Here is a 119,012-nt window from a genome sequence, read left to right on the forward strand (position 1 = left end):
TAAAGGTGCCATTGGCCTCTAGCAAGTCCCATTTTCTTGTGCTTGACCCTAAGGTGGGCAACTACAGTCACTTCCCCCTTAGCACCACGCTGGGCACACAATAGAAGCCCAATTCTGGCCTCAGGTAGGAGCCTACTTCTGACATCCTGTCGACTCTCGGCCACTCTGAGCCACGCTCAATGACTCGCCCATTTACAGTTCCAGTGATAGTGACCATCCTCATGAGCACACTCTCACTTGTTCACCAACATTGCAGCCCTCCCATCACTAGCCAGAGCAACAGAAATCTTCTGGTATCATCCCAGCCTCTCGGTTGAGGATCTTCGGAGAATCCTGAAGCTTCTGGAGCCACATGTAGCGCAGGTAACACACAGCCGTAGAAGTCTCCAAGACTTTTTGTCAGCGTCTTGGAACCGGGCCAGAGCTGAGGCGTGGGCTTCCCTGCTCAGCCCTACTTTTGTGGGGGATGGTCACGGTTCTGGGGTGTTGGAAGCCACGGGTCCAGGAGTCCCCGGGGCAACCTCAGAAGAAAGGTCTGCAGGGAGCCGGGCCGTGGAAAGCCGGCCTGCTCCCGGAGCAGTCGCCAGGTGCCCCCCCTCGATGGCATAGAGCAGCGTGAAACATGCGGTTGTCGGTGTAGGACCGTGTCGCCTCGCAACCACGGCGGTGAAGAGCGCGCCCTTGCCTGTTGACGAACTGGCCGGGCAGCGCGGTCCACTGGCCCGTGGCCAGGTTCAGGCAGTCGATGGCGCAGTGCAAGAAGTCGTCCGAAGGCCCGTTTGCGCACCACGTAGAGGCTGTCCGGTGCGCACCATGCGAGTGGCCATAGCTCTGCGGCCTCCGAAGCTCGGCCACGGGCAGCCAGGCGTCGGGGGCTCCGGCCAGGGTACTCCACCACGGCCGTGGTGTCGGCGGGCCGCCAGAGACAGAACGAAGAGTCGGCCGAGGGCCTGGGCGCAGGCCGCACCGGCCGCCGGCTGCGGCAGGTCGGCCCACGAAGCTCCAGAGGCCCGCGGCGGGGTCGTAGCGCTCCACGGAGCTCTGGGCGTGCGCTGGAACTCGCCGCCGAGGGCGTAGAGGTGCCCGTCGAAGCCGGCCAGCGCGAGGTGTCGTAGGCGGGGGGCTGGTGCGGGCCGGCGAAGCGGCGCCAGGTGCCGCCGTCGGGGTCGTAGCAGAAGCCGGTGGTCACCACCTCCTTGCTGGCGCCGCGGCACGCCGCCCACGATGTAGAGGCTTGTTGCCCAGCGTGGCCACGCCGGCCAGCAGCGTGCTGGCCTCCAGGGGCAGCGCGGCCAGCGTGCGCCACGCGTCGCCCTCCTCGTCCAGGTAGCACAGGGTGCGCGACGCGTCCTCCAGGAAGCCGGGCGCGGGCGTGTGCGTGCTGACCGCCACGTAGCTGCTGGGCCGCTGCGCGTGGACATAGGCGCGGGCCTCGGGCAAGGCCAGCCCGGCCGCCAGCTCGCCCGCGCCGTCTTGGATGAAGAGCGCGGCGCGGTGCAGCAAGCCGGGCAGCCCGAAGGCCGCGGCCAGGTCGCACAGCAGCGCGCAGTTGTCGGCGGTGAGGCTGTGCTCCAAGAAGCGCGCCAGGGCGGGCGCCTGCAAGAAGGCGGCGCACTCCACGGCCTGCAGCAGCTCGTCGGCGGCCGCCAGCGCCGGCCGCTCGCCCCGCAGCACCCGCAGCGCCGTGCCGAAGCCCGCCGCGCTCAGCGCGCCCAGGCGCACCTCGGCGGCGCGCGCCTCCCGCATGCCCGAGCGGAACAGGCCTCGGAAGAAGCCGCAGTGCTCTTCCAGCCAGGCGCGCTCGGCCTGGAACAGCTGCCCGTCCACCCACACCTGCACCGGCACCTGCATCTGCATCTGCGCCTCTGCGCCGCCGTCGCCCGAGCCCCGAGCGCCGGCCCAGGCCCACGCCGGAGCAGGACGAGCTCCCCCCGGGAGATATAAATAATCGTCCGGCTAAAGATAGTTAGTTAGCATCATGTGATGTGCAGCCAAGGGCTCCCGGGGACCTGCCGGGTCATTGCTCTCCTCCCGAGAACCGGGAGGTCGCTGCGATCCTCTCCTGGGGGGCCCCCATCGCAGGCCAGGCATGAGGAGGTGACCTAGAACCCAGCCCTGTCCATCTACACCAGGTCGATGGAAGGCCCTGGCTCAGAACCTAGTGGCTTCGAAAGCACCCATTTTTCACCAGGGTGGCCCTTCTTTTTGGAGGGTGTTTGGAATGAGAGTCAGAATCTAGCTCCATGGTTTTGGAAGGTTCCCTCACCCGGAGCAGGAAGGGATTTAGGGCTTTCTGAGTTAGTGCTGGTTCACCAAGTGATGTCAGGTACAGTTGCATTCCTACAGACCTGAGACCATCCTGTGATAAATGTTTAATTTTGAGAGGCATCACGAGCCCATTATTTCTATTTATCTAGTGTTCCTTTTGCTTTTGGTTCGCACCCAGTGGTGCTCAGAGGTCACTCCTGATCTCCTTGCACTCGGGAATTACTTCTGGCAAGTAATTCCTCAGGAATTCCTCAGGGGGCCATATAGGATATTATGGATTGAACAGGGCATTTATTTATCCAGCCTCTCTACTTATTGTTGGTTCTGGGGTCTCACCAGAGGTGCTCAGGGATCACCCCTGGTGGGACTCAGGGTATCCTGTTTGGTGCCTGGAACAAATTTGGGTTAGCCTTGTGCCAGGTAAACACAATCCCCACAGTAAGATCTCCACCCTGTTTCTGCTCATTTAGTAAGTAATACTCATGTATGGTTAAAACAGCATTTTAATATATTATTATTTATTTTGTTATAATATATTTATATTATATAAATATAGTGTATTTATATAATATTGAATTAATACCATTATGTTGTCATAACATTATTATAATATTATTGGCCCATTTCACAAATCAAGAGACCGAGCACAAGGAGATTTTTTTTGGGGGTGGCCACACCCAGTGACGCTCAGGGGTTACTCCTGGCTATGAGTTCCGAAATCGCTTCTGGCTTGGGGGACCATATGGGACGCCCGAGAATGGAACCTCGATCTGTCCTAGGTCAGCTGCATGCAGGCAAATGCCCTATCGCTGCGCCACCACTCCGGCTTCAAGAGATTTTTTTTTTAGTGGAGTAACTAAAGGTCACAGACAGAGAAGTAATGTGCAGCCACTGTGTTTCTAGAACTTATGCCCCTGACCACTGTCCTCTGTTTCTCTCAGCTACAGGTTCTAGGAAAAAAGTTTATAGCTGGAAGAGCAGTTTGTGTGGTTCTACCACTTCCTTTGTATCAGAGGATGGAAAAGGAAATGTCTAGGATTTGTCGAGGCCTTCGTGAAACACAAGCCCACCCTGAGCCTCTTTCTCACTGCTTACAATTTTACTTTGCAGCCTGTACGTTATAGAGCTCTACTTCGAAGCCCTTGATCAGACATGCCAGTGCATAAGAGCTTAGTGGTAATCTTCTACCACTCATTCAATTGCAGTCTCAGGCCTAGCTATGTGATGTGGCACCTGACTGTCAGGGGCTGTGCACCCCAACAGGAGAGTAGAGGGCCCCCAGTTTCAGAGTGGAGAAACTCCTCTACTCAATGAGGTCAGCTGCATACAAGGCAAATGCCGTACTGCTGCACCACTGCTCCGGCTTCAAGAGATTTTTTTTTTTAGTGGAATAACTAAAGGTCACAGACAGAGACATTGCACAGTGCACATATGAGCGTGCAGGCTCGTGACACCAGTGGCCTCCCCCACAGGGAGCTCACTCAGCTCTCACCATCTGAGCTGCAGGGTGAGGGGCCATTGATGAGAGCCTGGGAAGGCAGGAGGAGGAGACTGGAAACTTCCTGGAGGCTCTGCCCCAGGGACCAGACAGGAAGGGGAGGAGATGGAGCGGCTGGGCACACTGTCCCAAGAGGTCTTCTCAGGCCCTCTGCCAGCTGCCTTCTGAGGCCAGGGATTAGGGCAGGGCCAGGACAGTCCAGGCAGCAGAAGATGGTGTTTTGCAGTGCCCACAGGAGATCGGTCCTTGCTATGCACTTGGTGATAAGGGGAGGGTGGCAGGAGTCCAAGAGATGGGCTGCGAGTTCCTTGATTATAGACGATATGGAACTGGATAGTGAAGTCTGAGAACTTTTCCCAGACCAGTGCTGCGGTTGTGAGGGTCGGGAGGAAGGGATACACATCCAAAATGGTCTGTGCCAGATTCCTGGCTACTGCTGGACTTTGTCATGGCATAGCCGTTGCAGGGGGTTGAGGCAGAGAGAAGCCTTCATGGCTGAGCTGCTCCTGATGTTTGTGTCTGGGACACAGTGCCCCTATCTTTCTCCATTCTTAGCTGCCAAGGAGTGGGGAAGGTGATAGGTCAAGATGCTGAGACTACTCCTCACCCCAACCATCTGGGCCCGCCCCAATGCCCTAGTGGTATTTCCTCCTCCCCACAGTCCTTGTCCCTCTGGGACCTGGAGACCACAAGGAAGTGTCCAGGCTCCAGCAGCCTACAGGGTTCCCAGGCCCTGGCTGACCTTAAGCCCACCTCCCTCTCCACTCAGCACCCCATCAGCCATATGTGAGGGTAGGATGAGGCTTCAAAGAGGGGCTTAGAGGTTAGCTCTGCGTGCGTTCCCAGGATCTCTATTCACAGAGACGGGTACACAGTGAGAGGCCGAGTAAGGGGACCCCAGGGTCCACACCTGAATGATGACCACCAGTCTGATGGAGGGGGCTCAGCCACTGTTCTGGCATAGCCTCCTTATCAGAAAGAGAAGCTTGCCCATGTAGACACCCACCCCAGACCTGGTGGTGATCATTGACTTTGTCTCTCATGTTTGTTTGTTTCCCTCCTATGGAAGTATTTTGGGCCATAATCAGCTGTGCTCAGGAATTACTCCTAGTGGGACTCAGTTTGCTGGTGATTGAATCCAGATCAGCCATAAGCAAGGCAAACACCCTGCCTATTATACTATCTCTATGGCCCTCTGTGGTGCTTCTGCATTTGGAACTTGCCAGGACCTGAGGAAGAAGGAACACTGGACCAGATGATCATATTTCTGCTGGACTCTGACATGGTCTGACCTTCAACTTGCAAAGTCTGTCCAACATCTAGGCTTATTTGTATGTTTTTTAGGTGAAAGCCCATACCTGGTGGTGCTCAGGATTGACTCCAGGCTCTGTGATCCAGGATCAATGGTGGCAGTGTTCAAGGAGACCCTGTGGTGCTGGGGATTGAATCTGGATTGGTCACATATGAGACCAACAATGAACTCGCTTTACTATCTCATTCATCCCCACCAAACCTCTTGCATTCTCAGTTCTTGGGTGGTGTAGGGATCTTATATCTAGGATTCTGCTTAGTTTTGACATCTAAATATATATCATGGAATACCACAGAAGAGGGTGTCAATTTTACCTACAGAGAATTTAGTGATATCATTAAAAGATCACCAAAGCTAAATATTTGTTGCCCTTGTAAATGGTCATCTCTAGGCTATTGGAGCTTGAGGCCCACCAGGCCTATACTTGACAGTGTTTGAGGCCATGTAATGCTAGGGATAGAACATGCTCACCATGGGCTCGACCGTATGGAAAGTTTGCCCAAAGTTCTATTTATATAGAATTGCACCCGGGGAGGGCATGGCAAGGGAAGGGTGAGACAGCCTTTAGACCTTCCCTTCTGGGTCTCATACTCCCAAATTATGCATCCTGGAGCCTTCTATTAAGTATTTGCTGCACACTCAGGCTCCTTGCTGAGCTAAGGGCATTAATCTATGCATTTGGAGTACTGGAGAGCCATCTGTAAAAGCCCTAGTGGGTTCTGAGGGATGGTCAGGGGGGGTTAGGGAACTTTTAGTGAAACAGTCTCTCTAGACCTAAAGTATCTAAAATCTGACCACTAAACAGTTGCACTATTTGTTGTCTTTGCCTCAGAGGAGGGGAATATTTTGGATACTGGCAGACTTTGGACACAGGGAAGGCCTGAGTCCTAAGCTAGAGAAGATTAGGTGCAAATGAGCTCCAGCTTCCCAGTCACAAAGGAGTCTCTGACCACCTCTTTTGATGTGGTCATCCTTGGGGTAGCCGTCAATCTTGAGGCAGGAGTCACCCTTTTTGACTGTGGGCAGTTCAGACAACACTTTGTGGAATTGAGCTCCCACTGGCTGATTGGTCCCAGTTTTACTGACCTATAACAACTCCCTAGCCATGCCCGGCAGGAGTGCAGTAGAGACTAGTCTTACACTGTAGAGGTCTACTTCTGGTAGTCCTGAGTATGATGGGTTCTTCAGCCCCAAAAGTCCCACCCAGGGGACCAGAGTGATAGCACAGCGGTAAGGCATTGCCTTGCACATGGCCAACACAGGATGGACTTCGGTTCAAATCCCGGCATCCCATATGGTCCCCGAGCTTGCCAGGAGTGACTTCTGAGTGCAGAACAAGGAGTAAACCCTGAATGCCACAGAGTGTGACAACCCCCCCCCACAAAAAAAGCCCCACCCAGAATCAGTTTACGCCGAGGACCATGGCCAGAGCTGGACTATGGCTGGAATTTGGCTCCATGATCTCCAACTCAAAGGAAAAATGTTGGCCATGAGCTCTGTGAGCAATTCTGGCCTGAGGGTGCAATTCAGATAAATTTCTCTTGGCACCTTTGAGCCTTCATAACTACAGCTAGTGTACCTGCATGATCACCCAGAAAAAGATGAGTAAAAAAATCAGAGCTTGAGAATGCCCAGAGCTTGAGAATCACTTTCCTTGGAGAGGTCTTACCATGAGGTTCTGAGACCTCCCATCTGCTGGAGGTTCCTGGGTTTCTCTTTGTGGGGAAATAGATTGGGATGGCTGAGGAAGGTTAAGAAAGGAACTGCAGGGGCCCGGAGAGATAGCACAGCGGCTAGGAGCTATTTCTGAGCACAGCCAGGAGTAACCCCTGAGTACCGCCGGGTGTGACCCAAAAACGAAAGAAAGAAAGAAAGAAAGAAAGAAAGAAAGAAAGAAAGAAAGAAAGAAAGAAAGAAGGAAGGAAGGAAGGAAGGAAGGAAGGAAGGAAGGAAGGAAGGAAGGAAGGAAGGAAGGAAGGAAGGAAGGAAGGAAGGAGAAAGAAAGAAGAAAGAGAGAGAAAGAAAGAAAGAAAGAAAGAAAGAAAGAAAGAAAGAAAGAAAGAAAGAAAGAAAGAAAGAAAGAAAGAAAGAAAGAAAGAAAGAAAGAAGGAAGGAAGGAAGGAAGGAAGGAAGGAAGGAAGGAAGGAAGAAAGAAAGAAAGAAGAAAGAAAGAAAGAAAGAAAGAAAGAAAGAAAGAAAGAAAGAAAAGAAAGAAAGAAGAAAGAAAGAAAGAAAGAAAGAAAGAAAGAAAGAAAGAAAGAAAGAAAGAAAGAAAGAAAGAAAGAAAGAAAGAAAGAAAGGAACTGCAGTAGTCTCAGAGGACTCACATCCTCCCCACTTCACTGAAAAGAATATTCCAAGGGAGAGAGCTCTGGGGTTCGCGAAAACTCCCAGACTGGAGTCCAAGTTAAATCTGTCACTCCCTATTAGGTTTAAGCCACATCATGGAATTCTGAACTTATTTGTTCCCTTCCTCTAGTGTTCTGATTTTTTGGTTTTCGTTTTCAGGTCACATTCGACTGTGCTTAGGGATTAGTCCTGGCACTATGCTCAAGGATCATTCCTGGTGGCCCTCAGGGGACTATATGTGGTGCCAGAAATCAAACTGGGGTCAGTGGATTGCAAGGCAAGTGTCTTCCTGGGGACATGAATGTCGAAGGAAGTGAGGTGACTTGCCCAAAGATAGCTGTGGAGGAGCTGGCATTAATTCATAAGTGTCCTGTTAGGACCAAAAAAACCCTCAGGATCCTTTGTCAGTCTCTGGCACAGTCACATTCCCCACTGGGACTTAAAGGGAGTGATACATGATTTTCCTAGCCTTTCCCATCCTCCCAAAACTGTTCTAAATACAAGAGGGAACCGTCCTATCAATACAAGGGGCCACGAACATGTAACTAGGCTGTCTTCTTCAGGGATTAAAAAAAAAAAAAAAAAAAAAAAAAAAAAGGTGATACAGATGGCTAGAAATAGCTCCTGGCAGGCTTGGGGGACCATATGGGATGCCAGGAATCGAACCAGGGTCCATCCTGTGGGTCCCTGTCTTGAAATGCTGCCTTCCCAGGGAGCCTGAACTCTGCCATGATGCCCTAAAGCTCCAGGGCAAGTTGGCAGGTAGTCTAACGAGGTTTGGGAAGGTTTGGGAAGGTCGAATCCCACTGGCATCCATCCGATGGGGAGGAGGAAGCGGCGGGCCGGCTGGGGGAACAAAAGGCGTGGGGTGGTGGGTCGGACAGGACGGAGGCGATGCGCACACTGGGCCGGGAGCATCTTCTGAGACGGGTCCTCGGGGCTCCAGTCTGGGTCCTGCCAGCAGCGTTTCGCAGGGGTCCAGGGCCCCTGACAGGAGGCGGGGCGTTATGAAACCACGCCCACCATGGGAGAGGCCCCGCCCACCAGGCTCCGCCCAGGGCTCCAGTCTGGGTCCTGCCAGCAGCGTTGCGCAGGGGTCCAGGGCCTCTAACAGGGGCGGGCCGTTCTGAGGCTCCGCCCACCATGGAAGAGGCCCCGCCCAAGGCTCCAGTCTGGGTCCTGCCAGCGTGCTAGGGGCGGAGCGTCAGGCGACCACGCCCATCGAGCCTAGGCCCCGCCCACAACAGCGAGGCCCCGCCCCGTCTTTCTGCTGCGGGACCGTGCACGATCGAACCACCGGCCGCCCGCGGGTGCCGGGAGTGTTGCCTCGCGGCCGGGCCTTCTCCACTCCGGGCCCGCTTGCACTCGCCATGTCCTCGGTGTTCGGGAAGCCCCGCGCGATCAGCGGGCCGCACAGCGCGCCCCTCGACGTCCACTTGGCCGTCCTGGGGCGCCGCGGGGCGGGCAAGTCCGGTGAGTGGGGCTGGGCTGGGCTGCAGGGTCGGGGCGCCGGCCCGGGGGACTGGCAGGTGGGGTGCGGCGCGGGGCTGCGGACGGGCTCTCTGCCTCGGCTGCTCCGTGGCCCTGATCCCGTCTGACCGCTCCCGTGCTGCTGCTGTGAGCCGGCAGCTCCCGCTCGGGTGGTCTGTGCCTCCCTGCGCCTCTCCGGGGCGACGTCAGCAGAGACCCCAGGACACCCCAGCCCCGGGGGGCCGGCCCCATCGCAAGTGTGCCCGCAGATTCTGCAACAAGTGTGTGTGCGTTCTTGCAACAAGTGTGCAACGGACACAATTTGTTGCAATTCAGCTCTCTCTTTTCCTTCCTTCCTTTTCCTTCCTTCCTCCCTCCCTCCCTCTCTCCCTCCTTCCCTCCCTCCTTTCCTTCCTTCTTTCCTTCCTTCCTTCTTCCTTCTCCCTCCTTCTTTCCTTTTCTTTCCTTCCTCCCTCCCTCCCTTCCTTCCTTCCTTCTTTCCTTCCTTCCTTCCTTCCTTCTTCCTTCCTTTCTTCTTCCTTCTCCCTCCTTCTTTCCTTTTGTTCCTTCCTCCCTCCCTCCCTCCCTTCCTTCTTTCCTTCCTTCCTTTCTTCCTTCCTTCTCCTTCCTTCTTTCTTTCTTTCCTCCCTCCCTCCCTTTCTTCCTTCCCTCCTTCTTCCTTCTCCCTCCTCCTTTCCTTTTCTTTCCTTCCTTCCTCCCTCCCTTCCTTCCTTCTTTCCTTCCTTCCTTTCTTCCTTCCTTCTCCTTCCTTCTTTCCTTCTTTCCTCCCTCCCTCCCTCCCTCCCTTCCTTCCTTCTTTCCTTCTTTCCTTCCTCCCTCCCTTTCTCCCTCCCTCCCTCCCTCCCTCCCTCCCTTCCTTCCTTTCTTTCTTCCTTCCTTCTCCTTCCTTCTTTCCTTCTTTTCTTCCTCCCTCCATCCCTCCCTTCCTTCCTTCCTTCTTACCTCCCTCCCTCCCTCCCTTTCTTCCTTCCTTCCTTCTTTCGTTCCTCCCTCCCTCCCTCCCTCCCTCCCTCCCTTCCTTCTCCACTCATCGATGTACACAAGAGGCTGCTTTACTGACTCGATGGCCCCCGCCTGACTTTTGAAGGGTCCTAGCTACCAGCCGACCAGCACCTAGGCTTTTGGTGATCAAGTTCTGAGCAGAAATGGGGTGACACCCCGTTTGGGGACACTCTTTTAGAGTCTTCTGTTCTGAGATGTAAGGAGGGGCACTCAGCCCAGTGTTTTCCTCAGAGTGGATGAAACCCCTCTAGAACTCTAGAACCTGGTAGGTGAAGGCATGGGGGAGCACTTTCCGTTTATTCATTTAAAGAAGTTAGATTTGAGGACGTGGCACTGAGTGATTTGTTTTTCTGTAAAGGGGGCAGGAGGCCAAAACTTGTTGCGACCTTCCGAGCTGTTCCCAGCAGAGGACAGGGGGCTCCAGTAGGCCTGATCCTCCCTGGAGTGTGAGAACGACAGGGTTATTGAGACCACTCTCAGGGGTCACCCATGACTGCCTCTGCTGAACAGCCCAAACTGGAACAAATGGCCATGTTTCAGGACCTTTGTAACAGCAGGGATGCAGTGGGGTCCCCTCCCTTCTGTGGGGACCTCCCAGATTGGCACAGGGGTCACTGGATGAGTCTGATTCCCAAGTTGGTGTCTTGGCAAGCTGCCCCTTGAGACTTATGCCTCTCATTGTTTTTCTTCCTGTGAAAAAGCTAGTTACCGGTGACACACTGATCAGAAGGACAGAACGTGGTGGCCTTTGTTCTGGCCTCTGCTGAGCCTCTCAAACCAACTCCTTAGCCCCCCACCGTCTTCCAGGGGGCATCCTAGAAGGAGTAGAAAGGGGAGGCATCACTTCAAGGAAACTGAGCTGGCTTCTCTGTCTCTTGCAGCTCTCACTGTGAAGTTCCTGACCAGGAGATTTATCAGTGAATATGACCCCAACTTGGGTAAGACACACCCTGCTTCCCCTCCTCACTTCTCACCTAAAGGGTCCAACTTGACCCTGTATGCCTGTTCCTGTGGGAATAGAGGAAGGGACCCCCAGGATGGGTCACTCAGGGAGTACAATATAAGTGCTCCTCAGATCCTATCTTGGCAACTAAGGTGTTGACACTGATTGGAGAGTGGAGTGTTGATTTGCTAAAATTTGAGGTATGATGAAACTTAAAACAGATTTGAGGAGCCGAGAAAGAATACAGGGGTTAAGGCACATTCCTTCATGAGGCTGACCCTAGTTGGATCCCAGGCAATACCTGGTCCCCAAAGTATTACAGGGTACTATCCTGGACACCCTCCACCACAGCACCTCTACCTTAGCCTGGAGTAATACTTAGTACCACAGGATTCATGGCCAAGAATTGCCAGGAGGGACCTGAGACCCTAAATGCTGTGTGGGAGACACAACCTCCACACCCCCATAAAATCCAAAGATTAAAAAACAATTTAGAGGCCTAGATGGTAACTCAAATGATTGAACACATGCCAAGCATCTGTGAAATCCTGTGTTTTATCCTCAGTACTGAATACCCTCACCTACGCCCCACTGCTAAGTCTAGCCCCTAGAAAAAGATTAAACATAGGCCCAGGAGATAGTATAGTGGGAAGGACACTTGCCTTGCAGATTTTAATTCCTGATACCCCATATGATCACCTGAGCCCTCCCAGGAATGACCCCTGAGTACAGAGTCAGGAGTAAGCCCTGGTCATAGTCAGGTATAGCCCAGAAATCAAAGAAGTAAATAAATAAGACACATGGAACATCCATACCCATGGGCCCGGAGAGATAGCAGAGTGGCGTTTGCCTTGCAAGCAGCCGATCCAGGACCAAAGGTGGTTGGTTCGAATCCCGGTGTCCCATATGGTCCCTCGTGTCTGCTGAGCAGACAGCCAGGAGTAACCCCTGAGCAATGCCGGGTGTGGCCCAAAAACCAAAAAACAAAACAAAACAAAAAAAAAACAGCAACAACAACAAAAAAAAAAACAACATCCATACCCATTAAGTGTTTTTCTTAAAGATGGTCTCAATGTGCTTTTTCAGAAAAAACTGGGCATTTGAGAAATGTTCTAGCAATGTGGCTTCTAAGCCTGATCTTGGTGTCCCACACAAAACTAGTCTTGTTTTCATAGCATAGTCGGAAGAGTGATGCTCTAGGGTCAGATCTGAGTTGGAATTCTGACTCTGTCACATACTGGCTGTGCAACCTTGGAGCTGCTGGAGAATATCTCTGAATTTGCCTGTGAAATGAACATAAAGATACTCTGGGTTCGATCTCTGGCATCCCATATGGTATGAGGCCTATGCAATGTGATCTCAGAGTACAAAGCAAAGAGCACCACTGAGTGGGGCCTAAAACCAAAAACAACAACAAAAAGAGGGACAGGAGCCGGAGTGATAGCACAACGGTAAGGCATTTGCCTTGCACTGGGTCGACCAGGGATGGACCTGGTTTGATTCCCAGTATCCCGTATGGTCCCCTGAGCCTGCCAGGAATGACTTCTGACCAGAGCCAGGAGAAGCCCCTGAGTGTCGCCGGGTGTGGCTCCAAAACCCAGCTGGTATCAAACCAAACCAAACCAAATAAACAAAGGAGACTTATCTTTGGGAAAATCTGTGAGGACTAAAAAAGTCACATCATAAGGCTAGAGCAGTAGCACAGCGGGTGCATGTTAGGAGTGATTTCTGAGTGCAGAGCCAGGAGTGACCCCTGAGAACTACTGGGTGTGGCCCCATAACAAAAACAAACAAACAAGTCACATCAACAGACCAGTCTTAGACTTTTTCTTCTGCTACAAACGGCTTCCTTTCCATGGGGCTGGGAATCCCTCTGATCTGAGCAGGGTTTCTGAAACTTTCTTTTATCAACAAAACTTTTTTCTCAAACCCACTCTTTACAGAACCCCAGTCTGTAACACAAGCAGAATTTTATGAGTATTGCTGTCATAGGAGTCTGAAAGTGCACATTTACAGTTGTGTGTTTTGAGAAAAATGGGGATAATTGTAACCTTTAGCAAATGGGAGCTGTTGCTTTGGATGGCTTTTCCTTTTTATTGAGCTAGAACCAGGCTTTGGTGGGGAGAGGAAGGCTCCCTCGAATGTCTGAGGCCTTGACTTCAACTCTGGATGCTCTCTTAGGCTGCTGGACTCTTAATGACAGAGGGTTCCATAGAGCAGGCAGCATGGCCCTCAAGCAGTATGGCTTGGTGCAGCCTCTGTTGCGTACCCCCAACTCTGGGAATATGGGGTTCCCAGTGCTACATGTTGAAGCCTGGGAGGGGGTTGGCTTTGGCTGTTCATTTTTCAGTATTTTTCCAAATGTAGCAGAATTGTCCCAAGATCTTCACCAGAACCCCAGAGGACTGCCTGGTTAAGTTAGAGGTACAGGAGAGGCGACTTGCTGGCAACCCCTAGCAGGGGTCCTCAAACTTTTTAAACAGGGGGCCAGTTCACTATTCCTCAGACCATTGGAGGGTCTGACTATAGTAAAAACAAAACTTGTGAACGAATTCTTATGCACACTGCGTATATCTTATTTTGCAATGAAGAAACAAAACAGATACAAATACAATATGTGGCCCGTGGGCCATAGTTTGAGAACCACTGTCTGTTCCCAACTTGATTCCTTCACTGTGCACTGACCAGCACCCCGATGCTGAGGAAAATCCTTGTCTTACAGGGGGAGTGGGACACAGGTTTTGGGTTCTGGCTAGGGTACGAAGGTTGGGGGGAGTAGAACATGAATTATAATGAGTGGAGGTCTGGAGAGGTTGAGACAGCACAAACAGGGTTATCTGGGAAGTGGAAACAGACTTCCACAAATGCTGTCTCAAAAGCAGACGTAGTCCTCAAAAACACTCATTGCACCAAAGGATATGTTTATGCTGAAGTGTATTTGCTACTTATCTGGAATTTAAATGTAACTATGCCTCCCGGGTTGTATCTGGCATTGCTTCTCCAGGCTCTCTCCTTCCCTGCTCCCCTCTCCAGACCCTTTAGTGCCCCCCAGGAGCTTCTTAGCATGGGGATTTCCACTTCTTATCCTATCTTGGCCATGGCTCTCAGAACTGACTGGCAGTGGTCAGTCACTGTGGCCTCTGGGCTTGCCCTCTATCTTATTTTAGTATATATGCTGCCAAAGCATGCACTTGCTCTCTATCTACCCCAGGAATGTAGAATGTGGAGATGTGGCCAGATTCTCTCCCCAAAAGCAAAACAGTGTGAGTTTGGCCTTGGAGCCTGCCCTCCCTCTGTGGAGGTTCAGTCTCCTTCTCCATCTTTATTCCATCTCCTCCTGTTTGTTTGTTTGTTTTGTTTTGTTTTGTTTTTGGCTTTTGGGTTGCACCTGGCATCATTCAGGGGTTACTCCTGGCTCTACACTCAGAAATCGCTCCCGGCAGGCTCGGGGGACCACATGGGATGCTGGGATTCGAACCACCGTCTTTCTGCGTGTAAGGCCAACACCCTACCGCTGCACTATCTCTCTGGCCCCTTTAAAAAAAATTTTTTTTTTCATTTCCTCTTGTTTTTATGGCCAAACCTGGCAGAGCTCAAGGGTTGCTCCTAGTTCTGTACATATACTGAGGAATCACTCGTGGCTGCACTGGGAGACCATATGTGGTGTTGGGGACCAAATTCTGGTCAATAGCATGCAAGGAAAGTTTACTATCTCTCTGGCCTAGCTCTTCAGAGATGTACAATAACTCTTCCCCTCCCTCCTCTCAAAGTTCTTCCAAGAGCTTGAATTCCAAGAGAGCCTCTTGAGGATGGAGACCTGGGTTATTGCCATTTACAGCCTGAGCCCAGAATTATTTAGATGCTCTGAAACAGGCAGTTGGAGCTGGGCTTGAGAAGAGCTTCTATTATTTCCCCGTTTTGTAGTTAGAGAAACTGAAGTAGAAAGGGCTTAATGATTTGCCCAAGTTATAGAGAATCTCAGGTCCAAAGGAAGATGAAATCATTCCCATCACTGCCTACAGTTTTGTGCTGGGCAGTGTAGCTCTGAGGACTTTGTAGCCCTGGGTTCTCCTTGTGTTGACTTTCCCCTTTGGAAGATGAGACAAATAGACTGTTATTATATCTTCCTCTCCTCTCTCTCTCCCCTTCCTCTTTCTCCTTCTCCTTTTCACTCCTTAATCCCCTCTCTACCTTTTAGTGAGGTGTGTCAAGGACTAAACCAGGACCTCCATATACAAAACAAGTATTGTATAGCCATGTTTGTGTTCCCTCTGAGAGCTGAGCCTTGTTTCAGGTTGTGAATGAGGGACCAGTGTCTGTGGAAGGGCCCTGCCTGAGTCCTGAGTATGTGTGTGTATGCTCCAGGAGTACCCCAGAACCCCTTCTCTCACAGGGGAGGGGTACTTTCTGGATTCTGAAGCATCGTTAGGCTCACAGCCTCCTGTCAGATCTCCTTTAGTTCTTGTATTGCTTTGTAGAATGCTATGGGAGGGGAATGTTTTCTACCCTAACTTACACAGATTGTAGTAGGTAAAGTCGACATTTTATAGCAACACTAGTGTGGCTAATGGGAAGGATTTGGTGATGGCAAAAGAGGACCCTAATGCTACTTGGAAAGGACCTTTCCTCACCCTTTGTAAACCAGGGTAAACCAGAGGAAGAGGGGCTGGATCTAATCATCTCTAGGGCATCTCTGCTTACTCATCCCCCCACTCCACAAACCCCCACCACATCATTAGTTGCAGTGAACTTCTTGCTCTCCCAGGAGGCTCTGCAGAAATAGTGAAGCCTTGAGTTCAAATTCCTGGGATGCATATGGCGAGATGAGCTTCCTTTTCTTCTGGGCCTCACCTTTGGCCTCTGAAGGGCCACTAACAGCACTTCCCAAAGGCTTTATGACCACAAGAGACCATGTGGGGCTCTTGCTTTTCTTGGCTGGTGCCTTTTGGGTACTGGGTCTTTGGGGCACTAAAGTGGGTGTATCAGACAGCATGAGCAGGAAAACAAAAGCAAGCTGCACAAAGGAGCCTCTGGGACTGCGTTTCTTGGACCAAATATAGTTAAATATTTGGGACATATTTTCCATTTGATTTTTTGAGGGGGTCTATGAATAAGAGCAGCTATTTAGCCAAGTCCCCAGAGCAGGCTGGGGACAGGAGCTGTGATTCCTGCTGGTGGCTGGCATGTGTCCAGGCCTGGTCTGGCAGCCAGCAGCCTTCAGAGAGGCAGTGGACTCAAATTTAGCCACAACCAGGGTGATTTGCTCATAGGGGCTGCTGCCAGAAAGACAGAGAGGACCCCAGTTCTGTCTAGGTATGAGGTAGTCAAGGAGGGGTTTGCCAGTATGTCTGTAAGGCACTTCCACATGCCTGGGTACTCCTTGACCCCACAGGGCAGGGGTCATGAGAACCGAGGAGGAAGAAGTCATGAGATCCAAATAAAGGGGGACACTGACTCCCTTGACAGGCACCAATGTTGAGATTCTTCATCGCCTTGGGTGGTGGCGGGGGTTCACACGGGAAGAGGAAGAGCATACAAGAACTTGTACTATTTTGTACCTTCTTTATGAGTCCAAAATGGTTTTAAAAATCAGTATAAAAGATCCCCCAGAAATGTGACCTGTCTATAAACACTGGAGTTCCAAGGTCCCTGTGCTCCTTCACAGCCAGTGTCCAAGTTTCATAAAAGGGCATTTATCATTTTCTTGGGGGCAGTGCCAGAGGCAGTTCTGAGCTCCAGGGTCACTCCTGGCTCTGTTCTGGGAACCTACTATAGGCAAAAATGTGTGTCCCAGACCACTGAGCTCTCTGGCTAGAGTATTCACTAGGCTTGTCTTGGGCCATATATTGGTGGTTTTAAGGGATTAAACCCTCTAGGGAGAGTTTGGGAGACCTCACTCCTGGTGAATTTAGGGGACCATATTAGGTGCCAGGGATCAAACTTGGGTCAGCCTCAGGTAAGGCAAGTATCTATTGTACTATGATTATGATCCCAGAACTGACTTTTTGTTTTTGTTTTTTGGGTCACACCTGGCAGCGCTCAAGGGTTACTCCTGGATCTGTGCTCTGTGTTACTTTTGGCAGATTCGGGGGACCATATGGGATCCTGGAAATTGAACCCCAGTTGGCTATATGCAAGGCAAACTCCTGCCCCCCTGTACTATCACTCTGGCTCCCTTGTACTCACTTTTTATAAAATGAAAGTTTGACAGTGTTCAGCTGAATTATTTGTGAAAAATGATATTCAAATAATTAACAGTGAATCTGAGGGAAATTTTGAGAAAAAATATTCAGAGATCTAAAGTGTCTTAGTGGAGCAATAGTGCTAGATGCACAGCTGTGGAGCCTGAGTCCACATCGCCAATCTGGCACTCTCAGCCTTACCAAGTAGCTTCCAGGAAGAACCTTCTTTGGACATGCCTTCCCTGCCATTGTGTGCGCTTCTCTTGCTGTCTCTTCTCCTGGGGAAGGATTGTCAGAATTGTGGATAGAGGGGAAGAGGATTGGGGACACACTGGTGCTTTGGGAGGGAGAGGTGGGCAGAACTCCTGAGGCTTCTGTTAACAGACTCATCCTGTGGTGTGGTAGGAGGCCTTGGAACATGGTTCTGTTCCCAGAGGCATGTTCTCTGAGTGGTCCATGATATGCCTCAATGGAATGGTTCTGCTCACGTTGTCCATGTACATGAGGGTCAAAGCCTGTCCAGTGGCTCCTGCTCAGCCAGACCATCCATAGAGAGGAGTCCAGACCCTATCCATAGAGCACCCTGCCTCGCCCTGCCCTACCCTCACCTGGCTGAATTTCTGTATTGCAGAGGACACCTACAGTTCCGAAGAGATAGTGGATCACCAACCTGTCCATCTGAGAGTTATGGACACTGCAGACCCGGTAATCCCACCCCTACCACCGCCTCCTGAGACTGCCTAGAGACAGTGCTGGTTCTGGCACTCTCCATCCTCTGAAAGCCCACTTTGTCTCTGACCCCCTCCCCATGAGGTTCTGACCACTTTGGACCCAGGGCTGGGTGCTCATGGGCATCTGTCCAAATTCTGTGCTCCTATGGCAGGGTACTTGGGTACACACAGGCAGATGACATGGGTTTATAGAGGTACCCTCCCTTCCACCCATGTGGCCCAGGGCATACAGTTCCCTGGGTCTTCTCAGCAGCCTTGACCAAGCCAGAAACCAAAGGGACTCCATGAGGGAGCCCAACCCCAAACTAGAGATGCCTGGGGCCAGCCCAGTCTGGGTCGAGGCCATGCCAGACTCAGCTCTGAGCACCAAAGGCCAAGGTCTCGGGCTGGATGGTGGGAGAAAGCCTAAGAGACAATGCCTCTTTTCACTCGCAGCCAAGTGCCACTCAAGTGCCCCTTTGAAATGGGTTCTTCTGGGGAACAATATACAAAGAAGGGGGCACAGGCGGGGGGCACTCAGGTGAAGGCTTTCACCCTCCCCTCACTCACCCCAGGACATCCCCCGGAACTGTGAGCGCTATCTGAACTGGGCACACGCCTTCCTAGTCGTGTACAGCATGGACAGCCGCCAGAGTTTCGAGGGCAGCAGCCGCTACTTGGAGCTGTTGGCTCTGCATGCCAGGGACACGCAGCACGGCTACCCAATCCTGCTCCTGGGCAACAAGCTGGACATGGCCCAGTACAGGTGAGCGTGACTTCTCTGGGCTTCACTCACCCCATTGTTTTGCTGCTCTGGTTCCAGAAAATAACTCGTAGTCTCCACTGTGAGTTATTTTCTGGGACCAGAGCAGCAAAACAACAGCGCCCCCACCCCACGCCCACTCCCAGTTTAGGCAGAAATGGAAGTATTGGGGACAGGCGGGCGTGGGTTTCCAGGCAGCCTAGGGAAAGGCATAAGGACCACACAGGATCGGACCTCACAAGTCAAGAGAGGAGGGGAAAGCCACGCCTTGCATCCTCAGGAGGCACATGGTCTCCAGCCTCGCCCTTTCTTGCCTAACTGTTTGACCTTCAGTTCCCACTCCTGCCCAAGCTTGCCATCCGGTGATAGGGCCTACTCCTGGTGTAGCGACTCTGATTGGTTGTTCATGTCGGGTGACCACTCTAGGCCAATCAGTTCTTTCTCCAGCCTAATGAGGCCTAGACTCACTCCTGCTGGTGGTGGCTGGTAGTTGGTAGCAAAGGGTTGTGTTTGGTTCAAAGGTCACAGACAGGGTCAGTGAGCCCATAACCACAGAAAGTGGCAGCCTTGTTTTGCTTGGCTGGCAGAGTATTTGAAAAGACCTGAAATTGGAATGTTTAGAGGCACGGTGTGCCCTCTTCAGTGAACCTCAGGCTTCTGATCGGAGGCCATGACATTTCTACTTGATGAGTAATCCCACTGGCCTTCTCTTAACATTGACACATGTCGAGTTACCAGACACTTTCCACTAGCCTTCCACTCACCTCTACTGCTCAGACCAGACAATCCTCAAAGATTTGTTCACTGGGGTCAGTCATCAGAGAGAGATGAAAAGCTCAGGTGAACCATGAGAAGATGAGAGGTGCATTCCTGAAATGAGGGTCTGGCTAGTCAAACCATAGAACCAAAGTTCATCCCAGTTGATGTGAGAAGTTATGTGATCAAAAAGTGTTCTTGGGACCAGAGAGATAGTACAGTGGGCAGGGCACTTGCCTTGTACATAGCCAACCAAGGTTTAATTTCTTGTACCCTATTATGGTACCCTGACCAGGAGTGATTGATCCCAGAGTGTTGAGCAAGGAGTAAGCCCTGAGCACTGCCAGGTGTGGCCCCAAAACAAAACCAAAAGTAGTGTTTGAGGATCACAGGCCCAGTCAGTAGTCAATGAAGATCACTGAGAGATACCAGAAGATCCAATTGGTGGATTTTTTTTTTGGGGGGGGGGAGGTCACACCCTGCAGCACTCAGGGGCTACTCCTGGCTCTACATTCATAAATTGGCCCCCAGCAGGCTCGGAGGACCATATGGGATGCTGGGATTTAAACCACTGACCTACTGCATGCAAGGCAAACCGCTGTGCTATCTCTCCAGCCTCAGAAGATCCAATTGTTTTTGGTTTTTTTTTTTGTTTTTTTTTTTGGTTTTTGGGCCACACCCTGTGACGCTCAGGGGTTACTCCTGGCTATGCGCTCAGAAGTTGCTCCTGGCTTCTTGGGGGACCATATGGGACACCGGGGGATCGAACCTCGGTCCGTCCTAGGCTAGCGCAGGCAAGGCAGGCACCTTACCTCCAGCGCCACCGCCTGGCCCTGAGAAGATCCAATTGTTAATAAATTGGTTTTTAATATGAGGGAAAACCAAACTGGATCACTGTTTTGGTTCTGCTCTATTTCCAAATGTATTGTCAAAAAAAAAAAAAAAAAAAGAGGCTAGGAAGCAAATAGTAAAGAATACTCAAATGAAGTAGTATGAGCTTCTAAGAACAAGTCATTACAATTAATTTATCCTCATTTCCACGTCTGATCATATGTTAAATTTGTAAGTGAAAATTTGATGGGGTCAGTGATGCTAACTAGTGTTGAGAATTACTCAGGGTTTTTCATGACTGTCTTGTAGCTAAAGGTAAAATATGTGTTATAGAGAGGGCTAGTTCCCAAACTACCAATATACTTTTACTAGACTGCAGCAAAGTGAAAAGCAGGATAAGTTGCATGCCTTGGTTACATGCTCACACAGTACCCTTATTTCTGAAAGGGTTCTTCAAGTCTCTCAACTATAGATTCAGATTCATCAAAACTGTCAATATCAAATAAATGGTTTTCTTAAGAGCTGCTGAGTTGAGCCAGAACACCACCGTGGCTGAGGAGTGGATTATTAGATGTTCTGCCCCTATTTTTTTTTTATTTTTGTTGCTATTGATGTTTATTTGTTTTGCTTTGGGCAAGGAGCACTCAGAGGCTCTTCCTGGCTCTAAGACCAGCAATGATCTCTGCAAGTGCTCAGGGAACCAATATAGTGCCAGGATTTGGAACCAGGGAAGGTTGGGGAGATGCAAAGCAAACCTTAATCCCTGTGCTGTCTCGAAGCTGCCCTGAATCTTTTGCTTCTGTCGTCTGACGGTCCTTTTCAGCTATCTGTTCCTAAGCCATTTCCCATAGTAGCCATTCTTGTCTCTCTTCTCATCTCATAGAATGTCCTTGAGAATGAGGCAGTAATGAGGAGAGGCAACTTAGATGGGAGGTGGGATTCAGTCATTGCAAGTCTCCAGGGACCCACCCCTCTCCCAGAATCTTATCTACCTCTTCCTCCTTTCAATTCCTCTGGTTTTTGGGCTAGAAGCTTACAGAACCTTTCCAGTTTATAAATACCTGCTTCCACCAGAACTGATATCAGACCAGGCTGGAAATAGAGAAGCTACTCTTTCTTTCCTTCTTCTTGCTTCTCCCCTGAAATATGGTCCCCACCTGCCTGTTTTCTTCTACCCTGTCTGCCAAGTACAGGCTGGGAGAGTTCTGCCAAGTACAGGCTGGCCTGAGACACTGAGGCATTCTTGCCTCAGTTGTCAGTGCAAACCACAGCCTTTCCTTCAGCTGATCCTCCAAGCTAGGTTGCCTTGTTTCCGGCTGGAACAGGAGAGGACCACCTTCCTCCAGCCTCAGGCCATGTCTGGCATGGAGATCATCAAAGGCAGCTTCTCCCTGACCTAGCTTCCTCCTCATGAGTACTGTTTAGTGGGGAGGTTTGTCTTGCTATACCAACATCTCTCAACCTTCAGAAGCCACTCAAGATCTTATTTTCCTGATGAGAAAACTGATTTCCAAAGGGATATGGGGGAGAGAGTGTAGTATAGGTCTACCTGATCCAATCTTGCCTACTTCCTTCCCAGGCAGGTCACAGAGACAGAGGGTGCCGCCTTGGCCAGCAGATTCGGGTGCCTATTCTTCGAGGTGTCTGCCTGCCTGGACTTTGAGCATGTGCAGCATGTCTTCCACGAGGCAGTGCGGGAGGCCAGGCGGGAACTGGAGAAGATCCCCCGGCCCCGGCCCCTCTTTATCTCCGAGGAGAGGGTCCCACCACACCAGGCCCCACTGGCTGCCCGCCATGGCCTGGCTAGCTGCACCTTCAACACGCTTTCCACTGTGAGCCTGAAGGAGATGCCGGCCGTGGCCCAGGCCAAACTGGTCACTGTAAAGTCTTCCCGGGCCCAGAGCAAGCGCAAGGCACCCACGCTAACCCTACTGAAAGGCTTCAAGATCTTCTGAGGGCCCCTCCTTGGACCCCCACTGCGAACTTGGAAGTGCTGAGGGACAGCTCTGGCCTGCACCTTTGTATCTGTTGCAGCACTAGCCCATGTCTCTTCTCTAGCATCATGGACAGTCCCTTGACCGTATCCCTGATCCCAGGCTGAGTGGGACTTGTTTCCATGGTAACCAGAATATTGCAGTCCTCCCTGCTAAGCCTCAAGCTGGAGGCAGTGACAGTGTCTGTCCAGGTGCCATCATGCCTTCCTGCCACACTGGAGCAGATGTGGGCCCTTGTGGACTCGAGTGGACAGCTGAATCCCACTGCAGTGGACTGAGAACAGTGGCAGAGGAAGTTCATTATGAAAGCCTAATGCCACCTCATGTACAGGTGCTTCCCTAAGGACCCCACAGTTGATCCCAGTTAAATCTAAAGAAGGGAGTTCAGGGAGTAGGGAGACCTACAGAGCATGTGTGTTTCAGCCCTGAGTTCATCCTGGCACTACATGATTCCCTGAGCATGGCCCGAGGAGGGTCTTGTGAGTCTTCCACTGCATTTTCAGGCCCTGATAAAAAAGATGTTGGGGGGCTGGAGAGATAGCATGGAGGTAAGGTGTTTGCCTTCCATGCAGAAGGTCAGTGGTTTGAATCCTGACATCTTATATGGTCCCCTGAGCCTGCCAGGAGCAATTTCTGAGCATAGAGCCAGGAGTATCCCCTGAGCGCTGTTGGGTGTGAACAACAACAAAAAAAAAGATGTTGGGATTGAAGTGGTGGCACAGACCCGCTGCCTTGTGCGCAATAGCCTAGGACGGACCATGGTTCTATCCCCCAACATCCCATATGGTTCCCCAAGCCAGGAGTGATTTCTGAGCACATAGCCAGGAGTAACCCCTGAGCATCACAGGGTGTGGCCGAAAACAAAAACAAAAATGATGTTTAAATAACTCTATGGGACAGAAGCAAAGATCCAGAAAGGGATAGATCCTAGTTCATCTCTTCAGGAAGCTTCCTAGGTTTTTTACAAGGAGACAGTTGTCATCTTCCCACTTGTGCTTTGGCCATCGAGTATTGGAACCAGCCTCCTCGGGTTTCATAATCAATGCTATAAAGCTGGACTGAAGAGATAGAACAGTGGTAGGGCGTTTGCCTTGCAAGCAGCCAAACCAGGACCAGCGGTGGTTTGAATCCTGGCATCATATGGTCCCCGAAGCCTGCCAGGAGCGAGTTCTGAACAGAGAGCCAGGAGTAACCCCTGAGTGCTACCGGGTGTGGCCCAAAAACAAAAACAAAAACAAACAAAAAAAGACTGTAAAGCCAGGTCAGGTATAGTACAGCAGGTAGGGCATTTGCCTTGGACCAGCCAACCTGGGTTCAATCCTTGGCACCCATGTGTTCCCCTGAGTCATTCAGGAGCAATCCCTGAGTGAATGCAGAGGCAGAAGTAAGCCGTGAGCACTGCTGGTTGTGGCCTACAAACAAACAAACAAACAAAAACTGTAGAGCCACATTGTTCTCTTCAGTGTTGCTTGTCCTGGGCTTCCAGATAGGCAGTAGGACACACTGCCCCAGCTCCCAGGTACAAACAGTAACATATACCAGTTTGAAGCATACACCAATATATAGTTTGTAGTCTGTCAATGAGTCTGCAAGTTTAAACTTCACTTTTGTAAACTATAACCTAAAGTATTTATAGTTCAACAAGCACATTTCTGCATAATTTATTTGATGTTGTATCACAGCTTCTCCCAATACTTTGTGACTCAGATCTGGACCCAGGATGAGCTGGAAAAGGATCTCAAAGGCATTGTTTTCTCCACCATGGGGTCTAGTTCAAAGTAGTAGTTCCTGATCCCTCAGCAGATAGGAAGAAAAGTGAAGAAAGGAAGCTTGGGGCCAGGGTAATTATACAGTGAGCAAGCTGATTGTGACACTCATGGTCCTCCAAGCCCTGCCAGAAGTTATCCTTGAGCACAGAGTCAGGACTAAGCCCTGAGCACAGCTAGGTATGATCCTTCTTAAAAAAGGAAGCCTCAAGGACCAAATGAAGTGAAACAAAAAAAAGAGAACAGCTCTAAGCCATCCTTGGCCCTATTCTATGCATGGAAACACTGAGGTCAGAGAGAGCCTTCAGACTTCAAGTCACTTGTGTGTAGACCACTGCCATGGGAACAAACCATACCATTCCAGCCACTCACTTTCAGAAGTGTTTTAATAAAAAAAAATGATGGCCCTTTGTTTCATAACAGAATTATGATTTGATTGTTATTCAGTCATGGAGATTAGTCTAATTTCTTAGCTTCTAATTTCTTAGCTCTCAGATTCTTGTGGATCTTGAAGGAAAACTTCAGGTACAACTGTCCCTTTGAATTCAGTTTCTTCCTGAGTCAAACTGGGTTTTTCTGAAAGCAGAGTCTCTGTAACAGCACTCAAACAGTTGTCATCTTTGGTTATGGCTTCAGTCACATGTTGAACTTCTTCATCTTGTTTTGATATTTTTGGTGGCTGCATCTTTTGTTTTCTGGGAGCAAAAGAATTTTGGTGAGAAGAGTTCCCTTAGCTGGGGAACTTAGGGATTGGGATAGGATCTGGCTTCCCAAATGTGTTAGTGCATTTGAGGAACCATTATAAGAGAAAGCCAAGAAGGTTTGATGTTTCTTTTACTAGAGAAATAGTTTCCATCCATTGTGGGTCATCTCACCAAACCCTCATGTCCCTGTGAGCACAAATACTGCTCTTACAGGTAAAAACAAGGCTGGAGTGAAAGGAGTGGGAAGGGCCCTTGAGGTACATGTAACCGACCAAGGTCTGATTCTTGGCACCCTACAGGTTCCCCTGAGCACAGAGCCACGCCTTCGAGGTCCCCAGCATCCACAGTATTTTTCTTTGGATGATTTTGTGGTACCTCCAGGGTTAAGTGGTGACTGTTGTTATAAAGATGCTAAAAATTATCCAGGAGCCTCAGCTGCTGGTGTTTCTCTGTGCCCTGGCATTGGGCCTTTGAGTAGAGCAAGGCTTTCCTCCCCTAATAGGTTCCCTTACTGCAGAGCGACCATGGTCACTCCCCAGAACTAGGAGGATGGAGCCTATGCTGTTTCCATTTATGGAAGAAATACTGGATTTGCACCAGATAGTGTCTTGCTCTGCTAGTGAGTAGCAATACAGGGGTTTGACCTCAGGCCTGTGCTGTCTTCTCTGAGACTACAGTTGGCTCTACAGGGCCCAAGGTGATCACAGACAACTGTTCAGTTTTCAAGGCCTTTTGATTCTCTAAGGACTCTGAAAACTTCACCTTGCAGCTTCAAAGGGTGAACATCCAAGGCTCATCTAGGACCACATTCTAGATTTTCCTGGAGGAATGAAGTCCCCCACATTCCAGAGATCCCCAGAGCTAGTTCCTTACCTGCGTGCCTGGATGTTCCGCCTCAGGAGGAAAGCACTCAACAAGACCACCACTCCAACCAGGGCAAACATGGAATAATTCCAAGGTGATGCTAAGGAAGGACATGAAACACTTTGAGGAGAGGCCCCAGATTTCTTCATATCAGAACCATCCCATATCACTGCTTGTCTCCTGCTGTCATTCATACAGAAAGATTCTCACCAGACCCAGATAAGCCTGGCCCTGTGAGGAACTTGACAAGGAGGCAGCTCTGTTCTGGAGAAGCCCTAATCTAGAGGGGGTCAGCACTGCCACTAGTGCTATGGGCAAAGGGGAGCAGGTCAGGTTGGTTTCACAGTCCCAAGGGCTTTACTAGGGGTTGGCCCTTGCAGTGAGTGCCAGGAAAGGAAGAATGTCGTGTATGTGTGTGGGTGGGGGTGGGGGGATCACCCAGTTAAACTGGATCCAACAACTACTCAGATAACACACAAAGTGATTCATCTGAATTTGATCATTGAGATAGATCACACTGGACCAAGAGGTCAGATACAGCCTCAGATCCTATGCTTTGGAATTCCCTCAACCTGGAACTTTGGAATGTTTCCCCTCCCAAATATTTATTCAAATGTCTCATTGGTGGGCCTCCATTGATCACGTTGCCTACTTTTCTATTCCCTTTCTGCTTGTTGGTTCTCCTGATTACTTCTCAGAACACACTATGCGTTTTCGTGTGTGTGTGTGTGTGTGTGTGTGTGTGTGTGTGTGTGTGTGTGTGTGTGTATGTGTTCTTTGTCTCATGTGTTGGAGTTTTATTTACTGCTGTAATACTCTAGTACTGAGAACAATGCTGGTCACAGGAGAAGCGAGTTACATTAGCCAACAAGTGGATGAATGAGCGGATGAACAGTCATCTCTGAGAAAGGGCAGGTATGGTTCTACTAGGTAGACATGAAACCCTCTCTTTCAACCAAAGGTCTGGGAGGAAATGTGCACCCAAGGTGGAGAAGGGAGCTTTGTCAACAAAGATTCTTCTTTTTCTTTTGACTGCATGCACTTATGAATAAATACACGTGTACAAGCAAATACATGCATTACACAAATACACACACACTCCCCTTCCACTTACCATCTTCAACCCGAAAACGCCAAAGCATTTCTTCCAGCAACTCCTGAGACTTCTCAGTGTCAGCCAGTGCTCCTGTGAGCCCCTCACCTTGATCCATTACCCTGCTTGTAGGTGAGGTACTTTTCTGACAAAGTACTTAAATCTTTTAGCCCACAGCTGCCCTTCAGACCTCCTCAGCTCCAGTCCCTGAGCCGAGACCTGGAAACAAAGTAGAGTGTTGTTGGGTCAGCCAATTCCAGTATGACCCCCACTTATGGCCCAAACCTGGTTCCCATCAGATCCACATTGCAGGACTTAAACTGCTGGAGCTCAGAACAGAAAAGGCTGGCAAAGGCAGAGCACGTAGTAGTGGTTGGGCTCAAGTCTTCACTAAAAATTATCACTTGGGGCAGGTGCGTTGGCCAAGTGGTGAGGAGGACCAGCTTCTGCAGAGGGCAGTTACTTTCTTTGGCCTGTTTCTGGAAGTTCTTTTCCTGAAATATCCCATAATATGTCTTGTGGCTCAAACTACAGTCAATCATGTGACAAAGGTCAGTCCTAGCACTGTAGCACCCCTGGAGATCAGCATGCCCAGGATGTGTGCTAAGAATCGAGGAAAGCCTGATTGTGGCGGTGGTGGATGTGTGCTGCTTTGTTCGGGGAACCCCTTCACGACCCTCCTTTGGCTTTGGTCCTGATGGGTCCCCTGCTGTCCTTAGTTCAGAACCCACTTGATAGAACTCTAAACCATGCTCTTGAAATAAATCCCTTCCTTAATTTGAGTGTTTCTTTCTCTATGAAATTAAGTAGATAATGCAATTAGTGTTTACTAAATTTCACTCAGTTACAAACTGGCATATTCTTGTACTATTACTACTTAATGGGAAAGATCTAATTCTAGCACCAGTTTTATGTATGTATTTACTGGTTTGGGGCCCCACCCAAAGGTGTTCTGGAGCTCTTTGGGGATTCATTGCTGGGGCTTTGGTTGCTCTTGGAGGTGTTGGGAGTTTGGGGCCATGCAGGATTAGGATCAGGATCTAACTCCTGCATGCAAGGAAGGCCTCCCAACCCTGTACCAACTATTTTTCTGGGTGGGGGGGCACATTCAGAGACATTCAGGGCTTTCTCCTGGTCTCTGCTCCACCGGCCTTAATAAAATAAAAGATAAAATTGGACTGCAGGGATAGTATAGCAGGTAGGTCATTTGCCTTGCTTACACCCAACCCAGATTCAATCTCGGGTACTCCATGCAGTCTCCCAAGTCCTGCTAGGAGTGATTCTATAGAGAAGGGCCAGAAGAAAGTCCTGAGCACTACCAGCTGTGGTCCCCAAACAAACAAACAAACAAACTAGAAACCAGGTGAAATAAATTTTGACAACACCTTGTGTTTAATTCAGTATATTCAAGATGTCTCAGTGGTAGGAATCATACTTGTGTGAGGCCCTGGGATCAAATTCAAACACTGAAAAAAGAAGCGAACTGCTTAATTTATTTTCTCCTGTTAATCTTTCTTTTGTAAATTCTATTATTACAATAATCAAAGAAACTAAAAGCAAGAAAGAGAAATCTAGTTTTAAAGTCCAGCATCAGTTAGACATAAAAGGGGTCTGCCCCTTTAAATAAGACCACCCCAATAAATAAGACCCTAATTGTGATTGACTGCTGAGTCTATAAAACCCTCTCCAGGGGTGGCAGTTGGAAGAGCAGGAGACAGGGAGGAGCAGGGAGAGAATCCTTGGCAATTAGAAAAGAGAGTTGGGGGGCTGGAGAGATAGCATGGAGGTAAGGCATTTTGCCTTTCATGCAGGAGGTCATCGGTTCAAATCCCAGCGTCCCATATGGTCCCCCGTGCCTGCCAGGAGCAATTTCTGAGCCTGGAGCCAGGAATAACCCCTAAGCACTGCCGGGTGTGACCCAAAAACCAAAAAAAAAAAAAAAAAAAGAAAAGAGAGTTGGGTGTGTAAGAGGAGAAGCTGTTGGCAGTTGGAAGAGAGAGTTGGATAGTCCCAAACCCAGCTTTCTCTCCCTCTTTATCTCTCTCCTGGCCTAGGGGTTTGTCATAGGCTCCTGGGCCTCTCTAATAAATAAGACTGATATTTGTCAGAGTCTTGCCTGCAGGGCCCTGTGGACTCCAGCAGTGTGGGCCCATCTCCGGCAGTTCGGATCTGACAGAGAAAAGTTTTTCCTTCTAGATTGCGTACATTACTCATATGTATATACATACCATAAAAATATGTTTTGATTTGATTTGAGAGCATACTTGGCAGTGCCTTGGGACTATCTTGATGGTATCAGAGGACCATGTAGTGCCAGAGATTGAACCAGTCTCCTGCATGCACGAGGGCCAAAGGGAGAGCTCAGCCTGGCTATCCCAGATAATGAACACAGTATTGGAGAAGAACAAAACTGAGGGGAAGTCATTATTATATGTTAAGGCTTACTGTATGTGGGTCAGAGAGATAGTACACGGATTAAGGCACTTGCCTTGCACATGGTTCAATCCCCAGAACCAGAGAGGTTCCCCTGAGTAATCCCTGAGAACAGAATCAGGAATAAGCCCTGAGCACTACTAGGTACCAACACTAAAACTATAAAACCACAGGAATCAAGATAGTGTGTAATCAGAACGAATCAAATAGGCTGAGACTTGTATATAGACTGATGTTCATAATGAAACATACGTTTTGGGGCTGGCGAGGTGGCGCTAGAGGTAAGGTGTCTGCCTTGCAAGCGCTAGCCAAGGAAGGACCGCAGTTCGATCCTCCGGCGTCCCATATGGTCCCCCCAAGCCAGGGGCAATTTCTGAACGCTTAGCCAGGAGTAACCCCTGAGCATCAAACAGTGTTCCCCGCCCCCCAAAAAAGAGACATATATTTTATACACAATTTGTTCAAATAAACAGATACCAACAGGAAACAAGATGCCATCCAGAACTAAGTCACCTTCCTAAGTTAGATATCACAGAGAAAAAGCACGACATCGCCTCAGATCTCTTACCCAGTTTGCTCTGCAACTGGACATTCAGGCTGTCTGCTATTGTTGCTGCTTCTTAACTAAGGTGTGTGTGGGGGGGCACACCTGACTCAGAGGTTACTACTGAAATCACTCATGGTAGGCTGGGGGGGTGAACCATTTGGGATGACAGGGATCAAACCTGTGTTCTTCCTTCCTTCCTTCCTTCCTTCCTTCCTCCCTCCCTCCCTCCTTCCTTCTTTCCTTCCTTCTTTCCTTCCTTCCTTCCTTCCTTCTTTCCTTCCTTCCTTCCTTCCTTCTTTCCTTCCTTCCTTCCTTCCTTCCTTCCTTCCTTCCTTCCTTCCTTCCTTCCTTCCTTCCTTCCTTCCTTCCTTCCTTTCTTTCTTTCTTTATTTCTTCTTTCTTTGTTTTTGGGTCACATCTAGTGATGCTCAGGGGTTACTCCTGGCTATGTGTTCAGAAATCGCCCCTGGCTTGGAGGACCATATGGGGTTCGATGAACCGTGGTCCGTCCTAGGTTAGCATGTGCAAGGCCACCACTCCAGCCCCTATTTCTTTCCTTTTTATCTTTGTATTGTGCTAGGAGTGGGGTTCAGAATCTCATGCATTTTACCCTCTCTTCCCATGAGCCCATAAATATCTGCTTTCTATTCCAGGATCCCACCTAGGAGATACCGCTGAGTGGCATCTCCCTTGGTATGCCTTGAAAGCTCTGCATGTAAACTAGAATTTAACCATTTGCTACAGGATATGATTCCTTCCCAAAACCCCAACCCCATGGTAAACTGAAGGTGCTCACTCACCTGGAATCTGGATCTTGGAGCTGCCGTGATTTTCTTGGAAAAGCAGCACTGAGTTCTGTTTCTTTCTCTTCGTCAGAGAAGAACTAGATGACCTTTGTACCTCACCTCTTCATACTACTGTCTCCCATGGGTGAGTGCCTGGAACAGCCCATCTAGAAGCCTACTCTGAGCCCACGCCCAGGCATGAAGTCTTCTCTGTCACTCTGGGGTGATTGACCCTTGAGAGTGGCCTCAGATGACAAATAGCCTCACCTGACTTTCACAATCCCAAAGAACCAGCTGCCCAGTGCTTCCTGTCTTCTTTGATGGCCTTCAATAGTACAGAGGAAATATGACCCTCTTGCTAACTCAAGCACTGAGGAAGAAGCCTCCATCTGGGAGAGGGAGGGGTCCTGTCATTTTAGGCTATGTGGTATGCCCTCTCCATGCTTCTTCTTCCTGGTGTCATCAATATTTAACCATGGAGCAGGTCGTTTACAGCCCAAGTTTTCTCAGAGGAAAGGTCATGGCCCATGTGAATTCTTCTGAGAAGTTATCAATTAAGACCTTTGGCAGACTAAGAAGGCAGGGAAGCCAGTGAGGCTGTGTGAGTGACAAGGTGACAGCAGACCTGACTCAACAGCCTCCAGAGGGAAGGGTGTGGTGGGAAGCCAGAGCCAAATACTCCCCTCAGAGGTCAAATCCAGTCAACTCTAATAACTCTAGGCCTAGCTATATGAACTCAAACCTTGGCACGGGCTCAGCAAGAAGTGAGGTTCCCATTTCACAAGTGAGGAAGCAGGTGGAAGTGAGGTGAAGGGCTGAGACAAGGTCCTCTATGAGTTAAGCTCCAGTCAATAAGTCTGGACGACCTAGAACAGAGGAAAGGTTACCCAGCAGAGAAGCCAAGTGTATGCCCCTAGATATAGGGGGATTCTCATCTTTCACAACTTGTACTTTCATTTATTCAATGCACCTACCTACTGTGTGGAAATATGATAAATAAGACAGACAAGAACATTAGTTTTTTTTTTTTGTTTTGCTTATGGGCCACACATGGTGACACTCAGGTCTTATTCTTGACTCTTTACCAGGAATCACTCCTGACATATGCTCTAGGGACTATATGTGGTACTAGGGATCAAACCTGGGTCAGTCACTTGGAAGGTAAGCACCTTGCCTACTGGCCTCAAGGACCTTGCTTTCTTGAAACTCACCTCTTAGAGGGCAGCGGGTAAACAGCCACAAAAAATAAATAAACACAAAATCATTTCAGCTAGGGATAACTTCTGTGAATAATTTAAACTACAAGATAATATAAAAAGAGATGAATTGGATAACTTAGATTAGTTGAGGACTACACTGGAGAAAAGAATGATGAGGAGTTAATGCAAAGACCATTGACAGCAGGTATAGAGACACTAAAGAAATAATGGGCCCTGACCAGAAGGATGGTGCATGGGTTAAGACACTTGCCTTGTACAAGACTGACTCAGGGTAGATCCTTGGAGTCCCATATAGTTCCTTAAGCACCACCAAGAGTGAGCTGAGCACCACCAGATATGGCCCCAACTCTTCCCATTTCTCAAAATAATGAGTTTAATGAGTATGCACTTGAGACTCAAAAAGGGAAAAGTAGCCAAAGAGCAGTGAAGGGTATGGGATAGAGCTGGAGGGGTGATACAGTTGGTGCAGAGCCTGTAAACAGGATAAGGAGTTTCTTTGTTTTTGCTCCTTGGAATCAGGGCTCAGAGTAGGATTTCATACTGAATAAGAGTGTGGAAGGGACATGATCTTGCTTGATATTCATTCACGATCCCTTGACCTGCCAAGTGGAGAGTGGATTTTTTATATCAACTCTTTATTTAAGCACCATGGTTACAAATATGATTGTAGTTGGGTTTTAGTCATAAACAGAACACCCCCCCTTCACCAGTCCAACATTCCCACCACCAATGACCCCCCCTCCTTCCCATTCCCTGCCTGTATTTGAGACAGGCATTTTATACAGTTACTTTTTTTTAAATTTAGTAAGCTCTTCTTCTTCTTCTTCTTTTTTTTTTTTTTGTAAGCGCTTCTTTTTTTTTTTTTAAGGGTAAGAGTTAAAAAAAATACAGTAATAATAGTGTGAGAGTGGCAATTGTTGTTTGCATAGGCCCAGCAAAATATGGGGAAAATGGGGGGGAAAGCCTTGGCCTAAATACAAGGAGACCTTACCTTTGAAGTTTTCTGGCATAAGACCAACTCTGGGCTCCACGCATACTAGGTTGTTCTACCCGAGTCATTCTTTGTGGTCCCAGTGAATTTTTTTTTCGCACATTAGCTGTTGTTGGTGTCCGGTTCCTGTAATTAAAGATTCTGGTTTCTGTTCATTTCCTTCATCGAAGTTAGGATGATGTGGAGCATCCTCTAGTTTCAGCTCACCATTAGATGCGGAAAGCCCTGCCCTGCAAATAGGTTGTTGCTGTTGCTAAGTCGTCTGTTCCAAAGAACACTCTTTGGAATAAGTCAATGCCAGAGCAGCAGTAGGGTCTTCCCTCATAGAGGTGCATCTGGTGGTTGAGGGAATAAGTCCAACAATCCCTTAACATGAACTCTAAACAGAGAGACTCTTCTACCAGAATTCCTTATTGAACAGATCACAAAGAAAAAAAAGTGTGCAAAATCGTCACCATATAAGAGGACATTCAAAAAGAGTTATTGCTGTTAAGGGAATACATCTAAGATATACAAAGGAGATATACATGTACCTTTTAAGTCTTTAGAAATAGTTGGAGGGAGGGTGTTGAATCTGGGACACCACTTTGGTCTGTGATTTGGCTTTCTAGAGTCTGCAAAACGACTCCCAGCAGTCCCATATCAGAAAATGTCTTTGAGTGGGGACTTCTCAAAAAACAAGAATAGCGGGCCCGGAGAGATAGCACAGTGGCGTTTGCCTGGCAAGCAGCCAATCCAGGACCAAAGGTGGTTGGTTCGAATCCCGGTGTCCCATATGGTCCCCCGTGTCTGTCAGGAGCTATTTCTGAGCAGACAGCCAGGAGTAACCCCTGAGCACCGCCGGGTGTGACCCAAAAACAAAACAAAACAAAACAAAACAAAAAAAAAACAAGAATAGCAAGCACAGGTACATAGTGAAGGTGGTGGATAGGAGGCCGCTGAGAGTAGATAAACAGGAACAGAGTATTGGTTTCTTCTCAGACTGAGAGCCTATTTTTTCACTTTGAGAGTTTGTTGGCAGCTGGCTTGAATGGGAATAATGATCTCCTTCATGAGGAGCCAAGAACTGAGAATAAAAAGGGTTAAATGTGGGGTAATAGGCAGTGGGGGTGAGGGAGTAAAGGACTAGGAATGAGCCTGTAAGGTGGTGAGTCAAAGGGGGGGGGAGAAAGTATACAACATAGACATTCTGTATATTGTAAACAGATTAAAACTTATGATATCCTATTAAACTAACTATACTTGATGCACAGGGTGCACTAGCCCCCCAAGAAGTTTGAGAATAGACACTGGTGGGAAGGAAAGTGTCCAGCAACTTCACCAAGCCAGCCTCTCTTGTGCAGGGTGAGGGTTGGGGAAAGCCAAGGGTCCCCTTTAAACTTTTCCCCAGAACCCACCTCGATGGCCTCCTGGACAGGAGCCCAGGGATAGCCCCAAATCCTGGAGGAAGGAGAGTGGATTTTAAGGGGACTAACCAACCATGAAAACATTATTTTATTCATTCAGGATGAATGAATTTAGGAGAGGTAGTTGGGGTTTTGAGCAGCAGTAGAGATGCTGGTAAGATTATGGGGGCATTTTGGGGAGAAAGTAAATGATTGTTTTAAAAAACAAGAGACTCAACACTGGCTCTCTTGAGCAAAAACGGTATTTGTTGGCTTCTATAGTGAAGTGGCTCTCACCTTCTGGCCAGCAGGCTACCAGGAGCCTAGAGAGCCTTGGCTCTTCACAGGAATCTAGGCTCAGCACCAGTCTGGTAATTCTGATAAAAGGGTTCACCAGTCCTGAAGAGAACCTCTGGTTCAAAGCAGTTAAAAAATCCAGAACAGGGCCCGGAGAGATAGCACAGCGGATTTTGCCTTGCAAGCAGCCGATCCAGGACCAAAGGTGGTTGGTTTGAGTCCCGGTGTCCCATATGGTCCCCCGTGCCTGCCAGGAGCTGTTTCTGAGCAGACAGCCAGGAGTAACCCCTGAGCACTGCCCGGTGTGACCCAAAAACCAAAAAAAAAAAAAAATCCAGAACAAATTTTATGCCAATTGATTGGTCATTATTGCACACTGCTACTCCAATAGAAATCCCTGCTGTATCCCCATGGCTGCGATCCACTTAATCTGCCTTGGGAGAGTCCTGAGCTCTTCAAGGGGAGGGTTAATGTCCCCTTTAAAAGGAGCCTAATATAAATGAGTCAGAGGGAAAGGAATAGACATAGAATAATTACACTTATTTATAGGATATAAAAAACAACAACAACAACAACAAGATAGTATGGTAATAGTATCCAGAGACAAGGGCCAGGAGGACCGTTCATGGTAGAAAGCATTCCACAAATAGCACAGAAGTGCAGGTAGGGCAGAGAAGGGACTGTATATCAATGATATTTGGAAATAGTCACTCTGAACAAGAACTGGATGCTAAAAGGAGATATGCATGGTACAATATTGCAAAAGGAGGAAAAAGGAAAAGAGAGAGAAGATGAAACAAAGACAAGCATGGTGGGAGGGTAGAAGGGAAACTGGGAGGGGGCCGGAGAGATAGCATGGACGCAGGGTGTTTGCCTTGCATGCAGAAGGACAGTGGTTCGAATCCCGGCATCCCATTTGATCCCCCAGCCTTGCCAGGAGCGATTTCTGAGCATAGAGCCAGGAGTAACCCCTGAGCACTGCTGGGTGTGACCCAAAAGCCAAAATAAATAAATAAATAAATAAAAATAAAAATAAAAGAAGGGAAACTGGGGGCATTGGTGGCAGGAAATGTGCACTGGTGAAAGTTGTTGGACATTGTATGACTGAAACTCTTTCATGAACAATTTTGCAACTGTGGAAAAACTAACAACTGTATTATGAACAGACTTGTAACCACAGTTTTTAAACAAAGAAATTAATTATTTTTTAAAAAACAAAGAAGCCTAAACTGGGTTGGAGTGATAGTACAGAGGGTAAGAAACTTGCCTTGCAAGTGCCAACCAAGTTTTATCACTGGTATCCCATATGGTCCTTCGAGCCTAGAAGGTGTGATTCCTAAGTGCAGAACCAGGATTAATTTCTGAGCACCACCAGCTATAGCAAAAAGAAAATCGCACTTGACTCTGGGAACAAAGACCCAATTTCAATATTTTAAACACAAGGGTTGCAGGCTGGACCATTTATATAATGAGTAGGGTGCTTGTCTTGAATATGGCCAATATAGGCTCTCTTCCCAGTATTCCATATGGTTGTCCAAGTCCCACCATGAGTAATTATTTTAGCACAGAGCCAGGAGTAACCCTGAACACTTTTAGGTGTGGCCCCAAATAAAATAATAAATAAAATAAAATCAGTACAAGAGTTGAGGCCAGAGAGCTAGTACAGGAAGTAAGGTACTTGCCTTGTACCTTGTACTCCTGCCCAAATCCCTAGCACCACATAAGGTTTCTCAAATATTGCCAGGAGTCACTCTTAAGCACAGAGCCAGGACTAGCCCCTGAGCACTGTGAGGTGTGCCCCTCCCAAAAAATAACCAAGGAAATAAATTTAGAGGTTGGAAGTGGGGAATTTAGTTCAATAGTAAAAGCATGTATCTTGCATATTTTGATTCTGGGTTTGATCCCTGGCTCCCTGGAGTAAGTTACTCAGAAATCACTCCTGGCAGGCTCGGGGGACCATATGGGATGTCGGGATTTGAACCACCATCCTTCTGCATGCAAGGCAAACGTCCTATCTCCATACTATCTCTCCGGCCCCTGGTTTTGCTATTTTTATATTTTCTACACACCGTTGGGTGTAGCCCCAAAACCCATAAGTATATATATGTATACATACACACATATATAATATGTATTTAATATATATAAAAGCAGTGACATAAGGAAATGAAATCACAATGCAGAACTGTTTGGCCAAGGGTGTTCAGTGTAACTTTGTTGGCTGTAAAAGAATCTAAATATGAAGAAATAAGGAGGGGTTCTATTATTTTACCAAGGGAACTGTATATGTTTCCCCAGGATCAACTTTATCATAAATTCAGGGGGAGAAATACATAAAGAATGAATGAGGGAAGTTTTAGAAGAGAGAGATCAACTTAGTCCCAAAAGAAGTGGTATTTCAAAACTGACTGATGATTCATCTGTGACCTCACAGATGCTTTTCAGCACACACAGTTTTGCTGGAAACACTTCGTTATATTTGCAAAGTATAGAAGTCTGGGTAGAAATGAGTGTGCGTGAAGTAAGTGAGCACTTCCTTACAGGAAGTTAGTTCATTCTTTGTCCCTTTCATCTTATCTGTTCCATTTGAGACTCATGCCATTGACTTTTATTTAGAGTCTTTAATTATTTCTATGTCTTTGACCCTTTGCTCTGGTTACAGTATAACCAAATACCTCCTTCAGTCCTGGAATAGATCAAAGTCCACGTAAAAAATAAAATCAAAGTCTTTCAATGGAATCTTGGGGTCAGAGCAATAGTACAGCCGGTAGGGCATTTGCTTTGACAGTGGCTGACCCGGGTTCGATCCTCAGCATCCCTGAGCCTGCCAGGAATGATTTCTGAGTGCCCATGTGCAGCCCCAAAACAAAACAAAACAAAATATTTCAATAGAATCAGATGAGGTATTTGAAGTTTAATTAGTTCCATGACCTGCAGTTTTTTAATAACTTCATCTTTACTGGGGAGGTCTTGGTAGTGAGTGACAAAATGATAAGTAAGCAATGATGTATTTATTTGTCTGAATTCTGTTGGTCTCCCTACTCCCAAGGAAGTAAGCATTCTTTACCAGAGGTGGGCCCTGGTATGAGAAACGCAGACGGTTCAACTAGTCAGTTTTATTATTATCTTCCAGTAAAAAAAAAAAATGAGAGAGAGAGAGAGACGACTAGTAGTTCCAGTTTAGAAGTTCATTTTTTGAGGGGAGGGATAGGTTGGGTCACATCTGGTGATGCTCAGGGTTTACTCCTGGCTTTGCACTCATGGATCACTCCTGGAGGTGCTCTGGGGACCATATGGTATGCCAAGGGATTGAACCTGGGTTGGCCATGTACAAAGTAAGCACCTTACCCACTATACTAAAGCTCTGGCCCCACATGATTCTTAATCCTATGAAAGTTTACACAAAAGCTTTTCTTTTATTTTTATTTGGGAGGTGGGTCACACATAGTGGTGCTCAGGGCTTACTTTAGACTCTGTGCTCAGGGCTAACTCCTAGCAAGGCTGAGGGGACCATATGGGATCATATTGAACCCAGGTAAGCACAAGTTCTACCTGCTGCACTATCTCCCCAGTCCTATCCCAAAGGTTTAAAAACATTTTTAATAGGAGTCATTGTTTTTTCCCCAAAAAGAAGTTATGAATTAAGTCATTCAAAGAAAAGTTTAATCCTGGATCAGTTTTCAGACTTTTTTAAAACCCCTTCTTTGGTTTTTATAATGTTTAGAGACCTTGGTTAAAAAAAAAAATATATATATATATATATATATAAAGAGAGAACTATATCTTTATGCTGATTCCATTTTGTGTGTTTGTTTGATTGATTTTCAGCCACCATCATTGGTGATATGTGACACTGGGTAAGCCACAGCACTTACCACCATATTATCTCTTCTTAGTTAAAATTCTTGCCTATTTAATAATATTTTTGGTAAAGATGAAAGCAAAAGCACACAACATACACAATCAACTCTTCCACAGTATTTGTTTCTACCTCAACACTTTCAATCATTTTCCTATATTTGGAAGGAATTTCCATATATATAATGAATGGTGAGTTAGTCTACTGGCAACTCTTTCCTTTCTTCCATCCTTCCTTTTTTCCTCCCTTCCTCTCTTTCTTCTTTCCTTCCTTCATTCTTTCTTTCATTTCTTTTCTCTTTTTTATTTGTTTTTTTTGTTTGTTTGTTTGTTTTTGGTAAGGGTCACACCCGGCAGTGCTCAGGGGTTACTCCTGGCTCTATTCTCAGAAATCACTCCAGGCAGCCTTGGGGGACCATATGGGATGCCAGGATTCGAACCAATAACCTTCTGCATGAAAGACAAATGCCTTACTTCCATGCTATCTCTCCGGCCCCTCTTTCATTTCTTTTCTATCTTGCTTTCTTCTTTCCTTCCCTCCCTCTCTTCCTTCTTTCCTTTCTTTCTTCTTTCTCCACATCTGGCAGTACTCAGGGACTATTCTGGCTCTGTGCTCAGGAGTGACCCTTAATAGTGTTTGAAAGACAATACAAGGCCTTCTAGGATCAAACCAGGGTGGCCATATGCAAGGGAAGTGCCTTTACCCTTTGGACTCTCTTTCTGATTCCTAGTGGTAACTATGTCATGTCTTTTATGTGTCTGCATTTTTGGGGGGGGCACACCCATTTGATGCTCAGGGGTTACTCCTGGCTAAGCGCTCAGAAATCGCCCCTGGCTTGGGGGGACCATAGGGGACGCCAGGGGATCGAACCATGGTCCTTCCTTGGCTAGCGCTTGCAAGGCAGACACCTTACCTCTAGCGCCACCTCACCAGCCCCATGTGTCTGCATTTTAATGTAGTTTATGTGTCTGCTATGTTATTTTGTTATATTTTGATTGAAAGGCACACAAAAGTTATCTCCAATGCATAAAAGCTATAAAGGCTATGTGGTGAATAAAATAAGATTAGAGGCAGAAAATTAACGTTTGCCTGAGCAGCATAAAGTCTGGGGCTGAGTTGCCATTTTCCATACTACCAACAAGGTTGTTATGACCCAAAAAATGTTTGCTCAGGTTCGAGCAATAGCACAGTGGGTGGCACTTGCCTTGCACAGCGACAAACATGAGTTTGATCCTCAGCATCTCATATGGTTCCTCAAGCATCTCCAGAAGAAATTCCTGGGTACAGAATCAGGAGTAACCCCTGAGCATTATCAAATGTGTTTACTCCACAGGTCAGGGATCAAGCAACATCTCAATCGCCTCATGAGGTTTGCTTACCCATTTCCAATTCTCTCTTCTAACTCCATAAAGTTTGTCCCTGTTTTCTGGCCTGCCTGAAGAGACTTTTGTTTTGTTGATCAAATGCTGACATTTCCTGGGAGGATGACCAGCATCCTTTGCACAGATGAAATACATTCCTGTTCCTTCTTCACAGTGCATCTAAAGACGTTCATCTCTGGATTTGACCCTCCTGCCTGTCTTGTTCATGCATTCAGTTTTCCCCCCATCATTCCTTGATAAGGAGAACCATTTCTTGGTGCATTTATGCAAATCATCTCCCCAAAGAGGTGCTGGCTAGAGAAGGTTACAGGAAGTGCCTGAGCACTGCTGGTTGAGGCCCCAAAACAAAACAAAAGAATTTAAAGGAGCAAGAGAGATAGCCCAATGGGCTGGAGTACATGCTTTGTGTGCACCTCTGTACCTCCCCATAACACCTCTGAGAATAGACCCCGAGTACTGCCAGGTGTGGTTCAATCTGCTCTCCACAAAATATTTGCATTTCTGGGAGACATAATCCTGAAATTCATCTGAGTTCATTGGGATTCAATTTTCTGTTTAAAATTTTCTATGAGAGTCAGAGCATAGCACAAGTAGGGCATTTGCCTTACCCACACAGCCTACCCAGGTTCAGTCCCCAGCATACCATATGGTCTCCCAAACATTGTCTGGAGTGATTCCCAAGTGCAGAATCAGGAGTAAGCTCTGAGAATCACTGGATGTGGCCCAAAAACAGAAGCAAAAACAAAAACTCAAGATTTGCTATGAGGTCTTGTTCTTTTGGACAGGACACATATAAACTGGATTCTAATGGTGTGTGATATAGAAGAAGGTATTTCCTACTTATGAGCAGTAGGTGATCCACAGACCATCCTGTTATTTTATTTAGGAACTTTAAAATAAAAATAATAAAGTAAAATAAAGGGGGCCGGGCGGTGGCGCTGGAGGTAAGGTGCCTGCCTTGCCTGCGCTAGCCTAGGACGGACCGCGGTTCGATCCCCCGGCGTCCCATATGGTCCCCCAAGCCAGGAGTGACTTCTGAGCGCATAGCCAGGAGTAACCCCTGAGCGTCATCGGGTGTGGCCCAAAAACCAAAATAAATAAATAAATAAATAAATAAATAAATAAATAAATAAATAAAGTAAAATAAATAAATGAAATAGCACTAAGGGAAACCATTCCCAAAGCTAGGAACTGGGGAAAATTCAGGGTAGAAATTTCTTTAACTATGTGTAACTATGTATATTGAGAGAGAGAGAGAGAGAGAGAGTTCCTTTTACTTTAAAACCTGTAATTGAGAGATAAAGATGGACAAAGAGCCTTTTTACAAATGTCTCATAGAATACAGAACATTACAAAGATAGCAATGATATCCTAAGATTTACAGAATTATACACTCCTAAATAAAGAAATTCTGGAAATGCTGAGCTGTACATTGTCTGGGGCTTAGTTACTCTGAGAGAGAGAGAGAGAATAATCCGTAACTCAGGGGTTATTCCTTTGCAGGATCAATAATTTGATTTGCTATCTGGCACAGCATCATACAGCACTAAGGAAACTCTCAAACGTTGTGATCATTTTGGAAATTCTCTCAATAATAAATAAATAAATAAATAAATAAATAAATAAATAAATAAATAAAATTCTAGGGGCCAAAGCTATAAGGCACGCAGCCAACGCAGGACGGACCCCGGTTGAAATCCCGGCATACCATATGGTCCCCTGAGCCTACCAGGAGTGACTTCTGAGCAGAGAGCCAGAAGTAACTCCTGAGCTCCACCAGGTGTGACCCAAATCCCCCCCACAATATTTTTTTTCCTAAAAGTTAAACCTAGAGTTACCCTGGATCTAAATAACTGCGCATGCAAAAGAACTGAAACTATCACCACACCACTGGTTTCTGTGTTAATGCACAGAGCAGCATTACTCATAAAAGCCAGCAAGGTGGAACTTAGGAACTTTAAAACTGAATAATATTTAGCCATAGAAGAAAAGTTTGGTTTGTTTCCCTTCTGAAAAGGCCTCTGATCTCTCTTGAATATGCATTTCTTTCATTTTCTCTCCCCTCTCATTTCTCTTATCAGATTTCTTTAACACTACTTTACTTCATTAAAAATACAAAATATTGATTAGGTACTAATATTGAGATAGATGTATAGGTATTAACCTTTATTTATTTTGTTAGATTAATTTTGGAGTATTTTTATAGTATATATTAAGGATTCAAATTGAGATGTGTGTGTGGGAGGTGATGCAAGGTAATTCAAATGATATCTTGTCTGATATCTCTTCCCTGATACTTTTGAAATTATTTTTGTATTTTTATATTTATTTATATTATACTTTTGAAATACCTTTGATTTTTAATTTTGTTTGCTTGTTTTTTAGTTTTTGGGGCCATACCTGGCAGCACTCAGGGGCAACTCCTGTCTCTGAGCTCAGAAATTACTCCTGGAATTCTTGGGAGATCATGTGGGTCCGCTGCATGCAAGGCAAATGCACTACCCACAGTGCTATCACTCTGGCTCAACCTTTAAAAGTATTACATAGGTGATAGAGTAAGGCATTTTTCCATACAAGCACCCCATCCAGATTTGATCCCCAGCACCCCATATGGTCCTCTGAGCCTCTCCAGGAGTGATTCCAGTGTACAGTTAGGAATAAACCCTGAGTCCTGACAGGTGTAGACCAAAAGCCAAAATAAAATAAATAAAATTATTACAGAAAGGAAATAAGCCACTGAGTGGTACATGAATCCACTTATATGAAATAAGCAAATCCAAAGACATGGGAAGTGGATTAGCTGAGGAGAAATAAAAAGTTGAGTGGAAGAAGGGAAATTACTTGGGGACTAATGAAAATGTTGATAAAATTTGACTGGTTATTGGGCTGACTTTGTGAAGATATTAAAAGCCAATGCTGTTGCACTTCATATGAATGAATTATGTGGCATGTGAGTTATATCTCAATATAATGGTTTTAAAATAATAATGGTCCCCAGAACAGTCCCTACTGCCACGGTCTCAGATTCTCCTTAACTTTGCTCCTAGAAACCATGATCTCTGACTTGTAATGCTTACCAGTCTACTTGTTGGTATTAAGGCAGATAGGTGCTCTGGTGTTGATTAGAGTCCTGTTATCAGAGTGCATGGGACAGGAATCCGCAAACAAACAGGATCTGAGCAGTAGGGTCTTTGCACAACTACTATATAAATGATCAGGAAAGGTATAACAAATCTTCAGTGTATTCCACTCTACCACACTTACCTCTAATTGGCAACTTCAATTGGCAACTTCAATTCTAGACACAATCTTCTAATTGGCCAACTTCTAATTGGCAACTTCAATTCTAGACACAATCTTCTGAGGAATAAATTTATTTGCCTCTTACACATGAACAGAATGATAGAACACGCTCACAGTGGTACTTTACCTGTAAGAACTAAAAGGACAGCTTGCATTGAGATTTTCTTTCTTTCTTTTTTTAATTTAAATTAAAAATAATTTTAGGGGGGCCCGGAGAGATAGCACAGTGGTGTTTGCCTTGCAAGCAGCCGATCCAGGACCAAAGGTGGTTGGTTCGAATCCCGGTGTCCCATATGGTCCCCTGTGCCTGCCAGGAACTATTTCTGAGCAGACAGCCAGGAGTAACCCCTGAGCACTGCCAGGTGTGGCCCAAAAACACACACACACAAAAAATAATGATTTTAGGCCACATATAACAGGACAATGGTTCTATGCTCAGGGATCACTTCTGAACATCTTGAGGGACAATTTGGGGTACCAGGGATCAAACCCTCGGTCAGAAATTGTTCCAGGTAAGTGTCCTTACCTGTTTTGAGATTTTGATTTAGCAGCTTTCTCTATACTCTGAATCTGAGAAACTCACTATTTTTTTTTTTTTTTGTGCTCTGATAAATCATCTCACAACAGTGAGGACGGCATACATCAAAAAGGCAATACAGGGGCCAGAGCAGTGATGCAAGTGGTAGGGTGTTTGCCTTACGCATGCTAACCTAGGACAGACTGCTGTCCCATATGGTCCCCCAAGCCAGGAGCAATTTCTGAGCACATAGTCAGGAGTAGCCCCTGAGCATCACTGGGTGTGCCCCCAAAAGGCAATACAGTGTGGGTGCATGTGGTAAAAAAAGAAACCTTATTTTCTGTTGGTGGGAATGTCATCCAGATAAGGCTCTATGGAAAACTGTATGGAATTTTACACACCAAAAAAAGAAGAACAAAAACCCCATAATAGTAATTTCACTTCTTGGCTTCTATCCCCAAGCACAAAAACATTAATCATGCTCATTGCTGAATTTTTACAATATGTAGAATATAGAAATAACCCAAATGTCCACTGACAGATGAGTGAGCAAAAAAGTGGGGATATACATATATAAATATATATATAGATATGTCTCTATAGATATAGATATGTCTATATAGATATAGATATGTCTCCACTTCTTTGTCCACTCATCTGTCACTGGACATTTGGGTTATTTCCATACATATATATAGTGTAATAATATGCAGATGTATGAAAGATAAAATCCTGCAATTCACAGCAACATGGATAAAATTGGAGTGGATCATATGACATGAAATAAGCCAAAGAGAAAACAAGCACATGATGACCTCACTCATGTGTAACAGAGACAAAGAAAGGGGAAAGACAGAATTGAATAATGACAAACCCTTGATTCTGGATTACAACACAAACACTGGAGGAAGGGGACAGATGGGGACAGAGGTGAGGTGACGTAAGGACAACGGTGAAGAGTTACTGTGCTTTGCTGGTGGTAGTGGTGTGCAGTAACTTTGTACATTAATATAATATACTTTAACACTGTTGTAAATATATTACCTAAAATATAATAGAAAATAAAATAAAATAGGTGTGGGACTACGCCCCTAGCACTGAGGCCTCAGGACAATGCTGGGGAAGAGTTGACATGCAGTGTCAGGAATTAGCAAAGTGGGGTGAAGAGTGTCCCCTGGCGGACCTTTGGTGCAACCACAGGCAGATGTCGTTATATGGATCCTGCCACTAGAGGGCTATTAATACAAAAAAGACTTGGCTGGACAGCTCTCAACTCAGTCCTGGGCACTGCAGCCATGCCTCATCACATATGGCAGTCCCTCCCAATCACACGCAGGAGTTCTTGTAGGTTTGAGCAGTGTTCATCTTACCAACCAGAGCTTAGACCATTTTCCTCTATATTTCCCAGGGCTCTGGACTCTCTCCTTTTTGAGACTCAACCCAAAAAGCTGACCATGATTCACCTCCTCTTACCATTTGAATCTGTAGGAAGTCTCCCAATTCCTCCACAAGGAGAATGCACTTACAAAATAGACTCTGCTTGTAAAGGTCCTTAGCCGTCTTTTTGGGACAACTGCCTCTGTCGACTTCCCTAAGAATTCTATGAGGGACAAAACCAATAGGGTAGGGGGATGTGAGACTGATTCATCAGGGTAACAACCATGATCAGGTAACAACCTCTGTTTTTCATAGCTGTGTCTGGGGACATCAACTAGCCTAGGACTGTTGTGAAAGCCAAAAGGGAGACTCATAGACAATGTCCTTAGCTTCAGTAAAACTTGGATTCTGGTTTTTCATAAAATCAAAATATCTATCACAATATGAGCAATAATATGACCGACAAGATGCTTGACCGAGATAGTGCCCATCACTCAGCATAAAAAAATATAGCAAAGCATGACCTATAGTAAATAAACATTTAGTCAATATTCATTGCTACAATGGCTATTAATTTAAAAAAAACGAATGACAGAAATAAGGGAGATTTCACGGCCTTGAAAACACAGGTGATTTGTTCACGAAGTTCTTTTGTGAGGTAGGCCAACCCTAGGAAGGCAACACAAATGACCAGGACTCTATACAGCTGGTCAATTTCCACCTCCGCACACTCAGACGGCCCCGCCCAAAGCAGGATAGGCCACGCCCCTACATAGACCCCGCCCTTGTATGGCCACGCCCCTTGCATGATAGGTCAACCCTAGGAAGGCAACCCAAATGACCCCGGACTCTGCAACTGGTCAATTTCCTTCTCCGCAACCGCAAGACGGCCCCGCCTCCAACTGGACAGGCCCCGCCCACATAGACATGCCCTTACGGTCCCGTCCTATCATCGATAGGCCACGCCCACCCACTCCCCTTCAAGCCCCACCCCTCGGCCAAGCACGCCCGACGTGCCCCGGATGCGCATGCGCAGTGGGCGCCCCGGGAGGCGATGAGGGTCCTGGTGCGGTGCTGCTGGGGCCGCGGGGCGGCGGCGGGTGGCGCGTGCGGAGGATCCAGCCCCATCCCCGCCTCCCCGTGGCGGGCGCTGTCCGGGGCCGGCGGGGAGGACGGCCGGGCCCCCCGAGTTCGCGAGAAGCCGCCCTGGCGAGTGCTCTTCTTCGGCACCGACCATTTTGCCCGCGAGACGCTGCGGGCGCTGCACGCCGCCAGGTACCGGGGCCCGGGCGCTGGGATTCCGGCTGGCTTCCGGGGCGCAGCGCGGAGGTCCGCTCGGCGGCAGGCCTGGGGGATCGGGGGAAGAAAGCAGCCGTGGAAGTGGACCCCGATTGCACCACCTCCCTCCTCGTTAGGGCCTTTCCCGCCTGCTCGCTCCCTCTCTCTGCTGCTGGGCCTCATTGCACCGTCCAGGCTCAGGTGCAAAGCCCGGGAGCCCCCTGCACACCCCTTGCTTCCCTGCACAGTGCTTTCTGGCTGAAATGAAGGCACATCCTGAGACGAACTGTTTACAAATTAACGCACTTTTTAATAGGATCTCGTGGGTCTTAAAATCCAGTGAATCTTGTTTTTTGGAAACAAGTATCTCAGCTCCACCCTTGTTCTGATTATTAATGGTTCGGTGGTGGCTTCACACCTGTACACTCTGCTGACTTTTCCAGGAATCTTGGTGTATTTCCTACCCCCGAGACAGACAGACACACACACACACCCAGACACACACACACACCCCTTTACATACCTGTCCACCTTGTTCTGATTATTAATGGTTAGGTTCCAGGAGCCTTGGTGTATTTCCTACCCGACACACACACACACACACACACACACACACACATCTGCATACCTGTCACGTCCAGGAACCTTGGTGTATTTCCTACCCCTGACACACACACACACCCCTACACACCTACACCTACATACCTTGCTGTATTTCCTACCCCTGACACATACAAACATACACCTACATACCTGTCACCTCCATTAAGTATTCCCTACACTTAACCTCCCCTGTGCAGAACCGGGAGGCTGGCTCTCCAGTGTTGACTCCTTCGTCAGTGCTTTAACATATCCCTCCCTCCATCACTCCTTCGGAACTCCCACTGCAAACCCTCTCCAGCCATCGTTCTCTCCACTTCTCTTTCCTCATACTACCTCCCTATTTCCACACATCATAGATGAGCCTCCAGGGAACACTGAAGTGACATTCAGCAGGTTAAAAGAGTAAAGCATCACTATGTTACTGCCATGGAATATGCCCATGGTAGATATATTTTTTTTTGTTATTTTTTAATTGGGGGGAGGGTATTTGAGCCCTACTCAGTGGTGCTCAGGAATTACTCCTGCCAGTGCTAATAAACACACAGGGTACAAAATCCGAGATTCAAAGAGTATACACCGAGCTTATTCCTTCTCCCTTGTCTGCCAGTTCAGTTTTCCCAGTTTGTTATTCTTTAAGTATCCGTTTGTACATGTTTATATTTAATCCCCCCCCCTTTTTTTTTTTTTATTGTGGCCAAAGTGAGTTACAAATCTTTCACAGTAATATTTAAGGTACATAGTGACAATGAATAAGGGGCATTCCCACCACCAGTATTGTCCTTGCTCCATCCCACCCCTTTTTCCAGCATGCATCCCACTTCTCCCTCCTTTACCCCCCAGGATGCTAGTGTAACTGGTCCCCACTTGTACAGCTAGTTGTAGATTGCATATCGATACTGTTTTCGTTGACTTTGGGTTTGGTGTTCAAGTCTGATCAGTTTTTATTTCCACTAAATGTTCATATGACTGGTTCTAGTACCATCCATATTCCCCCTCAAATTATGAGCTTGACCAAGATGATTCCAGTAATGTTAATGCACTTATTTTTTAAAGGGCACACATATACCTTTTTGTTGTTGTTGTTTTGTTTTTTTGGGGGGGGCCATACCCGGTAACACTCAGGGGTTACTCCTGGCTATGCGCTCAGAAGTCGCTCCTGGCTTGGGGGACCATATGGGACACCAGGGATCGAACCGCAGTTCGTCCTAGGCTAGCGCTGGCAAAGCAGACACCTTACCTCATGCACCACTGTGCCAGCCCCTTTAAGAGGAATAAACATATATGGGGCAGTATATAACTACTGCAAGTGTAAAATGTCAACTGTATTTCTGTATGCACAGGAAGTCCTTAAAACCATTCTGCCCAGGGCTAGAGAGACACTGTAGGGATTTAGGCACTTGCCTAATATGTGGTTGACCCCAATTCTATCCCTTGTACCACAGAGGTTCCCTGAAGCACCTCCAGGAATGGCCCCTCAGCACAGTATTCCCCTTAAGCACTTTGAAGAAACCCCAAAATAAACATATTTTTTTTTTTTTTTTTTTTTTTTTTTTAATTTTTTTTTTTTATTTTATTTTTTTGTTTTTGGGCCACACCTGTTTGATGCTCAGGGGTTACTCCTGGCTATGTGCTCAGAAATCGCCCCTGGTTTGGGGGGACCATATGGGACGCCGGGGGATCGAACCGCGGTCTGTTCCTTGGCTAGCGCTTGTAAGGCAGACACCTTACCTCTAGCGCCACCTTCCCGGCCCCATATTCTTTTTTTTTAAACATATTCTCAATTTTAAAAAATTATGGCCAAATCATAGCCAAATGCTACTCATGTTGCTTTACATTCAAAATAATTTAAATAAAAAAAAAACCTTACTCTCTTTTTTGCACTGATTTTTTTAGTAGTAGTAATATTACATTTTTGGTCCATACCTAGGGACTTTGCACTAGGCCAGTCATTTAATCACTTTATTCGGGGTGGGGGCTACATCAGGCTCTGCTCAGGACTTATTCCTGACTCTATTCAGAAATCATTCTTGGTGGAACTTAGGGAATCACATAGGGTGCTGGTGATCAAACTCAGGTTGGATCCTATGCAAGGCAGGTGCCCTTCCCACTGTTTTATTTCTCTGACCTCATTTAGTGTAAATGTTTCATAATTGAAAAAGCATTGAGTTTTCAGCTGTATACTAATCCTGACTCCTTTTCTTCTACTTATTCCTTTTAGGGAAAACAAATCAGAGGACTTAATCCAAAGTCTGGAGGTGGTCACAGTGCCCTGCCTATCCCCAAGGGGACTGCCCGTCAAGCAGTTTGCCGAACAGAATCAGCTTCTGGTTCACGAGTGGCCAGAAGTAGGCTCTGGAGTCTATGACGTCGGTGTGGTGGCTTCCTTTGGCCGGCTTTTGAGTGAGGCTCTTATTCTTAAATTTCCCTAGTAAGTTTTTTTATAAGGAAAGTTATTGTAAAGAAAGACAGCGTTGAAACCTTGATCTTTCTAAGTGAAACACACTGAAAGTGCACTCACTTGCACTGTTTTTTTTTTTGTTTTGTTTTTGGTTTTTGGGTCACACCCGGCAGTGCTCAGGGGTTATGCCTGGCTCTACGCTCTTAAATCACTCCTGGCAGGTTCTGGAGACCATACGGGATGACGGGATTCGAACCACCGTCCTTCTGCATGCAAAGGCAAATGCCCTACCTCCAGGCTATCTCTCCAGTCCCTCACTTGCACTCTTGCCTTTAGTGTTTCCTCACACATAAAAATGTGGATTAGTGATCTAGAGCATTGTGTGCTCTTTTACCACTGGAACTTCTGCCCTGTCGTTTCAGTTCCATGTATATGTCACAACTCTTGATGGCTCAGATCTTCTAGTTCAGAGCTCACTCTAAACTCCAGGCTCCAGATACCCATGGCATCTTTACCCTAAACAATAGTACCCCATCCCTAAATCTTCATTTCATCTCAGTACATTTCAACCAGTTGTTGGGGAACCCTATACTTTGGAGCCATTCTTTGCTCACACCAACGCATCCATCAGGATATGTTGTTGCCTCTGCTTCCAGAATTTGTGTCTGCTTATCTGTTGTACAGTGCCAGCTTCTTGGCTCATCTCTAGTCCTCATTTCAGCCCTCTTAGTTTTATACCAAAAGCCAGTTGTGATTTTTTTTTTCCCCTTCTTTTTGAGGGGTGGGTTTGGTGGTGGCTAGGGCTATACCTGATAGTACTCTGGACTTCTGTCTCTGCATTCAGGGATCTCCTGATGGGACTTGGGAATCAGATGGAATGCTGTGAATCAAACTGACCAAGTAAACCTACCTGCTGCCTGCTGTACTATCAAAGCCAGGCTTTTTTTTTTTTGGTTTTTGGGTCACACCCGGCTATGCTCAGGGGTTACTCCTGGCTATCTGCTCAGAAATAGCTCCTGGCAGGCACGGGGGACCATGTGGGATGCCGGGATTCGAACCAACCACCTTAGGTCCTGGATCAGCTGCTTGCAAAGCAATCGCCGCTGTGCTATCTCTCCGGCCCCAAAGCCAGGCTTTTCATACAAGAAGCCAGAGTGATCTTTTTGGAGACAGTTGGACCAAAATTGCAGTGCTCGAAATTGTCTGGCAATTTCTCTGTTGCTCAGAATGAAAGTTAAAGTCTTTAATTTGACTGATGAGATTTGTCCCCTCCTACCTCTCTGGCCTTATCTCCCAGAATTGCCGCTCAGGTCTATTTCAGCCATGCTATCCTCCTCTCTGGGCATTGAACTAGAACTGTGCAGAGCATTCGTCTTCTCTGTTCAATTGTACTTATAATTCCCTCTGCCTGGAAAGTTTTTCTCCCACTTGACTTATTCTTTTACTTCCTTGTGTCTTTGCTCAATTATCTCCCTAGGGATCTTCTTATGGTTCATCTTGGCCATAATTAAAACTCCCACCTAACATCCCTTACACTTTGCTATTTTCTGTGATTCCAAGCACCGTGCAATAGAATTTTTACATATTTTATGTTTCTTTACTCATCTTCTACTCTGAGGGCAGAATTTTTTTTTCTGTTTAATGATGATTCTTGTATATCTAGCACTTATATGTAGTGCCAGCACTTATATGTGACCCCTACATACACATTTTCTAGTGTACACTCACTCAGTGGATGTCAACTAATGGCACATTATTAAATTTCTTTTCAGGAGTGATATGAAATTGGGATAAATAGCAGAGACTTAGAGAAGCTTTTTTTTTTTTTTTTTTTTTTTTTGGTTTTTCGGGCCACACACATTTAATGCTCAAGGGTTACTCCTGGCTAAGGCTCAGAAATTGCCCCTGGCTTGGGGGGACCATATGGGACGCCGGGGGATCAAACCGCGGTCCTGATCCTTGGCTAGCGCTTGCAAGGCAGACACCTTACCTCTAGCGCCACCTCGCTGGCCCCTAGAGAAGTTTTTTAAGGTTTGTTTGTTTTTGTTTGTTTGGTTTTTTTTGGTTTTTGGGTCACACCTGAAGTATTAATTAAATTAATAAGAGTCCTTGATGGTGGTGGATGATGGCCAAGCACCTGCACCCCCTTTCAGCCAGCGGGTCTATAGGTATCAGGGTGATGGTGAGGAAATGACCCACTGCAGTCATGTAGTTTTAAGAGACGTGAAGTTTTATTAATATAAGGCCCTAACCACCATGTGCTTCTCTTACATGGCTTCTAAGCTAACGTTTTAAGCAGCCTCCTTCAGCTGCCCTTCATCCATTCTCTGATCTCTCCCTGCTGCAACTTCTTGTTCCCTGGCCTTCTCTCCCAGAATTGCCGCTCAGGTCTACTTCAGCCATGCTATCCTCCTCTCTGGGCATTGAACTTGAACTGTGCAGAGCATTCGTCTTCTCTGTTCATTTGTACTTATAATTCTCTCTCACCCTTGAGACAACCCCTTTATTAGCAACCAGACCTCTCCCATTCAGGTAAGATAGCCAGAAGTCGGGGGGAGGGGTAGCAACACTCATCGGCACTTAGGGGTTGCTCCTGGCAGGCTCTAGGAACCATATGGGATGTTGGGATTCAAACCACCATCTCCCCTGAATCAGCTGCATTCAAGACAAGTGCCCAACTGCTGCTATCTCTCCAGTCCCTTGTTTTAGGTATTTTACATGCAAACTAAGTTAAGTGGGAGGGTAATTTTGTGAATAACTTATAAACACATTTCTATAAAATGCAGAGTAGGGTTCTCATATAGTAAAATATGCAGTTAATTTTTTTTTTTTTTTTTTTTGGTTTTTGGGTCACACCGGGCAGCACTCAGGTTACTCCTGGCTCTACACTCAGAAATCGCTCCTGGCAGGCTCGGGGACCATATGGGATGTCAGAATTCGAACCACCGTCCTTCTGCATGAAAGGCAAACACCCTATCTCCATGTTATCTCTCCGGCCCTGCAGTTAAATTTTTTATTTAAAAATCCCCATCTATCATCTTTGAGCAGTAAAAATCGTTCTTGCTGTTCTTGCTGGATTTTTACTTGTTACATAATTCTCCTTATGGAAAGAGACTAAATTTAAGGTGGTCCCTAGCTACATGTGCCCCCAGATTAGATGTTACTCTTCCAGGACTTCTGGGAAAGTTTAGTGACAGAATTTAGTCAGTAGCCTAGTAGCTGTACCTGAAGGGGAGGCTCATTTGCGTGCTCACTTCTGCCTTTCTGAACACAGCGGCATACTCAATGTCCATCCCAGTTGTCTCCCGAGGTGGCGTGGTCCAGCACCCATCATCCACACAGTTCTTCACGGAGACACAGTCACTGGAGTGACCATTATGCAAATCAGACCTAAAAGGTAAAACAAATGTTCTGTTCTGAGGGTGTGTGCATATGTGATTTTTAATGTGAGAACACAGTTTGAGGGAGGAAAGGTTAACGTTGTAGTTAACGTTGTGGTACTCACTGATTGCAGGGACACCTGAATGCTTTATTTGGTCATGGGCCCTTTTGTTTTTCCTAGTTCCCCAAATAAGCAGCCTATGTTTTGGTTTGGATTGGTTTAGTTTTGGGGATCACACCTGGTAATACTCAGGGCTTTTTCTTTTTGGATGATGCTTGGGGACTAGGGATAAGTTTGGGTCCTTTGCATATATGGCAAGCACTATACCTTTGTACTATCTTCGACCTCCTTTTGAAATAAATAAATGGTTTTGATGATTGATATATTATTTAGCAACTGAATTTTTTTGGGAGGGCAGCCACCCAGGCAACACTCAGGGGTTCTGGCTCTGCACTCAGAAATCACTCCTGGCAGACTCGGGGAACCATATGGGATGTTGAGGATTGAACCCAGGTTGGCCGTGTACAAAGTGTACAAAGCAAACACCCTACCCACTACTATCATTCTGGCTCCCCACAACTGAATTTCTTTTAACAGGCATTGAGTACACGAAAGATGGATTTTTTGGTTATTGTTAGAAGTTTAGAGTCTTTTGGCCAATTTTGGAACCAGTGGGGCTAGAGAGATAGTACAGCAGGTAAAGTACTTGCCTTGCACACAGCTGATCTGGGTTTTGATCCCTGTCACCCCCTATTGTTTCCTAAGTCATCCAGGAGTAATATTGAATGCAGAGCCAGGAGTAAACCATAAGTTTTGCTGGGTGTGGCTCAAAATTTAAAATATCATTTCTGAAATCCTGGGCTGGGTGATAGATGGGTAGGGTGTTTGCCTTGCACACAGCTGATCTGGTTTCAGTGCCCTGCATCCCATACAGTTCCCTGAGCTTGCCGGGAGTTACTTCTGAGCGCAGAGCCAGGAGTAACCCCTGAGCACCACCAGATGTGGTCCAAACACCCCTCCCCCCAAATTTCTGGAACCAAGAATAAGACCCTATCGTGTATCAGTATATCTAAGACACAGTTACTTAATCTAGTTTTAGGATGATTCAACTTATTCATGAATTTGTGAGCTATTTTTTTATGAGAACAGAAAGTGATAACTTGATATTCAGAATTCATGTTAACATATTTTCAGAAAAAACATGGGAAAGGGAAGAAGAAACAAAAGTAGAAAATCCAATAATTCTAAAAATCTAAGTGCTCGGGGATGCAGAATGTAACTCACAGTAAAGACAAGCCATTAGTGTGTGAGACCTTGGATTCTAGTGTCATTAAAAAGAAAAGGAAAATGGGTCTGGAGAGATAGCATAGCAATAAGGCATTTGCCTTGAAAGCAGCCTACATAGGACAGACCCCATTAGAATCCTGGCATTTCATATGGTCCCCTGAGACTACCAGGAGCGATTTCTGAACACAGAGCCAGGAGTAAACCCTGAGCAATGCTGGGTATGACCCAAAAAAACAAAACAACAACAACAAAAAAAAGAACAAGAAGAAATCTAAGTGATGTGTTCAAGTGATTCATTGGACTCTTTACTTTGTTTTTGTGAATGCTTTTACTTTTTAATATTTTTTATAAGAACTTACAGCAGGTCTTTGAATAATTTTTTTTTAACTTTTTTTCTTTATTTAAACATCTTGATTACATATATGATTGTGATTAGGTTTCAGTCATGTAAAGAACACGCCCTTCACCAGTGCAACATTCCTAACACCAATGTCCCAAATCTCCCTCCATCCCACCCCCCCTGTACTCTAGACAGGCTTTCCAGTTCCCTCATTCATTCACATGATTATGGTAGTTCTCTGTGTAGTTATTTCTTTTTTTTTTTTTTTTTTTTTTTTTTTTTTTTGGTTTTTGGGCCACACCCGGCGGTGCTCAGGGGTTCCTCCTGGCTGTCTGCTCAGAAATAGCTCCTGGCAGGCATGGGGGACCATATGGGACACCGGGATTTGAACCAAGCACCTTTGGTCCTGGATCGGCTGCTTGCAAGGCAAACGCCGCTGTGCTATCTCTCCGGGCCCTGTGTAGTTATTTCTATAACTGCACTCATCACTCTTTGTGGTGAGCTTCATGAAGTGAGCTGGAAGTTCCAGCCCTCCTCTCATTGTCTCTGAGGATTGTTGCAAAAATGACTTTTATTTTTCTTAAAACCCATAGATGAGTGAGACTATTCTGCATCTCTCTCCCTCTGACTTATTTCACTCAGCATAATAGATTCCATGTACATCCATGTATAGGAAAATTTCATGACTTCATCTCTCCTGACGGTTGCATAATATTCCGTTGTGTATATGTACCACAGTTTCTTTAGCCATTTGTCTATTGAAGGGCATCTTGGTTGTTTCCAGAGCCTGGCTATTGTGAATAGTGCTGCAATAAATATAGGTGTGAGGAAGGGGTTTTTGTATTGTGTTCTTGTGTTCTTAGGATATATCCCTAGGAGTGGAATAGCTGGGTCGAATGGGAGCTCAATTTTCAGATTTTGGAGGAATCTCCATATCGCTTTCCATAGAGGTTGGACTAGATGGCATTCCCACCAGCAGTGGATAAGAGTTCCTTTCTCTCCACATCCCCACCAGCACTGATTGTTCTCATTCTTTGTGATGTGCGCCAATCTCTGTGGTGTGAGGTGGTATCTCATTGTTGTTTTGATTTGCATCTCCCTGATGATTAGTGACAAGGAGCATTTTTTCATGTGCCATTTGGCCATTTGTATTTCTTTTTTATCAAAGTGTCTGTTCATTTCTTCTCCCCATTTTTTGATGGGATCAGATGTTTTTTTCTTGTAAAGTTCTGTCAGTGCCCTGTATATTTTGGATATTAGCCCCTTATCTGATGGGTGTTGGGTGAATAGTTTCTCCCATTCGGTGGGTGACTCTTGTATCCTGGGCACTATTTCTTTTGAGGTGCAGAAGCTTCTCAGTTTAATGTATTCCCATCTGTTGATTTCTGCTTCCACTTGTTTGGAAAGTGCAGTTTCCTCCTTGAAAATGCCTTTAGTCTCAATGTCATGGAGTGTTTTACCGACGTGTTGTTCTATATACCTTATGGTATCAGGTCTGATATCAAGGTCTTTAATCCATTTGGATTTTACCTTCGTACATGATGTTAACTGGGGGTCTATGTTTGCTTTTTTGCAAGTGGCTAACCAGTTCTGCCAGCACCACTTGTTGAAGAGGTTTTCCCTGCTCCACTTAGGATTTCTTGATCCTTTCAAAAATTAGGTAATTGTATATCTGGGGGACAATGTCTGAGAACTCAAGCCTATTCCACTGATCTGAGGGTCTGTCTTTATTCCAATACCATGTTGTTTTGATAACTACTGCTTTGTAGTACAGTTTAAAGTTGGGGAAAGTAATGCCTCCCATTTTCCTTTTCCCTAGGAGTGCTTTAGCTATTTGAGGGTATTAATTGTTCCAGATGAACTTCATAAGTGTTTGATCCAGTTCTTTGAAGAATGTCATGGGTATTTTTAAGGGGATCGCATTAAATCTGTATAATGCTTTGGAGAGTATTGCCATTTTAATGATGTTATTCCTGCCAATCCATGAGCAGGGTATGTGTTTCCATTTCCGTGTGTCCTCTCTTATCTTTTGGAGCAGGGCTTTATAGTTTTCTTTGTATAGGTCCTTCATGTCTTTGGTCAAGTTGACTCCAAGATATTTGAGTTTGTGTGGCACTATTGTGAATGGGATTGCCTTCTTGACTTCCTTCTCTTCCCTATCATTATTGGTGTATAAAAAGGCCATTGATTTCTGTGTGTTTATTTTGTAGCTTGCCACCTTGCTATATGAGTCTATTGTTTCTAAAAGCTTTTTGGTAGAGTCTTTAGGGTTTTTTTAAGTAGAGTATCATGTTATCTGCAAACAATGAGAGCTTGACTTCTTCCTTTCCTATCTGAATTCCCTTGATATCTTTTTCTTGCCTGATCGCTATAGCAAGAACTTCCAGTACTATGTTGAAGAGGAGTGGTGAGAGCAGACAGCCTTGTCTTGTACCAGAATTTAGAGGAAAGGCTTTTAGTTTTTCTCCATTGAGGATAATATTTGCCATTGGCTTGTGGTAGATGGCTTCAACTAGATTGAGAAAGGTTCCTTCCATTCCCATCTTGCTGAGAGTTTTGATCAAGAATGGGTGTTGGACCTTATTAAATGCTTTCTCTGCGTCTATTGATATGATCATGTGATTTTTATTTTTCTTGTTGTTGATGTTGTGTATGATGTTGATAGATTTACGGATGTTAAACCATCCTTGCATTCCTGGGATGAAACCTACTTGGTCGTAGTGTATGATCTTCTTGATGATGCATTGGATCCTATTTGCCAGGATTTTGTTGAAGATCTTTGCATCAGCATTCATCAGGGATATTGGTCTGTAATTTTCTTTTTTGGCAGCATCTCTATCTGGTTTTGGTATCAAGGTGATGTTGGCTTCATAAAAGCTGTTTGGGAGTGTTCCTGTTTTTTCAATTTCATGGAAGAGCCTGGCTAGGATTGGTAGTAGCTCCTCTTGAAAGATTTGAAAAAATTCATTAGGAAATCCATCTGGGCCTGGGCTTTTCTTTTTGGGCAGATGTTTGATTACAGTTTCAATTTCCTCAGTAGTGATAGGGGTGTTTAGATATGCTACATCCTCCTTACTTAAATGTGGAAGGTTATAAGTGTCCAAGAATTTTTCCATTTCTTCTAGGTTCTCATGTTTAGTAGCATAAAGTTTCTCAAAGTAGTTTCTGATTACCCTTTGGATCTCTGCAATATCTCCCCCTTTTCATTTCTAATACGGGTTATCAGATTTCTCTCTCTTTCTTTGTGAGTTTTGCCAATGGTCTATCAATCTTGTTTATTTTTTCAAAGAACCAACTTCTGCTTTCATTGATCTTTTGGATTGTTTTTTGGTTTTCCACTTTATTGAGTTCTGCTTTCAGCTTTGTTATTTCCTTCTGCTTCCCTATTTTTGGTTCCTTTTGTTGGTCATTTTCTAATTTTTTGAGCTGCGTCATTAAGTTATTCAGGTATGCCCCTTCTTCCTTCCTGATGTGTGCTTGTAGAGCTATAAATTTTCCTCTCAGGAAAATTGCCATAGATTCTGGCAATTTGTGTCTTCATTATCATTTGTTTCCAGGAAAGTTTTGATTTCCTTTTTGATTTCATCTCAGACCCACTGGTTGTTCAGTAGCAGGGTGTTTAATTTCCAATTGTTAAAGTTTTTCTTCTGTGTGGCTTTGTAGTTCACATCTAATTTCAGAGCCTTGTGGTCAGCAAAGGTAGCCTGCAAGATTTCTTTTTTTTTTTTGGGTCACACCTGGCAGTGCTCAGGGGTTACTCCTGGCTCCATGCTCAGAAATTGCTCCTGGCAGGCACGGGGGACCATATGGGACGCTGGGATTCAAACCGATGACCTTCTGCATGAAAGGCAAACGCCTTACCTCCATGCTATCTCTCTGGCCCCGCCTGCAAGATTTCTATCCTCTTGATTTTATGAAGGTATGTTTTATGTGTAAGCATGTAGTCTATCCTGGAGAATGACCCATGTACATTGGAGAAGAATGTGTATCCAGGTTTTTTGGGATGGATTGTCCTACATATATATATATCTACTAGTCCTCTTTCTTCCATTACTCTTTTCAGCGCTAGTATGTTTTTGTTAGGTTTCAGTCTGGTTGACCTATCAAGTGTTGATAGGGCCGTGTTGAGGTCTTCCACGATTATTTTATTATTATTGATTTCTTCTTTTAGATTTTCAGTAATTGTATTAGATAATTTGCTGGTCTCTCATTGGGTGCATATATGTTTAGTAGTCTGATTTCTTCCTGTTGCACATATCCCTTGATTAGTACATAGTGTCCATCTTTGTCCCTACCACTTTTCTGAGTATAAAGTTGGTGTCATCAGATATTAATATGGCCACCCCAGCTTTTTTGAGGGTGTTGTTTGCTTGGATGATTTTCCTCCAGCCTTTGATTTTGAGTCTATGTTTGTTCTGACTATTCGATGTGTTTCTTGTAGGCAGCAGAAGGTTGGATTCATCTTTTTGACCCATTCTGCCACTCTGTGTCTTTTAATTGGTGAATTTAGTCCATTTGACATTGAGGGAGATGATTGTCATAGGATTTAATGTCATCTTTGTAGACAAGTTTGCTTTGTTTGTTGGTCTCTCTTGTCTTAGAGTAGACTGTCAGTTTTTCCTTTAAGGCTGGTTTATCATCTGTGAAGTTTCTGAGCTGTTGTTTATCCATGAAGCTATGTATTCTTCCTTCAAACCTGAACGTGAATCGTGCTGGGTGCAGTATTCTCGGTGAGGCATTCATTTTATTCAGTCTTGTCACAATATCCCACCACTGTCTTCTGGCCTTGAGAGTTTCTTGTGACATGTCTGCTGTGTGTGTTAGGGATGCTCCTTTGAATGTAATTTCCCTTTTTGATCTTGCTGCTTTCAGTATTCTGTCTCTATCTGTGGGATTTGTTATTGTAACGAGGATGTGTCTTGGGGTGTGTTTCTTTGGGTCTCTTTTAGCTGGTACTCTTCGGGCATGCAGGATTTGATTGCATGTATTCTTTAACTCTGGGAGTATCTCTTTGATGATGTCTTTGACAGTTGATTCTTCATGGAGATCTCCTACCTGGGTCTCTGGGACTCCAATGATTCTTAGGTTGTTTCTGTTGAGTTTACCAAAGACTTCTATTTTTATCTGTTCGCATTCCTTGAGTACTTTTTCCATTGCCTGTTCATTTGTCTTAAGGTTCTTTTCCAATTTCTTCTGTTGTGTTGAGTTTTTCTGCATCACATCTTCCAGTACTCCGATTCTCTCCTCAGCTGCTGATACCCTGCTGGCGAGTCTTTCCATTGAGGTTTTCAGTTGAGCTATCGTGTTTTTCAGATCTGTTATTTCAGTTTGGAGTTTTCTGATTTCTGTCTTTGTATTCTCTTCAGATCGATCGATGCTTTCTTTGAGTTCTTCAAACATCTTCCATATTGCTATTTTAAGTTCCTTATCCGAGAGGTTAATCAGGTGGTTGGAATTTATTAGGTCATCCGGGCTTTCGTCTTCATTCTCTGTGCATGGTGTTTGCCTGCGAGGTTTCCCCATTGTCACGCTTGTAGTGTGGTTTTTCCTGCGTGTTGTGGTGGGGTTCATTGGTTAGAACGAGTGCGCGGCTTCTGCTGTCTCTAGTTGACAGTTTTTTGGGGATGCACTCCCTAGGCCTCTGAGGAGACCTTCAGGTATTCAGAAACACAGGCAGACAGGTGCAGGAGAAGTTTCCCTTGAAGTCCTCAGAGTGAACAAAGGCACAGCAGGGCGGAGCCTCCGCAGGCCAGAGAGCTCAGCTTATTGGACGGCGACCCCCACAGCCAGAATTTACTCACTGGGCAGCTTTAAAATGCAGTTTTTTGGGGGTGCACTCCCTAGGCCTCTGAGGAGACCTTCAGGGATTCAGAAACACAGGCAGACCACTTCCACTTTTAATATTTTATTAAAATACATAGATTTTTACTTAATTGGAGCCACAACATTTAATGTTTAAATTAGAACTTTCTTCTGGTGACCAGAACCTGTAAAACTTAGTTGTAAGTTATAAGACATGAAGGAACACTAACATACATTTCTCTATTACAATCACCAGTGATTATGATCCAGGCCGAAGTCTTGTCCTTTGATAAGGGAAATAGAGAAAAAAAATGATTGTGAATGTTCTCAATTGACTCCAGGAAGAGTAAATATTTTGCTCTCTGCTTTAATTATATAGAGATGGCTTTTGTTTTGTTTTGGTTTTTGGTTTGGTTTTGGTCCATACCAAGCAGTGCTCAGGCTTATTATTTACTTCTGGTTCTATGTTCAGGAATCACTCCTGGTGAGGCTCGGGTCACATGTGTGGTCGTGGGAATCGAACCTGGGTCAGCTGTGCTTTCACTGTCCTAATTATAGAGAATTTTTAAAATATTTATTATTACTAGTGGTAGAATAATTTGACTGCAGTAAAATCATTGATAACAATTTTTTTTTTTTACTTTTGATCTTAGGGGTAAAAACCATGAAAAATCTAAGTACTTGGGACTAGAGTGATAGTACAATGGTTAGAGCATTTACTTGCATACAGCCAACCCAGATTCAATCTCTTGTATCCCGTATAGTCCCCTGAGTCCTGCCAGGACTGATACCTAAACAGAACCAGGAGTTTACCCTGAGCACTGCTAGGTGTGGCCCAAAACCCAAACAGCAAAAAAAAAACCAAAAAACAAAAAACAAATATAGTAATCACATTGTTTGCTTTTTATTTTTTTGGTAGGTTTGATGTAGGCCCAATTCTCAAACAGGAAACGGTTCCTGTGCCACCGAAGATCACTGCAAAAGAACTGGAAACAGCATTATCAAGACTGGGTGCCAACATGGTATACAGCTCTCCAAAATCTCACAGCTTTCAATACGTTCCTGGAGTGTTCTAAGGGGGTACGACAAGAGAACAATTTCTGATGAGTAATATAGGTTGACATATGTAATCTCAGGAGGACCTTAACGAATTTACCCATAGTGGATGCTGAGTAAAGGTTTTCAGACTTGATATGGGCCCCTGCATTTCACAGTGTCATTTCAACTATTCCTAGCCTCATTCTCAGGCTGAACTATATATTGGGTCCTATTCAAATTGGATCCACTGCAGTTCCCTAGAGTCATTTTTCTCATGCTTCTGGCTGGTTTCCAACCAGTTGCATCTACCAAGTTGTTCTGCTTACCTTGTGCTTCAGATGAATCCTTTAATGTCTGTTCTTAGAACGGTTCATTTTTTTTATCTACAGAAGAAAACTATTTTCCCCAACTCTTTGTACATGGTGCTTTCTGTTCCTAGACATGTTACCTTAATGGTGACAGTTGTTAATTAAAGTATGAGCTGGTATTCCAGATTCTCTAGACTGGTTTTGGTTTTATTAAATTTTGCCAACCTGTGAGGTACTATTACTACTGGCAGCTCTTTTCATATGATTGTGTTGAAGGTCACAGACAAGCACAATCACTTCCACAGTGAAGGTGGTGGGACTGGGATTTGAACCAGGAATGGGGATGCTTTCCAAGGCTCCATAACCTTCTGCCTGCTGGGTGAGGGAGTGGAGGGACAGACTGGGGAAGCTTGTGCTGCTGCATCCTCTCCTGGCCTTCTTTCAAACTCTAGGAAGTGTCATGGTGCTGAATTGCAGCATATTTTTTTTTATCTTGAATGTATTGTTTACTCTCTCCCTTTCTCTTTTTCCCTCCTCTGTCCTTCTTTTTATCTCTTCTCTCTCTCTCTCTCTCTCTCTCTCTCTCTCTCTCTCTCTCTCTCTCTCTCTCTCTCTCTCTTCCTGTCTCTCTCTCTCCCTCTCTCCCCCTCTTCCTTTCCCTCCCTTCTCTCTTTTTAAAAGCTGATTTCAGTTTTGAAAAATCTGCCTGACAGTATCAACCATGGGAAGCCGCAGCCCACAGAGGGGGTGACTCATGGTAAGTGATGGTGACCAGGTTGAGTGCTGACTTTGCCAAAGATTACTAGTAAGGTCTCCCTGTCCCTCAGTAAATACAGAAATGTTTTCCTTCCAACATAGACCAGCCATATAGCTCAATGGTACGTGGATGCATGAAGCTTGCATTTGATCCTCTGAACCCTGAACCAACCAACCCCCCCCCCACACACACACACATATAACTTGATAGAGTGAAATAGTGAGCACCCATCCAAATTCAAGCCTATCAAAGTTAGGCTGTGTTTCTATCTCTGTGTATGTTTTATGTGTATATTTTCATTTCTGTTTAACCCATTCAGAGTTGTATACTGGTATTTCATCCCTGAGTACTTTAGCATACAGCTCCTAAGGAAAATAAGCAGCTCTTGATCTGGAAGATCTGATTCACACATCTAAATTTTTCTGATTGTCTAAAAGCATATTTTGTAGCTAAATGTGTGTTTGTGTCTGTATGTGTGTGTATGTTTGTAATAGTTCTGGGGTCACACCTGGCAGTGCTCAGGCTGATCCCTGACTCTGTACTCAGGAATTACTCCTGGTGGTGCTTGAGGGAATAATATAAGGTACCAGAGATTGAACCTGGGTCAGCTATATGGAAGGCAAACACCCTATCCACAATACTCTTTCTAGTCCCCTCGATTATTGTGTTTTATACCTAGTGACATTTATAATTACTGTTTAGCTCAAGTTGTCTCAAATTTAGTGGTTGGGAGCCTCTTTCGGATTGGAAGAACTAGGTGGAACAGAGGGAGGAAACATATCTTACATATGCAAGGCCCTAGCACCTGAAAAATATGCAAAACAAAGTAGGTGCCTGCATCTTTGGCATCCCCACTCCCACATCAACTAGAATTGGAGTATTTTTTTGCTTCCTACCACAAGATATCCCACACTCACCTTATAGATCTGGAATCAGATATCTCCCTGTTGTTAATTGTAAGAGGTTGAATTTAGAAGCCATCTAGTTCCTAGCAGGCATGTTCCAAGAAGTATCACTGGATAAGGCAAAACATATATGTATACATATGTATATATCCATATCTTTTTGAATTCAGAGTTATGATTCTTTTCCCCCCGTTTTTTGTGGGTTTTTTTTGGGGGGTGGGTTCATACCTGATGATAATCAGGATTGACTCTTTTTTTTTTTTTTTTTTTTTTGGGCCACACCCGGCAGTGCTCAGGGGTTACTCCTGGCTGTCTGCTCAGAAATAGCTCCTGGCAGGCATGGGGGACCATATGGGACACCGGATTCGAACTTACTGAAGGTGATTCCCCCTTCTTCAAGTGATGTCTAGTGTGATATATAGTTAGATTTGTCTAGCCTTTTGCAATCCTGTTAGTTTGAGTTCTTTTTTTTTTTTTGCTTTTTGGACCACACCCAGTGATGCTCAGGGGTTACTGCTGGCTATGCATTCAGAAATTGTTCCTGGCTTGGGGGACGTACAAGGCAAATGCCTACTGCTTACACCACCGTTCCGGCCCCTGGTTTTTGGTTTTTGAGCCACACCCAGTGGCACTCAGGAATCATTCCTGGCAGGCTCAGAGAACCATATGGGATGCTAGGGATCAAACAGATCAAACCTGGGTCAAACCTGGGTTGGCTATATGCAAGGTAAAGACCCTACTATCAGATCTTCAACCCATCTCTGAAACTTTTGTTTTCTTTGTTGTTGTTGTTGTTGTTGTTTTTGTGGGGGGGCCCACACCCAACAGCGCTTAGGGGTTACTCCTGGCTGCACTCAGGAATCACTCGGGGGATCATATGGGGGACCATATGCCAGGATTCGAACCTGAAACCCAATACTGCTTGCGCCACTGCTCAGGCCCCCATTTGTTTGAGTCATCTCCCTTGCCTTGGAACATTAATAATAAGGTATTTTCCTGTTCTTTTTTATAGCAGCCTTGCTATGTCATAATTTGTTCAGTAGATCCCTCGGTTGGTGAACATTTGGGTTGTTTCCATTCTGGCTTTTACATGATGCCACTATAAATTGATTCATGTTTTGTTGGTTTTCCTTTGGTCCTGGATATTGAACCCAGGGTTTCATGTATGCAAGTGCTCTACAGCTCAGCCACAGCCCTGGAAATATATATGCATTTATCACTTTAATCTTCTAGATGAAGTGATTTTGTTTTCTGGAGGGATAATTCAATTTCCATTGCCGCTTCACTGAGTTTGAGGGTCTTTTCAATATGTTTATGAACTATATGCTTTTTTTAAAAAAAAAAAAAAAAGTCTGTTATATCTTCTGCCCATTTCTCTGCCAGCTTTTTTTAGTCTTCTCGGTTTTTTTAGGAATAGGGGGCCAGAACAGTAGCATAGTGGTAGGGTGTTTGCCTTGCACACAGCTAACCTGAGACCCGGGTTCAATCCTCAATATCCTATATGGTCCCCTGAGCCTGCAAGGAGTGATTTCTGAGTGCAGAGCCAGTAGTAATACCTGAGTGCTGCTGGATGTAAAAAAAAAAAATTTTTTTAAGAGTACTTTAAATAGTGGATATAAATAAGTTTATGGGTCTGGAACAATAGTATACAGCCAGGATGCTTTCCTTGCATAAGGCCAATCTAGGTTCAGTCACCAGCACTCCATACTGTCCCCAACCCCCAATAAGAGTGTTCTCTGGGCCCAGAGAGATAGCACAGTGGTGTTTGCCTTGCAAGCAGCCAATCCAGGACCTAAGGTGGTTGGTTCAAATCCCAGTGTCCCATATGGTCCCCCGTGCCTGCCAGGAGCTATTTCTGAGCAGACAGCCAGGAGTAACCCCTGAGCATCACCGGGTGTGGCCCAAAAACCAAAAAAAAAAAAAAAAAAAGAGTGTTCTCTGAGGGCAGAACCAGAGTAAGCCCTGAGCATTACCCTAAATAAAAATGGAAATAATTACTTTTTTTGGTTTTGGGGTCACACCTGGCAGCACTCAGGGGTTACTCCTGGCTCTGTGCTCAGAAAACGCTCCTGGCAGATTCGGGGGACCACATGAAATGCCAGGATTCGAACCACCAACCTTCTTCACACAAGGCAAACGCCTTACCTCCATGCTATCTCTGGCCCCTACAAGTAGATATTATTTTTTTTTTTTTTGTGGTTTTTGGGTCACACCCGGCAGTGCTCAGGGGTTATTCCTGGCTCCAGGCTCAGAAATTGCTCCTGGCAGGCACGGGGGACCATATGGGACGCCGGGATTCGAACCGATGACCTCCTGCATGAAAGGCAAACGCTTTACCTCCATGCTATCTCTCCGGCCCCACAAGTAGATATTATTAAAACATAAATATAAATCAATACTGTGATCTAAATAGCAAGTATTTCTGTTTTATGTTTTTTTTTACTCTATTGGCATTGTGTTTATGCAACACCACTCATGGATTACAAAGAAATTCACCCATATTTTCTCCTATATGTATGTATTTTGTTACTTTATAATATGTAACCTCTTCAGCATGCACAAGAGTTGGGAGCAGGATAATGAGTTCTCTTTTATTTGTTCAGTGGCATTAAGAATGATCAGCTTGGGGCTGGAATAATAGCATAGTGAGTAGGGTGTTTGCCTTGCATATGGTCAACCCAGATTCTATTCCCTGACATCCCATATGATCCCCCAAACCTGCCAGGAGTGATTCTGAGTAAACCAAGAGTAATCCCTGAGCATTGCCAGGTGTGGCCCAAAGACCAAAAAAAAGGGGGGGGGTTTTCAAACAATGAATCTGATATTTCTTTTTTGATATTATGTTTATTTTATAGCCCCTAAAATTTCTGCTGGTATTGGCTGCATCAAGTGGGAAGAACAAACTTCAGAACAGATCCTCAGACTTTATCGAGCTGTTGGAAGTATAGTAAGTTAGAAGTTAGATTACAGATTTACTTGTCTGTGTGTAAGTGTCTTTCACTTTAGAAATACTTTGCTGAAAATGACTATTTCATACACTGAACCTAAGAATACAAAATTTAAATATCATTGTATTTTTTAAAAACAATGTTTTGGGGGTCAGAAAGATGGCTCAATGAGCTGAGTTCATGCTTTGCATGTGGGAAGCCCAAGTTTACTCCCTGGTCCAAATGCTCCCCTGAGCACTACTGGTTCGACCTGTGAAGTGTGGCCCCAAAATTAAAAATTAAAAACAAGGGCCCGGAGAGATAGCATGGAGGTAAGGCATTTGCCTTGCATGCAGAAGAAGGACAGTGGTTTGAATCCCGGCATCCCATATGGTCCCCCGAGCTTGCCAGGAATGATTTCTGAGCGTAAAGCCAGGAGTAACCCCTGAGCGCTGCCGGGTGTGACCCAAAACCACACATACAAAAAAAAAAAATTAAAAAAAAAATTAAAAACAAAAAATTTATTTGGTAAAATACATAACAAGGGTATATATAACAAAGCAATAGATAGCAGAGCCGTAGAGTGCTTGCCTTGCATGCGGCCAATCAAGACCAACCTAGGTTTGATCCCCAGCATCCCATATGGTCCCCCAAGCCTGCTAGGAGCCATTTCTGAGTGCAGAACCAGAAGTAACCCCTGAGTACTGCTGGGTATTCCCCCAAAACAAAACAAAAAGTACTTAACAAATTGACCATTTTGACCTTTTGCAGTTTAATGTCATTAAGTACATTTTGTTGTTGCACAACTGCCCCACTGGCCCAAATTGCAAATGTTTTCCCATTAAGCACCAGCTCCCCCTTTTCTCCCCTCTATGGTCATTGATAATCTCTAGTTTACTTTCTGTCTATAGGAATTTGCTAATTCCAGGTACTGTAATATCAGTGGAATCATGCAAGGTCGATCCTTTGGTATTTGACACATCACTCAGCATTATGACTTCATGTTCATAATATATCAGACTGTCATTCCTTTTAATATGTAATAATACTCACTGTATGTAATACTGTAATTTGGTCTTTTGTTCATCTTTGGTGGATGTTTGTGTTGTTTGCACCTTTGAGCTCTTGTCAGTAATTATGCCATGAACATTATCTGTTTGAGTTCCTGTTTTCGATTCTTTTGTATATCTGAAATTCACTTCTTAAATATTAAACTAGTTTATATAAGGCTCTTCAGATTCGCAGAATGCATTTAAATATGTATTTTGTAGTTTCCCATAACCAAATTTATTATCCCATTTCATAAATGAGGGGAATGAAAATGGAATAGCTTTTGGAGTGCCTAGTTACTAAGTGATGGAACTGGATCTTTTAACTCCTAAGCCAAATTTTTTCTAGCAGGCCTTTCTGCTTAATGTTTTTGTCTTTTTTTTTTAGCTACACAGGGCAATGTTCAGGGGTCACTCTTGGCTCTGCACTCCTTCCCTGTGGTGCTTGGGGAACTATATGAGATGCTGGGAATCGAACCTTGGTCAGCAGCATGCAAGGCAAGCACCCTGTCCGCTGTTCTATTGCTCTGGCCCCCATTGGTTATTTTGAGTGCTTGGTTTTGGTGGGACCACATTTGTGGGTGGTTAGGCATTGCTCATGGAAGTGCTCAGGGATTACTTCTAGTGGTGCTCTGGGGACCATACATGGTTTTGGGGCTCAAACCAGGATTGACAGTGTACAAGGCAGGCTTCCCCTACCCACTGTCCTATGTCTCCTAGGCCTCTGTGGTTTGGTTCTTTTTTACAATTGAATTTTAAAAATTTCAATGTCTAAGAGCCAGAGAGATAACATAGTGGGAGGGCATTTGCCTTGCAAACAGCTAGCCTGGGACAGACCCGGGTTCTATTCCAGGCATCCCATACAGTCCCCCGAGCCTACCAGGAGCAATTTCTGAGTACAGAGCCAGGAATCACCTCTGAGAACCACCACATATGGCCCAGAAACCAAAAACAACAACTAAAAAGTTTCATTGTTTCGAGCAGGAGTCTCAAACTCACAGCCTGCGGTTTGCGGCCCGCCATACAACATTTTGTGGCCTGTGGCCGGCCTTCAAATATCACAGTATTCGCGATTTTTTGCGATTTTTTTCTTACTAATGCGATTTTTTATTGCGAATATTCGGTAAGCGAATAATTGCGAATACTTTGCGCCTAGCGCAGACGTCATTTCTGCTGCTCCTGCCCGCTGTCCCTTGCATTATCGGAGGCCTAAGGGAGAGAAGTTTATTACAGAATTAGATTTTGTCCTACCTTCATCATGACTTCATCAAAGCCTGCAGTGAAGAGAAAGATTGATGACAAGCACAGACAATTTCAGGAAAAGTGGGAGATGCAGTATTTCTTTGTTGAGCACAGGGGCATCGCCACATGTCTTATTTGCTCAGAGAAAGTTGCAGTGCACAAGGAATACAACTTGAAACGTCATTATTCAACTAAACATGCTGAGGAATGTGCAAAATATCAAGGAAATGAGAGAGCCAAGCGGGTTGCCAGTCTTAAAGCATGTCTAATGAGGCAACAAAATTTCTTCAAGTCGGGGCCGGGAAGGTGGCGCTAGAGATAAGGTGCCTGCCTTGCAAGCGCTGGTGTAGGACGGACTGTGGTTTGATCCCCCGGCGTCCCATATGGTCCCCCAAAGCCAGGAGCGATTTCTGAGCATATAGCCAGGACTAACCCCTGAGCATCACCCGGTGTGGCCCAAAAACCAAAAAAAGAATCTCTTCAAGAAAGCAACCAAAGAGAATGTTGCTTCAGTCGAAGCTAGTTACATGGTTAGTGAGATGATTGCTAAGGCAGGAAAACCATTCACAGAAAGAGTTTGTTAAAAAAAAAATGCATGTTGCAGGCTGCAAGTATTATCTGTCCAGAAAAGAAAGGTTCGTTTAGCAAAATCGGCCTTTCTGCCAACACTGTGGCAGAGCACATTTCTGACATGTCAAGTGACATTTATCATCAACTGTGTGAGAAAGCCAAATGTTTTGATGCATACTCAGTTGCTCTTGACGAGGACACAGATATAACAGACACTGCACAGCTCACAATTTATGTCTGTGGTGTTGATTGCAATTTTGAATTGACAGAGGAGCTGCTCACAATAATTCCAATGTGTGGCCAGACCACCGCTAATGAGATATTTCGGCATCTGTGTGATGCCATTGAGAATGCAGGTTTGCCATGGAAGATTTTGTTGGAATAATAACCGATGGAGTGCCATCGATGACAGGGAGACAAAATGGGCTGGTGGCACTTGTTCAAAAAAATCTTGAAGAGGAGGGTGTAAAGAGGGCCATTGCTCTTCACTGCATTATCCATCAGCAGGCCCTTTGCAGTAAATGCCTGCTGTGTGACAATGTGATGTCTGTTGTGAAATGCACCAACCAAATCAGATCCAGGGGCTTAAAGCACAGGAGATTCCATGCTGTTAGAGGAAATGGAGTCAGAATATGGAGATGTGCTCTATTTCACCGAGGTACGTTGGCTCAGCAGGGGAAATGTCCTGAAAAGATTTTTTGAGTTGAGAGAAGAAGTGAAGCCTTCATGGAGAAGGATGGGAATGCTGTTTCTGAGTTGAGGGATCACAAATGGCTCATGGACTTAGCTTTTCTTGTTGACATCACACATAAGCTGAATGTACTAAACAAGATGTTACAAGGCCCGGGTCAGCTTATCAGTGCTACCTATGACAATGTGAGAGCATTCTCCACAAACTTGTGTTATGGAAATCCCAGCTCTCTCAGACAAACCTTTGCCATTTCCCAGCATGCAAGGAACTTGTGGATGCTATTTTTAAGCTAGAGAAGGGATTTGATTACAGATTTGCAGACTTCAAAAAGCACAGAGCCACTTTCCAAATTTTTGTGGACCCCTTTTCCTTTGATGTGCAAGATGTCCCTTCTGTGCTTCAAATGGAGCTCGTTGACCTGCAATGCAACTCTGATCTCAAAGCCAGGTTCAGGGAGATCAGTGGAAAAGCAGACATGCATGGGCAATTTTTGAGAGAATTGCCCCCCAGCTTCCCTGAGCTTTCCCGAATGTTCAAGCGCACCATGTGCCTTTTTGGGAGCACATATTTGTGTGAAAAGTTATTCTCCACATTGAACTTCAATAAGTCAAAGTACAGGTCTAGACTTAATGATGATCATCTTCAAGCCCTACTGAGGGTCTCAACTGCTTCCTCTCTAAAGCCAAATGTGGTTCAGATTTGTGAGAAGAAGCTCTGTCAAGTCTCTGGCAGCAAGGAATAGACAAAAGATGCCATGTTCAGAAGAACTGTTCATGATCTTCACTCAATGTTCTATTCATGTTCAGAAGAAATAATTAAAACTGTTAATAATGACATTTGAGGACTTTTTTTGTGAAATCCCTTATGCAGCCCTGCCTCACCCCAACTTTGCCTCCTGCGGCCCCCAGGTAAATTGAGTTTGAGACCCCTGGTTTAGAGAGTAGAATTATACCAGCCTGATAAAACATGAGGAAAATGGCTGGAGAGATAGCATGGAGGTAAGGCATTTGCCTTGCATGCAGAAGGACTATGGTTCGAATCTCGGCATCCCATATGGTCCCCTGAGCCTGCCAGGAGCCATTTCTGAGCATAGAGCCAGGAACCCCTGAGCGCTGCCAGGTGTGACCCAAAAAACAAAACAAAACAAAACAAAACAAAAACAGAAACAAAAAGACATGAGGAAAATGGGCCGGAGCGATAGCGCAGTGGTAAGGCATTTGCCTTGCACGAAGCTGACCCAGGTTCGATCCCCCTGAGCACATAGCCAGAAGTAACCCCTGAGCATCACCGGGTGATGCTCTAAAAAATGAAAAAGAAAAACATGAGGAAAATGAGGAAAGTTTCTGAGTTCTTAGAGAAATATTTTTGAATTGTACTCTATTTTATTTTTTGTTTGGGGCGGGGCACACCTAGAAGTGTTTAGGGCTCTCCTCTGGCTCAGTGCTCAGGATCACGCCTGGCAGGGCTTTGGACTATATGAAGCGCCAGGGATTGAACCATGTTGTGTGCAGGAAAGTGCTCTACCTGATATATTTCCTCTCTGGCCCATGTACTTTTTTTATTTGTTTTTTTTTTGTTTTGTTTTTTTGTTTTTGGGCCACACCTGGTGACGCTCAGGGGTTACTCCTGGCTATGCGCTCAGAAGTTGCTCCTGGCTTCTTGGGGGACCATATGGGACGCTGGGGGATCGAACCGCGGTCCTTCCTAGGCTAGCGCAGGCAAGGCAGGCACCTTACCTCCAGCGCCACCGCCCGGCCCCTTTTTATTTGTTTTTTGAGCACCATACAATACTCAGGGCTTAGTCCTGACTGTGTGTGAGGGTCACTCCTGGTGCGGGTTGAATCTGGGTGGGCAACCAGCAAGGCAAGCCCTGCACCCACTGTACTATATCCCTAGCCTCTTTTTTGATTTTGTCTTGTTTGTTGGACAGTGTTCAAGGCTTACTACTGCTTATGTGCTTAGGAATCACTCCTGGTGGGACTCTGGATCATATGTGGTACTGGGGACCAAACCTGGGTTGGGAGCATGCAAGGCAAGCGCTCTATCCACTATACTGTCTTTTTGGCCCTGAGTCTCTCGAAATTAGGAAGTACTAACCCAAGAGGAAAATACCCTTTTTTAAGCATTTGCTTCTTTCTTGTAACCTCTAAAATGACAATGTTGGCAAGTGTCAAGATGAAAGGAATAAACTTAATTAAAATACACTCAAACGTATGGCAGAAGGTAGTAGTGCGCTTAGGACACATGTCTAGTACATGCCTGACCTGATTGCAAGCCACAGCACTGTATGGTCCTTCAAACAATAGAGGGGCAACCCTGGAGGCACTGGAGCACTGCCGTTGTGTGGCCTGACGGTCCTAGCACCATTGGTGGTCTGTGAATCCTGGGACTGGGGGTGAGGATCTGAGCTGCATCACCCCCTCAGGACTCTACATCAACAACCATTGTCGGGCTGTTGGGTTTGTATATTTTGGGTACATTCAAAAAATGGAATGTGGGGCCATAGCACAGCAGGTAGTGCATTTGCCTTGCACATAGCTGACCTATTTGATCCCCAGCATCCCAAATGGTCCCCTCAACCTGACAGGAATAATTTCTGAGAACAGTCAGGAGTAACCCCTGAGCGCCACTGGGTGTGGCCTAAAAACCAAACCAAATTAAAACAAAATAAAAAATGGAATGCTATACAGAAAAGCAAAGGCATGAAATAGATAAGTGTTCCATATTCCATGGCTAGGTGATAAACTACCTTGTAAAACAGTATGTCCTAGATTTTTTGACAATGGTGTTTTGTGAAAATACAAATATACTTTTTTTTTTTTTTTTCGGTTTTTGGGGTCACACCCGGCAGCACTCAGGGGTTACTCCTTGCTCTATGCTCAGAAATCTCTCCTGGCAGGCTCGGGGACTGTATGGGATGCCGGGATTTGAACCAATAACCTTCTGCATGAAAGGCAAATGCCTTACCTCCATGCTATCTCTCCAGCCCAAATATGCACATCTTTGTTAACTGTTAACCGTAATCACTGTCCTTGTGAAGGGAAGAAGGATTGTTCCCATTATTTAAACATAATTCTTAGGCTTGCATTGAATTTTTAAAGTATTAATAAAAATATTAACATTGATTGTTAAGTGTTTAACACATTGAAGTTTATGTATCCTGGAACAATATAAAGGATTAAGGTTATGTTCTATGTCATAAATCAAAGATGTAACCTCCATTTTCTTTTTGTTTGTTTTTGTTTTTTGTTTGTTTGTTTGTTTTTGGGCCACACCCGATGGTGCTCAGGGGTTACTCCTGGCTGTTTGCTCAGAAATAGCTCCTGGCAGGCACGGGGGACCCTATGGGACACTGGGATTCGAACCAACCACCTTTGGTCCTGGATCGGCTGCTTGCAAGGCAAACACCGCTGTGCTATCTCTCCAGGCCCATAACCTCCATTTTCTTTGTAATTGAGAGAGAAGTCAAACCAAATTAATGAAGAATATGGCCAAAGCCATAATACAATGGGTAAGGCTTTTGCTTTGCCAAGGCTGGCCTGGGATTGATCCCTGACATCCTCTATGGTCCTCCAAGTACCTCCAGGAGTAATTTCTTGAGTATAGAGACAGGAGTAAGTAAACCCTGAGCATTACTGGGAATGCCCCCCCCAAAAAAAAAAAAACAGAAAAAGATTTCATCATATTCCTTTATCATATATTCTTTCATCTTATCTGCAGGTTCCTTTGCAGACCGTATGGATGGATACTGTCATTAAACTTCTGGATTTGGTAGAAGTTCAGAGTTCAGTCATCACTGGTACTAACTTTAAAATATCTGATATGGATTGACCCTGTTTTCTCTTTGAATATGTTTTTACCATAGGCCATGTTGTTTAAAAATTGGAATTTAGGGGCCGGAGCGGTGGCGCTAGAAGTAAGGCGTCTGTCTGCCTTGCGAATGCTAGCCTAGGACAGACCGAGGTTCTATCCCCGGCGTCCCATATGGTCCCCCAAGCCAGGAGCGATTTCTGAGCGCATAGCCAGGAATAACCCCTGAGTTTCAACGGGTGTGGCCCAAAACAAAACAAACAAAAAATTTGAATTTAGCTCATTAGTTCAGTAATGATAATCCTTCATTGTTCTCTTTCTTTCCATTCAACTGTATACTCTCATTTTATCATCAGGAGAACCTGGGAACCAGGCTGAGAGTGTTGCTCTCCCACTTTAAGTTCTGCAGTTGCCTAAGGTTTTGGGGGAGCACAGAATGAAGGGGTTCATTTGATTCTGCTGAATAGCATAATGAAAAGATCTAGAGCCTTATTTCCCAACTCTGCCCCCTCAACCGCATTTCCTTCCTGTGATATTGCCACTTCTCACTCCCATTTATGTGACTTTTAACTATGATGCACTTGAAATATCCTGGTGCACCCAGAGTCTCATATCCTCAGTCCTCAGGTTGAGGACTCTGAGACTGAACCAAGAGACAGCATTTCCAGGTTACACTATCCTCAGGCCTGCTAGTACAGTGGGTGGGAGTGAAGTGATCCGCAGAGTGAGCTGATCTCATTCAGGATGCCAAGAATTGGGGCTTGTTTGGTCATGGAGGGAAAGGCCAGCTTATTCAGCTGTGTAGGTAGAGCAGTAGGGAACTGATGTATTGTTCTCATAGCTTCTGTGTTAGAGAAGGTTTTCTTTGGTTTTAATGCACGCTCTCGCATACACACAATAGCACCTCATCCCAACCCACCATGAATCAGAACATGTATGGACATGCCCTCTCCAACCACACATGTCTCCCAAGATGGTTTGTGATTTTTTTGGCAGCATTGTAAGGTTGCATAATTATTCTTTCTTCCCTCATGTCTTCTCCCCTACCTTTAGATTCAAAGTTAACTGGACAGGCTGTTATTCCTGGATCTATAATATACCACAGAAAGTCACAAATACTCCTGGTTGGTTGCAAGGTATATTTTCCTTATATTTCAAATCATCCCATCTGTTTTTTTTTTTCCTGAGTTTTGGTTAAATTTTTTTTCACTCAACTTGGATGTCCCATCAAATCAAACCAATGGATAGTTTAATTTTTAATTAAAATTTCTTTTTTTGTTTGTTTGTTTTTTTGTCTTGTTTTGTTTTGGGGTCACACCCAGAGATGGTGATGCTCAAGGGTTACTCCTGGCTATGCGCTCAGAAGTTGCTCCTGGCTTGGGGGACCATATGGGATGCCGGGGGATCGAACTGCGGTTCATCCTAGGCTAGCACAGGCAAGGTAGGCACCTTACCTCTAGCGCCACTGCACTGGCCCCTTAATTAAAATTTCTAATAATTTTAAAGTATAAAGTTTTTCAAGGCATTATTATTATTCAAAAAATAAAAGATTGAGTATCTTTAAGTTTGGGGGATGATTTGGGCATTGGGCTCTATGCTCAGGGATCACTTGGGGGACTGTATGGGGCTCCAGGAATTAAAACTAGGTTGGCATTGTGCAAGGCAAGAGTCCTGCCCACTTCAACTTTCGTGATGATTTTTTTTTGGGGGGGTCACACTCAGCAGCCCTTAGGGGTTACCCCTAACTCTACGCTCAGAAATGGTTCCTGGCAGGCTCGGGGGACCATTTGGGATGCCGGGATTTGAACCACCGTTCATCCTGAATCAGCTGCTTGCGAGGCAAACGCCTTACCGCTGTGATATCTCTCTGGCCCCTTATGACAATTTTTTTTTTCTTTTTGGTTTTTGGGCCACACCCGTTTGACGCTCAGGGGTTACTCCTGGCTATGTGCTCAGAAATCACCCCTGGCTTGGGGGGACCATATGGGACGCTGGGGGATCGAACCACGGTCCGTTCCTTGGCTAGCGCTAGCAAGGCAGACACCTTACCTCTAGCGCCACCTTCCCAGCCCCATGACAATTATTTTTTTGTTTTGTTTTGTTTTGTTTTTTGGGCCACACCCGACGTTGCTCAGGGGTTACTCCTGGCTGGCTGCTCAGAAATAGCTCCTGGCAGGCACGGGGGACCATGTGGGACACCGGGATTCGAACCAACCACCTTTGGTCCTGGATCGGCTGCTTGCAGGGCAAACACCGCTGTGCTATCTCTGCGGGCCCCCATGACAATTATTTTATAAATTAAAATATCCTTGGTTTTGCCATTGCCTCATCACCGTGTCTTTTGCCCTTTAGGATGGCTTGATTGGTGTTCAATCAGTGATCCTCAAAAAGAAACTGACAGCTACGGATTTCTACAATGGCTATTTGCACCCCTGGTACCAGAAAAGTTCTCAAGTTCAACCAAGCCAGTGCAGATTTCAGACTCTCAGACTCCCAACAAAGAAGAATCAGGGGACAAAAAATGTGGCCCGGCAGCAGTACAGTAAGTAGATCAGAAGAGGATGATGAGACCTACCAGATATGTATAACACCTCAGAAGACTTTACGAGGAAAATCACCTGGCTTGTGAAGATGATTCTGCTGAGATATTACTGGCAAACAGAATAACAACACTTTTGAATTTTGGCCTAATAGTGGTTAAAGACTTTTTCTACTTATATAACAATATAAGTTTAAATAAATTTTTATTTATATTAAATATCAAACTCAAGGAAATTGTGTCTTTCCCTAAGAGCAGGAGTAACTAGGGTTATAGGTAGGGCATTTACCTTGCACATGGCTCACCTGGGTTCAATCCCCAGCACCCCAGGTGTGATTCCTGAGTGCAGAACTGGAAGGCCATAGAAGTTGACCCTTTTATTGGGGGAGGGCGCTGAGAGTGTGGATGGAGGTTTGGGCCACACCTGGTGGTGGTGCTCAGTGATCACTCCTGGCAGGGTGTAGGGAGCCATAGGGGATACCAGGGATCAAACTTCTCAGTTGGCCATATATAAGGCCTTGCACTGCCATCTCAAAAATGGTGCTTGGGAGCCCCCTGCAGGCAGGTCTGTGCGCTCCATCCCTTTAAGCTTTCTCTCTGGGCCAGAAAAGTGACTTTAGAGTGGAAATGAGCCAATGATTATAATTCAACATTTGATATTAGGAATGATGAAAAAGAGGTCCAGATAACTAAAGATAGTACAAAGAATATGAAAATCACATTTGTTTTTTGGGGCCACATCCAATTATGCTCAGGGTTTATTCCTGGCCCTGCACTTGGGTCATTCCTGGCAGGACTCAGGACCATATGAGGTGCCAGGAATCAAACCTAAGTCGACTGCTTGCAAGGCAAATGCCCTGCCCACTATACTATCTCTCTGCTCCCTGTTTATATTTTTAAAGGGATAGATTTTACTCTTGGTTTGAGGAACAAAAGAACTGTTTCTGAGGATTGGAGCAATAGCACCATAGGTAACACAGAGGGTAGGGCACTTGCCTTGCATACAGATGACCCAGGTTTGATCCCTGGCATCCCATATGGTAACCCGGAGCCTGCCATGAATAATTTCTGAATACTGGACCAGGAAGAACCCCTGAGTGCCACCAGGTGTGACCCAAAAACCAAACAGCTTCTAAGCATAAAATGGAGTGTAATGGCCCCCAAACACCATATTTTCACCCAGGGGAGGTGGGTCTGGAGCAAGGGTAGCTGCAGGAAATAATCCAAATAAAGCTGGGAGAGAGAGGAAGAGACAGAGAGAGCAAGAGAGAGAGAGGGGGCCGGAGAGATAGCATGGAGGTAAGGCGTTTGCCTCTCATGCAAAAGGTCATCGGTTCGAATCCCGGCGTCCCATATGGTCCCCCGTGCTCGCCAGGAGCGACTTCTGAGCATGGAGCCAGGAGTAACTCCTGAGCACTGCCGGGTGAGACCTAAAAACCAAAAAAAAAAAAAAAAGAGAGAGAGAGAGAGAAGAGAGATGCCTACCTGGTTTGCTTGAGACATGTGTAAGTAGGAAAATCTGTTTTGGGTGAAATCAAGTTGTGAACAAAGAGATACAAAGAAACCAGAGATGATCTTTGTTTTGGGTGAAACCAAGTAAGTTATAAACTAACAATGAAGCTCTTGACCATAATTGCTATTAAGGATGTTTATTAGTTTTATATTACAACCTATTTATTTTCTCCTTTTGGGTGTGAGGGGTTAGGACCTACACTCAGGCAGTGTACTCCTGGCTTGGCATTCAGAAATTATGGGATGCTGGGGGTCAAAACCTGCTGTATTATTATTCTGGCTTTCTGCCATTTTTTTTAACTCATCAAACCATTTCAAGATGAAAATGCATAACGTGAGGCTGAAGAGAATCTGGCATCCCATATGGTCTCCTGGGCCTGCCAGGAGCGATTTCTAAGCATAGAGCCAGGAGTAACCCCTGAGCATTGCTGGGCATGACCCAAAAACCAAAAAAAAAAGAAGAAAATGCAAAATGTTAAGAAAAAGGGTCTTGGACAGCACATTAATTGAATGTAAGCCCTGCCAATTTATTATGAAAAATAATACTTGGTACATCTAGCACAATACCTATAGTACAGTGGTCTACAGTCCCACGTAAGCTACATATATTGTATTAACAAAAGACTTTCCCTGCACTATATTGTGATCTTTTTAATAACCCTGAGTCAGATTCTATTGTTCTTATTATATTATATTGTTATTAATTTATCTTTACACACCTGACTGCTCAGGGGCCACTTCTGGCAGAATTACTCCTGGCAGTGTCAAGAATTGGACTAGAGGGGCCGGAGAGATAGCATGGAGGTAAGGCATTTGCCTTTCATGCTGGAGGTCATCAGTTCGAATCCCGGCACCCCATATGGTCCCCCGTGCCTGCCAGGAGCAATTTCTGAGCCTGGAGCCAGGAATAACCCGAGCACTGCCGGGTGTGACCCAAAAACCACAAAAAAAAAAGAATTGGACTAGAAATAATTGCATGCAAGACAGGTGATTTAACCCTGTACTATGTCTCCTGTCTGCAGGTACTATTAGTGATCCTCATTTTTCTAGTATGTTGATAACTGGCAAACAGAGAACTTTAATCTGAGAGTGTAATCTGGAGAGGGACAGCCTTATGCAAGGAAGAAACTCAGGTTTTGTAACTCTGTATTTATAAATAATTAGCAGTAATAATAATGCTAATAATAATGAAATAATCATTTCATTACTGATTATAAATATTTGCTAGGCACATTAGGTACAAATAATAAAACTATCATTTAGGGAGCTATCTTAGGCATTGTAAAAATTCCACTGTGTATTTGATAATCCCCATCTTTCTGCCTCTGATCCAGATTACATCAGGCAATAATGAAAGCATATTCATTTTCTGCCTCATATCTCAGCTGAATTGGATCAATAGTCACAGTCCACATGTCTTTGAAAGGATGATGTTGGCAGGACTGAAAAAACAAGTTTTGGGAGCTTGAGAGAGAGTACTGGGAAAGGCGCTTGCCTAGCATGCAGTTGACTAAATTCAATCACTAGCACTGAATAGGATCCCCTGAGTGCCAGCTGGAGTGATCCCTAAGTGCAAATCTTCAGAATCAAAAAGAATAAAAAAACACAACTCCAACACCTAGGAGGTTTTCTGTCCTTCAGACTGTTGGAGGGCCAGATTATAGTAAAACAAAAAATATGAACAAATTTCTATGCACACTGCATATATCTTATTTAGAAGTGAAGAAACAAAATGGGAATAAATACAATATGTGGCCCGAGGGCTATAGTTTGAGGACCATTGGACTGGAGCAATAGTACAGCAGGTAAGGTGTTTACCTTTCATGCAGCCAACCCAGGTTTGATCCCCAGCATCCCAAAATGGTTTCTGAGATACCTTCGTGCTCCAAGCACTGAGTCAGGTAGACAAGCCGGTGCTGGTAATCCAAGTCCTGGGCACTATCAAATGGTTCAATGTCTGGAATGGTTATGAATTTATCAACAGAAATAACATCAAAGAAGATGTCTTTATTCACTAAACAGCAATAAAGAGCAACAATCCCAGCAAGCTTCTGTATATTGTTGGAGATGGGATTGAGTCCTGATGTTATGAACGGAGTGACGGAACCAAAAGCTGCTAATGTATCTGGACCTGGCAGAATGTCAGTAAAAGGTAGCAGATATGCTCCCAATTGACATAGGTTCTGCCAATGCATCACCTGTCCTCACCCATCAGGTAGGACAGAAGCAAGCAGTGAAGGGGAGAGAGCTGAAGACTCTGGGCAGCGTCCCAGATGTTGATATCTACCATATTTCCTCTACCGAAGGTGCTTTATGCCAGGACCACTGCTCCCGACCCTCAGCAACTTATGGAGGAGACCCCAGCAGCCATCACAGAAGATCAGGGGTGGCGAACAAGTTCGACACAAAGCCAAAATTTTAAACTGTGAGAGTTAGAGAGCCACACCACGCAGTGACCTGCCAAAACAGACAAACACACAAAAGCATCTAATTTTAACAATAATCTATGAAACACATATTGCATTTTGCCATTTTGAGTGAGGGTCAAAATCCTGCAGTCATGGTGAGGGTGTGCTGCGTCCTCCACACTAAGAACTAATGGCAAGATGTGACCCAACATGTGACACACGGGTCCCCCGCTCACTGGCCCCTGCAGTTGTTTCCAAGGGATGGGAGACAGGACTATGCACTCGGAGATTTCTCCTCAGAGGTCCCTCCTCAGAAGCAGCAGAACAAAATCCAAACTTGGCAAAGAGCTACAGTAGACAAAATGATGATAAGAGGCAAAGAGCCGCATTCATTTTGGCCGGGAGCCGCATGCGGCTCGAGAGCCTCGTGTTCGCCACCCCTCGTATATGGGTTAGATCTCAGGTTTGAGTTGTTCTGAGAGTCAGCTGTCATCTGTTTACTCTGCCTGGTGCTCAGAGGATTTGCTGCACATTCCTGTGTTTTATATGAGGTTCTCCCACAGGGATTGGCACTGTGGGAATCATCGGCAGACCCCAACCATGACAGCTGCAAACACCCACAACATCTCCACCAAGTCTGTCTCACATTGAATGCCCTGGGTCAAAAGTTAGTTCCCTGCATCTGTGCATTAAACAACAGCTGTAATGTACAGATATGAAATGTTCCTTGTTTCAGTTAGGGAGGGTAATGTGCTTGTCATATGTTAAGGAACAACTGAGGATCCAGAGAACATGGGGAAATAAAGCACTCATTGTTGGGGTTTGCTTTTGTACACTAGAATTAAAGTATACATATATTTTAGGACCTGGTTCCATCTCCAGCACTGCAAGTTGGAGTACCTCTGTGTAGTCCTAGAAGTCCCAAGTACTGCTAGGTGCACCCAGGAACCCCCAACTCCATCCCTAGCACAATGAGTTGCAAATTGTTTGTTTTTGTTTTTTTGTTTTGGGGTCACACCCAACAGTGCTCAGGGGTTACTCTTGGCTCTACACTCAGAAATCGCTCCTGGCGGACTAAGGGGACCATATGGGATGCCAGGAATTGAGCCACCATCCTTTTACATGCAAGGCAAATGCCCTATATCCATGCTATCTCTCGGCCAGAGAAACACATCCTTTTTTTTTTTTTTTTTTGGGGGGGGGGGTTGGGCCACACCCGTTTGACGCTCAGGGGTTACTCCTGGCTATGTGCTCAGAAATCGCCCCTGGCTTGGGGGGACCATATGGGACGCCGGGGGATTGAACCGCGGTCCTTCCTTGGCTAGCGCTTGCAAGGCAGACACCTTACCTCCAGCGCCACCTACCCGGCCCAAGAGAAACACATTCTTAAGTCCTAGCATTGAACCAATTTCCTGGAAGCAGCCCATGAGGACTGCTTCAAAGTCCTACCCTACTCAAAAAAAAAAAAAAAAAAAAAAAAAAAAAGAAAATACAAATGTAGTTAACTGCTACATCATTGATATTGTTTTTTTTTTTCGGGTGCAGCCCTGCCTCTGTCCATAGTTGATATTGTTGATACAGCCAAGTTAACATTTTCTAAAGTGAGATGTCTAAGAAAATTGTTCTAGGAACATGTGGATAGACCTAGTTATACACTCATTCATTCATTTATTCATTCAATACACATTTAGTACCTAGTAAAACCGAATCATGTCCTAAGACATTGAATTCCCTTTGCTCCACTTAGATCTCTCAGACTACTGGGAAGACATATATATGGCAACGAGTGCCCATGATAGCTTTTACATCCAATTAATAATTTGCCAATTGACTTACTCATTAAACTATTCCAGGGATTTGAAGGGGAAACTCTAGGGTTAAAAGTCATTCATGGAGGGTTTGAAATGAAAATACAGTGGGTAGGGTGCTTGCCTTGCACATGGCTGACCTGGTTTTGATCCCTGGCGCCACATACCTCTACCAGGAGTGATAGCTCTAAGTGTTGAGCCAGAAGTAAGCCCTGACTACCAGGTATGTCACCCCTCCAAAAAAAAAAAAAGTCTCCCTTGGAAACATGCCCTTTACATGGATATGGTGTTGGGAATAAGTGACATGGCTTGATATTCCAAAGGCTTGATATTGGGACGAGAAGCTTGGGGGATGCACAAATGTGTTAGAGTGCTCTGGGAAATGTGCTGGGAATTTTTTCCAAGCTTTAGGCTGGAATCTAAGGTTCCAGAGCTTCTAAGGTGATGCTAAGAGTGAAATTTATTTGAGTGACTCTCTTTTGACCATAATGGCACTAATAGTTGCTGAGTAAGGGCAAAATCCAAACACCTTTCAACAGGGTACAAGTTTCCCAAATACCAGTGAGACACTTTTTAGGAGTACTATAATCATGAAGCACGATCAATAACAACCTCAAATAGCTGTAAGCTGACCTGGGCTCAATCAGGTACCCTGTATGGTTCTCCCACCCACCCCACCCCACCCCACCCCACCCAGAGTGATCTGATCCATAAACACTCAAATACAAACAACGACATCTAAATAAATCCGAGTAATAGCTTGGTGGCAAAGTGCCTGTGCTGCTAGCCGGAGGCCAAGAGTTAAGAGTAAAGAGGGAATAATATGCTTGCACCCGGCCAACCCGGGTTCGATCTCCAGCCCCTTATAGAGTCAGTCCCCCTGAGCCCCCTCCAGGAGTGATCTCTGAGCGCAGAGCCAAGAGTGAGGGGCCCTGAGCCATCCCCGCCTCCACCAAAGGGCACGGGCTTTTTCCAAGCGAGCGACTTTTTCCAAGCTAAGACTGGCCCCCTCGGCGTTAGCGCGCCCTTTTTCCACGCTAGCGTGGCCAGTCTCCCTCGTTTGACAGGTGACGGGAAGCTGCTTCCGGAGCGTCTCGGGCCGGTGGGAGAAAGCGGAAGCGGAAGCGGAAGCGCAACCGGCTGCTCGCTTGGCCACGCCTCCACGCCGCGCCGTCGCCACGGCGACCGCCGTCGCCACGCCCCTTCCTCGAGGCTTGGCCACGCCCCCCAGGAACCCGGAAGCGCCAGGCTGGCTGGCTGGCTGGCTTGCTCGCTCGCTCACGGCCGCTCCGGCGGACCGAGTGCGGCGGCCCGGGGTGTCAGCCGCGCGCCCCGCCCCTCGGAGGCCGCCCCGCAGCGCCCCCGACGCCCCTCGGGCTCCCCGGCGCCCCCGGCCCAGCCGCTTTCCTCCCCCGCGCCGGTGTCTGAGCCCAGAGCTCCCTCGGGGTCGCCCCGGCAGGTGAGGGTCGGGCCGGGTCTTGTAGGCCCCGGGCAGCGGGAGTGCGGCTGGAGGATGCCCGGGCTGTGCTGCAGGAACGGGGGGCCCGGACGGCCTCTGTCGGGGTGTCTGAGTGTGGCCCGGTCCATGTGACCATGCACATGACTGACTGGGCGTCCCTGTGTGCGTGTGCATCCGTGTGGAGTCGCGTGTGAGCTCAAGGGTCGTGCCTGGGGGACTCCCTGTGTCCAGTACTCACTGGTGGGACAAGCAGGGGGGGACCCGGGGCGGGCTGCCCAGGTCCTGCCAGGACTTCTTCTGCCAAGCAATCACCAGCAAGTGTGTCAGTGAACTTCGAAGAACTCTTTATTTTTTTTTATTTTGCAGCTTGCCACATTTGCTATATGCATCTATTGCTGCTAAGAAGCTTTTTGGTAGAGTCTTCAGGGGTTTCTGAGTAGAGCATCCTGTCATCTGCAAACAGTGAGAGCCTGGCTTCTTCCTTTCCTATCTGAAGAACTCTTCAGGGCCCGGAGAGATAGCACAGCGGCGTTTGCCTTGCAAGCAGCCGATCCAGGACCAAAGGTGGTTGGTTCGAATCCCGGTGTCCCATGTGGTCCCCTGTGCCAGCCAGGAGCTATTTCTGAGCAGACAGCCAGGAGTAACCCCTGAGCAACGCCGGGTGTGGCCCAAACCCCCCAAAAAAAGAACTCTTGAGCGGGGTGGATCCGCTGTGTTGGCCCGTCTGAAAAGCACCGATGTCCCTTGTCATTGCCAAGTGAGGAAAATCAGACCAGAGCATCTTCCCTATGCTGTTAGCGACCTAGAAGTTCTGCACTGATGCAGCTTCTTTGTCTCCACCCACTGCATTCCAGTTCCTTGTTGGCACAAAAGTTCTAAAAGACCCAGGGACCATTAAGAGTTCTCCAAAACTTTTAGCCAACATCAGCCCCGAGATGAGGCTTCTCGGCAGAATGACATGTAGTGGCTTTTCCTCCCAAGAGGCCTAGAAGGTCTTGGTATAAAAGAAGGACACGTCTTTCCTGAAGAGCACTGCAGAAGAATAACATGGTGGTGGGGGGCGGAGAGATAGCATGGAGGTAAGGTGTTTGCCTTTCATGCAGAAGGTCATCGGTTCGAATCCCGGCGTCCCACATGGTCTCCCGTGCTTGCCAGGAGCAATTTCTGAGCATGGAGCCAGGAATAACCCCTGAGCACTGCCGGGTGTGGCCCAAAAACCAAAAAGGAAAAAAAAAAAAAAAAGAATAACATGGAGGCCAGAACAGTAGTACATGGGGATAGAGCACTTGCTTGCTGACCTGGGTTCAATTCCAGCACCACATCTGGGCCTCCAGGAGTAAGCCCTGGCCTCTGCGGGGTGTGGCCCGAAAACCAAAACTAAAACTGTACTCGTTTGGCTAGACGTGCATTACTAAGCCAATTGCTTCACTGAGAGGCTTTCAGATTCTCATATTTTGTCCTTGGTGCTATTGATAATAATCATATGTAGGTCAACTACAGGTAGAGGCAGAGCATCAGAAACTTCTGGCTGGTTTTGTAAGGCTGGTTTTGTGTCAACTATTGTGAAGGTCCCAGAGGCAACACAAAGCTCTGGAGAGCAGACTTTGTACTTGGAAACCCTCAGTTTTGCTCCTGGAACCATATACTTCATGGATCACTGTAGAGAGGGATCCCAGAGCACCAACAGGTAGAGGCACCCACACCTTCCCCTCAAAAAAACAAAATGTTTACCATTTTATTTCAAAACAGGCAGTTTTCTTTTTTTTTTGTTTGTTTTTGGGCCACACCCGGCGATGCTCAGGGGTTACTCCTGGCTGTTTGCTCAGAAATAGCTCCTGACAGGCACGGGGGACCATATGGGACACCGGGATTCGAACCAACCACCTTTGGTCCTGGGTCGGCTGCTTGCAAGGCAAACGCCGCTGTGCTATCTCTCCGGGCCCAAAACAGGCAGTTTTTATCATTGTACAGAGACCAGTTAAGCAGGCCCTAGGAGGGATTTCTGTAGGCATGATTTAAGGCTAATCTCTGCAGGCCCTCTCCCATCATCTTCAATAAGAGCATTCGTCTTTATGAGGAACTGAATCCCAAGAGAGAAGTCAGTATTATTCTGGCAGTGCATCTTTCTTCTTTCTTAATACTGACCGGTTGGGTCACAATCTCAGTGAACCTTTGCCATCTATAGAAAGTTTCTCTCGTGACCTGAAAAAATATAAGTAGCCTTTACTGGGAAACAAACTTTCTTTTCATACTGTTCCAGCTGCCTTCCTTTTGCAGCAGTGAAGTTTTTTTTCACCTAGATGTCAGCTGGTCAGAGGCAACATTTGCTCTTGAACTTACCTTTCATGTTTTGCCAGACCAGCACAAGTGTCCAAACCACTTGTCTCCACAAAAATTCCATTGTTGGGTAGAATGTCTCCATCCAGCAAGACTCATTATAAAATGTACTGCTAAACTGAGGTCGTTGTAGATCATACCAAGGACTGTGGTAAGGGACTTCTTTCTACTTCTTATTAGGGAGAAAGTGAATGACTAAAAGTGTGTGCCTGATTGTGATAGGAATTTGGTGGTAGTTTGGTTTGTTCTTTGCAAATGATTCAAAATTGTGAATGATTAACTATCCCAAGTTTGGTAAATCCTGAAGCAACTTCCTGGCTTTACTTCACAATGGTGTTCTATAACTCTTTTGAAATGTTCCTTGCTAAAGTTGTTTTTGATATTTTTTTTCTTGTAGAGAAAATGATAGAAATGCAAGTCTAGAAAATTTGGCCATCAGAAAATATTTCAATTATATAGGAATGATTTAAGTGAAAATATTAGAAAATATTCCAGCAGAAACTATTTGTGCTCATTACTTTCAATTAAAAATAAAAACAAATTTAGAAGAAGATAATAAGTTTAAAATGACTTTCTTAAATTACTGATATTTAAGAGAAAATAGATATTCAAAGAATGACCTTATTTCACTATAAATAATAGTCATGAATCTGAATATGGATTTTTAGCTGATACAGTAAATTGTGTGTATATGTGTTACTTAAGAGCAATTAAATTTGGGGATAGGGCACATCTGGCAATGCCAGGGGTTACTCCTGGCTCTGCACTGAGGAATTATTCCTGCCAGGCTCAGGAAGCCATAAGGGACACCACGGATCGAACCTGGGTCAACTGCATAAAAGATAAACATCCTGCCTGTGGTACTATCACTCCAGTTTAGCAATTAGGTTTTTTGGTTTTTGGTTTTTGGGCCACACCCAGTGATGCTCAGGGGTGACTCCTGGCTATGTGCTCAGAATCACTCCTGGCTTAGGGGACCAGATGGGATGCCAGGGATCAAACCGAGATCCCTTGATCAGCTGCGCGCCAGGCAAATGCCCTACTGCTGTGCTATCACTCCAGCCCCAGCAATTAGATTTTAAGAAAATGTTTCTAATAGTACTACCCCAAAAGATACCCATCCAGCAAGACTTACTTATTATTATTACCATTTACCATTTTGGGGTTCCAGAGGTTAGAGGTAACTGTGGGTGCTCCTGAGTGCCTGTGTTCCCAAAGGGTCAAGAAGGAATGTTCATGTTCTGTTAAGTCTAGAGTCCCCTCTGTGGCATTCCAGAGTGCCCACTCACAAGGACAGCTCTGAGCCAGCCAACGAGTGAAGTCAGTCCTAGTCTCTACCACATACTAACCCTGCTAGGAAGTCCCGACTAAGGTCAAGGTGCAAAGCCGTTCTCTGAATTTTTCTAACCCAGTTCCTCATTGGGCAATAGAATCTGCAACAGAGAACTATCATTTCAAATTCCTTATGACGAAATATGGAGGACTGAGGGAAGAGAAAAGTGGACTATGCCAGGCCAAACTAGTACTTGTAGATTAGTGGGGCCACTAGTCTTGCCTTGAACAACGTGATTCATTGCAATCAATACCTGGTGCCTGCTGTGTGCCATGCCCAACTCTAGCTTTGGTGAAACAGTTGTAGATATGAAAATATGACTGAAATAATCTGTGGCTTTTCCAAGATTGGTAAAGTTAGAAATGGCCAGTTGAACAGCAGAGGCTCACACATTCTTCCTCTATGGCACATGTTTTGTTGGTTGCTGTTACAGGGCTTTCAAATCTCTTTCTGAGGCTCACTGTAGTGACAGTTTGGAGCTTAACTAGTGGCTAGTCTCCATGTATTAGATATGCACAGGAGCTTCTAGAACTCTGTTTCACTTTAGTTAAATTTATGGCATTTGGGAAAACTTACAGTAACTCCCTTCGCTAGTGTGGATCATTCAAATTCTGTCAGAACCACAAACTCAGGGACTAAAAAGCAGGGTCAGTGGCTGCAGTGTGATGGAATGACTCAAATCTCTAAAGGTCCAGAGTTGAGCAGCTACAGTTTGTCTTTGGAATTCAAGACCAGGCAAAACCATGCTTTAGAGTCCTTATAAAAGTAAGTAAAGTAGAAAAATCAAATTCTGTCAGACAGAATTTAATCTTTTTTTTTTTTTTTTTTTTGGTTTTTGGGCCACACCCGGTGACGCTCAGGGGTTACTCCTGGCTATGAGCTCAGAAGTTGCTCCTGGCTTGGGGGACCATATGGGACGCCGGGGGATCGAACCGCGGTCCGTCCTAGGCTAGCGCAGGTAAGGCAGGCACCTTACCTTTAGCGCCACCGCCCGGCCCCAGAATTTAATCTTGATTAAAATAGGTTCTTGAAATGTGTCCCAAGAACAGGTGATGGTATTATAGTTTTGAATCCTGTGCATAGGGCAGCTTGGAGTCAAGAACACATTGGCCTGAGCTAGAGCCATAGTACATCAGGGCAGGCGCCCCACAAGGTACCCCAAATCACAGCAGGAGTGATCCCTGGACTCAGAACCAGAAGTAAGCCCTGAGCACTGCTGGATGTGACCCCCCAAAAAGGCAAAGAAAAAAAGGTTGTCCTGTCTTTGGTCCTCTTTCTGCAGAAGCCATGGACCTTGGATAAGTTGTGTCAATGTTTGAGACCAGATTCTTTTAAGGACGAACTTATCGGGGATAGAATAAATATCTCAGAGGGCCCTTTGTTCTGCAGTGAGAAGGTTTCATCAAATTGCTTTCTGGAGTTTGTCTTTATACACTCATTTCTTTGGCTTGACTCTTTAACATTGCTGTTGCTAGGCCAGACTGTACAGTTAGTTCTGTAAACCTGAATTTTGACATGAACCCATGTGTTTTTATTTCAGGTTAACCTCCATTTTGCCTAATCATGGGAGAGATTAAAATCTCTCCTGATTATAACTGGTTTAGAAGTACAGTTCCCCTTAAAAAGGTATGTATGGCGTTTTCTTACTCCTGTTCTTTGCAAAATCTTCCACTGTCTTGTGGGTGAATGAAAACCACTGAGATTGGCAGGATGTTGGGTCACTGAGCTTAAAGCCCATCTTTCCTTGTTAGTGTATTGGGCTGAGACACATTCAGTGTCAAAGGTAGTATAATATACTTATTTTACCTTTGCTTTACGTTTCTGATTAAGCAGGAATATTTGTCCTCAGTGGGAATGTATGGAGCAATAGTAGCTATGAATATGAAGTAAGTACAGTCAGAGTCTAGTACAGTATTTACCTGTGCCTCGGATTAAAGATTTACTCTGGGTCACATGACTCATTCTATCGTGATCTGTTGGGAACCTTCTCTGTCTGGAATGTCTACATTAATCCCAAATGATTGCAGCTGTTCAGTTACACTAGAGTTTTGGTTTGTGTACGGAAGAGTAATTGTATTGTGATTTAAGACATTCACTGTTAGGTGCTAGAGAAATAGTACCATAGGTATGGTGCTTGCCTTGTATGTGGCTGACCTGGGGTTTGATCCCTGAAATCCAATATGGTTCCCTGAGCCCTGCAAGGAGTGATCCCTAAGTGCAGCGCTAAGTAAGTAAGCCTTGAGTATCACCAGGTAGGGGCTCCTCCCCCACAAAATAAAAATCAAATTAATTTTAAAACTAATTTGACCACTTACCAAAGAGCATTCTGCTTTATTTCTTGCTATTCAGGAAACTGTAGCCCTGCACTGTACCTGCCCACCCCCTCACCTAGTCCATGTGATTGAGATATCCTGATAAACTCAGTCTTGTGATGAGCAAACCCAGACGTCACATTTGTTTAAAGATTCTTGGAGGTGTCAGTGGCCCCATCAGCTTGCTCCAACAAGTCATCATAAATTTGCTAGATTTTTGTTGTTGTTGTTATTGAGTTATTTTGGTGGGGGAGGCCTTGGGGACATACCTGTGGTGTCTATGGACACTAACTGTGCTTATAGATCCTGGCGGTACTTAGTTATAGGGAGTACCTGGCAGTTCCCCCATTTTTCTTTTTTTTGGGGGGGGTGGCCACATTTAGTGGTGCTCAGAGGACCATGAGATACTGGAATGAACCCAGACTTTCATTATGCAAAGTATAAACTCAGTCTATCAAGTTATCTCTCCAACCCAATGTTGGATTTTAAATTATCTGACATGTAGCTTGTCTTCTGAAGATATTCTGACAAAATTATCACTGAATAAGCTCTAAGAAAATGGAAATTAATGGGGCTGAAGAGATAGGATAGTAGTGATGTAGCTTGCCTTGGATGCAACTGATGTGAGTTCAATCTCTAGCACCACATATGTCCCTTGTGCCTCACCAAGTGTGATCCCTGAGCACAGAGCCAGGAGTAAGCCCTGAATACTTCCAGTTGTAGCCCAGAACCAAAAAAAAATATGTTTTGTATTCAGAACATACTACTTCAATTACTTTTATAAGACTGGGATTTACTGAATATGCTGTGAAAGGTCACTAGTTTTATTGTTTTGTTTGAGGGGAGTTGTTTATTTTATTTTTGTTTTGAGGGGCCACATCCAATGGTGTTCAGGAGGTACTCCTGGCTCTGCACTCAGAAATTACTCTGGCACAGTTAGGGGACCATATGGAATGCTGAGGATTGAACGCAGCTCAGCCATATACTAGGTAAATGCCCTACCTGCTACACTATCACTCCAGCCCTGGTTATTAGAGAATTTTTGGGTTATAATGATAACTGAGAAGAAACAGGAAAGGCAAAACTGAATAGCAAAATATAAAAGATGACATGAGCAAGCAGAGCCTGGGGAAGTTTCATAGGAAATGGTGTCCCCTGCACCAGTCCTGCTCCATTGCCGTCATCCCTGTGCCTCCCTCAATAACACCAACAGGTACTTTTAGAACATAGAATCTGGAGAGGCTGGAGTGATACTGTAGAGCACTGCCTAGCACAAGGCTGACCTGGGTTTGATCCCTGGCATCCCATACAGTTACCTGAACATGGTCAGGTGTGGCCTAAAAAAACAAAAGAAAATAGAGCCTGGAGGCTTTAACTTTTTAACATATAAATGGGACAGGTAGTAATTTGCATTGGCCAAAGGTCGCACAGTTAGTGACCAGAGAGTGTAGCAAGTAGCATGTTTGCCGTGCACATAACCTTGCAGATAGACACTAGTTTGATCCCAGCACTGCATATGATTCCCGTATCCTGTCAGAAGTCATCCCCTGGGCAGTGGTAAGTGAAAAATGAAGTAAATTCAAGCAGTCAATGTACTTCTCCTAATATCACCACAAGTTCACAGAAACTACAAATAATGAGACACGAAGCACTAATACTGTCCTGCAAAAGCTGACTGACCCCGTGCTGAGCATATATGACACTCTCAGCTTTTAATGTTCATCTCCTCCCTGCCCATTGTCCCAACTAAGCCAGTGTTCCCTGGTGCCATTCCCCCCCCCCCCCACTGCTGGCTGAGTGGTTTACAAGTTTCCCAGGGGGCAGTGACACATCTGCCTGCCTCCGACCTGTCTTCCCCTTGCTCTGTCAAGTTTTTGAAATGGCACCTGAGTGGTACTGTCTGCACAATTTCTGCTGAGAGCTTCAAGCCTTGACATTCTCTTTCCACTTTGACTCTCTGTTTCAGTCAGCCCCTACCTACCCTCACACACAAATATACATGCAGATACACCATACACACATGTAAACACACATGCTTATATACATGCTCCAGTGTATAGATATATATGTAACATATATCAAGGTATAAATGCATACTCACATGCACAGATACATATATGCATATATACACATATATGGATACAGAGAAGAAATAAGTTGCCAGAAATGAAGTCTAGCTGAGGGTAAACAAAATAGACTTCACCTTGGGTTGGAGAGATCACTTGATAGACTGAGTTTATACTTTGCATACTGAAAGTCTGTTTCATTCCAGTACCACATGGTCCTCTGAACACCACTGAATGTGGCCCAAAAAAAGGAAAAATGAGAGAACTGCCAGGGTACTCCCCTATAACTAAGTACCGCTAGGATCTATAAGCACAGTTAGGAATAGTCCATAGACAACACAGGTATGTCTCCAAGGCCTCCCCCACCAAAATACCTCAATAACAACAACAAAAAAAAATCTAGCAAATTTATGATGACTTGTTGGAGCAAGCTGATGGGGCCACTGACACCTCCAAGAATCTTTAAACAAATGTGATGCCTGGGTTTGCTCATCAACTTGTCACAAGACTGAGTTTATCAGGATATCTCATTCACATGGACTAGATGAGGGGGTGGACTTCACATGCTGAGGAGTGGAAAGGAAACATTTCTATTAATGACAAGTAACTGGGTGAAAATCATTCTGTAGAATGTTTTCTTAGCACTAAAGAAGGAAAGGGCATCTAAAGCAGTTTATTGGACATGCTAATCAGCAGTTTGCGTAGAATTGCCAGTGGAATGACAGTGATAAATGACGGTGTAAAACTAGATCTACATGCTGACCCTTTTCTCCCCCAAACTTCCACTTCAGATTATTGTGGACGATGATGACAGTAAGATATGGTCACTCTATGACGCAGGCCCCAGAAACATCCGGTGTCCACTCATATTCCTGCCCCCAGTCAGTGGAACTGCAGATGTGTTTTTCCGGCAGATTCTGGCTTTGACTGGATGGGGTTACCGGGTCATCGCTGTAAGTACCATTGAGTCAGCAGTCACACAGAGCTCTGGGTATGGAACATGGGCCTCCTGCATGCAAAGCTTGTGTGCTCTAGCCCTTTGAACTCTCTCTGGACCTGGTACAGTGTTTTTAAAGGCTTCATAAAAATCACACCTCCTTTCTATTATCTGACACAGATTCTCAGATTTCCTATTTGGAAGTCTGTCTCCAGCCTGTCTCAGAATTGTGAAATTGTATCCATAAATGGAACTTTAATATTCAAAGTAAAATATTAGAGGCCAGGATAATGACCTAAGGGCTGGAGGTATGCTTGTATATTGGCATCCTGGAGTCAGTGTCTGGCATTGCCAAGGAATGCACTTCCCCAAAACATATTACAGCAAATTTGAGACTCCTCTACAATTCAAGATCCAGCCCATTGAGTTGTAATGATAGAATGAATCTAAGTGTTTCAAACAAACTTGCTGAGAGATTGCGATGTCTTAAGAGAGGGATCACCTCTTGCTACGCTGCCAGCCTTGCCCCTCAGCACAGTGTTCAGGGGTATGATGCTTCCTGCGCTTAGCCATCCTGGGGGCTGTGCAATGCAAGGGTTGAATTCTGGGCATCTGCATGCAAAGCGTGTGCAGCAGCCCTTTGAGTCAGCTTTCCAGCCCTAGCGGGGGATTCTTTATTGACAAGTCTGAGTCCTCAGAAATGAATGAGCACCCATGTTTTATTTTCTTCATCATGTTAACACTGATATCTAGGCTGTTTTAGGATCAAGCATCTGATGTTTTTTGCCGAGGGGTACAAATATAGGCAAGAAATCAGATAGAGGGGGGCCAGAGAGATAGCACAATGTGTAGGTCATTTGCCTTGCATATAGCCGACCCAGATTCGATCCCCAGCACCCCATATGGTCCCCCAAGCCTGCCAGGAGTAATTCCTGAGCACATAGCCAGGAATTACCTGAGTGCCATTGGGGGTGACTTAAAACACACACACACACACACACACACACACACACATCAGATAACAGGACCAGAGATAATTCAGGGGTGAAAGTGTGTGCCTTGAATGCAACGACTCAGCTGTAATCCCTGGCACCACATGATCCCCAAGCATCACTGAGTACAACCCTTCTTTGTCCTGGGAGGCCCCAGGACTATCTATAGCCTGGTTGATCCCCCAGCACTGAAAGGCCCGAGCAGCACCAGGTCCCTTTGTCCCAAGCATTGAACCTTGCCAAGCTGATCCTGGAAATCACTGGAGGAGTCCACTGAATGTCCTGAGCACTGCTTGGGAGGGAAGAAAATCAGAATGACCAAGTCATTTAACAAAAGAGAAATTACTTTATTGAATTCCCCTTAAAAAGTGGAAGTCAGGGGCCGGAGATATGGCCTTGCACATAGCCAATCCAAACAGACGGTGGTTCGAATCCCGGTATCCCATATGGTCCCCCAGGCCTGCCAGGAGTGGTTATTGAGTGCAAAGCCAGGAGTAACTCCTGAGCTCTGCTGGGTGTGACCCAGAAGCAAAAAAAGTAGAAGTGGGGGTCAGAGCAATAATACAGTGTGTAGGGCGCTTGCCTGGTACACAGCCCATCCAAATTTGATTCCTGGCACCATATGTGACTCCATGAACCCACCAGGAGAGACCCCTGAGCACAGAGCCAGGAGTAAATTCTAAACACTGTCAGATATGCTTCTCCCAAAATAATAAATAAAAATGAAATATGGTGGGGCCGGGTAGGTGGCGCTGGAGGTAAGGTGTCTGCCTTGCAAGCGCTAGCCAAGGAAGGACCACGGTTCGATCCCCCGGCGTCCCATATGGTCCCCCCAAGCCAGGGGCGATTTCTGAGCACATAGCCAGGAGTAACCCCTGAGCGTCAAACGGGTGTGGCCCAAAAAACCAAAAAAAAAAAAAAAAAAAAGTATAAAAAAAAAAAAATGAAATATGGTAATTAATGGTTGGTTACTAGTTTGGACCATACCTGGCTGTGCTCAGTTTAGTACTGACTCTGTGCCTCCTGGTGGTGTGTGATAGGATACTCTGTGCAGTGCTGGGGATCAAATAAGGGTCAGCAAGGCAAGAGCTTCACCTGTTGTACTGTCTCTCCAGTCCCTCCTTAGTATACAGATTTATTTTTCTTTTTAGCACTTCTAAACCATAATTCAGAGTGAAATTATTATTGAGGGAAAGCTGTATTCGTTCCTTGATTGGGTTCTGCTCTGTTCATCCTTGAATCTCAAAAAGCCTTAACTAGTTTGAAGGAAGAATGGTGAGAATTTAAAGAGCAGAGCTTGAGCACTGAGAAGTCCTATTATTTGAATCCTAAATATTTCTGATATATATGAGTTACATTTTTGCCTTTAAAAGTTTTTTTAGCGAATTCTAAATGGTTCTTATTTCAGTTACAGTATCCAGTTTATTGGGACCATCTTGAATTCTGTGATGGATTCAGAAAACTGTTAGACCATTTGCAGTTGGATAAAGTGAGTACCTGAAATCAGTTACTTATGTTTTCTCCCTTCACCCATCCCCATTCCATCATCAGGGATGAAACCCAGGCCACTCATATGCAACTTGAGTATTGATTTTGTTTTGTGTTCTTTCGGGGTTTTGTTGTTTTTGGCAACATTCAGCAGTACTCAGGAGCTATTTTTATTCTTTGCTAAGGAAATGACATTCTAATGGTACTCAGGGGCCATATGTAGAAACAGGGATTGGAAATGGAGTTCGTCTCTTCTAATCTCTGTGGCTACCCATTGATTTTAAATGCAAACATTTACATGAAAAAGCCCTAGTGTAATTTTTGCTTTAATAACAACTTTTATGAGCTACAATTACATACTTTACAATTTAGCTAAAATATATAATTTAATGGTTTTTAGTATGTTCTCAGGTACATACCATCCTCACAGGGTAGTCCATTTTAGAACTTTTTTTTTTTTTGACTCACCCAGCAGTGCTCTGGGGTTACTCCTGGCTCTGTGCTCAGAAATCACTCCTGGCAGGCTCGGGGGACCATCTAGGATGCCGGATTTGAACCACCATCCATCCTGAATTAGCTACATGCAAGGCAAATGCCCTACCGCTGGGCTATCTCTCCGGCCCCATACTTTAGAACTTAAAATTTTGAGGGATTCTTCTAGGGACCAAACCCAGAACCTTACCTATGCAAATCAAGCACTTTGTTGCTGAGCTACATCTCTAATTTTAGAACTTTTAAAAAAAAAGGGGGGGGGCCAGAGAGATAGCACAGTGGCATTTGCCTTGCAAGCAGCCGATCCAGGACCAAAGATGGTTGGTTCAAATCCCGGTGTCCCATATGGTCCCCCGTGCCTGCCAGGAGCTATTTCTGAGCAGACAGCCAGGAGTAACCCCTGAGCAACGCCAGGTGTGGCCCAAAAAACAAAAAACAAAAAACAAACAAAAAAAAATTGGGGGCCAGAGAGATAACATAGAGTCAGGGTGTTTGCCTTGCATGCAGAAGGACAGTGGTTCGAATCCCGGCATCCCACGTGGTCCCCTGGGCCTGCCAGGAACGATTTCTGAGCGTAGAGCCAGGAATAACCCCTGAGCGCTGCCGGGTGTGACCCAAAAACAAACAAACAAAATTTACTGTAACACCATGGTTTACCAAGTTGTTCATAATAGTTGTTTTAGACAATAAATGTTCAAACACCAAGACCACAACTAGTGTGACTTTGCCTTCACCAGAGTCCTCAATCTCCCACCCACCACCATAGCCAGCTTTTATCCAGACACAAACAAATTTACTTCATATTGTTTGTTGCAACACAAAGTCAAATGGTATTATCAAAACTGAGATCATTACAGGTCAATTTGAAATAATTGTTGTTTTTGTTTTGTTTTGTTTTGTTTTTTGGGGTTTTTTTTTTTGGGTTTTGTTTCTGTGTTTTGTTTTTTTGGGTCACAGCCAGCGGTGCTCAGGGGTTACTCCTGGCCTCCACGCTCAGAAATTGCTCCTGGCAGGCTCAGGGGGCCATATGGGATGCTGGGATTCTAACCACTGTCCTGCATGCAAGGCAAATGCCCTACCTCCATGCTATCTCTCCAGCCCCTAATTGTTGTATTTTTTTTATGGAGTACTAAAGTCAGTGTCTTACATGAACTGTAGTTGGTGTTAGCTGAGTCTTCTCTTGTTACTGTTTAGGCTCACTGAGCTTAGTATATTACTGTGTAACTCTCCCATCGGATTTCCTGTGATACTACTGGCTGACACTGAAATTTTGAGGTATCGGGGCCGGGCGGTGGCGCTAGAGGTAAGGTGCCTGCCTTGCCTGCCTTGCCTGCACTAGCCTAGGACGGACCGAGGTTCGATCCCCCTGCGTCCCATATGGTCCCCCAAGCCAGGAGCGACTTCTGAGCACATAGCCAGGAGTAACCCCTGAGCGTCACCGGGTGTGGCCCAAAAACCAAAAAAAAAAAAAAAAAAAAAGAAAATTTGAGGTATCCAGCATCTATAGATCTGGAACAAATTTGATGGCTTAGAAGTTTTGATGGCTTAGAAGTTTGATCAAGTTGTAGAGCTAGATCGTTTCTGTTGGCAGTTATTAGTATGGTGGTGGCTGCTGTGGTTCATGCAGAGGGGACTCTGCCCCCCACCTGTTCTAAGAAGACCCCAATTTTCAGCCCCGACCAGACTACTTGGAAGAGTTGGCGGCCATTATTTTCTTTTGAAGCTTGGTGGAGGAGCTGTGCCATTTTTCTTCTGGGAAAATGATGGGTGTGGGTAGAGACAGATGATTTTCCAGAGTCAGGGTAGGTGTGGGGGAACTCGGTGCACCCCCATTCCAGAAATATCCCAGAGTTTTCAGCCTATAGCCTGGTCCCACCTGAGAGAGAAGGTTCAGCTGCTCATATTATTTGAGTTCAGTTGTGGAGCTGTGGTGTGTCTTGTCAGAGGTGTTGGGTGTCGTGCAGGCAGCTGTGGCTTTAGGCAGAAAGGGGAATCTACCTCCACCAATTCTGAGAAGAACCCAAAGGAATCAGTCAGATCAGATTTCTAGGGAAGAGTCAGTGATCATTATTTGTTTTGAAGTTTGGTATAGGAACTTGGCCATTTTTCTCTTAAAACAGTTTTACTCTCCAATGAAACTATATTCCTTAGCAATTACTCCTCCTCGTAACCAGTAATCTTATCCACTTTGTCTCTATGGAATTCCCAGGTCTACAGATTTTATGTACGTGGAATAATACAATATGTGGCTTTTGCCAGCTTTTTCACTCTGTTTCCAAGGCTCCTTTAGGATCAGCACTTTATTCTCTTCATTAACAAATAATAGTCTATTGTATAATCATTCACATTTTGTGCATATCTGGTTTGTACTATCAGGCTGTTACAAACAATAAACATTCTGTTCAAGTCTTTATGTAGATGTAGGCTTCTTATTCTCTTAAATAGATATATTTGAGAGTGAAATTACTAGGTCATTCTTAAACACATACTAAGTATTTTGTTTTCTAATGAAATAGGAATCATATTTTTTTAATTTATCTTTGGTTTGGGCCATACCCGGCAATGCTTAGAAGTTACTCCTGACTCTCTGCTCAGAAATCACTCCTGGTCATGCTCAGGGGTTCATATAAGATGCCAGGGATCACACTTGGGTCAGCTGCCAACAAGGCAAGCATGTTATTTATTGTATAATCTCTCCAGACCCTGATTTGTGTTTTTTAACTTGTATAATTTGTGTATACGGTTGTTTTGCTTTACAGAGTGGCTAAGTTGCACTGAAATGCAACTTGTCCAGCATTTCTAACTCATATAGATAGATCAGCTTAGTCTCCAGTGGTGAATTTAGTCACAACACTTGATTTTTAAACAAGGAGTGATCATTGCTTCAGGACTTCCCACATTTGTTTACAATTAGGTTCATCTTTTTGGAGCATCTTTGGGAGGCTTTTTGGCCCAGAAATTTGCTGAATATACTCACAAATCTCCCCGAGTCCACTCTCTCATTCTGTGCAACTCCTTCAGTGACACTTCCATCTTCAACCAAACTTGGACTGCAAACAGGTGAGACCAGAGACATTCAGCCAGAATCTTTAAGACTTTTATCTTGTGAAATTTTAGAATGTTGGTTTGAAGGTTTTTTTATGTTTTGTTTTGGTTTGGTTTGGTTTTTGGGTCACACCCGGCAGTGCTCAGAGTTCTGCTCTCAGAGATTGCTTCTGGCAGGCTCGGGGGACTATATGGGATGCCAGGATTCAAACCACTGGCTGTCCTGAATTGGTTGCTTGCAAGGAAACGCCCTACAGCTGTGCTATCTCTCCAGCCCAGTGGTTTGGTTTTTTTTGTGTGTGCTGTGCAGAGGGAGAGGTCAACTCCACTTTTTGCATTGAAAATTAGAAACAAATGGTGATAGTACAGAAAATAGGGCACTTTCCTTGCTCAGAGCTGACCTGGGTTTAATCACTGACATCCATATGGTCTCTGGAGCACTTACAGAAGTGATCCCTGAGCATTGTCAGGTATGGCCCCAAACCAAAGTAAGAAGCAACAAAAAATAGAAAAAAAACTACCCCCCTTGTCTCTCTTACACACAAATAGAAATAGGTGGGTCTAGACACACACACACACACACAAATAGAAATAGGTGGGTCTAGAGAGATAGTCCAGGAGGAAGACTTTGGATCCTCAGAACTTTATATGGTCCCTTGAGCCCCACCAAGAGTGATCCCTAAGCATAGAGCCAGGAGTAAGCCCAAGAACTGCTGGGTATGGCTCCAAACCAAATAAATTATTGACAGTATATAGAAATGCAGTTGTGGGGAAGAAGAGAGAGAAAGCAACGTGAAGCAGGGGTCAAGGGGCTACAAGTACATCAGTGTATAAAGAAGTGGTAGAGCTAAATATCCAACCCACAGAGTAGCAGCACTGAAAAGATCCTAACTTAAAAAATGTGCCTGTCCCAAAAACCAAAAAAAAAAAAAAAGGGGCCGGGCGGTGGCGCTGGAGCTAAGGTGCCTGCCTTGCCTGCGCACGGACCGCGGTTCGATCCCCCGGCGTCCCATATGGTCCCCCAAGAAGCCAGGAGCAACTTCTGAGCGCATAGCCAGGAGTAACCCCTGAGCGTCACAGGGTGTGGCCCAAAAACCAAAAAAAAAAAAAAAAAAAAAATGTGCCTGTCAGGGAAACTGGCTGGTGTGGGGTGAGGGATCCTGGGAGCCCTATTGCAGGGAAGAAGATACTGGTGGTAGGTTTGGTGCTGAAACATGGTATACCTAAATCCCAACTATGAATAACTATAAATCATGGTACTTTAAACAAATTAAAAGATAATGAACAAAATACAGTTTATTTTTGTATATTGATCTTGTATAATTTAATGTCCTTAAATACACTTTATTTTTAGTACATATATATATATATATTTATTTATTTATTATCTGTTTTTGAGCCATACCTGCCTGTGGTCAGGGGTTACTCCTAGCTCAGTTCTCAGGAATCACTCCTAGTGGGGCTCAGGAGACCATAAAGAATGCTGGGGATTAAGTCCAGGCTGGTTACATGCTATGCAGTTGCCCCCCCCCCACTATACTATCCTTCTGGTTTTCTTTTGTTTGTTTTCATAGATCTTAAGTGTTTTCAACATAGGCCAAAGAGATAATTTGACATGAGCATTCACATTTCTCTTTAGTGTATTTATAATGAAGATAATCTTATGCTTGCTGCAATGCTATCAATGCATATAGTTCTGTGTATCAGCAGATGATATCTTGAGGCACTGGCAGGTTTTTCATCGTGTTCCAACACAAATTGTTGTGCAATAAAATGTTCTCTTTCCCTTTCTGGGTTATTTCCCTGAGATAGTGCATACCCCCAGACCTCCAGTGGAGACGCCAGCACCTTCAGTCTCCTGAGACTGCCCCTCAGAAAGGCAATAGTAGGGGCTGAACAATAGTATCACAGGGAAGGTATTTGCACTGCATGCATCCAACCCAGGTTTAATCCCCACACCCTGTATGGTTTCCTGAGCCCAGAGTGAGGAGTAAGTAAGCCCTAAGCATTGCAGAGTGATGGCAAAACAACAACAACAACAAAAAAAACCATATATATAAATATAGGTGACATAGCAGTTTGGTGTGGGACAGTGGTTATTCCTCTAAATCATCCTCTCAATTTTATCAAAACCTTTTGCTGATCTTCTAGTGGCACCTTCATGCTGCTCCCCACCCTGGACACTACAAAGAAATTCAATGGCACACACACACATCTCACACACTTACATATGACCAGCTGGTTTTCAAAGAACATTATAGGTAATCATTGTTTTTACATACGCTTAAGCTCCTACTCTGATACAGGTTTGTTATTGTTTGGGGCTACATCTGACGATCCTCGGGGCTTTCTCCTGGCTCTATTCAAGAATCACTCCTGGTGGACCATGGAGACCATCTGGGGTGCTGGGAATCCAACCTGGGTTGGCTATGTGCAAGATTAATGCTGTACCTGTTGTACTAATGCTCTGGCCCCTTATACATTTTTTTGGGGGGGTCACACCTGGCAACACTCAGGGGTTACTCCTGGCTCTATGTTCAGAAATCACTCCTGGCAAGCTCAGGGGACTATATGGGATGCTGGGATTCGAACCACCGTCCTTCTGCATGCAAGGCAAGATGCCTTACCTCCATCCTATCTCTCCGGCCCCCCTTTTACATTTTTTTAAATGTTTCCTGATTCGATCTTCATGAGTCTCAGCAATTTCTCAGATACATTAGCTAAAAATAATTCAGGTACATGATGCATTCAGGCTCATTGATTATGCCTCCTACTTTTGAAAACTGTTTGGATTTTGAGAAGGCAGGATCTGCTTTTGGCCACCAGCCACTTTTTAATCACATGCCGGAGTGCTCACACAGGTTTCCTATGCAGGTGGGGCAGATATCAGATTCACCACTCACCATGGCACACCTGGAACTTTAGAAGAGAAAGTTGGGGCTGAGAAATAGTACAGCAGATACTAGCCTTGGACACCTCCAACTCAAGTTGAGTTCTCTGCACTCTATATGATCCCCTGAGCCCTCCTGGAGTGATCCTTAGTGCAGAGGCAGGAGTAAACCCTAAACACCACTGTGTGTGGCCCAATAAACCAAAATAGAAGAAGGAGGAGTTGTTATAGTTGTCAAAACGAGAAATGTAAGACCAGAGAGAACATAGCAGATGAGCTCATGCACATGAGAAGCCTAGGTTTGAGCCTGAGCACTGCTGGAGCAGTCCCTAAGCACTGACAGATGTTGACTAATGGAATAAATATCAACTATAGACCACATACAAAAATCACCAAAGGTTGAAAGACCTTGTATTATTAGCCCAATTGAATTTCGTAGCAATAAACTTTGGGAAGTGTAATAATTCATTTTTTGAATTTTGAGATCTCTATGGCCTGTCAAATCAATCAAAAAGGTTGATTACTTGTGTTTTGGGGTGTTTTTTTTCCCCACACCTGGCGGTACTCAGGGCCTACTCCTGGCTCTCCACTCAGGGATCACTCCTGAAAGGCTCATGACCATATGTGATGCCAGGGATCAAACCCATCAGTCAATTTGCAGCAGGTATCCTACCTGCTGTATTATTACTCCAGTGACCATGAAGTTTGATTTGATTTTAATATTTTTTAACTTTATTGATTGATTGGTTTTGGGGCCACACACGGTGTCACTCTGAGGTTACTCCTATAGGGCTCTGCACTCAGAAATTGCCCCTAGCAGGCTGGGGAGCCATATGGGATGCCAGGAATCAAATCATGTCCCTCCCGGTTTGGCCACATGCAAGGCAAATGCTCTACCGCTTTGCTATCTCTCCAGCCCTTTTAAATTACTTTTATTTATTTATTTTGGGGTTACACCCAGTGGCGCTCAGGGCTTACTCCTGTCTTTGCACCCAGGAATCACTCCTGGCAGGCTTAGGGTACCATATGAGATACTAGGGATCGAGCCTGATTCAGCCATATGCAAGTCAAATGCCCTGCTTGATGTGCTATCACTCTGGTCCCTGATTTTTTTTTTTTTTTTTTTTTTAGCTTTTTGGGTCACACTCAGCACCTTTCAGGGGCTACTTCTGGCTCTGCACTCAGAAGTCACTCTTGGCTGACTTGGGGGACCCTATGGGATGCCATATGGGAATCGAACCAGAGTTTTTTCAGGGTTGCCTGTGTGCAAGGCAAACACCCTACTTCTATGCTATTGCTCTGGTCCCTGATTTTTTAAGTATTCTATTTTCCAAAGGAAATTGTTTAACTGGAAATAAGTTTCAATTAGAAGGGAAAAAAATCATGGTATTATCAAAATATAAAATATAGTATAAAATTATTCTTAATGCTCAAAATTTAAATCATGCTCATTCTTAACATTTTGAACTTAGAAAGGTGTATAGTAGGGCTGGAGTGGTAGTACATCAGTAGGTCGTTTGCCTTACACGTAGCCAACCTGGGACAGACTTGGGTTCAATCCCCGGTATCCCATATGGTCCCCTGAGCCTGCCAGGAGCGACTCCTGAGCACAGAGCCAGGAGTAACTCCTGAGTGCCACTGACTGTGGCCCAAAAACCAAAAAAAAAAAAAAAAAGGTGTGTAGAGAAATGTGTTGCTTTACAACTAGCTCTCTGAAGGGGAAGAATCTAGGTCTTTTTATCTCTAGATCCGAAGTCCTGAACTAATACAAAGCTTCAGTGTTGGGGCCGGAGAGATAGCATGGAGATAAGGTGTTTGCCTTGCATGCTGAAGGTCGATGGTTCAAATCCCAGCATCCCATATGGTCCCCTGAGCCTGCCAGGAGCGATTTCTGAGAATAGAGCCAGGAGTAACCCCTGAGTGCTGCCGGGTGTGACCCAAAAAAACAAAACAAAGAAACAACAAAGCTTCAGTGATGAGTTAATTATGTCTTTTATATGTCTTGAAAATTTAAATAAACAATTTTTGTTCTACAGCTTTTGGCTGATGCCATCGTTTATGCTCAAAAAAATAGTTCTTGGGAACTTTTCATCTGGCCCCGTGGACCCTCTGATGGCTAATGCCATTGATTTCATGGTGGACAGGGTAAGTGAGGATTGTGGCTTTGGGACATAGGTGCCTGTACTGGGAATGATCATGTCTGTACCACTGAGAATGTGTTAGAGGTGTTGGTCAAAAGTATTCCACATTAACTTGAATGCACCCCAAACAGCTATTCATCAAAATCAACTGGGAGAGTTCTTAGAATTCTAGATCCCAAAACATTCATACTGATAATCTGGTTGGTTTTGTTTTGTTTTGTTTCAGGGCCACACTTGGGGTGCTCAAATCTTGACTACACTCAGGGATTACTCCTGGTGGGATTTGGGGGACCATATAGGGTGTTAGGGATTGAACCCAATTAATTTGCATGCAAAGAAAAATGCCCTACGTACTGTACTATACTCTGGCCATAGAACTTGTTTTATTGTTTTGTTTTGTTTGGGGGCCACACCCAGAGATGCTCAGGGCTTACCCCTGACTGCTATCAGGAATTACTTCTGGCATTGCTTAAGGGGCCATATGGGATGCCAGTGACACATGCAAGACAAGTTCCCTTCCTGCTATACTATCTCTCTGACCCCCAAGGGAACCTCTCTCTCTATATATATATATATATTTTTTTGTAGGTTTTTTTTTTTTTTTTGTAGTTTTTTTGGGTCACACCCGGCAGTGCTCAGGGGTTACTCCTGGCTTCATGCTCAGAAATTGCTCCTGGCAGGCACGGGGGACCATATGGGACGCTGGGATTCGAACCAATGACCTCCTGCATGAAAGGCAAACGCCTTACCTCCATGCTATCTCTCCAGCCCCAGGAACCTATATTTTTACTAAACTTTCCCCCTATGTATTCACTCCAGATGAATCTGAGTTAGCCAGGACTTAGACTGGCATATAGGAACTAGTGGGCTGGATGATTTTTCTGCAATTTTTTTTTTTTTTTTGGTTATTGGGGTCACACCTGTCAGTGCTCAGGGGTTACTCCTGGCTCTACATTCAGAAATCGCTCCTGACAGGCTCGGGTACCATATGGGATGCCGGGATTCGAACCACTGATCTTCTGCATGCAAGGCAAACACCTTACTTCCATGCTATCTCTCTGACCTCTCCATTTTTTTTTTCCTGCAATTTCTTCAAGAGCTAAGATATCTTCAATCCCTACTGGTCACCTTGGAGCTATAGGATGGACTTCCTTTTAGAATCACTGGGATAAAGTGCAGCTCATGCTCAGAAAATAGAAATAACCACTCCTCCCCATTTCCTCCCTTATAGATCCTGATCTCCCATTTTAGTTCCTCTTCAGTGACTCTGACCCCACCATACAGATACTGTATTTCCAAGAAGCTTGATAAATCCAAGGGTCGAATGTGCAAACCAGAATTAATTCTGATACTTTGCCTGTCTCTTTCTGTAGCTGGAAAGTTTGGGTCAGAGTGAACTAGCTTCAAGACTTACCTTAAATTGTCAGAATTCTTACGTGGAGCCTCATAAAATTCGGGACATCCCTGTCACCATTATGGATGTAAGTTTTCTCTTTTTGGTTTGAATGATCTGTATATTTTTGTTTGTTGGTAGTGGTTTTTGTTTGTTTCATTGGGGAGACTCCCAAGTGGGGCTTAGTCTTGGCCAGCAGCACCACTGTTTCAGAACTTGAGACTGGAGTACTGAGATCAACCTGGGCCACCTCAAAGCAAGTACCTTAACAAGCCCTGTTATCTCTCCAGCCTGTCTGATCCTTTCATGTACTTGTTTGGGGGCCGTATCCAACTGTGCTCAGGGCTTACTCCTGGCTCTGTGCTTAGGAGATGTTCAGGGGACCCAATGTGATGCTAAGGATCAAGCCAGAGTCAGCTGTGTAAAAGGCAAACTTTCAAACCACTATCTCTTCTGCCAAAATGTTTCTATGTACTTGTCAAGATCTTCTATATTATTTTAGAACTTTTCAATGTTCCTCTTGAAATTCTACCTCAGATTTTTTTTAGCATCCCTTTGCGCAGTTTCTCAATTTTAAAAATTGTTAATTATCCATAATCTTTCCTGGCAGGAATAGCACCATTGAAATAAAAATAAATTTAGGTGCTGGAGTGATAGCACAGCAGATAGGGAATTTGCCTTACACACAGTCAACCCAGATTCAAGCCCTGGCATCCCATATAGTCCCTTGAACACAACCAGAAGTAACTCCTGAGCACAAGAGCCAGGTGTAATTCCTGGGCACTGCCAGGTGTTGGCACCAAAACAAAACAAAAGCAAAAAACTGGGATGGGGAATAAATTCAAATGCAAATTCTTAAGCATTTGTGTTCTTGTTCTTGCATTATATAGCACTGAAAAGGACAGAGAATCATGAATTCCAGAAAGTCTTGGGCTGTAGCTACAGTACAGGGGTTAAGGCATTTGCCTTGAATGTGACCGACCAGGTTCAATTTCCAGCTTTCTATATGGTCTCCTGAGCCCAGAGCCAGAAGTAAACCCTGCACTATCCGGTCTGGCCCAGAACCAAAGTAAATAAAAATGTATAAAATAATGAGATTTGGGAGAGGGGATAGGGGTTATCAGGTATTACATCTTTGTGCTCACATTGAACTATTTGGACCATTTGACCAAGTCTCTGAGAATAGCCCCCAATTGCTGCCCGGGAAGCCAGAAATGTTTGTGTACATGTATATACATATAAAAATAATAACTTTTTAAAACTGATTTATTAATGACTTCCAATATAGTAGAATTTCATGGGTTCATTTTTCTTCCTCTGCAGTGTTGGAGCCTCCCCTGTACATACTCTTTCCCCTTCTGGTAATTTTCAAGTCCAGAAGTGAGTTTTCTCGTCCCATTTGTTTGCTTTTATTTATATTAAGGTTGGAGTGAAGCCAACTGGAACTTGTTTTCCACTTCCTTATTTCACTTACCATAATCACTAGAATCTTGTCACTGTTTCTCAAAAGGCACAAACTTTTGGGGGGGGGAGGGAAGACTTGGGGGCCACACCTGAAGTACTCAGGGATTATTCCTGGCTCTACTCTCAAAATTATTTCTAGGGCTCAGGGGACCTATATGGGGTGCCAAGGATTGAACCTGGGCCAGCCACATGCAAGGCAAGTGCCTTGCCTACCAAATTATCTGTAGACTTCAAAAGGCACCACCTTATTTTTTAAAATAGTTGAATAGTAGATAGACCACAGCTATGTTGAATGGGCATTTAGCTTCATTCTATGTCTTGGCTGTTGCAAATAATGCTGTGTGAACATAAAGCTGCACTATCCCATTGAATCGGCTTTTCATTGCCTTTGGGTCAGTTCTTTGGAGTTTTCAATTATGATTGTTCACTGCTAATGTTGTTAACTGTCTCGATTTAGTTAACTAAATCAAACTGGATATTTAGGAAGAAATTCTTAAACATAGTTAAGGAAATCAACATTAGAAAAATTTTCCTCAAAGGAAAAGAGATATTTGGGGCTGGAATAGTTGTACAGCATGTAGGGCACTTGCCTTGTACACAGCCAACCCAAGTTCAATCCATATGGCCCCCTAAGCCCTGCCAGGAATGATCCCCGGCCAGAAGTCCTGAGCATTGCTATGTATGGCCCCAAAATAAAGACAAAAAAGAATAAGAAAAGATTTGGTTTGACAACAAAATCTGTAGTCAGGGGCCCGAGAAAAAGTGCAAGGGGTAAGACATTTTTCTTGCAAGTGACCAACCCAGGCTCAGTCCCTGGTGCCACAATCTCTGCTGGGATTGGTTCAAATCACACACACACACACACTCTTATATTTTTTTCAGGGCCAGTGTGATAGTACAACAAGTAGCTTGTCTTGCCTGTTGCAGACCTGGTTCAATTTCCAGTATCTCATTATGTTTCTGGAGCACAGCCAGGATGATCCCTGAGCTCAGAGCCAGAAGTAAGCTCCAAGCACCTCTGGGTGTGACCCAAAATCAAAAAATGACCCCCACCCCAAATTTTTTTCTTAATTTATAGCTACTGAGTTTGGAGGTGAAGCTGGCTAGGGGTTCGGTGAGATCCTCACTAGAATGAGGCTTTGCGGGGAGGGGGCACTAATGTGAAAGGAAATATGAGAATAGCAGGAAGTTTCTGCCTTGTGTATTTTCCAAAGGTGTTTGACCAGAGTGCACTCTCAATGGAAGCTAAGGAAGAGATGTACAAACTGTACCCTAATGCGCGAAGGGCTCACCTGAAAACAGGAGGCAATTTCCCGTATCTGTGCCGAAGTGCAGAGGTGAATCTCTACGTGCAGGTGAGTCCCTGCTCAGTTACCTTAAAACCACCTTAAAATAGGTAGAGTAAGGGGGCCCAGAGAGATAGCACAGCGGTGTTTGCCTTGCAAGCAGCCGATCCAGGACCAAAGGTGGTTGGTTCGAATCCCGGGGTCCCATATGGTCCCCCGTGCCTTCCAGGAGTTATTTCTGAGCAGACAGTCAGGAGTAACTCCTGAGCATCGCCGGGTATGGCCCAAAAACCAAAAAAAAAAAAAAAATAGGTAGAGTAAGAAAGTTTGTTTTGTTGCTTTTCATAATAGAATTAGAAAGTAAGAGAACTGCAGAATTATCTTTCCAAACGAGGCAGGGATAATATCTGGGGCCAGAAAGGTAGTATAGTGGGTAGGGTACTTGCCTTGCATGCGACAGACTGGGTTTGTGTCTGGCACTACTTATTCCCTGAACCCTTTAGGAATGATCACTCAGCACAGAGCCAGGAGTAAGCCCTGTGCATAGTTGTGTGTGCCCCCACCCCCACAAAACTATACAAAACAAAAAATATAGTGCCATATTCGGGAGACTTCAAGCAGGTTCTCTGGAAGTGCATGCACTGGGCCTCAACGACCACCATTCTCTGCTGAGAATGGACTGTGCCCTCAAAACACAAGATACTGTTAGATCCTCAGTGGGATCAGTCTGAGCTCCATGAATGACTGTCTAATTTTTTTGTTTGTCTTTGTTTTGGAATCACATCCAATGATGCTCAGGTGTTACTGCTGACAGTGCTCAGGAGACTGTATTGGATGCCCAGAATTGAACCCAGAGCTGGCCACATGCAAGGCAAAGACCCAAAGACCCTGTACTATCGCTCCAGCCCCTTGATCTAATTTTATTACATTTCACATATCTACATACATGCTCTTTTTCTTTTTTTTCCAATTTAGTCATACCTGGGAATGCTTGTGGGCCGTGCCCTTCCATGTGGTACTTAAGAACGGTTCAGTGCTGGGGCTCTAACCCAGGCCTCCCCATTGCAAAGCAAATGCCCTTTGAGTCACCTCCTTAACCCCCAAACACTGCTTCTTCATCCTCTAGACCTGGAATATTGCAAAGGGGTGAACAACTATTGCTTTGGCCATGTGGCAAAAAGTATCAAGAGCCCTGAATGGGGCTGGAGAGATAGCATGGAGGTAAAGCGTTTGCCTTGCATGCAGAAGGAAGGTGGTTCAAATCCCGGCATCCCATATGGTTCCCTGAGCCTGCCAGCAGCTATTTCTGAGCATAGAGCCAGGAGTAACCCCTGAGCGCTGCCAGGTATGACCCAAAACTCAAAAAAAAAAAAAAAAAAAGAGCCCTGAAAACTCCATCTTTTTTTTTTGTTTGTTTTTGTTTGTTTTTGGGTCACACCCGGCAGCGCTCAGGGGTTACTCCTGGCATGCTTGGGTGGACCATATGGGATGCCGGGATTCGAACCACCATCCTTGTGCATGCAAGGTAAACGCCTTACCTCCATGCTATCTCTCCGGCCCCTGAAAACCCCATCTTAATCTATGGCCATGGATCTAAGGATCCTAAATGCAGAGATAGTCACACATGTGGGTGTTCAGATAGTTGAGGCAAGGGGGACCCTGACTCCCCACAGCAGAGGGAAGGACAGACCAGAGGGGACAGGTGAATGCTTCACTGTTCATGAGCATCAGCAAGAATGTGGCGAGACAAGACACATAGTAAATGAAAACAGGACATAGTGGTTTTGAATTGTTCCCTGACGTTCCTATTCTCTCAAGATTTTTATGGTATATGCCACTCTGTGGCTTCCCAGGCACAAATATTAACCTGTATGACGTTTACCTTTCTGCAGATACATTTACTGCAATTCCATGGAACCAAATACGCAGCCATCGACCCATCAATGGTGAGCGCAGAAGAACTGGAGGTACAGAAAAACGGCCTGAGTGGTGGCACTGAGGAACAGTAACTGCAGCACTGGCCACAAAGGACAAGTCTGACGAGTTCCAGCGTGATCCCGCTCGCTCAGCCCCCTGAGTGCCCCAACCTATCCCCTTGAAGAGGCTGGTAGCCTCTTGGCAACAGGCAGCGGCTTCTCTGAGCCAGGGCACTGCTCCCTCTTCCTCTTTTTTAGCCTTTGAATTTAAAGAGGTACTTTTGGAGATTCCTGTTTTAAGAATCGCAACAATTTTGCTACCAAGGTCTTCACCACTGTGTTCTGAAGAGAATGTTAATGTTCCCCTTTTCTTTTGTCTTTACTCACTTGCTGTGTTAGTGCTGCACCATGTGGCCGCACCCATGTAGTCCTTGTTTTAACTGCCACGAGGGCCTCCCCTGTCCTGGGCTGTCCCGTAAAACGGCTCCTCCTCATGTCCAGTCAAGCAAGTGCTTTCCTGGTCACCCATCATCTTTCAACCATTGTGGGCATTTGGAATAAACATTCAATTTCAACGGTTGACTTTTGTGATTACTCTAGAATCTGCCTGACTGGGCTACATTAAACACAGGCCCTGTTCAAAAAAATAAATTTTGCGGGGGCTGGAGCTATGATAGCACAGTGGTAAGGCATTTGCCTTGCACATGGTCAACACAGAATAGACCCTGGTTCAAATCCCATATGGTCTCCCAAGCTTGCCAGGAGCCATTTCTGAGCACAGAACCAGGAGTAACCCCTGAGCGCCGCCAGGTGTGACCCAAAAACAAAAACAAAAAAAATTTTTTTGATTTTTCATTGCCGTATTGGATTCCAATATTGTGGAAGTTTAGGGTTTAGTTTCATCCTCTCTTCCCCGCCGTCCAGTTTTCAGAGTGAAGGAGTGAGTGTTGTTGCTGGCCAGCATGTTTGCTTGAGTTGCTCTACATGGGCCAGAACTTTCTGACATATAATAGACTAAGGCTTCCTAAGTTGCTTCCTAAGCCTGTATGAGATGTTGCTTACTACAGCCCCTGGTTTGCTTGTTGTTTGTTATATAGAACAATTAGTATTTACTGAGCTATTACTCTATTATACCTTTTAATTCCTTTTCATACATTCTTTTATTTCCCCCCTCACTGGGGAATTTTCAACAGAGAAAAATAACATCAGAATAACTTAGTCCTTTACTAAGTTCCTCCCTAGCTGGGGAGTTTCTTTCTGTACTATTTTTCATAAACCTTTCTATTATAGGGCCCAGAGAGATAGCACAGCGGTGTTTGCCTTGCAAGCAGCCGATCCAGGACCTAAGGTGGCTGGTTTGAATCCCGGTGTCCCATATGGTCCCCCGTGCCTGCCAGGAGCTATTTCTGAGCAGACAGCCAGGAGTAACCCTGAGCACTGCTGGTTATGGCCCAAAAACAAAACAAAACAAAAAAAATCTATTATAAAGTAAGGTAGTATCCCCACCACCCAACCTCAACTGAAAGACTAACTTAGGACGAGTCTTACTTCCTCTTACCCCAGCCTCACTTCTGAAGCACTCAGCCCTGGATTACTTTTTTGTTTGTTTGTTTGTTTGTTTTTGTTTTGGGGCTACACCTGCCAGTGCTCAGGGTTTACTCCTGGCTCTGCGCTCAGAAGTCACTCCTGGGGCTAGCGGTGTTTGCCTTGCAAGCAACCGATCCAGGACCTAAGGTGGTTGGTTCAAATCCCGGCATCCTATATGGTCCCCTGTGCCTGCCAGGAGCTATTTCTAAGCAGATAGCCAGGAGTAACCCGTGAGCACAGCCGTGTGTGGCCCAAAAAACAAACAAACAAAAAAAAGAAGTCACTCCCGACAGGCTTGGGGGACCCTATGGGATGCTGGGAATCAAACCTGGGTCTGTCCCAGGTTGGCCACATACAAGGCAAATACCCTACCGCTGTGCTATCACTCCAACCCCTATTTGTTTTATTTTATTTTATTTTCCTTTTTTTTTTTGCTACAATGATGGGGTGAAGGAGTGTCAGTGTCACAATCAGGGCTGTCTGTGTATGGGTGATCACAACATCATTTGCAGGGCATGCTCTGTCCTTGCTGGGGCTCCCAAGCACCACTGATCATAGCCAAACCACCCCCTCGAAATGAGAAAAAATAATAGAAAGATGAAATAACTATAATGCCATTATAACACATAAAAAGTAACTAGGGGCCGGGCGGTGGCGCTAGAGGTAAGGTGCCTGCCTTGCCTGCGCTAGCCTAGGACGGACCGTGGTTCGATCCCCCGTGTCCCATATGGTCCCCCAAGCCAGGAGCGACTTCTGAGCGCATAGCCAGGAGTAACCCCTGAGCGTCACCGGGTGTGGCCCAAAAAACCAAAAATAAATAAATAAATAAATAAATAGTAACTAAACATGGGGCCAGAGAGATAACACAATAGTAAGGCATTTGCCTTGCATCCAGTTGACCCTGACGGATGGTGGTTCAAATTTTGGGATCCCATATGGTCCCCCGTGCCTGCCAGGGCCGATTTCTTTTTTTTTTTTGGTTTTTGTTTTTTGGTTTTTGGGCCACTCCCGGCGGTGCTCAGGGGTTCCTCCTGGCTGTCTGCTCAGAAATAGCTCCTGGCAGGCACGGGGGACCATATGGGACACCGGGATTCGAACCAACCACCTTTGGTCCTGGATCGGCTGCTTGCAAGGCAAACGCCGCTGTGCTATCTCTCCGGGCCCCGATTTCTGAGCACAGAGCCAGGAGTTACCCTAGTGCTGCGAGGTGTGACCCTCCCCAAAACAACAACAACAACAAATTAAAGATTACCTAAACTTGAATAATCTAAACTTAATTAAAGGGGCCTGTTGCACTGGCAGGCCAGGGGGCAAAGGGTGGTGGTATAGGATACACTCTGGGAACATTGGTGGAGCGAGGTTGACTCTGGTGGGGGGAATGGTCCTGATTCACTATATATCTGAAATTCAACTATGAAGGACTCTGTAGATCACAATTGTTTCAATAAAATAAAAATTAAAAAAAATTTAACTAAACATTACTTCACATCTTTTTTTGCTGTTGTTTTTGAGCCACACCTGCAGGTATTCACTGGTTATTCTTGGTTCTGCTCTTAGAAATTACTTTTACGGGACTGGAGAAATAACATAGCAGAAGAGCATTTGCCTTGCATGCAGCCATTCTAGGATGGACGGTGGTTTGAATCTTGGCATCCCATATAGTCCCCCATGCCTTCCAGGAGCGATTTCTGAGCACAGAGCCAAGAGTAACCCCTGAGCACTGTTGAATGTGACACAAAAACAAAAACAAAACAAGAAATTACTTTTACCAGGGCCAAAGAAATAGTTCAGCAGTAGAGCATTTGCCTTGCATGCGACTAACCCCGGATGGACTTCATTTGGGTTCCCACCATCCCATATGATCCCCTGAGCCTGCCAGGAGCTATTTCTTTTTTTTTTTGTTGTTTTGTTTGTTTGCTTTTGGGGGGGGCCACACCCAGTGGTGCTCAGGGGTTACTCCTGGCTGTCTGCTCAGAAATAGCTCCTGGCAGGCACAGGGGACCATACGGGACACCGGGATTCGAAACAACCACCTTAGGTCCTGGATCGGCTGCTTGCAAGGCAAACACCACTGTGCTATCTCTCCGGGCCCTGCCAGAAGCTATTTCTGAGCACAGAGCCAGGAGAGTAATCCCTAAGCACTGCCGGGTGTGGGAAACCCCCCCCCAAATAAAAACAAAATAATAAAAGAAATTCCCAGTGCTCAGGGGACCTTATGGGATGCTGTGGATTGCTCCTGTATTAGCTTAGGCCCCTCCTTCACATGTTTTAACAAGCTGACTTTTTCTAATAGTTTTCCACACTTCTTCTTTAATTGAAATGTTATGTTTTTGTGTTTTTTGTTTGGGGGCCACACCTAGCGATATGCAGGTTTTAACTCCTAGCTCTGCTGCTCAGAGATCACTCCTGACAGGCTCAGGGGACCATACGGGGTGCCTGGATCAAACCCAGATCTTCTATGGGAAAGGCAAGTACACTACCAATGGTACATTTTTCCAGCCCCAAAACGTCATTTCTTAAATCTCTTAAACTCAGTCCCTCCTCTGTTTTTGATTTCCCTGCCAAAATTTGTTGAAGAAAGAGGCTCAGTTGTCTACGAAACTACTTACCGGCTGGATTTGGTTGATTGCAATCTCACGTGTCCTTTAATCCATTTCTCTGCCCCTGTTATTTCATGAAAACTGGAAACTACTTCTAAAGGTAGATGGCTGGGTTCAGGCTCAATCTTTTGATCAGGAGCATGAATGTCACGGTGGCACCCACTCCAGGCTTCTGCTTGGGTCACTTGAAAAGGCATCTAGCGCCTGTTTGTCTCTGGTGTCACAATTTCTCTTGGGCTCAGACACTGTGGGCTTCTGTGATTGGAGCAGTCTGCTGGCTCAGCTGTGTTTGGTAGACAGGTACTTGGATTTATTTTGTTTTGGGACCACACCCAATGGTGCTCAGGGATCACTCCTTGCAGTGTTTGAGGGACCAAATAAGGTGCTGGAGATTGAACCCAGTCCAGCCAAATGCAAGGCAAGTGCCCTACCTGCTGTACTATCACTGGTCTCTTGGCTTCTTGAACTGGAGCTACTCCCTGAACACAAATGTCAACCTAAATACTTCAATCCTTCTAAGTTTTCAGAATATCGCATCACCATGCTTGCTGATTTTATCCTCACCTTAATCCCAATGAAGCTGATTTTAAAGATGAGGTGACAGAAGCAGCAGGGAAGAGACTTGCCCAGAACCAGATCTTTCCATGAGGACAGAGTGTCTCTTCTCCCAAGTATCTTTTACTTTTTCTTTTTTTGTTGTTGTTGTTTTGGGCCACATCCAGGGGTGCTCAGGAGTTTACTACTGGCTCTTCGCTAAGAAATCACATCAGAATAACTTAGTCCTTTACTAAGTTCCTCCCTAGCTGGGGAGTTTCTTTCTGTACTATTTTTCATAAGCCTTTCTATTATAGGGCCCGGAGAGATAGCACAGCGGCGTTTGCCTTGCAAGCAGCCGATCCAGGACCAAAGGTGGTTGGTTCGAATCCCGGTGTCCCATATGGTCCCCCGTGCCTGCCAGGAGCTATTTCTGAGCAGACATCCAGGAGTAACCCCTGAGCACTGCCAGGTGTGGCCAAAAACCAAAAAAAAAAAAAAAAAAAAAAAAAAGAAATCACTTCTGACAGGTTCAGGACCATATGGAATGCCAGGAACAGAACCTGGGTTGCCAGCATGCAAGCCAAGTGCCCTACTACTGTGCTATGGCTCCAGCCCTTCTGTCAGGTATCTTGATAAGAGTCTGACAGTGGTAATCAAGCCTTTTGTTCAGTTTCAAAAGTAAAAAATAAAAATAACAACAAAGAGCCACCCAAATTTTGATCATATTAGATTGCTCGATGGCTTATGACATTTTGTTACATGAATGTAATATAAGTCAGGTAATCTGTTGTTCATTTGGTCCTTTCATTTGGTCTCAAGCCTTGTTGCTTTCACCCTTTTTGGTGCCTTTTTGGTGTAGAAACATGCCTAATCTCTGGGCATTGTATGAGGACTTACAAAAAGAAAAAAAAAATGAAAGGATCAAAGATGGGAAGTACCACAATAAAATTTAAATATATATATATATATGTTACCAAAAATTACACTCAATTTTTAGCAATAGTTTCTATTTTATTGATGAAAACCTGAAGTGTTTTATCTCTTATTATATAAATATCTACATAATATCCTTGATTTTGCCTCCTGGACCACAAAGTCTAATAAATCTAGTTAGTGCCCATTGTCCCTTGATGGAGACATTGTGTGCCTCTTCATATTAAAATGATTCTATTCAAATGATAAAAAAAAAAAAGGATGGGAAGTAAGCAGAAATGAAAGAGGAGGGGACCAAAGTCCACTTGTTACGGGACAGGGTACAACAGTATCTCATGCTTTCAAGATTGGGGAGGCTTATGGAAAAGAATAACAACTTATATTAAGCTTTGGATGTTAAGTCTCCATGATTCCTTTTTGCACAAGAGACAAAGTTTTGATTCCTTCCCTGTCTTGTCGGTTGTATCCACATTTATACCATTCCTGGTCCCCTCTTAAAGGAAGATTTGGACAGAAGATGGACTGGACAGAGGGAAAAGTCAGGCTGGAACACAAGAGTAAGCAGGAGGGTTGGAACTCGAAGCCACTGGTGAAGGAATGAGTCTGCCTCAGACAGGGCTGAGGGGACAGGATGTGGTCTTCTGCCTTGTTCATTGTCTGGATGTGGCTGCTTGGAGAGCGAATGGCCAGCCATGAGTGAGCTGGAACCCAGCTGGGGTCTGACAGCTGGAAGTGGGTCATACCCCACAGCTGTGCCTGGCTTTCCCTAAGCTGCATATTTCCATGTCTGCCATACTCACATTCCTCCAGACAACCAGCCTTCCTCCTGTGGGCCTGCTTCTGCCAGACTGTGGGCTCTAGCCAGACTCATGGGCTCTAGCCACCCCCAACTAGCTCCATATACTTCACAATGGATTGATCTGGTCATTCTTTGAGTATGAATGAAGCTTTAGGAATCTGTCTTTGGAAATTGGACCACAGTTCTAGAAATTGTTTAGTGATTTGGGGGCCACACCCAGTGGTGCTGGGGACCAAATCCAGGTAAGCCATGTGCAAGGCAAGAGCCCTAGTTCCAAAGATTCTGAATTCTGGTTTCCACCACCACAAGAAGTAAAGAGGGGAGTGAGGATCTCAGGTCAGAGAGATGAGGGAATGCTGCACCCAGCAGGGACATGTTGTCATATACCTGTAAAATCACTTTTTGCTTTCACTTGTTCTGAGCACAAGTACCCTTAAATTACATCAACCTGACCCTCAGTGATTTATGTTAGAATTTGGCGAATAAAAGTGGCAGGGAAAGCAGCAGAGGAAAGCTTGGCTGGCTCTGTAAAATCCAAGAAGCTGCTCAACTTCCCTGGTACTTTCTCTCGTGAATCTGTCTGGTTTCTTGTGCCCAGCTTCTTGCTACCATCCCAGGGTCAGCATGAACATAAACACGGTAAATTCCACAAACTGCAGGTGGCTGAAAGCAAGCTGCACACGACAGGGGAAACCAGCCAATCAGCGAGCCCCAGAATTACCCCCACAGGGGTGCAGCCCTGGGGATCACCACAGACAGACCTTGTTGTCAGTGTGAACTTCGAGTGAATGTCTGAGTAGGTTTTAAACATATCTTGGGAAGAGAAAAAGCTAAGCACACATTGGGGAAAATTTTAAATACACATTTGACAAACAAGGTAAGGAGAGGAAGATTTGTGCCTTCCCAGGTGGCTGCTCTGACTGTACAGGTGTGACCTGAGGGGACTTGCCATGGAGAGGATTCCAGTCTAGCACTAGACACTAGCTCCCTCTCTGGCCGACCACACTCAGCTCCTGTCAGCTCCTGTGTAAGTTGCACACATACCTAGTCCGATTGCATTTGCACATTCCTCCCTCCTTTCCTTTCTCCCCCCCTCCCTTTTTATTCCCTTCCAATGAGGAGTCAGTCTAATAGCCCTGGAGTCCACAGCCCCAGATGTGCTATAACATCATTGTCATGATGTCTCAGTTGAGACCAATGATGTCATTGTCCCAATCACACTCCATGATGTCACTGCCCCAGCCAGGCTTCATGATATCACCATTATGATATTCCCAGATAGGCATCATTGCTCCAACCTGGCTCTATGTCATCATTGCCCTCCATGACATCATTGCCCCACCCAGACTTTGTAACATCATTGCCACAGCTGAACTTGATGACATCACTAGCCCAACCAGGTATTGTGATGTCATCACTGTTTTGCTCCAGCCTGGCTCTATAATGTGTGTCATCATCCTAGTCTTACTCCATATCATTGCTCCAGACAGACCCTAGGACATCATTGCTGCAGCTGAGCTTTGTGACATCATTACCACGATGCCCCATCATCTGGCTGGTGATGTCATCACTATTATGCTCCAGTTGAGCTCAGCCTTAAGTTTTTTTTTTCGGGGGGAGGGAGTTACACCCGGCAGTGCTCAGGGGTTACTCCTGGCTCTACGCTCAGAAATTGCTCCTGGCGGCTCATGAAACCATATGGGATGCCGGGATTTGAACCTCCCGTCCTTCTGCATGCAAGGCATAACACCATGCCTCCATGTTGTTTCTCCAGCCCACAGCCTTAAGCTTTTGAGAGGACAGGATCTGTGAAACATGCCCAGTGCCCAGCAGATCGCCTGGCACAGAAGATATTCAGGAAATACTCACCAAAGTGGTAACTGGAACCAATTGCACTTACTGAGAATCAAGCCCACAACAATCTAATTTTAATTTTTGTTGTCCCAGACAAAGAAATGAGCATTGAATTTGAGATATACATATTTGAAATTTTTATTTTATTTACAACTTATGTTTTTCTTTAAAAGGTAGAAAAATTCGGGGCTGGAGACAGCACAGTCCTGTGTTCATGGTTTAGAAAACAACTTGCAGAGGGGGCTAAGTTAAGGTGGAGGTCTGGGATGTATACTGGGAATTGTGGTGGAAGGAGCTCAACATTGGTGGTCCTAATTCCACTGTCTCGATGTTACTAAAATACAACTGTGAAAAAACTTGTAAAAAAAAAAACAGAAAAGAAAATAAGAAAGAAAGAAAACAACTTGCAGCTGGGAAAGATTTCTGTAAACTCATCAGGAACGTCTTCCTCAATGAGGGGAGAGGAGTATGGGGACATATGGATGCTTGAGTGGAAAACAGGAAGTGCCCGAGTCTTCCAGATGCTGAGCAAAGAGCAGGAGGAAGCGAAAGCACGAGGAAACCACAGATGGCCTTGAGAGAAATCCCATATTCCCTAACGTTTCCCACATCAACGAGCCCCCAGAATTCTCAATCAAGGGGATTACTAAAGCCCCACTTGATTGGCTTGGGTGCCTTCAGGACTGACAGGCAGTGAAGATTTCTCTGGAAAGACTCAAGCGCTTCTAGTCCGTCCTGGTTGCTTTGCACCTCAGAGAAGACTCTTGTGGCGTGCCACCTAGAAGGTGTTTCTCTCTCAACTCTGTGGTCTTTCTGGATTTCCATGCTTCTCTACCCCAGAGTCAAAATATGGTTGGTTCTAAGGGGAGAATTTATAAAGTGATGCCCCACCACGGAGCTTCTAGGAATCACAATGAAATAACACTTAACTGAAGGCAAACATTATACATGATTTTGCTGTCATATGGTTTTGTTTTGGTTTTGTTTTGGGTTCAGGGAATCAAATCCAGGGCCTCACATATATAAGAGGTAGTCTCTACTGTTATATGGATTTTGTTTATGTTGGTTTTGGGTTTTGAAGCAAAACTGGCAGCATTCAGGGATCACCCCTGGTGGAGCTCAACTAAATCTATGTGGTGCCAAAGAATGAACTTGGTCTGACTGTATGCAAAGCAATTGCCTTATGCCTTTATCCCCCTAAATTGTCTCTTTGGTTCTTATATATAATAGATTTTTAAGTGATAGCAACATTGCCTTCAGATCATTCTATTTGAAAAGAGAACTTTGAGATCATTCACTATTACGTTTTTCTGCATACCTTCTTTTTCCTTTGGGCCACTGGTTGTGTTCAGGGCTTACTCCTGGCTCTGTGCTCAGAGATAACTCCTGGAGGGGTTCAGGGGACCATATGGACTGCCAGGTATCAAACAAATCATCTTCAAGACAGGTGCCCCACTGCTGTACTATTGTTCAAACCCCCATGTGCTATTTTACTGCACCAAGATTTTTCACTGTTATATTACATTCTAGTTGTATTTTAATGTATTTGTATACTTAAATTGTATGCCATGAGTCTGGAGCAATGGCACAGTGGGTAAGACACTTGCCTTGGAATGTCTGACATCTTTGCCTGAGAGGGGTCCCGGACACTTGAACTCAGCCAAAGGGGCCCCAGGACACCTGTGATCACCCTGTGTTCAGGTTTAATCACTAGCACCTCAGATAGTCCCAAGCACTGCTTCAATGATTCCTGAACATAGAAACGGGAGTAATCCTCAGCACTATTGAATGTGACACAGGAACACACACACACACACACACCACACACCACACACACACACACAAAATGTATGCTATGGCATGTGAAAGCTATTT

At 45.3% G+C, this 119,012-nt stretch overlaps 5 protein-coding genes across 5 annotated transcripts; 3 read left to right on the forward strand and 2 right to left on the reverse strand.

The window, feature by feature from the left end:
- Positions 1-470: 470 nt before the first annotated feature.
- Positions 471-8,799, reverse strand: KBTBD13 (kelch repeat and BTB domain containing 13). The gene is given in 16 exon segments (XM_049782882.1): positions 471-517; positions 520-595; positions 597-686; positions 688-870; positions 872-928; positions 930-992; positions 994-1,043; positions 1,046-1,103; positions 1,106-1,210; positions 1,212-1,232; positions 1,234-1,956; positions 3,761-3,768; positions 6,029-6,094; positions 8,239-8,414; positions 8,472-8,617; positions 8,725-8,799. Coding segments are annotated over 16 exon segments (1,944 nt in total).
- Positions 8,764-22,687, forward strand: RASL12 (RAS like family 12). Its single transcript, XM_049778378.1, has 5 exons — positions 8,764-8,900; positions 10,802-10,858; positions 17,677-17,750; positions 18,331-18,521; positions 21,685-22,687. The coding sequence occupies exons 1-5, from the start codon at positions 8,798-8,800 to the stop codon at positions 22,058-22,060; spliced, it is 801 nt and encodes a 266-aa protein (XP_049634335.1). The 5' UTR covers positions 8,764-8,797; the 3' UTR covers positions 22,061-22,687.
- A 1,662-nt stretch (positions 22,688-24,349) lies between these two features.
- SLC51B (solute carrier family 51 subunit beta) lies at positions 24,350-26,644 on the reverse strand. Its single transcript, XM_049782886.1, has 3 exons — positions 26,548-26,644; positions 25,443-25,533; positions 24,350-24,560 (listed from the first exon to the last, which is right to left on the reverse strand). Exons 1-3 carry the CDS (start codon positions 26,642-26,644, stop codon positions 24,350-24,352), a joined length of 399 nt encoding a protein of 132 aa, XP_049638843.1.
- Positions 26,645-45,671: 19,027 nt separating this feature from the next.
- MTFMT (mitochondrial methionyl-tRNA formyltransferase) lies at positions 45,672-75,615 on the forward strand. The gene is made up of 9 exons (XM_049778155.1): positions 45,672-45,897; positions 48,722-48,931; positions 52,176-52,298; positions 60,632-60,734; positions 61,740-61,815; positions 65,576-65,667; positions 72,920-72,998; positions 74,063-74,145; positions 75,362-75,615. Exons 1-9 carry the CDS (start codon positions 45,677-45,679, stop codon positions 75,557-75,559), a joined length of 1,185 nt encoding a protein of 394 aa, XP_049634112.1. The 5' UTR covers positions 45,672-45,676; the 3' UTR covers positions 75,560-75,615.
- A 7,071-nt stretch (positions 75,616-82,686) lies between these two features.
- SPG21 (SPG21 abhydrolase domain containing, maspardin) lies at positions 82,687-109,402 on the forward strand. The gene is made up of 9 exons (XM_049778306.1): positions 82,687-82,735; positions 87,946-88,031; positions 91,575-91,736; positions 94,121-94,201; positions 97,607-97,752; positions 102,664-102,772; positions 104,142-104,249; positions 106,840-106,980; positions 108,804-109,402. The coding sequence occupies exons 2-9, from the start codon at positions 87,969-87,971 to the stop codon at positions 108,918-108,920; spliced, it is 927 nt and encodes a 308-aa protein (XP_049634263.1). The 5' UTR covers positions 82,687-82,735; positions 87,946-87,968; the 3' UTR covers positions 108,921-109,402.
- The last annotated feature ends 9,610 nt before the right edge of the window (positions 109,403-119,012 follow it).

The sequence above is a fragment of the Suncus etruscus genome, chromosome 1 (genome assembly GCF_024139225.1).
Source record: "Suncus etruscus isolate mSunEtr1 chromosome 1, mSunEtr1.pri.cur, whole genome shotgun sequence".
In the NCBI taxonomy this organism is placed as follows: Eukaryota; Metazoa; Chordata; class Mammalia; order Eulipotyphla; family Soricidae; genus Suncus; species Suncus etruscus.

What these genes read in the sequence shown, in the direction of transcription:
- MTFMT (XM_049778155.1), top strand. Translation starts at nt 45,677, where the DNA reads ATGAGGGTCCTGGTGCGGTGCTGCTGGGGCCGCGGGGCGGCGGCGGGT. An exon ending in CTTATTCTTAAATTTCCCTA is followed by an intron (nt 48,932 to 52,175) that starts GTAAGTTTTTTT and finishes TTCTGAACACAG; the next exon opens with CGGCATACTCAATGTCCATC. An exon ending in CACAGAGGGGGTGACTCATG is followed by an intron (nt 61,816 to 65,575) that starts GTAAGTGATGGT and finishes TTTATTTTATAG; the next exon opens with CCCCTAAAATTTCTGCTGGT.
- SPG21 (XM_049778306.1), top strand. Translation starts at nt 87,969, where the DNA reads ATGGGAGAGATTAAAATCTCTCCTGATTATAACTGGTTTAGAAGTACA. An exon ending in GGGGTTACCGGGTCATCGCT is followed by an intron (nt 91,737 to 94,120) that starts GTAAGTACCATT and finishes TTCTTATTTCAG; the next exon opens with TTACAGTATCCAGTTTATTG. An exon ending in CAAACTTGGACTGCAAACAG is followed by an intron (nt 97,753 to 102,663) that starts GTGAGACCAGAG and finishes TTTGTTCTACAG; the next exon opens with CTTTTGGCTGATGCCATCGT.
- RASL12 (XM_049778378.1), top strand. Translation starts at nt 8,798, where the DNA reads ATGTCCTCGGTGTTCGGGAAGCCCCGCGCGATCAGCGGGCCGCACAGC. An exon ending in TGAATATGACCCCAACTTGG is followed by an intron (nt 10,859 to 17,676) that starts GTAAGACACACC and finishes TCTGTATTGCAG; the next exon opens with AGGACACCTACAGTTCCGAA. An exon ending in TTATGGACACTGCAGACCCG is followed by an intron (nt 17,751 to 18,330) that starts GTAATCCCACCC and finishes CACTCACCCCAG; the next exon opens with GACATCCCCCGGAACTGTGA.
- SLC51B (XM_049782886.1), bottom strand. Translation starts at nt 26,644, where the DNA reads ATGGATCAAGGTGAGGGGCTCACAGGAGCACTGGCTGACACTGAGAAG. An exon ending in GCGTTTTCGGGTTGAAGATG is followed by an intron (nt 25,534 to 26,547) that starts GTAAGTGGAAGG and finishes GTCCTTCCTTAG; the next exon opens with CATCACCTTGGAATTATTCC. An exon ending in CGGAACATCCAGGCACGCAG is followed by an intron (nt 24,561 to 25,442) that starts GTAAGGAACTAG and finishes TTTTGCTCCCAG; the next exon opens with AAAACAAAAGATGCAGCCAC.